Source organism: Falco rusticolus, chromosome 1 (genome assembly GCF_015220075.1).
Source record: "Falco rusticolus isolate bFalRus1 chromosome 1, bFalRus1.pri, whole genome shotgun sequence".
NCBI lineage: Eukaryota > Metazoa > Chordata > Aves > Falconiformes > Falconidae > Falco > Falco rusticolus.
In genome coordinates this window covers 101,758,308-101,872,548 of record NC_051187.1, presented here as the reverse complement: position 1 = coordinate 101,872,548, position 114,241 = coordinate 101,758,308, and the positions used below count along the sequence as shown (strand labels likewise).

General features: G+C 44.1%; 3 protein-coding genes and 1 long non-coding RNA gene across 8 annotated transcripts in view; all 4 read left to right on the top strand.

The window, feature by feature from the left end:
* The first annotated feature begins 15,162 nt into the window (after nt 1–15,162).
* Nucleotides 15,163–64,765, top strand: LOC119149994 (probable bifunctional methylenetetrahydrofolate dehydrogenase/cyclohydrolase 2). Of its 4 annotated transcripts, XM_037392033.1 has the most exons (11): nt 15,163–15,341; nt 23,239–23,423; nt 24,748–24,870; nt 30,100–30,252; nt 30,999–31,106; nt 36,714–36,806; nt 43,360–43,485; nt 56,221–56,310; nt 61,935–62,055; nt 62,787–62,939; nt 63,246–64,765. In XM_037392033.1, the coding sequence occupies exons 1-11, from the start codon at nt 15,214–15,216 to the stop codon at nt 63,298–63,300; spliced, it is 1,335 nt and encodes a 444-aa protein (XP_037247930.1). In that variant the 5' UTR covers nt 15,163–15,213; the 3' UTR covers nt 63,301–64,765. The 4 variants fall into 4 exon arrangements, with proteins under 4 accessions (XP_037247930.1, XP_037247902.1, XP_037247912.1 ...); XM_037392025.1 differs by lacking the exons at nt 56,221–56,310; nt 61,935–62,055; nt 62,787–62,939; nt 63,246–64,765 and adding exons at nt 22,927–22,986; nt 51,634–51,964 and having other exon boundaries at nt 15,237–15,341; XM_037392005.1 differs by lacking the exons at nt 56,221–56,310; nt 61,935–62,055; nt 62,787–62,939; nt 63,246–64,765 and adding an exon at nt 51,634–53,151.
* Nucleotides 64,766–68,048: 3,283 nt separating this feature from the next.
* On the top strand, nt 68,049–85,571 carry LOC119150011. The gene is made up of 3 exons (XR_005104914.1): nt 68,049–75,550; nt 83,719–83,809; nt 84,009–85,571. It is a non-coding gene; the product is annotated as an uncharacterized LOC119150011 (long non-coding RNA).
* Nucleotides 85,572–86,582: 1,011 nt separating this feature from the next.
* EREG (epiregulin) lies at nt 86,583–96,017 on the top strand. Its single transcript, XM_037392048.1, has 5 exons — nt 86,583–86,793; nt 93,289–93,372; nt 93,798–93,921; nt 94,478–94,624; nt 95,617–96,017. The coding sequence occupies exons 1-5, from the start codon at nt 86,748–86,750 to the stop codon at nt 95,675–95,677; spliced, it is 462 nt and encodes a 153-aa protein (XP_037247945.1). The 5' UTR covers nt 86,583–86,747; the 3' UTR covers nt 95,678–96,017.
* A 16,985-nt stretch (nt 96,018–113,002) lies between these two features.
* AREG (amphiregulin) overlaps nt 113,003–114,241 on the top strand; it is a 7,618-nt gene continuing 6,379 nt past the window's right edge. For both annotated transcript variants that reach the window (XM_037391993.1, XM_037391983.1), the window contains exons 1-2: nt 113,003–113,098; nt 113,220–113,402. In XM_037391993.1, coding sequence (XP_037247890.1) covers nt 113,056–113,098; nt 113,220–113,402 — 226 coding nt within the window. In that variant the 5' untranslated portion in view covers nt 113,003–113,055. The remainder of the gene's footprint in view (nt 113,099–113,219; nt 113,403–114,241) is intronic.

The following is a 114,241-nucleotide window of genomic DNA, read 5'->3' as shown; positions in this document are numbered from 1 at the left end:
AACCTAGACACTTGCTAACACTGATACAAAATGGTGCCAGCATAAAAACATATGTTACACCACTCTGCCAATAGGGCTATTTAGGAGCCTGAAATATAGCATCATCCATGTACTGCCACAGTTTTTTACCGGAAGGTACCTGCAGAGTCTGAATTCTGCACTTCTTGTCCCAGCATTATTCTTTTCATTCCTAATGCCAAGTTTATGTAAGACTGGTCATCAACTAAGCATCTCTGTGGGAGATGCCAATGAGTGTAGAGCACCAGGGTGAGATCACATTCAGACCAGACCAGCTGAAATGTGCTTTGTAAAGCCATATACAGAATGTTGCATCCTTATGTTGCAATCTGTGCTGTCTTCGGCTATCTTGAGGTTTTAATAAGGTGAGCTGCTTTATGATTCTTCCTCAGTGAATTACAGAAGCAAATGTTCTATGAAGAACAGGAGCAAGTGGACACTACAAGACTTCTGCATTCAAAAGACTTAGTGTGGTCACTGCAAAGGTTGTGAGTTATCTGTGAAGGAGTCAGGTCAGCATTCTGAAATGGATCCAGTTAATAAGAAATGAAATGAGAAATAAAGCAGCAGTTATTCTGCATTAAAAGCCTTTGCATAAGTCTTTAGATCAAAACCTCCACGAAGTTAATTGTAGCATTCTTACCTCCTTGCACAGGCTTCACATGAGGTCTGTAATTCTAGGGTGCTCTGCTTCCCATCTAAGTGCTCAGGTAGTTTCCACAGAAAGTGCTGGTATGAATAGTTTCTTAGAACAGCTGAAGAGATTAATAAGATAAACTGATCCAAAGGGGAAAGCAGCTGGACAAGTCCAGACCAAAAGGAAGAGGAAGAAGGATGAGGAAATGAAAAGGAAATCTGGAAAATAATAAAACACTAAAGATTCCTTAGAGGGTGTGACATCTCCCTGCTCCTGTCTGCACTGGCCTGACTCATTACAGCATTAGTTTTGGCACTCTAAATTATCACCCATGTCATTATATGTCAGAAGGAAATTTGCCATTCTGATGCCAGATGTCATGGGAATTATGTGGGAATTATGTGGGAAATACTGATTCACTGCAAGGAAAATAGTATATTCATAAAAAAATCACCCATAAGGCTTGTGGCACAATAAATAAAAATAGCCTGCTTTCAGTATTAAGTTAAAACAGTGAATATGCATATAATTCTTTCATATGCAGAGTCAAAATCAGAAAAGAAATGTGGATTCTTTTAGCCATTCTGGTATTTTGAATACCAGCACTTGGGATTTGAAACAGCCACTTCTGTCCAGCACTTCATTCTAAGCCACAAGGGAGTAAATGTCCATTGGTCAGCAAGACAAGATTTCTTGGTAATGAAGATATCTTTGTCAGACTTATTTGTAATGATGATACCTTTATTAGACCAACTACTTTATGTGGGAGAAATAAGTATACGGACCACGAAGCCTCCATCGTGCCACTTTTATATTTCTTTATATAGTGAAAATACCTAGTCATTTAACTGTTCAGTAGAGTTTTGTATTTTTTTGACAAAAAACACATGATGAACTTCAAGAACAACACTCTTGCTACATTTGTACAAGGACAGACTTCCACATGGATGAATGAGAGCAAATTAAAACTTTTCTTAACTTCAGAGCCTTCTTCAGTGGGGAACTGAGTCTCTGCTCTACAGGAGGTAATGACCTATTACCACCCCTGACTTAACAATGGGGAAACTGAACTCATAAATATCCCAGAACTGTCATACACTATTGAAGGATTGTCCTCCCAGTTCTTTAAATCAACAAATTACCACATTCAGGAATCTCTCCTACAGACATTAAAATCTTCTCTTGTCAACAAAATGGAACATCGTGGTAATACGATTGGAAAGTTTTATAGGCAAACGTGCTTTTTATCAATTTGTTTAGCCTAAATAGGAGAGAAGACTTCCATTGGATTTCTTCATACCATCCAACAGGAAGGAATGGTAAAAACAGTTCTTATTGAGAAATGCAGTAAAGCACACAACAAGATGTACATTTCTACCTATCTTCTGTTCTCTTTTATTTTTATGCTTACTCTGATTGACACACAAAGGTTTTCCAGCAGAAGGACTGCATCTGGGTTGCACTATAGCCAAGTCTTGCCCTTTTTGTTTGCACCAGAACTGTAATTTAGTACTCTTTTCTGCATGAAATAGCAATGGTCATTTGCTAGTTGAACAGTATTTTCTATGTTGTCAGCCTGTTTTCAAACCCTGTGAAGGAAAGTTGCATAGTTAAAGGGTGGGTGTTGGGTGTTAAAGAGTTCCCTAGAACTCTTCTGCAGTAGGTGTGCTATGGCAAAGATTGCAATTCCAGATTCCTTAAATCTCATGGGATTTTTCCCATACTCTGAATTATTTGGCTACTTTTCTAATGACTTTCTGTCCCACCCCACCTGACATATTACATACCTCAATCACAAGGTGTGAAAAGTTAGACCGGCATCTTTAGGAAATGGCCTCCAACTTCGTATTTACACTGATAGTAAACATAAAAGTTCAACCTAGGAGTCACACGACTGCAGCCAACAGAGTTATACTACAGGTGAACCTAGCCTGCAGATGCCTTTGCCTCATGACTGCCATATATCTAAGTACTTGTCCTGTGGAACAACTCATCAGTATTTACTACGAAAAGCTTACTGAACTATGGAAAATACCAGTTCTCTCTACTGTGCAACAGCAATTTTTCATTTCAGGGTTTTTCCAAAGACACACCCAACTTACTAGTCATCATCGCTTAACTATTAGCAAAATTTTCCTTCCATGAAAACACATGAATAATAGTATTGTAAGGGTAGGAATGCATTATATACCTTAAACTCACTACTGGGCAGGAACTGGGTAGCACATTATGATCAAGCTTGACTGTCATCTTCTTTCCTGTGGGAGTGCTCTTAGACAAATTATTTTTAAGATTAAATTGTCCCCATGCTCATTCTGGAAGATTTTTATGTACTGAAGTTTTAGTCACATAATTTCAATGACAGATTAGTTGTTTTATCTGAAGGTACAAGTACCCCCCCTCCCCATATATATCCCCACAGTAGTGCTGTATAGTTAGATGAAAAATGAGAAAGATTGAAAAGAATGATATCAGAGCTGACACTTTGTAAAAACCTTAGGAAAAAAAAACCCCAAAAACTAGTGAAGAGATGGATTGGGGAATGAAGATGAAAAATAATTGTGATTTGAGATAAAAGGTTCCAAATATCCTCAGACATTTCCTACAGTAAATGCCATTTTCAGAAGTGATGTAAGCATGTAAATGTCTGAGTCGGACTGGAAGCCAGTAGAATCTACGTGGCTAAAAGAGTTAAAATTGTTCATGGGTTATGAATTTAAGATATGAGTAGTATTTGACAGTAAAATTTGCTGAGGGGACTTATTCTGAAATACGAATGACTTGTTCCATTTCATTCTTACCACTTTGCAAGTAAGAAATGGCCAGTGTTCACAATGATTGTAACACTAGTACAATTATTAATACTACAGTTATATCATTCTATCTTGGCTTCACATTTCCCTGTTCAGACAAGCACAGTGTCACTTCCAATTGTTTTGGAATTTAAGGAGATTTACTAACTGCACCATGAAAATCTTAGGTTAGATTAGCATTTGAGGGTGCTGCTGTCTGAAGCTTTAGATAATCCTCTTGAAGCACATAAATTCAAAGAGGTCCAGATCCATTAAAATTCTACATAATGGCTAACAGCTTAGAAAAATAGTTATCATCTTCTGCCTAAGCACCTGCAGGGAAATTAAAAATCTGTAAATATATTTTTAGAACTCAAGTACCAACAACAAACGAAGCCAATTTTTTTGACTCCTTCCCAGATGGAACCAGGCACCACATGCACTAAAGACAGGGCCAGGAGCAAGACTGGGGCTATGACGTACAGTACTGCCATGACATACGATACAAGCCTGCTGCGTTGACACAGCACATATGCTTCAAATTCAGGGGGAAAAAAGATGTTGTAAACGTCGCATGATTTCAGACACTAAGAATGTATTTCCTTTCTGGCTAAGCTCATATAGAGTAGAATAAATCGCACCAGTATTATTCTTATCTTAACAGCTGCCTAAACCCCTTTTCCTGACATTCAGGCCAGCTGAGGCAGCTGCAATTCACTGATTTGCTTCATACTGCTAAAACATATATAAAAGACTGGCATAAAAAAAAATCTTAAGGTTTTAACAGTGTAAGGAAGGGAAAAGATTTTTTTCCATATCAGCAAACATCAAGTTTTATCTATATTCAAAATGGTGGAAAAATGTTAAGTCATTTAGGAACACAGCTATGTAACTCAAATTGTAATGCGAAAGCAGATTTTTTAGAAGGCATTCTTTATCCCAAGACAGTTTAGTTTATGCTGGGAACTGTCCATTACAAGAAAACCTGTGTTGTCAAGTCAAGTTGCACCTTTGATGAAGGGCTTCACTGGAGCATGACAGCACCAGCATTGCACAGCTTGCACCCCACTAGAAGGCCGCCCTGGAAAGCTGCACGGCAAGAAGCCACAGACAAGAATGCACATCCACAAGGAGCATTTTTTTTTTATGCCAGCACATCTACATTTCTTACTGGAAGCCCTTTAGTTAAAAGCTTGTCTGCATGTTAAGGCGTGTGCCCCCATAATTATGCTGCTAGAACTGCTGCATAGTGCAGTTGTGTCTGCCCTTGCCTTCTCAAGAGGAATAGAAAGGATTTTGCAAATAGCTTTGACAGCCCATTATTCAAGCTGTGCCATAACCAAAAAGTTGGCAAGGCTGAAGAAGGTGACTTAAAATCATAGCGCTGGTGCAACCTGAAGTAGATTAAAAGAGCTACTTTTTATACCTTCTGCTGGCAGAGCTATGAGGCACTGCCATTCTCAGCTGCTCCTTGAGATCCAGAACATTTGCACAGGTTAGAAGGCTGAGGTATGGACAAGAACAGGCACGGCAATGCTGTTGTCTCCCTAGATAATGCAGATATGCCAGCTAAGCCCCCCAGGCAATGACACGGCTGGAGCCATCTTTGTGAGTTTCTGGGACTGAGGTCAACTCTTATTGGTATTCTTAATTAGCTAAATCAGTGTGACCTGAATTTTTTTTTTCTGCATTCTCTCATGAAATTAGAAATAAAATTGCAAGATGAATTCTTATCTGACTAGCTTGTAGGGTACCTGTTCTAAATAATCCCAAGTTTGCTGTTGCATGTTAATGGTTTAAACCTGTATCATACACACGCACTGAACAGAGAGCTCACGTGTTCGGGGTCAGAATCATTGCTACTGAAACAAAAAAATTTTAGAATGTTAAGAAAAGAGCACTTCAGTTATAGGATAGCTGGCAGGAGCTGAACATTGTTTAGGTGATCAATACTTGTGTGTATACCTGTATGAAATACCCACTGCAATCAGACTGGTAAATTAGGTCAGTAATTTCAGAATGTTTCTAATTCATTCTCAGAAGAGATTTAAAATAAATGGCTCATGTTATGAACAGTTCTTTCCACAAGTATTATTTTTAAATCACACAGAGAATGCACACCTATGTCAATATGCCTGTTCATTACTTTTTTATGCAAACTTACAAACCTTTATGAATATGAATTCCACGGAGTTTAGTTAATCTACCCCAACATACAACCATGCCCTAAATTTCCCATTACAGTTCATATTTCATAGTGTTGTTTGGTCTCAATTTTGAAAACCCCAGCACTTTATATTTAAGCCTACAAATGGCACCAAATCACGTGGTTGGCCTTAATAGTACAGACAACTCTTTCCCTGTATGGCAGGAACAGTGTTTCAGGAGTTCAGCCAGTCTCCCCAGCAAATTCCCTGCTGTGTTTAATGGATCGTTCCCACCCACACTAGCTAGTACCCACAGACAGCAAAATAAAAGATTCATGTAACTGCTTACATCCAAATACAATCAAATAATGTCAACATCCCTTGTACCAAAAAATAAAAATAAAAATACAAAATTCTATTTTCCACCTCACACCAAGACTCAGACTTAGAACAGAGCATGCTAACATGACTTATGTTCCTAACTTTTGCTTCAACAACCATCTTTATCCTTGACATTCATACTTTTATATGTTCGTAGCAGCGACAGACTACCCTGGCATAAGTTTTATCACAAATCTTTCTTCATACATGGGCAGTAGTTAAGTCAAAAGCAGTTCACATATTTCAGCATCAGCTGTCTTTTAAATGGCATCTAATAACATTGTCAGATTACATGCTGACATTGATTAGTACATCATTATTTAAACTAAAACCATGACAGTATATATTCAGAACCATAGCTTCTATTACCCTTTCTGCTCTACCTGTACATACAACATTGAGACAAGGATGGAGGTACAGTCCTAGAGTACAAACCTGCATCCTCTGAATAACCTGGATGTTTTCCAAAGAGCTGAGAGTCCATCAGTTCTTTCCAAAGTCATAAGAATCATGTGAGAGCTAATATTCAGGCATGTCACTTCAAAGCTTGGCTGAAGTGACAAACCGTCTTTCAAATTTTACAGGCCCTCTGCATTTTAAACCTACTTCAGAGATAAAATCAGGACTGCATGAGCATTAAGGAAAGTTCCTCATGCTGAACAGTTAGAAGAACTACTTCACAGTTGATTCAAAACCAGCCTTTCCTCCATCCAGATGCAGCACATCTGACTGACCCTGGTGTGAGAGGATATACAGGCAAAGAACTGCTTAGAACTCGCCCTCTCACAGCGCCTGCACGACATGAAAACACTTCAGCAGTAAAAAGGAAGAACCCGCTACCTCAGCATATTGATATTTGACCATTATTGCATACAAACATAATCAGAGGACTCTTTTATAATGACAGGGTCAATTTCCTATTCTGTCCCACTTGACTGCTACAAAGCGGATTGATTAACCCACAAAATGCTCAGCAGATGTGGCTGTCATGCCACCTGCACGCACCCCAGGTTAAGCAGCCATAATAAAACAGAACAGGCCCCATTACTCTACCTGATAGGTGCCAGTTGCATTGTTACTACACTCACCAAATCCTGTCATGTTCATTTATGGTGTTCTGTGGTTATGACCAATACAGCAATACAGAAACAATTACAAAATAAAATGCATGCTCCTACTCTTTGTGTATTGTGCTATTTACTTCTCATTTGGTTTGCCCTTGAGCAGTTTTCTTGAAAGTACTTGGGGTATAATACAGATAAATTTTTCCACATGGATTTACCATGATACGGGCTCCACAGTGCATGCCTGTGGAGAGAGATGAATGTCCTCTTGTTTTATTGGTTGGGCAGAAAGGCCCGAAGTCCAGCACTTCAGGTCAGAGTGACAAAGAAGGCTCTCCTGGGAAAGCGTTGTGACACTCCTAAGAGACTGGAGAAGGAAGTACATTCTATTCAGAGCAATGCTATGTGAAGGTATTTATACTGAAAGGCCACTATACCAAGTGGCCCACATTTCACCTCTGGTGTCTTAATGCCTCAGGATTGAGCAGACATAGTCAGCTGTCTGACTGCAGCAACCAGGCTGGAAAACAAAGGAAGGTGGTTAATTGCATAACTTGTGGCTAAGTCATAGCAAAGGGTGTTGTAAATATTACGAGTTTACAAGAACCTCCTACAGGTAACACACAGACATATGTCAAAAATCCCAAGACTGATGCCTAGCTCAGGCAGTCCATGTCACACAAATGGTTGGCAGTATAGGCGCAATTCTCGCCCAGTCTGTTCTTGTCTTCTTTCCTAGAAGTAAGGTTTCGGCTACCATCCAGGACAGGAAGCTGGGCTAGTTGGATCTTCCATTTCACCCAGAGCAGCTGCTCTTAGGAAAATCACGTGTACTTCACTCAGAAGTCAACCACTATCAGGAGAAGTCAGACCTATCCCTTACCCTCCACATCTCTCTTATGGAAAATAGGCACACAGATAGGTGGTGTCTTCACTGCATCGCAACAAGAAAGCACTCTGCATTTTGATGAACCAGGACAGAGGAAACTAAGGTATATGAAAAGCTGTCTCCTTCACTGGCACTAGGGCATTGCTGGAGGTAAGCAGCCTCCATCCCTGACCTTGACAGTGCCAAAATACACCTGTGGATAGATAGTATGAAACATGTTCTTCCCTTTCCCTCCCACCATTCCTTTCCTGCCATTTACAAGTGACCTGGAATTGCTCCTCCCTCTCTACAACCTTGAGAAAGTCCTGCCTGCACTGGCTACCGCTCAACAGACTTCAGTGTATCTGCATATGTAATAGTTTTCCTCCAGAGGATGGTGTATACCAGAAACGACCATCAGCACTTTGTCCTATTGCAACACGTCTGTCTTGGGAACAGCACGGATTCCAGAGAGACCCACATCTGGCTTCACCGGACCAGAGCAGCAGATATTTGCAAAATCCCCTCTCCAAGGCAGAATATTCACTTTCACTTTACAGTGCACACCAAAGACTGGGACTAAAAGACTGACAACAACCACTTTCTCTCTCTCAAGAGCCAAAAGATCTAATTTACCTCCTGGAATAGATGCTTGCTTTATACATTATTTTTGAAAACTGGGAATCAGTGAAAACTGCTATAATTCTTCCCTCCTGCTTTATGTCATATTCAGATCCAAGTTTATCTACTAAAATCAGCAATGGAAATACCTTCTTGTGCAACTCCGGATTTTTGCGTCCCACCCAATTTTCAGCATGGAATTATATTGCCCAAGAAGAAATGCTAGCAAAACAAGACACATCAAGAGCTTTAATTTTTTTTTTAAGTCTTCATGGGACTTAGGACTTTTTGTCATCAGTTCCTTGGAATTCACAAAATACTAATTCATTTGCACTTCCATTTTGACCAGCATCTTCTGCTTTCCAGGAGCTCCACACTCCTCATCATAAGGGTATTGAACTAGATCTTTATTAGTACACCACTGTGTAAAATGGACCCTTTTTCTTTTCTACACTTATAACAAACTAGAACATTTTGAGACGTTTCTTTGTAAGTTTTCTCCCATGCCCTTCTCGACAAGAGACAAGATGTTTTCATAGATTCATTTAAGTGTTTTTTTCTGTAATTCTCCTTCTGATGCTAGATGGCTGCCAGCACACAGGCTTTCAAACCAACCCTCATCAGCACATGAAGGTGTTTTCAAAACAAAATAGTGATCAGAGGAACCTACTGCAAATCTGTCTCTGTCTTTCCCCAACCCTAGCCTACCATGGTATTTCTAGCTTTTCCCCAGGTGATTTTCAGCCTTTTACAGCCCTTTTTATAATGTTCAATCAGCCACTCACCTCATACCAGCATTCCACCATTAACTTGGAACAAAAAACCTCTTCAGAATGAACAAAACACCAGAATTAAAATTTGGCTAGGCATCGTCTGTCCTTGCCTGAAAGAAAAAACAGAGAACAGAAAGTTAGCAATGCAACACTCTATTGGACAGAAACTTTGTGCCATAAAAAAACCAAAATGAGATGGGAACTTTGCACCAGTGGCACATAGCCACTGTTATGTCTCTAATTCCCCACAAAGAAGGAAATTCTGGTGAAATTCTGAAGATATATAAGGGAATAGCAACTGAAATATGTAGATGACAGCTATTTTGGTGTCTACGTAATTTTCAGGAAGACTTGGTACAAGACACATTCTCAATAAAGAAAACGTTGCAAGCTTAGAGAGTCTAATATAGATAACATTAACAATACAGTGTCTTTTCTGAATTTTTAACATGAAAACCATATTGAAAATTGTGACCTGCCTTTACATAATTTCCAGGCTTTTTTAGATATGCGAATGAACTGGAGAGAAATCACGTTTTGGGATTGTCAACAAATGACTGGTTTAACAAAATTTTTAGTCTATCAAAAACTTTAGGTCTAGCAAAAACAAAGGCAGTGAGGAACAGTTCGGCAAGTGACAAGAATGAAGATAGTTCAGAACTTCAATATGGATTTACTTGGTTTTAAACTCATAAAGACATCTTCTGTTGACTTCAGTAGCAGTGCTAATTGGATCTGCATACCAAAGTAAAAGCAACATAAAATGCTTGGTTTATGTTTTGCTGATGTATGTTATCAGAAAAATATTTTTCATTTGTGGTTTTCTTTTCTTAATAGAATAAGCTTTAATGTAAGATCCACAAGAAGATCCCTTTATCAGACATAATTTGTAATGTGTGGTTAAACTACATGCTAAAAGTCTTGGAAATGTTTATAATTCTTAATGATTGTTTTAGAATTACCTAAATGAGAATAAAAATGTAATTAAGATATGTCAATCAAGCTTAAGAGAAGCTTCCCAAGGCAGAAAATCCATGTTCCCTGCTGTTGTCATCATAGCAAAGAGCTCAAGCACCAACTAGATACTTCATTTTCACTCATGCAGAGTTCTATAACGAATTACAGTATTCAAAAAGAGTCTAGAGAGAGCAAATGCACCTGACTATTGTAACTTTAACTGATCTAAACTTGACTGGGAAATGACGCAGATTGAGTAGAATCAGCTTAAACTTACAGCACATTTTACATTCCTTTCAATTCGAATAGCTTACTTGGTTTGATTGACTAACAATGAAAAACAATTTAAAAGTTAAAAAATGACATTCTTATGCAAATATACTACAGAATTTGGAGCTTGTTACTATTTATGCATAGCTGTTAATAATAGCAAGTCATTACTGTCTACTAAAAATTTTGTAATAACACAAACTGTTGTTTCATTTAAAATAAAATCAAAATAATTCCCTTGATTCTCCATGAAAACATGCACTTAAAGGGTCCAATAATATTTTTGAAAGGCATTATAAATGTTTATTACTGTGGTTAATGATTCCATTTTATTTACTTTTTAAAAGTAATACCAGAACCCTTGCTCCAAATTTGATCCCCCACAAAATGCTAAAATTTTCCTTTTTCACATAAAAAAATTTTCTATTGTTTTCACTGTAAGGTTCTTCAGAGTTCAATAGTGAGACAGGGTGCAGAGAAAAGGAAAACCTTGATTTATTTTAATCATGCTAGAGAAAGCCGAGGGAAAAGCATATTCAATATTCAGGACCTCCGCAGAAATGCAATGCATTGTTACTGAATGGCACAATCTACCTCACTTGCATCAGTGCTTCCAATACAGTGCTCACTTAGGAAGCCATTCCAGTCAGACCATGCCAGACAATACTTGCTAGTTATTAATAAAAAACGTATCTATCCATAAACTTTAGCACTCTGAGAGCACTGATTTACTGCCTTGACATCTGTGGAAAGGGGTGCCAAAATAACTAAGATTAAAAAGGTGTATTAAAACAGACTCGGCTGTTGGGGTTTTTTTTATTTCTTCATTTCATGCCTTAAAACTGCGTATCTGAGCCAAGATTTTTCTAAACATACAGTGTTGACTGGTAGCCTGAAAACTTCTAGTAGTTGCATGAAAAACAGGAAAAGAATTTTTAAAATTTTGCCTGTGCTTTGAAGTCTAAATTCTAAACACAAATTTCCGCCTTGAATATAGTTCTCTTTCATTTCCTACAGAACAACTTCATATGTATTTTCTTTTTCAGTTGACAACTGCGGCGAACAGAACCTGGGCTCCTGTTTCTTTCCCTGCTAACATCATCCGGGAGCAGGTCCTAAGGGAAGATAAGATATTAAAACAAGTGAAGTGACTGCAGGCTCTTCTTTTAGGTTTCCGAATAATGTGAGGCCAGCGCTACCGGTCGTCATGCTATTACGAACGAACTTTGGCTTGCCATTCATGCAGCGGGCAGCAGCAAATGTGAAGTGGAAGGCGAGACGAACGTGTGGGATGAGTGCCTCCTGGTGTCCAGCTTCCCATACGGCCTCGCAAACCACCCTCCTATATGCATTTTGATCTATACAAACACACAGTGAAAGCACAACCCAGATCACTCATGCGCACTGTAAGGCAGTCACGGCACATCCTAACGCACATACACGTGCAAGACACAATCCAGAAGGTTCTGGCACTGGTGAAGGGAAAACCCTCTTCAGGCTTCAAGCAAAGCTCTGTACCGCAGCCTTCTCCCTGTTGTGAACCAGCACTTCGCAAAAGAAGTTGAGGGATGTTGGACCAAGGTGCAAAATATGTATCTGTTAAATAAAACGGCAACAAACCTTTTCCCTTTAGTATCTCTCCCAGCTCCAGAAATAGCCACGACTCTCATTTTTACTCATGTGCCAAAAATTCTTGATACTCTGCTGTCGGGGCCCAGGTTTTATACACAGTTTGTTGCTGTAGAAAGACCCTGCAGCACGTGCTGAAAGTCCAGATCATGGGACCTTGAGCAGGGTTTCTTGAAATACAGTGAGATGTTTGTCCCCAAAACCACGTTCATCCCCAATACTGGTGTCCTTTGAAAACAGAGGCTGAGGTGGCATGGGGGTAGGACTTCTAGAAAGTAAAAGAAAGCCAGCAAATAAATTTTCCTGAAATATAAAGCTTCCTAAGGGTAACAAGTTTTGGTTTGGTTTTTTCTTAAACTAAATTTTTCTCAAACTGTTTTTTTCCTAAACTAAGATTAATTTTTTCCTTAAACTAATATAGCAAAATATGAGGTGGTTCACCTCTATTCTCAATGTCTTTGTCTCGTACAAATGTATACCTCCCAGCAGCTGGAAAGGCAAAACAGAGAAGAAAAAAATGGAGAGGTGGACAGAAAGGCATAACATTCCTCCACGATATAAAAAGAAATTACAAAACTTTTTATAAAAAGTAACATTTCCCAATACTGGTTTTCACAGGATGAGAGAACAATGCTTCTTACTGAACAAGCATGTTTGACTTCCTCTTCACACACAAATAAGTAATGAGAGATAATTTTAAGTTGATGGGATTGTTAATACCCAAGATAGAATCTTATAACAATGCACATAAAAATACTCCAAGTATAACAAACTCTGAAACAACCTGTCTTCACAGCTGTCAATGCCTAACACTGCTTTAACTGTTATGCAAACCAAATTGCATATTTTCAGTTTTATCCTTTGCACCAATTTAATCAGTGCATTTTTGAGGATCATACACATACTGTTATTTATTAATGTAGTATTTTCATGAGACTTTCTATATAACTTACTCAGCAGATCTGGAGCAATACTGATGTGGTCACTCTTTGTAGGCTATGCTGTGCAAACCGTTAATTATAAATACTGCTGTTATAGCAGTAGTGAGCTTTCAGATTATTTTTTTTCAGGAATGATAGGAAAAGGCAGTATATTATTTTGGTATTACTACACGTAGCTTCAAGGTCAAATCTAAGGCTGTCAGTATGGTGTAATTTGATTGGTATGAAAGTTAATTTAAAATGTTGTGGTGTTTTGCTTTTTTTTTTTTTTTTTAAGTTGTGACATTTCAGTTCCAGAATGGGACTTCAACTCTAAGCAGTTAAATCAAGAAAAAAGGTTTCACCTTCATATTACTGAAAATCTATTTTTATGTAGGGGTCAGTATGAATAGCAGGAATCCAACTGGTGCAAAAGCTGAGTTTGCCTAAAACGTAACAGGTAACTTCTTGTTGTTGTTGTGTTCAACATCACTGCCTGTAAGAATATGCTCATGTACATTCAACCATTTTTGTAACTGATGTTACTTTTGTACAACTGATGTACTTTAAGTAAAGGAATTTTTCAGTCACAATTTGCATGGCAAATTTCATCCAAAGCATTTACAACACAACTGCTTTTTTCTAGTGTACTAATTTGGTAGAAAAATCTGTGGTGGACGTTGCATTTGTGGAAAATTTTAACAACCGCACTTCAAAGTTTTGTAGTTAAGTATGCAAACCTTGCATTAAAAAAATGACTGGACAACCTTTTTAATCCTAGACAAAAAGAAACTTCTGATGGAATTATCTTCTCTGCTTTAGGACTACTGATATTTTTTTTCATTTCCCCATTGTGCTTTCTGTTATTCTCTTCAGCTTTTCTTTCTTTTAATAACTTGCCTATTCTTTGTGATGTATATGGACTACCTTCAAGTAACCTGCTCCCATTTTTAAGATTACTTGCAATTCCTTTTTCATAAAGTGTCAGTCTATCTGTATCTGATCCTTTTATGGATCCACTGATATGACAGTCCTAAAATAATAATTCTAAAACCCGGTAGATTTTATATAAGTGAGCTTAAATACTCAATTTACATTCATAAACTTCAGTTCTTTAGAAGCTGGATAGGACAGATTGGCATTTGAAGATCTTTGTTCTGTCTTAAAGATCTACTATCTGCTGAGGACCGTAAATTTTCACAGGACTTCCTATATCCTCACATGTTCACTTTTTTCCGAACAGGATAGTAACAAGAAAGAATCACGGGAGTAAGGGGCAGTGTATATAATAATTGTGTCAATGAATCTTGGGTAAGTGTCCTTTGTAATTAATGCAGTACATACACATTGGGGAGTGCATACAGCTTGGGAGTCACTGCTGTTTCGAAAGTAAGAGATGGCAACCTAAAGGGGAAGATTTAGACATTATCTACAATATTGAAAGATAATAAGAATCTAGGAGAATAAGTCTTTACAAGGCAGTGCGTGCACTGCCAGTGGAAGCACCTGAGCCGTGTTCCTTAGGCCAACACCTAACTGATCAAAACATTTGCCGGTTAAATTACCACAAACGGGAGCCTCCGTGATCTGTTACGTCTTTTCAAAGCTTTTGCCAGATTCATAAAAGAATTTGCCCACTGTCCATAGGCTCCCTACTGCTGGAAAGGCTGCTCGTTATTATTTTGCTTTGTATGTGGCGTGCCCTGCTATTTCAGATCTCCCTGTTTTCTTCCTCCCCTCTGCAGAGAGGAATTTCTCCGCGCTTTGTAGTGAAAAATCTGCCGTAAACCGTGACAGAAAGCACAAGCGTGTGAGTTGCAAGAAAGTCCACACGACTTCCCCTGGGAAAACACGAGGGTGCAGCAAAGAATTATGAGGGGCAACGTTTGCCGGCCCCCGGGCGCCGGTTGCCCACAGATCTGCCTGCAGCGGAGGTGACGCCGCCGGCCTCCACGCTGCCGGGCGCTGTGCCCTTCTGCCCTCAATCCCAGTCTTCCCGTCACGGCCCCTGGCCGCCGGGCCGCCCCTCAGCGCCGCGCCCCGCCCCGCCGCGGCCCCGGCCCCGGGCCCGCTACTTGCCCTGGCTCCTCCCTTCGTCGCTTGGTTGCGGCGGCGCTTTCGTACGTCGGGACCGATATGGCGGCAGCGAGCGCCTTCTCCTCCTGTTCTGCGCTGCGCTCGGGCTCGGTGCCGCTGAGGAGGTGGCGAACCCTCTTGCTCCCGGCCGCCTGCAGCACCAGCAGCCCCCCTCGCAGCGCTGCCAGGTACGCCGCCGTGGCTCGGGGCACCTCCGTCCTCGCCGCTTCCTTCTTCCTCCTCCTCCCGCCCGTGCGGCGGGGAGCCCTCAGGGGAGCGCCGGGCCGCGCCGCCGCTGCCGTGTGACGGGGGCGCTGGGAGCCTGCGGCGGGCGGGAAAGGCGGCAGCCGCCTGAGGGAGAGAGGGGCTCGGCTCCCTCAGCGCTCGCCTGCGGGGCGCAGCCCCTGACCCCTGGCCGCCGTGCTGTGCTCCCCGGGAAAGCGGGGCTCCGCGGGGTCGGTGCCGGCGGGCTGAGGTACTGGGGGGGCAGGGGCTGCGGGGTCTGTGCTGGGGCTGCGGGTCTGTGCGGGGTCTGTGCGGGGTGGGGTGTGTGTGTGCGGGGTCTGTGTGGCGGGGGGTGCGTCTGTGCGGGGTTTTTCCGGGGGAGTGTGTGTGCATGTGTGCGGGGGGTGCGTGTGCAGGGGCTGTGTGCGGGGTCTGTGCGGGAGGGTGTGGGGGGGGTGGGGGGGTGGCTGAGGTACCGGGGGGGGCTGCAGCACTGGCATCCTGGATCGTGGGGATTTAGTGGGTGCACTAAGGAATGGGGGAGCCCTTGCAGTGTGGCCTCCCAGCCTCCTCCCCGGGTTGGGTGGCTGGCGAGTAAACGTTGACGTTGCAGAGCCTCCCAGTTGATTTACACAGCATTACTGTAAATATTAATTATTTTTTTTTGCTTTTATGACTATTTTCACTGATGGCTTGTAGGCAAGCGTTTTAATCTTTGCTGAAGAATATTGTAGTCCATACAAAGGGAGATCTCTGATGGTGACAGACCAATACCATTGCACATCGCTGTCCTCAGCGAGGCAGGTGCTGTGCTGTGGTGGTGCTCCTTTGTTCTTGAATGAATAAATAAATAAATAAACAAACAAACTGCCAAGTTGTAATATAAATAAATAAATAAACCCCAACCCGCGTGGCCACGCTCTGACAGTGCTGCAGCGGGCAGGGGTCCCCTGGCGTTGGGGGGAGGCCTGGATCATCCCCAGGCCGAGCAGGGATGCGGTGAGGAGCGGTCTCCTGGCGTAGTTTCCCTGTGCGTTTCGTTAATGCGCCAGCGGGACTGAGCCCCTCATGCTGAGGGGGTGACCAAGGGTTTGAAGAGCATTACAGTGCAAGTAAGGAAAAGGGCAAGGTATTGGGAGCTTCTCTGTAACTGTTCATTTAAAGCTTGCTTTTTTAATATTTTTTTTTTCCTAGTGAGAGGTTATGTTGTAACTGGGTGGTTTGGCTGAGGCAGAGTTCTGAAGGTCCGAATAATAAATAAGATAGCGTGTTACTGAATTGTAGTAAAGTAATTGGAGACAAATGGGAGTTGAATTCAGGATGTCGCAGACATTTTCAAGGTGACTTTTGTTTTACTTAAACTGGTTGCTCAGCAGGTTGCTAGAACTGGGGGGTGAACTGAATTTCAGTATATTTTGTGCAGCAGCTGTGTACATATGTGCTCCTGCTTTGTCTTTCTTTGATAAGCCTGCAGCACCTTATGTATCCCATCTGGAGAAATGCTCAAAGCTTTAATCGTTGTTGAGTAAATCCAGAAACTTTAAAAATGCGGTGTGAATAGATGGTGACTATGTAGCAGAAAGTAGGACCTTGATGAAATATACTTCATAAATCAGGCATGTTACATAAAAAGTGGTGTTAGTGTAACTGTTTTCATACTGCTAGGAAGGTTATTCTCCATCCTCCATGAGTCCAGAAATTATCTTGAAAGGAAGAGAACTAGAAACTTCTGTTTGGAGTAGTAAATGACAATGCATTGCCACCTCATTTGTTTCCTTTTTAATACTTGCATCTAAACCCAGGAATGGTTTCTGCTTTTTAGCCACCGGCATTTACGTAAGTTTCTTTCAGTAAATTGGTAGGTAGTAGCAAGAAGACTGTGTTTTAGGTGCACTTAAATGTGTAGACAGTTGAGCTTTTTCCCCAGAAGTGCAGGCAGAGGCTGGCTGTTTTCAAATATGATTGATCTTAAGCAAACAGTTATTCTTAAGAAATCGATGAGCTATGTTATGGGTGGAATGATGCTCCTGCCTGTTTGTTTGTGCTTCTGGAGTTATTTTTTTCCCATCTTAAAAAGTGGCAGAAGAATGAAGTAGTTTCAGAGCTCAAATCTGTGTGTTTATTCCATATGCTGTTAGGTAATATTTAAAAATTCTTATTGTTCTCCCATTCATATGTCTGTAAAGTTTAAACAAGTGTCTCTGAATAAATACAGTGTCTGCTGGCGTTTAGGTATTTTCCCCATGTGTTGAATGGTTAAACATTTCTCATGTTTGAGTACGCTGATAAACAGACAAAAAGACAACCTATTAAAATAACATTAATCATACATTGTTACTCCAGGTATGTAGTTTCTTATAGTAGAGACAGAGTGCAGAACTGGTTTTAGACCATCTCAGAAAGTATGGTGGATTTTTTTTTTTCCCCCTAAATGTTGTTCGAGGTGTGGACTTGATCATCCCTTAGAATATGGTACAGAAACCCCCCCCAACTGATCAGACTCAGCAGCACTTTGAAAACCAGTCTGATTTTAACATAAAACCAGAATGCTTTATTGGTTTTGTAAATGACTTTGAACTACTTCCATTCATGGCAAACTAATTCAACATATGTTAAACACATTTGTGTGTAGATATACATTAAAGCTTCAAGAATAGGTATTTGCAGAGAGTGTTGAAATGTTTTATTTCTGGATGTCCAGAGTAGTCATGGAAAGATGATGATTACTGTTGAAGGTTGACAAGCTTTTATCTTCTTAAAAGGTAATCAGACATTTCTTAATATACTAGGGTTGGTTGTTTTGTTGGGTATTTTTGGCTTCCCGGGGAGGCTTTTCTTTGGAACTAAAACTACACTTCTGTTACACTATAGGTAATGCGTGTTTTGAGATGTACTGAATTTGTACCCTTGTCTTAAAATTTTAGATGAAGTTGTAAACACACTAGAATTAATAATGATCCAGAGAAATATTTCTGTCTTCCTAGAAAATAGAGGTAAAATACCATCACGTACTTTGCTTATTTTATGTGTGAAGCAAAGTTCAAGTGGCAAAAGTCGAAGTAGTCAAATGCTAGGTGTAAGAATAAAGTCATTATGGTGGTTAAATCTAATATATCAAAATCTTCCGTAGGAAGAACACTATGTTGTTTAGCTGTAATGATGACCAGCTGAGATAAATCACCAAGACTGAAATAATTCAATTCAGAATAGTTCTAGATCATCTTTACTTGAATCAGCTACTAAAGAGTTGAAGTTTGTTTGTGTAACTGAAAAGTGTATGGTTAAGTGTAAATACTAAGTATTCTTGGGTTTGGTTTTTTTTTTATTTAGTAAAGTAGACCAGCAGAACGGTAATGCATGAATAGCTACTAATTGTGGAATATCTAGCCATGTAGAAGAAGAGTGTAATAATCTTTAATGTAATGTTTGCTTTGCCCTTGGTTTTGTCCTTGGACTTTTAAAAAAATTTAGGTGCTGACCAATTCAGAGCAAAAGTATTTGCAATGCGTGAACAGGTGACATAAGCTTTAAAATCTATTTGAAAACTTTTGCTAGGAAACATGTCAGAAGTGATGAAGGTTTCAACCTAAGTGCTGGTAATTGCAGTAGTGATATTTACAGCTTGGTTACAGTGATGGCATATTTTGATGCATACCTAGTGCGTATGTGGAGTGTTTTTAGTAGCTTGGGACTTGTGACAGCTGGGACATTTGGTTTCTGAACCATCATAAAAATTGTTAGCTGTGTTCCCAAAAAATTCGCAGTAGTGATGTACTGATGTTGGTAGACTATGGGTGGTTGAGCCCATGTGGCTCAAGAGAGTTGTATGATCATCATCTACGAGCAGATAATGGTGGGGGAAGCTTTCTTGCCTTAAACAAATAGTAAAATTGAGAGGGAGGGAAAAAAATAAAAAGGCCCGAGATTTGTGGCTCTTCCCTTCCTTAAGAGACAACAGTACATCTGTAACTTGACAGTTAGAGTAACAGTTTTCCCCATAACTCTGTAAGATACAAAGCTAAACTTTCACACTCCATTTTCTGATTATTTGGTAATTTCAGTTGCTCTGTGGCTGATGGTCAGTCTCCAAAGGAAAAGCTGAAAGTTTTATCAAAAGATTTGTATTTTGCCTTCATTGAGATTCTCATTGAGACCTGGAGTCACTTTGATAAACATTTACCATAAATGTACGTGCTATTTACCATCTCCCTTCCCAGCACCTTTAAGATATGAATATGAAAAACAGAGCTACTCCTTGTGTTGGTAACTTTCTTCCTCAAAGTATCCATTTAGCTGTTGGAATGCCACTAGAGGGTAGCCTTTCTAAAGTTGGCCATGCCGTAACTTCTTGCTAAGGTATGATTGTACTTAGTTTCTTCTGCATGTGTGAACTAACATGGAAGTATTTTGATCTTCTGTACCTGGACTGCCTCAGAGTAGTCTTAACATAAATTATTTCTCTTTTCAGACACTGTTTTTTGTCTCTTGCAATTGACTTGCTGAGGCTTATAGAACTTAACTGTTTCTTCTCTTCACAAACGTCCAGGTGTTGAAGAGCCTGATCACAGGGCCTCCTGACTAGGATAGATTACATGCGTTTCATCCTATGTTATAAGTTGTGTGTGCACAAGGGTGTTTTTCTTCTGTATTTGTGTGTGTGTGTGGTTTTGTGTCTTTAGCGCTGTTTTTCCTGTTCATTTGCTTTGGTTTTGATCCCTGGGGTGACCAGGATGATTGAATGTGATGGGGTGAGAATGGTCAGACATAAGTGAGGACAGATCTCGAAAACTTCATGAGTCTGTGGCTAGATTTTAAGGAAGAGGCATGCGCTTAAAATTGTTTGCTTAAAGATTAGGAAAACTTATGGTTTGGCAATGCATTTAGAGTAAAAAGATCATAGGAATGTGATAGACCTTTGTGTGGATTGAAAAAAAATCTTGTCACCAAAGTATTAAGTCCCCGTGGTCTTAAATGTATAAGTCATTGCCACACAGGTGAGCATTAATTATTTTTGGCATGAGTACATGTAAAGGTGTCTTGTGTCAAAGGCATGTATAGCTAAAACATAAATAATGAAAATGAGAGAGGCATCTATGAAAATGAGCACATACAGAGCAGGCCATACAGGAAAAAAATAAAACAATATCTGTTAGCTTAATTATTCTCTCTCTATATATATATAAGTTAAACAGTACAGAAACTTGGGTTTGGGAAGTAGCTAAGGCTAGCGTAAAATTGAAGGAAACAAGGTATTAATGGGGTTTGTGTGCTAAGTATGTTTTAATACTTTGCTTTCCTGAAAAAGTCAGATAAATTGTTCTCAGCAGAGTGTGTTTGTTTTTCTTTTTTATTTTTTTAGGGTTTTTTTTTTAGCACCAGGCACTGCAGTGTCGGGGGTGTTTTTCTCCCCTCTTGGTTTTCTTTTTCACATTATGACACCTTGTTAGTGTCTTTCTAACTCACCTGGATTCCTGACTAAACTGTGTCAGTTACAAATGGTAGTCATGTTGAATTAAGGTATTCAGTTCAAAGCAGGGTTTACTCTCTGTGTGTGTCTGTGTACACATAAAGCTCTTCATCTCCAGGAAGGTACCGAAGGATGTTTACAGAGGGGAAACTCAGGCTTAATTTGTAGAAAGTGAGATCAAGTATTCAGTGGATGGTCTTTGGTTAGGAGCTGATGAGCCAGGAGCGTGTGTGTTCTACAGTGCCACACTGTTGTGCTCATTAGGAGAGGAGTGAACTTGTCCATGAGTAGCTTTAACTTTGTGTCTGTCTTGGTTGTTCTGCTTCTGGGCGGTTGGTGTTATTTTACTGGATTTTCACAGATAGAATAGTATTTATTTTCTTATTATGCTATCAGATGATTTGCCAAGAAATGCTGTTAACTATATGTATGTATCATGCTAGGATTCTGGGAGTTTGAGGAGAGGTTCAATTAGTAAAGGAGATTGTGTAGATAAAAGCTTGCACTGTGGTGGAATATGTTCTGTGGACATGTACAAGGTGAGGAACATCTATGCTCGCTCACCATGAGCGGACGGGCAGGAAGATGGAGAAGACTCCAGAGACCAGAAGAACAACCCAGGTAAGATAAAGCTGACACTTGGAAGGTGTAAATGGAGCAGTACTTAAGGAAGTGCTGTTCAGTCGAGATGTGCTTGATCTTTGAGCGTTTCGCTGGTGAGGTGAGCATGGGGAGTTGATAAAAGACATCGAGTGCTTTACCAAAGGGTAAGTCTTAGTATTATTGTCAGTGCAGTGTCATTGAAGGGTGAGAGTAGGGCTTGTAACATTAAACAAGGAATTAGACTTCTTTTCCATTCTGCAGTGCCTCTGGAGTGCCGTTAAGTTTTACCGCGTATGCCATTTGAAATAAAGTTTATTTTAAAAGACATTTTGGGGGCTGTCATGTTGCTGCTTACAAGTTGTTCATTTATTTGAAAGTGTTGAGCAGTAGTAGAAGATAGAGTTGTATGCAAATATTTCTGATCTGGAAAAATGTATTTTCAGGTATCTTGCTCTTCCTTACGTAGGCAGAGTTCTAACAGAGCCATTCTTCAGTAAGCTAAAATGTAGACTGGATTTCTTCATCTGTCAGTCAGGTATAGATATTAAGTTTGGGTCATTTCTTTATATAAGATCATAGATGGTCTATGATTTTTGGGTGGTCTTGTGGTTGTCCTGTCCTGAGTGGTGTAAATGTTGTCACTGCTGTTCTTCCCCTCCCCATGACCTTCCTTCTTCCACACCCTTGTGCATTCAGCTGCTTTTATCATGAAGATTTACTAAGAATGATGGAAAAGGCACAAATTTCTGAAATCAGTAAAATGCAGCTTACTCTTTTTGGTGGCTTAAAGTTATGGTTTGAATCTTACAGAATATCATGTTTTAAACCAGGTCAGTGATAGAATTTTTTGATCTGTAGCTTTCTGTCTTTCTGTTTTCTTCCCTCTAAGCACCACCAGCACCAAGCGATAAGGTTAGTGTTTAAAGGCTGCTTATCTGATACAAAAGGGATTGTCATCTTAGCATCTGAAAGTTATACATGCTGGAGGTTTCTTGTTTGTTGCAGGTTGGTGGGGGGTGTGTGTGAGTTCAACATCCTTGGATGAGGTGGTGATCACAGCATCGATAGAGGGAAGGAGGGGGGCTGAGGAATTCTGGGGCAAGTTCAAGGCACAAGACCCTCTCGGTTTTCTTCTGCTTTTCTACATGGGTAGGGCAGTGGTGTGGGTCCTTCACTCAAGGAGAATGTTTGTGTGCTGTAGTGCAGAGGGAGTTTACTGGAAGGATGGGGAGTTGATAGGACAGGAATAGGGAGGACGTGACGGAAGCTCCTGAGTTAGTCACCACTGGCTTGTATGAATGAAGTCCTAAGAAAGCTGAGAAATCATATCATCTAGGCCTGGACAGAAGAATCGTGTGAATAATCCCATGTCAATTAGATTTTTGAAGGAAATTTGGGGAGGGAGGTGGGTAAAAAATCATTAAAACAGAAAAACGGAAGGGCATAAGAATGTTCTCATGTTCTGTTCCCAAATGCAGGAGTTCATAGATATGTTCGACCTGGCTGGCTACGTGTGTTGGGAAGGTGGGGTGTGGCAGGTGAGCTCCTCTTCTGTATGCACTGATGGCACATTCCTGCTCTTCAAATGAGAGAGTAGGGAAGCACTTCTTTCTCTGGGTGGATTTGTAGTGTGTTAGTGTTTTTCAAATCATATTTGAAATATTAGCAAATTAACTAATCAAAGCATTTGCAAGTATTTAATACTGTCAATCACATACTTGAAAGTGTTTATGAAAATGTTGTTTATGAAATTTTAGACCTAAATATTGTGTATCTTTTTGTCTTAATAGTGATGAAGCAACCATTATCTCAGGGACAAAGCTTGCTGAACAAGTTTTGAAAGAAGTTCAAAGGGATGTAGAATCATGGATATCCTTTGGAAACAAGAGACCTCATCTCACTGTCATATTAGTAGGAGACAATCCAGCTAGTCATACCTATGTCAGAAACAAGATAAAAGCAGCTGCAGCTGTAGGTATGTGTTAATGTGATATAAATGATTCTTTGGTAAGCACAAGGTACTGTTGATCTGAAAAAAAAAAAAAAAAAAAAAAAGCAGCGGGACCCCCTTCACACTTGAATTTAATATTGCACTCTTTTTTCTTCCTCATCTTTTCTGGTGAACCTAAAGAAAAGAAGTTGCATTGACATGTGAAGAAGGTAGTTTTAATGTCACATGAATGGTAGGCAGAAGTTCAATTTGATGTCTTAAAATGTTGTTACGGAACAGTTTGCACCCTTACTGTTAGAAACTGGAAACTAAAGGGGAACACTGGGGAAGATTTTTGGTAGTTAAATGTCTTAACTGGCTTTGAGAGGCTTAGTGAATAAAGGTAATCAGAGATAAATTATGTCAGATTTTAGCTGTTTCTGCAAGACGCTTTCAGTTTTTGAGTGTGAAATATTTGCTTAAGATCTTGCCTCCTCAGTACCTGTTAGATTCCTGCTTTTATACATGGATTTTTCAGCCCATCTCCAACTGGTAGCAAACCCTGGTACCCTGAAATTGATGGGAACAGCGATTAAATAACTCATTTCACAGAAAGATATTGGGAAGAGCCTTTTTTCTCATAATGTCAGGAACTAATTCATGTCAATCGTGTGCATCTGCTCTATCTCATGACGTGTCCTGCTGAACGCTTTAGGTGCACAGTGGAGCCAGGCAAGCCAATCCAAAGTCAAGGCTTCACAGATGTGAATATGAAGGGCAAAATTTCAGACATAATGAAAACAGACAGTAAAGCTACGTGACTGTTAACAGGAGACAAAGCCCAGTCACTACAACATCTCATGTCCAAATGAAAACATCATTGCCTAAACAGGGAACTTCAGTGTTGTTGCTATCGGAGAAACTGCTGTCTTGTGAAGTAGCTTGAAAATTTTTCTTTTCTAATAACAAGTTTTGTCCCACAGAAGTGGAAAAGCCATCACATAAAATGCCAGTATTGTTAGCGTACCTTTGTCTGTTCAGTTTTAGTTGTTATTCTCAAGAGCTTACTTGCAGAGAAGTTACATGTTTTTATTTTCCAAATATTTCTAAACAGTTGTTTGGTTTTGCAGCTACTGTGTCCAATTATATTTTTTTTAGGTTTGGTTTGTTGTTGTTTTTCCTGTATGTTTCGTTGTAAGATTGTACTTGAAATCTAGAAATACAGCATTAAAAACCAGATAGCAAAACCAGCATTTTTAGCAAGTCCTCTGTGGTTAAGACAGTTAAGAGATTTTCAGACGAAATGGCGAAGCTGTCCATAGGTAAATTTCCTGATATTAACCTGTCTTCTGTTTTTGGTTTTTATCAGGCATTTCTAGTGAGATCATACTGAGGCCAAAAGACATTTCTCAGGAAGAACTCTTAGATATGACGGTAAAACTCAACAAGGATGCAAGAGTTAGTGGTTTATTAGTTCAGCTGCCTCTCCCAGGTAGGTGACATCTTTTGTCCCGCTCCTCATATACGGTCACCACAAAAGGAAAGAGTTTAAAAACTTCAGGTTACAAGTGTGTCTTAGTGACATAAGAAGCTCTTGAAAGAGGATGTGCATAATGAAGCATTAGGTGAAATGTTGAATTATTTGTTGGATGATAGATTGCAGTTCGTTTTAAACAGAAAAGCAGATCGTGACAATCATTTCATATTGTCAACCTTGCCTTTTAAAAAAGTTCAGTCAGAATGCTATTTCAAGGAGTTACCCTCCACACAAACATATTTTATGCAGTTTATTTCTCTTTTTTGTTTTTTTTTTTTGTTTAACATGTTTCACTGGTTTTGCCTTGAACTCCAAGACCTTTGTCATATTTTCATCCCCTGTATCATGCCAAGTTATGCTATCTAGCAGATGATGCTACAGCATTTCACACAGTGAGTCCAGGTTTTGCCTTAAACCTTTTTTCATGTTTTCAGTGCTGGCCCTAATGTTCCAGGTGAGCTTTGTGCTAAGGTCCTAAAAGCCTGTACTGTATTTTGGGTTTTTATTTTCCTTCTAATTTGTAATAAAACCTCACTTAGCAGTAGCTGAAAAAATGGTATTTTGGCAGTGACAAAACTTGCAGTTTTCATCTAAATCTATGCAAGTCAACTGAGTTAGACCTCTGTATGCTTTCTGATGGGGAGGTACCTAAATTACTGTAGTCACTGTAGTAAATTGACGGGTATGTTGGGTTTCCCCTGCCTCTGTGTTTCCAAGCGGTTTGTTATACGTTTACACTGTCTGCTCTGAAGGGCAGGAGCTGTCTGTCTGACACATACAGGCATGATTTCTAGCACTAGGTGGGAATCCAGGGGAATATAAAAAACCCAAAACAAACCTGTTTGTGTCTGATGGTGAAGTAGAAGCTTTGTTTCTAGGTAAGCTCTTCATTTCCACTCTCATTCCTGGTCTTGGTCTTTACTTTCAGACAGGTCTTTCTGCCTTTGTTTCACATCTATGAAACAGCAAAAATTGGGGCAGGTGCTGAGTGTTACAGAGGAAGGCATGCTTTGTATTTAATAATAAACATCAGCATTAGCGATTAGGAAGTTTTGTGCTTTGTAGTGTAAGCAAACCAACTGCAATCAGCCACTTGTTGGAAGAAGTTGGCCACAAGGTGGAAGTGTAACACAAGTAAGGAGACTGAAGTCTTGGATCCTGAGTAAGGAACTCTGGGAGTTGATGGAATGTGGTCAGTTTGTTTTGAACAAACATCTCCTTCACTAAGAATAGATAAGGAGAAATGGGTAACGTAACAAACTTTCATTTCAGTGGTAAGAACTCAAGGAAAAGATGGAGCACTGACAGCCTAGGGATGGAAATCTTTGTCTGAAGCATATAGCAAAAGAAATTGACTCATCCACTGGACTCTGCTGTTTTGTTCCCCAGAAATGGGAGGTATCATCTGTCACTTGTCTTACTTGGTAAAACTGTTAGGTACCGCTTGCAGAAATTCATTTTTTTATGTGGAAGATATCAGGTCATTACAGTCTGCTCTTACATCAACTGTAGAGCAGTCTGTATAGTGCAAAACCAGTCTTAAGTCTTGAAACTTAGCAAATTTAAACCTGTTCAATATTTAAGAAGAAAAAAAACCTGAAGAGAATTCTAGTTGTGTCAGTTCAAATGTCTGGTGCTAGTACGCTTAAATGTTTAAGCCCTAAAGTAATTAATTGGCTGAAGATCCCTCTCAAGAACTACGGTATGCCTGTCATAGTAACTACATGAAGCCTAACTAGCCTTCCTCTAATCTATAAAACTTGCTAGTTTGAGGCTTGGCTGTTGCCTGCAGTAGTAAAAAGCTTAATTTAATCAATAGCAGAACTTTTTCAATATTGCATTGTCTGTGTAGTAAAGTTAAATATGCAAGTTATCATGAACTGAAAATATTTGGGAAATTCTTTCCATACTGGGTGTCAGATATTATTGAATTACACTTTTTTTTTTTTTTCCTCCCAAAGGTACTTCAGAAACACAAAGGCAGAAAGCTAAGTTAGCTTGTTTTCCAAAATTGTTTTGATTTGTGTTGTAATGGAAGGAGGCAAAGCCTGGAAGTTGTGAAAACTTTATCAGTGGAAGCTGCTTATTCCAGAGTTGAGGTGCTTGTGTGGGATTTTAGGGTTTTTTTGCAGTAAACCACACACAGGTGTGGCTTTTGATCAACATTGGGATAAAAATAGAAGCAGAAAATAGCTTTGTTCTCTTTCACTTTTGTGAGCTGGAGCAGCTTAACTTTGAGGATTATCATCTTTGCCTGAGGAAAACTTCCTTTCTGTGCATCTTTTGAGTGTATTACTTCTGATGTGGTAATGGTTTTGTAGGGAGTTTCCTGTATCTTTTTTTAAATTGCCTGGAAGATGGCTATGAAATGTTAGATATTTATTTGAGATAGAGTATGAAAACCTCAACTTTTTTAGTTGTAAGCTGCAAGGAAGTAAGAGACAAATTAGTATGAACATGATGTCCCTGTGTTATGAAAGACTGTGCCAGCCCAAGCATAGTTTGCTTTGGAAATGACTGTTAAAATCGTAGCAGTGTCTCAGTAAAGCTTCTCAGAATGATTGCCAGGGAGCGCACTGCTGCTGCTCAACAGCTTTCTCCTTGCTCTGTGACTCTCTTGATCTGTATGATATGTTTTCAAATCGCTTTTGTGCTATGTTTTTATTTTCATCAGTCTTCCCTTTTGAAAATCAGTCTTTATTTTTCATACGTCAACATTAGAGGCACACGTCACTTATTGTGTAAATAAGAGTTTCTCTGTGTGCATGTTGGAGTAGCTAGGCAAGTGATGCCCGGTGTCGTCCTGCAAGTTTGGTTAACCAGTGAAAAGGGTGAGTGCAGAGAGGAACTTGGCATGGAGAGTGGCTTGGAATGACAGTGACAAAGCTGGTATGATACCAGTTGAGAGGAGGCTAAGCATCCTTTATGTGACTGATGGTAACATACTTAAAAATTATTTTGCTCCTCTGGAAATAAATGAGGCTATCTGCAATCAAGTGGAAACAAACCAGGGAAATTAATTTCTTGAGGCAAATAAAATCTACTCGTTGAGTAACATGGTAACTGTCTATACAGTTTGTTGGTTTTGTTTGTTTATTTGGGGATGACCTGCCTAAGATAGTGTTGTAGAAGTGTCTCTGATGAGGAAAGGAAGGTGTCCGCATCTTCTCAGACCCGTGTCAGCTCACTTGTCCCCAGCTATGCAGATGTGTTTCTTCCTACCGTGTGCCCTTTTCTGAAATTCTGCAAATCAGTTTTGTGTGTGTGTGTGAAAACCATGTAAAGCATGATTTCTTTCCCTTTTACGTGAATGTATCTATTATCTGTCCATTTCTGGGAAGCTTATGACAGACAGCAATGAGGAGATGTTTGGCAGAGCAGTGTTCTGTCCTATCCCAGGCACAAGGAAAGCATGGCTGCCAAGTTTTTGTTTGATGAACAAATAACTTGCTTAAAGTTAACAAGTTTGCTTTTGCAAAAACTGTTTAGTAGTTTACTCCAAATTTCATTCTTTGGTTTTTTTGTTCCCCAAGTTGACATAAAAACAAGATTATGGTTGCCTTCAATCTGGATGAGGCTAAGTTTGACTTCTAAGAGACTTTTTCCATCAGTGTACTTAATATGTTAATTTCCACAGACCTTTCTCATTAGGATTCAGAAGGAAACTTCCTCCCATTGGATTAAATTGTAAATCATTAGTCTGGTTTAACTCTAGGGTTTTTTTAATTGGAAATCTTTGAACAAGAGTTTACAGTGTTTTAAATTTTGTAAGGTGCATGGTATCTTCTAATTAGCGGGCTTCTTTTAATGTGAAATCACAAAATACATAAGTAGAGCTAGTTGACTACTAAATTCAAACATCCTTTATATGTCTATAAGTTGTTTTTTTTTTTTTACTGGGAATGTATGAATTCCATAATCAGCACTGATTTCACTTTATTTGGCTTTTTTAAATGGCCCATTAAGCTGCATGAATTGGAAATCGTGATATAATGCCTCACATTCATGGAGTTCTGTTAGGGATCTAGCCAAGCATGGGGGTTGTGTCATTATATAAAAGATGTGGAAAATAATCATTCTGAGATGGAAGTAAAGCTGGAAGTGTAATCGGGAAGCAGTTTGGGATGTTATTAAACAAGCAATAGACTAAAATGTCCATGCTCATTGCAGAGGAGTTGGACTAGATGACCTTTAAAGGTCCCTTCCAACCCATACCATTCTATGATTCTACGATTATAACATTTTGACTGAGGTACCACTGGGTAAATACGTTTATTAAATGGAGTTTACTTTCTGGGTCAGTATGGGGATGTTTTGTAGAGGTGTTCCTCTGGAGCATCTTTACGTATGCAAGCCTTATACTTGGGTTTGTAACTTTAGCCAGTCCTACCCTCTGCAATGCATATTTTTTTTCCATAATTGGTGCCAAGTTTATACAGTGTATGCGTTAAGCAGTTGCAGACCTATCCCATATCCATAGTGCGTATGAAAAATATTCATTACAAATAGGTATGAATAATAAATTATTTGCAGGCATTGTCATTGAAGCCATACTTAGTGTTTCGAGCTCATCGATATCAAACAATTTTATGCATTCTTAACAGTTTTCCAGTGAAGGTACTCACTTCACAGTTTTCCAGTGTCCTACTGATTGGCTAGTTACTAAAAACAGTTGTATTGTTGTAAACCAGAAAATGAAAGCTAGACTTACAGAGTTATTTCAGCTTAGGGTTTCCATACATTTGTTGAAAACTTAGGTTGTTTATCATTTGTGATCTTAGAGATGGGTCGTGTGCACAGTAACTTTTCTCCTATTATGGTTTTTTTTGAGCCACTTGATAGTTAATAATTCCAGAATGCAGAAACGACTCTGAAGTGTCTTGCCTAAACATTTATTTTTATAATTACAAAGTTGTAATTCTCATTCTCAGCTGAGTATCAGCCTCATATTTTGACTGAACCTTCCGTATTAGCTGTGTCACAAACTGAATCATTGAGTTTTCAGTAGATGACTTGAAAAGGTGAAGTTATAACTTCTGCCTTTAGAAGGGGAGTGTAGTTTACTCATAATAGTAATAATCACTCTAGCTAGACCATACTTGTGTTTCTGTGTAATGATTCAGATAGTATTGATGACACCTGACAAGTGAAAGAACTGTAAGTTGAAAGCATTGTGTTTCCTAGATCACATAGATGAGCGAACAGTTTGTAACACTATCGCACCTGAAAAGGATGTGGATGGGTTTCATATTATGAATATTGGACGTCTGTGTCTTGATCAGCCTTCTATAATACCTGCCACTGCTGCTGCTGTGTGGGAAATTATAAAACGGACAGGTAAGAAACTGAACTGTATTGAAACTCTTCTTATCTCAGAAGATGAATGAAGGATAAAGTTAGGTGTGGGTTAAAAGGCATAGGTTATCTAAATGTATTGGGCTGATTGAAGAACAAACATTTAGAGGATTAATCTAAATAGTAAGTAGGTGCCAAATAGATGAGATCTTTTGCCAGTAGCATAACTATTAATTAAGTGTAGACGGTAGTCTGCATGGAATACTTGGCGAAACACTTTGCTAACTTATTTTTTGCATTTTATAATGTTGCAAGGAACTTTCTGTGCTGTTGGTGACCTCCTCATTATTTGTCAAATAGAATATTTAAATACGTAAGTTCTTGTGGGGGAAGAAACAAGAAAAATGGGAACATTTAATTCAGTACTAGAAAGGGAAAAGAATGCATATGTATTGAATAGTTACCATTTTACAAGTATAATATACATGTTCTTATTGGTAGACATAAGAGCTTCCATTTCCCTTTGTGGTCAGAGAAAAGAAATTAAGTCCCTTCAAAGGGTGATTCAGATGCCTTGCATGGGTTGCTGGTTTTGTTTCTCTAAGGTGAAAGCTGGAAGTTGTTTTGTGGCTTCATCCCTCAAGTTCAGCCTTGTGGATTTTCAAGTCATGTTCATGTCAGCAGTCTACAACAGCAAATAATTGTATCTTGGGGATTGAGAAGAAGGGTTTAGGTATATCAAAATAGCGGAATACATTTTTGATAGTTTTTTTTCTTTTTTCTATAAGGAATACAAACATTGGGAAAAAATGTTGTTGTAGCTGGCAGATCTAAGCATGTTGGAATGCCTATTTCAATGCTTCTGCATACTGATGGAGAGCATGAGAGGCCTGGAGGTAAGTCCATGAATGTTGTTTTAATGTTTCCATTTGTGAAATCACTAAAATAAAGCTGACCAGAGGATTAGGATAAAAAGAGTAAGCTTTTGTCCCATGCACAATATTTGCAACCAGAGCGAGGAGATAAATGGTGCAAATACATTTCCTGATGTATTCACAGGAGAGCAGTTTCTGGACTCAACTTCTTTAGATGTTGTCATCATTTTGTCCTCCATTTGAAATGGCTACCGTTTAAACATAGTTGGCACTGAACATTGAAGATAATACCTGATGGTGTGGCCTTAAAGAGCTACAGAGGTTCATGTGATGTTTATACAAAGTAATGTACCTACATGCCTTATCCTCATGCTTCTGTAATATTAATTTCAAATTTTTCATATATGCATGCACACATATATATACACACATACACGCATATACATACAAAAATGTGGCATGATTGCTGCGTTGTGCTATGTTAGTTAGGTGGTGGTTGTGAAAATATCCAAACAAAGTAACTTTTCAGTATGAGCTCTATGATATTACACATCGGCCTGAGGGATTTTTCTGCAGTGCAGTTTACATCCTGCTGGAAATTGGGGGTTGTAATGGAAATATTTTGAAGTAGTTCTAATTACAGAAGCATGCATGTGCTGCTATAATTGTGCTGTAGAAAGAAAAACAAATATAATGTAAATAGAATACTGTTCTTCTGCAACTTCATTTTGATGTTAGAAACTGCCAAGGTGGTGTGCGCAAATGAGGTAAACATGAATGTTTAATCCTGGGCATACTTAATAGGAGTGGAATGAAATCTGTTATTAATATAATAAAACACTAAAAGCTTCTTACTAATCATAGAGTTGGTTTTTCCATTCAGCCTCTGTGGGAAAGTTGCTATTTGAAACTTCTCTCAGTGTTTGAATTGTAATTACCATTGGTGCATAATTCTGGTCTCATCCCCATTCCCATGAAAATTAGTAGCATTTTTGCCATTTGCTGCAAATATGAGGTTATATGTATTACTGGGAGTGCAGTTCAGTGTTTGAAATAGGCTTTGTACAACACAGTCATGTTGCAAGCTACTTGCATGCTTCTTGAGTTGGAAATGAGGAGACCTGGTGACCTGTGATTCTTTCAGCAACTTGTTACAAAACCCATAGTAGTTGAATGGATGTGTTTTAGCTGCAACTGCTGCTCTATAGCTTTCAGCTTCTGCGTTAGTTGGATCTGTGGCTCAGTTCTGTTCATTTTTATCTTGGGTTTGTAATTCTTAATCGACTGACTGGTAGGACAACTTGTTGTGGAGGGGCTAGTCCATGACTTCGTTGGCCTATGAACAAGCTTCGTTGTGCTTCGTGGTCACCCGCCTGTGTTCTGATTCCTGACACGTTACACATGAGTTCGCTGGCAGCCCTATTTTTACTGGCTTTGTCATTGATGCTATACATATCAAGTATTCTATGTAGGGACAGAAAAAAGTTCAGATATTCTCCTACCAACAGTGACACTGGAATCTAGATGTAGAAAGAGTTAAATCATTGATGTTATCTTTGCTTATTCTGAAGAAATGGATTTATTCTGAAGGTAGTTTTTCTTGTTTTCCAGTCTGCCAAATGGTAGTACACAGTGTAAAGCAGCTGGCAATGAGAAAACAAAGTAACATTTGTACTTCTTTCACAGTACAGTTAGCATCAAGTATGTGTTTGTTGGGTACGTGGTGATAAATACTTTTCCAGTTGGGGTTGGCTAGTGTAGTTTTCATTCGCAACTTGCAGATCGGGCTGTCCTTGAAGATCTGGTTGATATTCTGCAGTTAGCTTTCTTCTGCGCTGAGCAACAAGGGGCCAGCCTGGATGGCATGTGGAAGGGAAGGCAGGCTAGGCAGTGGTTTCAGCTTTACTTCGATGACTATCAGAATTTCTGGATGTACCATGACAGAGAAGAAACTCAAGGCAGTCATGGTGAAGCTGAGAGACCCTGAAAGAGACTGCATAAAACTAAAGTATAATGATACAAAGGAGATGGAGCTAAAGGAAAGATTGGAAATGTGAACATAATAAAAATAATAGCTTAATTGGAATAATCCTTTCACCCCATTTTCTTAGTGGCTTATAGCAGGGCAAGATTTGCATATTATAATCAAAGACATCTGTCAGGATATGAGATGAGGTAGCTTTAGCAAGTGTGTGAAGTTTTGAGATGAAGTGCGTTTTAGAGTTGAAAAATATGTCGGAGGTGTTCGTTTTATTTTTTACTAAACAAAGGCAGGGTTTCTTCTTAAGCACATGTTTAGATCAAATTTAACTTCTTAATACAAATGAAGTGGAGGATTTTTCTATTTTTATTATTATTATTATTCGGGGGGATGGGGATCAGACAACCTGAATAAAACAGTTAAGTGCTGAAAAAGAACTTTCCTGACTGATAGTCTGAGATAGGGTTTTATCAACAATTGGGCTGATTCGATTGAATAATTTTTGTTGTGAAGTGATGCAATGTGTGTGTGGTATTTTTTCTTTGGCTTTGTTGTCGGTTTTAGTTGGTTTTTGTTTACAGATGATGAACAAAACTGAGAAGCTGGGGTCTGTCTTTATCTGTGATGTTCTGTATGTAGGAACCATGATGGCCTGCAGGTGGCAATATATGATCAGATCGAAAAAGTATCTGAACCCTTACAAACCTAACTGTTCTGTGTAGGCAGGTCAAGAGACTTATCTATTTTATAAGTTAATGAATTGGCTCAGCAGTATCATGCAGAATCTTCATTGCTAAATATATTCTCCTTCTTTCATCAGAAATAGCAGTGTAAAAATAGTTGTTTATTTTCTGTTTTGGCATGATCGCAAATAAATGGAATGCCTAACCTTTCTGAGGTGTCTGTAAGCTTCTGGACTGCTATTCTGAAGGTAGGGGCTTTTTTTTCCCTTATGTTTTCTTCTTTTTTTCCTCCTTTCCTTTTCAGTAGTGAGAGCAATTACTTGGTTTCCGGAGCTAGCTACAGACACATTCCTCACTAAAATCTTGATGGGAAAATAGCACTGATTTTATTTCTCAGAATGTGTGAATATTTGTAACTTTGGATTATATCCATTGATTTTTCTCAGCCTGTCTGCTGAGTACAGGATAAGAGGTCAAAAGAACTTCCCTATGTATATATTCTTGGAAGTAATGACTGATTTTGGATCAGATATCCTTCTTCCTTTGCTTAAAATAGGTATCAGAAGACGTTTATTTTACTCAAGCCTTCCTTTCCAGAATGCGGTGATAAGTCTGTTTGCCTTTCATGTATGAAGGATGGTTCTTCAGAATCCTTGAGTTCCGGTGTGATGTATAGAGCATTAACCAAGAAAAAGAAAGTGTGTCACATCAAAGAATAGGCATGGTTCTTCTGCAGGGGGCAAAGTGATTTGTTATTAAGATGTTTGGAGCGTGAGGCCTCCAAAGAAGGAAGACTCCAACCATCTATACGGCCTGTACACTGCTCAATCCAAATTGTATGTGCGTGGCCTGCATACAAAGGAATCAGCAGCTGGAGACAGGCTGCTTTAGATTAGCAAAATGAAGGAGTATCAATGAGTAATACTTCAGCCCTGTTCCAGACTGTACGAGTCGTTATTTCATGATCCCAAAGGTATTGAAGAAGGCCGAAGGAATCTTGATGTGCAGGCTTGATGTACTGGCTGGGATGCTGGTGTCACAAGAAGGGTTACTGCGGAGATTTTTCAAGACAATTAGCTGTCTAAGCTGTCGATTCACTTAAATTCATGGGAAGTTACAGAAAGTTGGTGAGAGATTGCTAACTTCTGGCAATTCCCCTTATTTCATGTAATTAATTATGCACATCTGTACTTTTCTGTTCTCATGATCTGAAAATGTCTTGATTTGCTTCTCTTGGAGGAGGTGATGGGCACTATAGAGGCTGAAGCAGAAGAGGGATCAAAGATGAGGGGAAGGTGCAGAGAAGTCAGAGCACAGACAGGCTGAAGATGAGATGCTCGAGGAAGAGAATTAATGAGATGAGAGGCACAGATTAGATCAGTCAGACACATTCCAGAGGAAGCAGATGTGGTAGTAATGTCTGAGATGGCAAAAACTTTTAGTTTAATGGTTAATAATGTGGCTTAGGAGTCTATGATGAGTGGAAGGTGGAGATGGGGGGGGATGTAACACCTGAATGCTGTGCAGTATGAAGAGTTGACAGGGAGAGTGTTGGGAGGAGTCTCCTTTGATAGCTGTTATCTTTGCCGTTGTCTTGGCCAGTCCTTGAGGATTCACCACACTTGCTGTTGGATGCAGTCTGAAACTTCAGTCCCTATCTCCATGACAATTTGCTTTGTGTGTAGTGGTCTCTCGTCAGTAGCTCCATCAAACAGCACAAGGTTTTTCATGGTTTATTTGTAGCTTCTTGCCAAGAAATGTGGATACATGCAGGAGCAGGCCCTGGATCTTTTGAGTTTGTCCAAAAAGATGTGTGCTTCTGTTTGTGTTCACTTCAAACACATCCTACTCTGATGTGAAGTAAGAGATCAGCTGTTCTTGTTTGATAGGGAGATAGAAGATATGGTAGGACACCTGCCAAAATCTGAGCGCCTTTTTGTAGAGTCTTCTCCATTCCTGTTGTTGTGCTTGAGCCATGTAAAATAATGACTTGGAATGCTTTGAGTGTGTTTTGTGTGGAAAAATATATGCATTGGATGTATTGATTCCCTAAGTGGTTATGATGGTAAACTTTCTTTGGATCCATCCAGTTGAAATCTTGCAAGTAATGGTGCTGTGTTGATGGTGTTCGCGTGTATGTTCAAGAATTCCTCTCCTTGATGAAATCTGGTAGCGTTCCAGTCAAGAGAGGGATTTTGCAGGGTTTCTGAGGAATAGTCCTTGGTCCAGGAGTATTCTTGTTGTCATAGCTACTAGACCAGTTCCCTGTGCAATCAGGCCCTACAAAGAGAAGATCCTTGCTTGTCATCTCCAGATTAGCAGCCATGTTAATTTTTGAGAGGGGGGAATATCAGTAAGAAATAGTGCCAGTTCACTGAACTTTGTCAAAAACACAGGCCAAAGACTAAACTTTGACTTGAGGGAAATGATGCTATGAAATTGGGTCACAAGTAGAGGGAAGACTGCAGTCTTCCCTCCTGGCTAGATGACAGAGCATCAAGGGAGGTATCTAGGCAGCTTCAGAACATGTGAATGACAGATGTGTTTGAGGACAAAGATCCGAACGTGGTGACCTCGGACCTGAAGCTTTAGTTTGTGACAAAAAACTTGAGCCTTCATGGCATACTGCACAAGCTGTGCTTAATAAGGTAGACACTGGATTCCATGTGGGGTTTGCTCTGTGTAATTCCATTAAACGTAGCAATGCTGATGAAGGAACAAGTTAGTCCACAGTGTATAAATGAATTCATCCTGTGAGAATTTTTAAGACTGTTTTTTCATATGTGTGAACAGTAGGTAAGTGTTGTGAGCGTTCTGCCTGTGCTGATGTAAAGATACATCTGAAGAGTAATCTAGTGATTATCTGTACTGTTGTTAATGTACCAAAGTCAGTCATTTGCACCTGAAAGTAAATGCTATACAGGATTTTATGTGACAACTAATTGATAATCTCTTACATTTCAGGAGATGCTACAGTGACCATTACTCATAGACACACACCAAAAGAGCAGCTCAAGATCCTTACACAACTCGCTGACATTGTAATAGTAGCTGCAGGTAATACTAGTTGTTAATACTCCAAGCAACGTTTAAAACTGAAAAGATAGACTTTGGTGTCTATGTTGGTGGTGCTACTAGCTATTTCAGATTTCACCACATAGTCGGTGCTTGTGCTTGCTGAGGGTGTTGCAGTAAGTAGGATTTCTTGTTGTAAGAAGGGCAAGTGATTTGGCTCTTTGTTCTTGCCCTTCACATTTGCAGACTCATAAACAATTTCTCATCACATGTGACACCTTTCCCTTAGGGAGACTTTAGAGTGAACTCAAGATTGGGAACCAGTCACTGCATAGTTTATACAGGTATAATTATGTAAATTAAAACATTCTCTGTGCAGTGCAAAAATCATGAGTCATTTAAATTTTGACAGGAGGGTTTCTTTAAATAAGCTGGAGGCTGCATTCATAAAACAATGGTATCATTCCCTCACTGTTAGAATTAAGGGCAACCTTGCCAAATTAACTGGTAGTTTTGGTAACGTGTTATTAATGGCTGAATTTTTGTTTTATTTTTTTCTTTTACAACTGTCATGTAAAGCGGAAGAGAAGGGGAATTGGCTAGAGGAAGGGGTCTGGAAGAGCAGTGTCTATATTTTTAGAGCAATGCAGAGTAAAATACTGAGTTTGACTAGTCTAGAACAAAGACACAAGCAGAACTGCTTCTGAGTGACCTCTGGTTTTTGTTTACAGGTATTATAAATGGAAAAACTAATTAAAAAAAATGCCAAGACAAACACAAACAATCCAACTTACTAAAAACCTTGGTAAAATTCTGCCCCCCCTCACACACAGAGTCAGGATACCATCCTTCTCTTGTACCATTTTGGAGGGTTACAGGAGAATTTTCTTTCCTCTTTTCTCCCTGCCTCCCTCTCCATCATCCTTGAGACCAGTGTCTTGTTCACTTCTAGATGAAGACAGATCTGTCTAAAGCTTATTGCTTCCAGTTGAAATGAGATGTCCTTTACTGCAGGGCTTAACTGCACTGTCTCTTTCTCATGCCGGGTCAGGAACAAGAAGCAGTTCAGTTGTCCCACATGTGATTGACTACTCAGCTGCGGGCCTGACCAGAATTTATGAACTGTGAATGAAACATAATAATGTGTGTGCTAGCTGGAAATAAGTTAGAAACTTTTCATCCAAATTCACTGCTTCCAATTTAATCATCACTTCTGATTTTTATGATGGAGCACAGTTTGTCATCAGTTATGCTTGTAGTTAAACGGTTCAGTAGCAGTTCAGCCATATTTGTTCTTCACATGATTTTCCTTGTGTCATTTGTAACAGGAGCATGATACAACACTCATTACTCAACACGAGATATCCTTGGAATGATGAAAAAACCTGGGGCTAGATTGTGCAAACAGTATGCAGCCCTGCCCCAGCGGATGCTCTGGGGAAGATTATGCTTTACAAGGGTGGAATCCCTCCGAGGTTCCTCTTGTTACTTGAGAACTGTGTGCATCCTACCTTTGGGATCGCACATTCCCCGGAAATGCATGACCTGTTCAGTGAGTGTTGCAAAAAAGGTTAACTTCTACCCTGCCAGGTAGAAACAGCTGCTGTCACAGGCCACTGTGTGAGACTGGCAAATGGAAAACAGCTTTGTGTGTGTGTCTGCATATAGGAGCAAGACTCTGTTCGCATTCTTCTCCATGTAATACTTCTAGAAGAGCCATCTGCATTCTGGCTCCCACTTCGGTGACTTGTTGCAGCGAGTCTGTGCATTCTGATGTGGTACTGTATGAGGAGTTCTCTGGTCACTTGCATTCATGCCTTTCCTAACACTTCAAGTCAGTTTTTTACTCTTGAGTTCAAGAGTGCCTGTCTTTATATGTTGTCTCTTTATTAGCTCCCAGCCTTGGGACTCTTCCAGTTTTCCTGGTTACTTAGATTGTAACCATCGAGGCAGTTTATTCCTTCCCTCTTGTTCACTCCCAAGTCCTTGCACCATAAATTCCAACAATGCTGCTCTTGTCCAGCCTACCCCTCCCTGAAATCTGTGCGTCTGCTTCCAGGTGGAGCTTCCTAAACTCTTTCAATACCTTGCAGCTTTGTATTTCTAGCCAAAGCATGTTTCCTCTTAAGCACACATGACACTTGGCATCCCACTGTAGCCTTTCCTATCTTTTCCTGCTGTCCCTGCATATACAGACAGATATATCCCATGGAGTCTGCCCTTTTTGCCATAAGCCCAGACCTGTAGTAGAAGAGTAAGTGCAGCTTTACCTGTGGTGCCTGGATAGCCACCACAGTGCTTCCAGGACAGTGATGGAGGCAGTAAGCAGTCTTTGACTGCTCACCTTGCTGCTTCTGCTGTCTTGGCTTCACAGTTTGCATTGAGAGAGAAGACTCATCTTCCTGCTAGGTTTGGAGAGGAGGTATAGAGGAAAAAAAATGGGGGTGCCAAATGCCAGGTGAAATTCTTCTGGGACTACTTGCGCTATCCCTCGGGACACAATCTGTTGCCCTCTTGCATAGGAATTGTTGATTTGTCAGACCCTTTTATTTAGATAGTGGCTGGTTAGCTGATTAGCTTTCTCAGGGGTTGGCTGTTTTACAGTCCTTGTATCTAAGCTGGGATTAGGTAGGGGTTTGTTTCTCTCTGGTTTAAAACGTGATTCATCATTTTCTACAGAAATTACCAGTGAAGGATTTTCCCACATTCTTCAGTCAGTGCACTTGAGGAATAGCTGCTCTAATGCTTATCTCTTCCTACTTGGTATGTAAAGTAGGCTTAAGTAAATAGATCTGCTCATTTGGTTTGGGGGTTAGTTCATTTGTTGTTATTAAGTATTTGGCCTATTATCAAACCATTTTACAAAGGGTGTAACTGTGCAGCTTCCGTTAATATGCTTCCAGCCCTATCACACACAGATCATTTACCCCCATAAGGCTGAGGCATTATCCAATTACTAGCCAGCTTGCAACTGATTGCATAAGAGCGTGATGAAGTAGACGTAGCCAGATGTTATCAAATGGCATAGGAAAGAATTTGAGGTCTTGGCTTGCTCAACATTAGAAGCAGAGTTTCAAGCTTGTGTCCTATGGAGGAGTGAGAAATGGAGAGCAAAAAAGGTTCTGTATTGCCTGTATCTAAATGACTAACTGGCTGTGATCCAGCACTTTAAGTGAAGCCGAAGCCCTTGTATACCAGCGCTTGCCTTCGATAAAACTACAGCCTCAAAGCGTATGGATTTGCTTTCTTTTCTTTTTCTTTTTTTTTTTTTTTTTTTCCTTCTCTGCACCTGGGAGAAAGTTGCTTTGATGGGGAAAGGGGAGCTTAGACTCCCACTTTGAAGATACTCTCTTACTAGGATGGACATTCCTTACGGAATGTAGACCTGATGGATATGTTCAAGAAGCAAAACTAATTGTAAAGTTAAAGTTGGAATTTCCTGTCACTCAAAGTTGGAGGTTGTGTGGTAGGAAAGAAATTGAGGAGGTCATTTAAAGTGAATACAGAGGAAAGATGTCACTGTTGCAATTAAGATATGACAGGCTAGTGCACATGATGTGTAAGGACGATATTCTTGGCTGTCCAATAGCACGCAGTGACTTTGATCTCAGATAATACTTTCCTTTAACATTCCAGGAGGTGCTTTATTTGTTGTGACTGTCCGGGCATAAACTTTCGGCTGTCTGGTCCCATGTGATGCTGCTGTTTCTAAAGCAGTGCTAGTACATTTGTTCAAAGAGAGCCTTTCCTATAATCAAAACTGCTGTCTGCAAAGAGGGATCCTACTAAACTGCTGTTCTGGAAAGGGAGGTCTTTTCTGCACATCAAATGGAACTGTTGGCATGCCACAGAAGTCTAAACTCTAGCTGCAGCCCACTGGGGAAGCTGGATGAGCTTGATCTCCTCAAAGTAAATGTGTGGTGCTACCTGCAGTTTGAAATCCCATGCAACAGTGACCTTTACAAAGCAGAAGATGTCTAGTGTCGAGGACTGCTGCCTTAGAAAAATGGTGGTTTTCCACCCTCTTTGGTAGTGCCTGGGTCAGATTTTGTGTGTAACACAGTTACCATTTTTGTACTTAAGTTGTTTCAATACCTAAATAACTGTTTTGGTGTCTTTTGCTGTGTGTATAGATAGCTCAGCTGTGCTGACTAGAAACATGCAGCCAGTGACTCAGCTCTTTGTCTGGAACTTGAAGTGACCGTTTAGATTTTCTGGGTCCTGACTATTGAGTATCTTCATGATGAGTATCAACATGCTTTATGTGACATGTGCTGAAGAAATCTGGTGCGTATGAAAGAGCTGAGGCAGCTTGTTGTAGCACTCTGTTTTAGCTGGAGTTTCTAAATAGTAAAAAAAAAAAAAAAAAAAAAATCATACCCCAAGACACTACACAGATGGAGCCCACTGAGAGATGGTGGTGTGTAGTGCTGACACCAGGCTCTCTTCTGTCGAGCAGGAAGATCTCCCCGTTTGCTATAAATGGCAGGACATGGTATTTGTAGAAGCTCCCTCATGAAAGGTCCATTTTCCACACTGGGGTTACAAGTAATGCAGTTAAAATTGCTTATTAGTCAAGTGTGTTTCTTGAACCAAAACCAATCACGTTGCACACCCTTTTGGTTTGGGTTTCCCTCCTCCTCTGCGTCTTTTCTGTAGTAGTAGTGGTAGAAGCTAATGAAGAAAAGCCTCAGCTGTCCCAGATTCAGTCTCAGGCTGCCATCCTCCACCCTTGAACAAATTTTGGTAGATGTGTTTTTGCTCAGTGTTGATGTGTTCATTATTATAAGGAGTATTAATAGACAGAGTGGTGTCTTCTGTGCATTGGTAACATTTGAATGTAGGAGGTCTTCCTGGTTCTCCTTTGTTATGTCTATGTGGAAACAATAGAAAAGCAGGGCAATGGTCTTTTGAAAGCCCATCTAGTACATACTAGTGTACCACAGGGGATACTTTGTATGTAATAGTTCAGTCTGCTTTTTCAGACCTCCACTGATAGAGACATCCTTATTCTTTCCTCAAACTACTTGCTTCAGTGGGCCTCTGTTGTAGTTTTAAAGTTCTGGACGGCACAGCAGGGGGAGCAAACTTAAGTCCATTAGTTTGTGTCACATTGATTATGGACATTGAAAAAAGCATAGTTCCTCTTCTTGTGCCAAAAGTTTTTAATAGCCTTGAAGGCAGTCATGAGATCTAAAAGGTTAATTCTTCACGAAGTTTCCTCGTAATCCTCATTGTTCTTGGTATTTCATAGAGATATGACCAGGCAGATCAGAGAAGTCTAGCATCCACAGCAAAATATGGTATCCAAGATAATGTCGCATGTTGAAGAGATTAGGGCTTCTATGTGTGTTTTGCAGTAGCGTGATTGTATCTGTGTTCAGTTGATCCAGTCCCAAATTATTTTTCTGGAAATTTATTGCCTAACCAGTTGTTTGCTGTCTTGCCTTTGTGTGGGGTAATTATTTGTATGTAAATGTGTAGTCTTTCCTTCCTCCCCATTGAATGTCAAATGATTTTCAATACTTTGCTCCTTTTTTTCAGTGGCATTTGAAATCTTAAGATAATCAGTTTAAAGTTTCCAGCTTTGTGTCATCTGCACCTTATGCCACTAATTATTAATGTGTTCTCTACTGTTGCATTAAGGACACTAAGTGAACACCTGGCCCTTCTGGTACTCCCTCTGCACACACTTTACTTTTCATAAAATACCATTGGAGCCTCTGAACTGGGTACAGTTACCCAACTGGTTTTCCATCCAGTACATTTTTCTTGCTTACGAGAAGATCAGGTGGAGAAAGTTTTGCTTGAAAGGCAGTTGCTTTTCTCCTGCAGATTGAGCTGATGCTGTTTATTGTGAGTAAATCTGAGGTGGCTGTCATCTTTTTTTTTTTTTTTTTTTTTTCCTTGTGTCTACCTGTTGCTTCTAAATGACATGAATCAAAAATAAGATGGCAGGACTAGATACTCTCACCATGCTAGCATTATTTTTCTTGTAGCAGTGGTATTTCATGTAGTTCATGTTCATTATTTAAGTAACCGCTTAATAGGTCATGCAGCTAACAGGTAAAGTATATGAGAAATCAAAGAAGCATAGAGTAACATAAATCCAATATAGATAGTAAAAAAGCAAAGGTTAAAGAAAATGCTGTGGAGGTAGCATACAGGGCTTGCTGCAGCAGTTGACACCACTTCTGGATCAGCAGACCTCTGAAAATACTAATGGTTTCTTGTGGCTCACAGAGCATCTTTATTGTCCAGCTTGTCTTTGGAAATGGTATGAAAGGGACTTGTTGCTGCAAACCAGCAAGTATTTCCTTCACTGAGGTCATGTTGACTATGTTTGTGACTGCAGGTTTAGCTGAAAATATTTAGTCAATGTGAACAAATAATCACATTTTCTTCTCATAATTACAAACTGTGAAACTGAGGAGTAATTGTTTTCTGTGTGTGATGTATCAAGACAAATTCAAGTGAAAGAATTATCATCTTTTTTTTGTGTACATATATGTGCATGCACACCCACTGATATAATTTGAAACTGATGACTGAGACTACCTGGCCACGTTAATCAAATATACCTTGATGATTCCAGGTATTCCAAAGTTGATTACAACTGATATGGTCAAAGAAGGTGCAGCTGTGATTGACGTAGGAATCAACCATATCCATGATCCTCTTACAGGAAAGACCAAATTAGTTGGGGATGTGGACTTTGAAGGTCAGTGAAATATTCTTTATATGAATCAGTTGGATAAATATATTGAAGTTTGTGGTAAGTACTTGGAATAGCAGGCATCTCGAATGAGATGACACTTTCAAGAAATCTGTTCTAATTTATTTACTTAAATAAGAAAAACTATATGTTCGTGTTGCTGCTCTTAAGAAATTGTATGTTATTTAAGAGGGGAAGCATTACTTGTAATCACATGTACCAGCAGCCTTGAAAAGATGCAGATGAGCTCTTAGAGCAGTGTGGTGGCAGAAGATGCTTGTCTTGAGCTTTCTTTAATCCTTTGTGTGTCTCTGGAGAGTTTCAAGAGAAAGCAATAAAAAGTTTCTGCTTTTTCACAAGTACAGGGTCTCTCACTGTTCATAGCAAATGTTACTTATACCACAGCTTCTCAAGCCTCCTCCTATGCTTGCTCTCTACGTTTGTATGTGAAAATGTTAACTTATGCTTTAGAAGTATCCTTTATACTAAGATTTAGTGTGGGTTCATCTTAAGCTGTTGAGAATCTTGGTCCAGGCAAGCCTAACAGATAAAAATTGGTGTACATATTGATCTTTTTATGTTTAATGTGTTGCAGAGCAAGTTCACAATGTAACTTGATTAAATATCTCTGCTCTGGAGGAGCTCCAGACTGGAATAGCAGGATTGTTGCAGTTGAAAATTAAAGCTTACTGGCAGAGTTGAGTGTGGGAAGCTTAGACAGCATTTACCCACATTATTAATGGTTCTCAACAGTTCCTTATTTTGATAAGTATGAAAATCACCCACAGTTTTTTTTTTCACAGTTATTAACATCTTGGCTGGCATAATGTCTCAAAGCTTAATTATATTCAAAATGTTTCTAGCCAGCTATATGTATTTGTAATTACATCACTCCTTTAGTTCCTGCTTCTTTTACCCATTGTACATGATACCTGTGTGTTAAAGCCAATGAAATTACCCGCACGAGTGTAACAAAGCGATTGTCTTGGCATGCATGTGGAGATGTGTAACTGTATGTGTACCATAGGTCTCCAGTAGAAAAATACTTTCAAATACAACTTGACTTTTTTTTTTATCCTGCTTGTACTATCACAAGGAAAAGGGTTTATTTTCTGTTGTCAGAACTGAAGTACAAAGCTTTTTCAGGATTTTTTGTTTATTTTAGCAGGTGTGGAGGAAAAATTTGAGAAACATGAAGTTGTATCCATTTTGTTTGTTTTTCTTTAAATCCAAGATCTTCTGAATGTAATACAGGTGTAGATTCAATGGCAAGGCTGTGATTCAGAGTTTCAGCAATGCACTGTATATGTCTCGTCATGTCTGCTGTGGGTTGTTCTCAGGATTTTACCTGGGGGGAGGGAAGATCCAAAAAAGAGGGAGGAACTTCAACTTGGATTATGCCACTACCATTGCAAGTAGTATTTCAGTGTGCATTGCCAAAGGGAAATTGTTGTTGGTTCATTGGTATCGGTGAAAGTTTCACTAAATCACTTGACAACAACAAAAAAACCCATCCTAGTGTATACAGTTCTAAATACTAAAAAGTAAATCACCCTTGCCAAGTATTTGATTTGGCGGTTAGGAAATGGAACAAGCTAGAGTTTTCATGTAGCAAGTCCTTTTATCCTATTCTTCCATTTAATCGCTTGACTGAAGTTATATTTAAGCCCAAGTGAAAATTATTTTTGCAGGTTAAGGCCAGGTACATAAATGGCTGGCATGACATACAGCACCTGTTTAACATCGTGTACCCCACCAATATCTTTTGCCTCATCATCCACTTTAAGTAGAAAAATGTGGCCATGAGGAGAGCAGAGATTTAACTGGGCCATTAGAGGTGAAATTCGATTTGTAAGAAATAGATGGAGATGGCTTACTTCATCAGGTCATCTGATTGAAAATCTCCTGTAGTGAAAATGAAGTTTATTGGACGACTAGAAACTGTTTTGATTCAGCTATCATATGCTAGCAATGCTTGGATGCCATCCTATAATCTCTAGGGGGTAGGTTGGACACAAAAGTTTATTTTTATCTTTTTAACAACAAAAGCATGCCATTTCAATATTTTTTATGTTGTTAATTATTAAATGCAAATGCCTGGAGGAAAAAATACCACAGACTGAGAGAATTTGATAACTGCTCAAAAAATGAGTTTTGCACATTTGAAATCTGTTCTAAAATCTGCATTTGTTTGAGTCATGTCTGCTTCTGCTGTAGGTGGCAGAGCTGCATGTAGTCACCCGCAGCCACAGACCTTGCCCTTGACAGTACTTCCCAGAGTGGGCTGAGGACTGACTGCTGGCGTATGCTGGTGTCCATGTGTGCACACTTGCAAGCCAAGGAACACATTTTGGCTGTCCTTCCTTTAAAGTCCAGTAGATAAGGAGGAACGATAAGATTTAGTTTACTTAGAAAAATTTAACAGTGTCAGGCTTGTGTGTATCACTGCTACAGCTGCTATAATGGTTGGCTTGGCAGCAGTGGTATCGGGTACCTCTGTACTTGTCAGGTTTAGCTGTTTATTTTGGGCAAAAACCCCTGACTGTGTTATGTCTTTAAACAGTATTTGTGATTTTTCCCCTATCTCCGTATGTCCTCTTTATTTCGACACTGCAAACTGTGTCCACATCAACAAATCGAATTTTTTTGCCTAGAATGGTTACTGTGCAGTTCCAAGGTATCTTAAAAGAACAAGACAGGAAAACACGGTGCACATGGAGGTCAGCTGCAGAGTGCTGAGGTACCTAGCCTGATATTGCTAGGTTATTTTAAACAGGCTGTGCATCTCTGCATGTATAACCAGCACAGCACGTTCAGATTACCCCTATTTATGTCAAGAATTTGCCAAAACCTGTGGTCTGGGGAGGGAGCGTTTTGTAGCTTTTGGGAGCCATGAGAGGGAAGGTGAAGAGACAGGGAGAAGTGCTGGCATCTGTAGATTATTGCCAGAGTCATTTTAGTTACTTTAGGGCAGCAGGTTTCAGTCACAGAAAGGAAGACATGTTTCTGTGAACAGGGTAATGCATATGTGGGTGTACTTGGCAGTGTTCTGTAGGGCTTTTGTTGCCACAGCGATAACGCTAAGGGGTGAGGAGGGCTACAAGGACCAGGAACATGAAATAAAGCAACATCTTACGCAGAGCATTTAACTGGAACGGCTTTTTTGGGTGGAGCACCACTTCCAGGAGTGACTGGTAGAGCAGGGTAGTAATATGCCAGTTGAAAAGCTGGAACTGGAAATGCACGTGAAACCAAATTGTACGGATCTCAAGTGGGATTTGCTTGAAATGTTGCCTATATTTCTTTATGATTCCTCCCGTATTTTTGACAAGCACGCAGTTAACGCTGGTATTTGAGTCTTTATTGGATGCTTATATAGAGAAGAAATCCTTTATGTAAGATCTTTGTAGGTGATATGTTTGCAGTATCAGTGGAGGTTTATAAATCAGAATTGTTCACCTGACTGGTCTGTATTGCACAGCCTAGGCAACGTAAAGAGATTCTGGGGAATGGGTGCCACCAGAAGCAGGGAGCAGTTCCCAGTACCAAATAGCAGAAGAGAGTGCCTCAGTGAATGATCGATATGGTGAGGGGTGGTAGGCTTATATTACGAATTTCCTTTAAATGAGGGATAATCACCCATAGTGAATGCAGGGAAACCAGGAAAATGCTATGCCGAATACTGGTAGGGTGGAGAATGGACCAGATTCACATACCACTTCTGGGTAGACCAAGTGTACCAAAAAGAAAGAATCAGTTGAATGAAAACCAGGGAAATGTATACTGTTCTCATCAGTTACGAGACTAATGACTACAAGGTAATTGGACAAGCTTACAGGTTTCTTGAAGTTTGCTCATGTAGCTTGAGAGATTTACCACCATGATCTTCGAATCAGATTTCTTAATGGAAATGGCAGTCCTGCAGTTGTATCCCAGCTACGGTTTGCAGGAAGCCCAGGCTTTGTGACAGCAGTCACTTCTGATGCTTGTTGTTGCTGCTTTGTGTTTGTTGTGTTACCTTCCAGGCTGTAGGGTTCTCTTCAGACTATTGAATCCTTTCCAAATTATCTGTTGTGCAGCTTTTCCAGATAGTGGTCTTGAAAATACAAGGTGGATGTTCCAGCTGCTTTTGCTATAGCTTTTGTTAGTTAATTTCTCAGTTGATTTTCAAGACCTGGCATTCAATTTGCAATTAATAAAAGTCCAGCCTGTGTGATCTTGTCACTGTATTGCTGTCCTGCAAAAATCAGAGGAAGCATTGCAATTGTTACGCTCCGCTAGTGCAAGAAATAAGTAAGAATTAGCATTTCGCTGTGAGTGCCAGAAGGCCAGGCTGACTGATTGCTAACTGGTGGCAGCAAGCTGCTGGATGGCCATGTCTAGGTGTTCCTCTGCAGAAGAGTATGTCCTGCAGGGGCCTAAGTGTGTTATCTTTGGTATCTTGGATCTCTGCTGCCACTGCATATTATCACAAGGCTGCAGTGATATCCCATCCACTTGTCTGTGCTTATTAGCTGAATGCAAAGATGCTGTTGGGCATAATTTTATGCTGGATTTTTCTGCCAAAGATTCCTCTGTTGCTTGGCTTTTAGAGGTGCTGGAGGAGGAAAGAAATACTCACCATTAGAATTGTAGCAGTGGGCCATAATTCCTTGGCTTTCCTTTATACTGCTTTTAAAATAGCTGCAGCAAGAGAAACAGGAATAACACCAAGAAGAAGGAGCTATGAGAAATGGGGTAGATGCTTGCTGTTTGGTATCCCACAGTGTATAGTGAAAGGAGTCCCAGAACGTGTAGAGCAGAACATGGGATATCTACTGTGATTGCTGAGCACGTGATTTCACACTTACGCAGCGCTGCAGGGGTGCAGTGATCCAGAGTAGCATTACACGGTCTAATAAAGCTGTGTGGAAACAGTGCTTAGGCAGGAATTACTCTGCATCACTTAATGCAGATGCACAAGACCCAGAACTGACTTCAGGTTGAGACTTGCCCTTGGTTTGTGTGATTAACCCTATTAGGTGTCTGATGTCCTTAGCTTTAAAGGAACCTAGGAATGAAGGGCTGTTTCCAAAGCAGTGGATCCTGTTTTTCAAGGAAACAATCTACATTTCATTTCTTCTGAAGAATCAAAGGAAGATTTTAAGGTTCTACAGAAGCTGCAAAATAGCAGCTCCTCCCCCATAGGCACCTAATTTGCATACCAGCATTTTCCAGATTGGTGGAGAAATGCCTGGGAGAACAGCATGCATCTCAAGAAAGCAGAGTTGAAGCTAGGGACAAAGTTATACTAGTGCTGAGAAGCAGAAACAGTGCCTTCTGAAGCAACCGACAGCACAGCACCTTGCTTGCCAGCGTGAGATCGGTCATGCTGACATGCTGTCCTCGAACTGTGCTTTGGCCTACTACACTTGACAGGGAAAGGAAGTTCTGTTTACATTTTTGAGGGCCAAGTTGTTTTTCCCCCTTTGGTCGCTGGCATTCATCTGGGAAAATTGCATTCACCATATCTGTATTTAGTCTTACAGATGGAAACTTATCAGATGGTAGTTTCCCCAATATAGGCACCTGTTGTGCGTTTAAAAATCTGGATCGGCTTTTGTGAATAAGCTCTCCAGGTGGTTTTATGCTAACTGATACAAAATAGGTCTTCTGCCACACTGACCCACAGGGATTTCCATAATGATAGAGTATGGGTAGAGAAATTCCCAAACAACTTGTGAAAACAGTGTACTGTGTGTTTAATGCTCGGTACGGTTACTAACACTAGAGGCAATGAATGTTGTACATGATATTCATTAGAAGACTTTCCTTGGGTAAGGCATGGTCTGGCTGTGGATTGTACCTCTTTGTAAGTAAGATATGAGTAGTTTGAATAGTACCACAAAAGAAGTATGTAACATTGCCATGGAAACAAACTTATTTCCATTTAAGATGCCTAAAATATTTTCTGTGTTAATTACTGTGTTTACTTCAGATGTGGGTACATTTCAATAATTATGACGTTAATCTGGGAATTCATAGTAACAGTGTTAACTATAAACGCCAATCTCAAATGGTAGGTAGTTCCAAATAGTATAACTATTAAAAAGACAAATTATTTGTGTTTGAGAATATTAAGAATAGCTGTCATACAAGATGTTAATTTGCTTGTTACAGTTTACATTAAAAAAAATAAACGTCTGGCATTGCAATTTGTTTTCCTTTCCAAAGATTTTAACAATATACCTGGTGGTACCAGTCCACTGAGTAATTAAAACCTTTCCCGTTGTAATCGCAATCTTTCTTCAATGAGGCTTTATTTTCTGTTCTTCAGTTCAGGGACGTACTTGTCGTTAACTTCTGCTAATACTCTTGTTAGGTGTCTACTTTGGGGAGTTCAGACAGTGGGATTTTTCTATTTTGTTTACCCCTACTTTGAGATCTGATACATATTCTGACCAGAAAAAAATTCCCAATATCCAGCTTTTCAAATTATCTTGTGGTTTGTTTTTTTTTTTTTGAGACCTTGTTATTCTCAACAGTGATGCACCACAGACATGCAAGGTGAATATGCTTAAAGCAGAAGCAAGTTATCTTGTTTGTTCCAAAATCAGGGTGCCTAGTTTTACATCCACAGCCAGGTACAGATTCTGCTCTGTAGTGACTTCAAGGGAAATGCATGTGCTTGTGTCAGAGTTATGCTTGCTCGGTTTTCTCCTGTGCCTTTTCAAAAACAATGCTTTTAAGAGTGGGGTGTGAGTTTCCAAGAAATTATTTCTAAGCAAGCAAAAAACCCTCAAACTAACAAACAAAAAAACCTCTCACGGTGGCACTTGAGGAAAAAAAACCTCCGTAGTAATCAGTTTAGTAACACAACATTTGGACTAACTATTATTAGCAAACAGCTGCTCGTTACAGTTTGTCATGAGATGAGTTCCTAGCCAGTTGCACTTAATTTCTTTGCAAGTAACCTGCAGTTCCAGTTGATTGCATTTTGCACACTAGATAAGAATATAAAGTCGGAATTTATTGCTGTGTTATGTTAATTTCTTGTATAAAGCGGTTAACTTGACAAGTGTTAACTTAAATGCTTAAAAAAATATATTCATATGTATTTACCTCTTAAATATTCAAGCTGTATACTAACTCTGGCTAGTCTGACGTGGTTTGCAGTTGGAGCTAATTCAGCTGTAAAGGTTCCTTTTCTGTTTGAGATTTGGGGAAAATCTGTGTCTCTAGATCCTAGTTCAATGTGGTCATCCTAGTAACACTGTTTAAAAGTCTTCTCTGGAGGAGCTGAGCATTTATGACTGAAGTAGCAATGGGAGTTTTGCCACTAGAATCTATTTTTCCTTGAAGATAGCGCTCATTTTTGTTCTTTACCTGTATTGCAAAGCAGAAAAACAAATCAACCAGGAAACTGTACTTTCTTCCTCTTCAGTTTTAAGTTCCCTTTTGTGATTGTAGAATGTCTTTGTTAGAACGTGTAAGCCAGAGTGGAGGAAAGACTTAACTGCTGCTGGTGCTCTGCTGTCAATTTGGTAGTTACAGCAGACTCCTGCTCTGCATGCCACTGCTCAGGAATGCATGTGGTGGGGGGGATCATCTCTTTACCTACAGAATGAGATCCCCAGCTTCTTTAGCTCTCCTGGATACGGAAGGTGTGGTATCACAGGTGGCAGTTGGGGGTGATGCAAGTTTGTGCTGCTCTCCTGGGGTTGTTCTGCCTTCATGTCACCCAGATGTTCCTGGGCCAGCTTGTCAGCTGGGTCAACAGTCAAAAACTGCCTCTTACCAAAAAAAAATAAATCGGTGGGATTACCTTTTCATCTCTCTTGACCACAGGGTACATGAGTATGTTGTTCCCATGAGGAAAGGGCAGCCTGCTGCAGGTAAATCAGCTTGAACAGGTTGTGAAACTATGCCCCAGAACTAGCCCCTGGGTAATAATATCCCGATGGAGAAAACAACCTTGCAGCCCTGGTCCTGACCGTATTCTGTCACTACCATGGCTGTAATGATGCTTCTGTCTTAACTTTTCGCATATTCCCCAGTACTTGCCAAATTGCAGTCCTTGATGCTTATTGTCATTTAGGCATATGTGGGCAACCAAAGGGAAAAAGGGGGTTTGAAGACATTTTCAGTCAATACCTTTCTCTCTTTTTCTCTTAGAAGTGAAGAAGAAGGCTGGCTTTATCACTCCAGTGCCAGGAGGGGTAGGACCTATGACTGTCGCAATGCTTCTGAAGAACACACTCATAGTTGCTAAAAAGCTCATTTACTAGAGCAAACATGCTACCCTGGAAGAAGAATCCAAGTTGTTCTATTTATTGATACACAAAACATTTATTTTTTACTACAAAGATATTTATTTCTACATTGTATTTATTTTTTCATGTAAAGTATGCTAAACCTGATGGCTTATGAAATGTAATACTTATTGTTACCTCCAACTGACTTAATATGAGCAAAAATGAATTGAAGAATACAGCCTATGCAGATACCTTGCTGGTGGTCATTGTATGCATGAAAACGAAGAACGAAGCGTGAATCACAAATACACCTATGTATCTGGGGATGGGGTGCGATTACCAAGGTCATCTAAGCGCTTGGGACCCTCAGCTTTGATCAAACGGTATAAAAACTAAGTTTCAACATGTTACATATTTTTTAAAAAAAAATACAGTTTGGGTTCTGAGATAATGAAGCACTCAGTGTAGCTTGAAGTCTGGAAATATATATTTTTCTCCAAACAGTGATAGCAGCAGAAATAATTAATCTGAAAGGAATGAAAGACAGAAATCTTTGTTTCAGCTGCCAGGCAGAAATGTTGACATGAATGCAAATGTTCCACGTGTGTTTTAAAGTAGTCAAGTCAGCTTGAATGCTGGTGAAATTCTGACCTTAAACATTTACAAGAGGTGTGCATAAATAAGTAGCTAGAGCTGAGGCCAGAATTATTTTATTTCCATGTCTGAATTTGTTTGACAAAATGTTTTGGTGCATAATACCCTCATCCCACAAAAAAAACCCCACCTTAATAGGTGACTGTGCTGGATCGGACTTTAATTAGGTAGAATGTAGTTAAAACTACTATTTAAGTACATGATGAATAATGGGGGGAGGGAGGGAAAAGAGAAAGACAAAAGCTAAAGTTTATCCCTGATATAATATTTGTGTTGGAATTTTAAGCCATTTAATTTTTCTCCTATTTTCTGAAACTGCGTGAAGGGGCTTTTTTTAGTCCATGATGTAAGGCTCAGTCCTGTGAATCCTTGGCTACCATGTTTTGCTTCTTCAAGAGGACTACGTGAGATAAAATAATAAAATCAGTATGTTTCTATTCGCAAAAATATTAGTTCCAAGATGGATCTAGAATATTCTCATGCAATGTAAAAGTTGGAGTGAAGTTACTACTAAGATGCCAGTTGAACTGAGTGTGTGCACTATTGACATGAAGAGCCTACCCCAATTCCTGCTAAAGTCAGTGGGAGCTGCTTTGCACTTTTATCTTTTGTGTTTTTATCTCAGTCAGAATAGCTTTGATTCGTTTTCATCAAGAGCCTTAAGTATTTGCCAGTAGACTATAGATGAATTGAAAGGAGAAGGAAACAAAAAAATTGTGGCTAAATACTACTGCCGTTAAACAAAAAAAAAATGCACTTACTGTAATAAATGAAACAAGATGGAGCATTGCTTCTGTGTTGATTGTTCTTGTAATGGACTTCCTGAGAGTTCTATTTAATGCAGTGTTCACAAAAGAGGTTGACAGAGTCATTGCTAAATATAGAGTGCCCGTAGTGCAGACTCTTGCTTACCTGTTTAAATTGAAGCAGAAGTATAAATATTCAAAGGATGAAGGTGCCTATGGAGATAATACGTAGACTGATCAACCCATCATTGACTAAGATGGAATAAAACTTGCACACTGTTATGTTAGTCTTGGTGAAAAAATGTAACACAGCTTTGGAGGTTGTATTTTTTCCTCTTTTTTTTTTTTTTTAAGCAGCAAGTTAAGTGTGAAGTGATTGGAGGCCTTTTGCATGTTCAGTCATAACTTTTTTTCATCTGTTTACACTAATGTTCTAGATTCATGTGTTTTTCAATTTAACTGTAATCATATCTCCATATTTATTTATTTATATTTTTTGCAGAATAACAATTTATGGCATTTTGGCAATGTCGCTTGAGTGAGTCTGCCTATTTCATGTCCTACAAACAGTTTATTTTGCATCTTAGGCTTTTTCTCCTCTCGGCTCTGGTGGATGGGTTTTAGCATTGCGCAAAAGCCAGTGAGAGGGAGGTTTCACTCAATGCACGCTGTTTTCAGAGCTGCCAGATGCATCTGTGAGAGAATTCTCCACTGGGAGAACATCTAGAAGGAGCATCCAGAGTTAAGGGCCTATTAGTCAACTCAAAAAGCTTGCTGGTGTGCCAGACCTGGTCAAGTTTGGTCCAAGCATGAACACCCTGTGGCGGACAGAGGCATGGCCTTATCCACTGAAGCCTTCTCACAGGCCTACCGCACCCAGCTGTATTGCCCAACGACAAAGCCACCTCTCGGGTTCAAGCTGGATTAAGCTCCCATTGTGTAGATGCGTGTTGAAAGCAAGGCTCATGACTTAGCCCTGCTCGGGACAGATAGCAGAGGTTATCCAGGTAGGCATAAACACTGCTGTCGACCTGGGGAGTGTGCAAGCTGCACTCAATCAGCGTGCAGGCATGTAGCAATTCAGGATAGCGAAGGAAGGGAAAAGCCTCCTGGAATGCAGTCCGTGAGCAGGAGAAGGCATAATTATAATGTGCATAACTAGCTTGTGTTTTTCCCTTAACATGTGAAGTGGTTAGATTTAATCCTATGGATCACTGAGGAGAGTGCAGCGTCTAGGGAGAGCTTGAGCTGACTGGAGTTGTTAGAGCATTTATCAGAAGATTTTTGGTTTTAAAATGCAAAAATTGTGAAATGCTTCTGTTGCTTGGAGCTCACGGTTGAGAAAACGAAGGTTGTTGCTGGGGTGAAGTGTGTAGCTCTCCTTCAGTGAGTCAGGTTGTTGATGTGTGCGTAGATTATTGAACAGGGCCTCTCCGATGATCTGCCGTAGTATGTTTGGCTACGTAAGTACCCTTCAGTGAGACCAGTCCTACTTGTTCCAAGCTGCCTGTGACCAAGGAAGCTGGACAGCATTTGGGGCTGTGGAGAGTGGTTTAATATAGGAAATGTGTATGATGGATACGTCTTCAAGACCTACAAGCACCTTATGTAAAAAGTATGATTGTTCTTATGTAGCCACTTCGGAAAGGTAGAGGTGGGCTTTTATGGCGGTATAGTGGCAGGAGTCGTGAAGGGATCGCCTAATGTAGGAAGCAACAGTTTACTTGCTCTTTCAGTCTGTGTTTTCTCGACACCCGTGCTTTGCCAGCTTTTAACTGCACGAGCATGCATAGCACCAGCCAGCAGTCCAGGCCTTGCATGGGGCTGGTGGCCTGCCTTGCTTCATAGCATTGTGCACTCGGGAAGGCTGAATGAAAAGTGATTAGCATGCCCCTCGGGCTCACCAGAGCCTGTGATCAAAGGCTTCTTGCTGGCAGTCACTGATGGTGAATATCATGCATTATCGTTTTGTCTGATCACTTCCTAATCTTGGCACTAGCTGTTCTCGCAGTTCCTCTTCTGGATGGCAAGGAGCTGAGGTACAGGGAGGGCCAAGGAAGGAAGAGAAACAAAGCAGGAGCTGGTCTCTTGGCCTTGAGTTCCAGAGTAGCGTCCTGAATGCTGACTATCCTCCTAGGAGCAATGCAAGACCTGTGTTGCTAAGGGAAAGAAAGATCACGTTCTGCACAACACGTCATTTTTCGTTCTGCTCACCTCTGTTTTGCTGTATTTCGTTGATCTGCTCTGGCAGATACCAGGTCTCTCTTTAAAACTGTGTCTTTGCATGCACAATTATGCCCACAGGTAATAGGAAACCAGGGTTTCAAAAGAAAACCTGATCCCATTGCTAGATAATAACAGTTTCCTAAATAAATGTGTGGTTGCCCCAGGGGCTGAGGTTGTTGCCAGATGCACCTTTTTTTGATTGGTGAGAGCAGCAGATGACGCTTCGTGGCATATAAGTGCAAGAGAAAACACAGGAGCACAGATAAGCAGAGCAAGTGAGCCACCTGGAAAGAAGAGTTGAGAAGGTGTTAAAGCAGCTGCTTGCCATGGCATTTGGAATGCTAATCTATATTTTGCTGAAAGGTAGGTTTGGAGGAGGCTTTTCAATGTCGTAAGATACAAGGCTTTGTTGAACAATAGTTCACTCTTTCTGAAATCAGCAGTAGGGGTGGGAAGCATGCAGAGACATTGCGAAGCAGAATTACTTTAGCAATTTTAAACCTGCATGAGATTTTAACTGATAGGGTATAATTTAGACTCTCTGAAAAGAAGCTATTAGACCGGTAAATAGGTGTGACATTGTAGTGTATTACAGGTGTCTGTGTCGTAAATTGCATAAGATAATAGAACGGAGAACAGAACAGAGAATGGAATGGATATGTATTTTGGAAATTTGCAAACAATAGTTTGTTTCCCCATAATCATAAGTATGCTGTGGCAAAAGGAAGTTTGGGGCAAGAATGTTTTAAATGAACTGTTATTATATTGCTGCATCGTATCAGAATTATATTAAGTGGGTACATGCTTTTCTGTTTGAAGTGAACGTTGAATAGATATACTGAGTTTTTCTGTTACAGTAAGCATCTGTTTGCATTACACAGCAATGGGGGCACTGAGTGAAGAGTCAGCTATTACTGTTTCATCCCTCAGCACAGACTTATGGAATAATTGGACAAAAAACAACACAGAAGGTAATAATTTTCTGTTCTCTTTGTCTGTATTAAATCTGTCACTTAAAAAAAAGAAAAAGAAGATACACTAAACAACACCAAAAACAACACCAAAAAACCATTCCAAACAAAGCAAAAAAAAAAAACCCAACAAAATCTGTTATGATGATAGCTGTTGTAATGCCTTTGTCACTTGGACACTGTTGAATTTTCTGTATGTTTTTATGTGAGATGAACTGCTTTCTTCATGGAGCCTTAAAAACTTCTGTGAAGTAATAGCTGCCACTCAGCTGGGGTAGGCTCAGCATGTATCAGCTAAAGGATCATTTATCCAAAGTCAGTTGTAATTTGAAGAAGATATTTTAAGGCTAATTGGGATAGGTGATCTGTGTTTCTGATGGCCATTTCTGCTATTTTTAACTAATGCTTGGTTTCTAGTTGTCTGCAGTGTGAATCTTTATGCACACAAGTAAGAATGCAGCAAGCATAACTTGGAGTGATGCCTCTCATTACTGTTACTCAGTAGTTTCTTTCTTTGTTGCAGTTTTGCTTTTGGCTATCGCAGCTTCCATATTCCTCTTCAGAGTGCTAGCTCTCTCTTTTCTTTCTTTTTCTCTTCTGACTGAAATGTGAACTCAAGCTATTTACCTGCCAACATCTGACACCAGAGCGCTGTGTTTATCCTGCAAGCTGCATTCTTGATGTTACTTCAGGTCCTAATGATGTCATTACTTTTGGAGAACTGTGCGATCTGGAACTGAGGTTTTGGCAGGTCAGTAAAGGAGGAAAGGATTTTAACTGTGATACTTATTAATGTCTTTGTACTTTAAAAAGAACAAACATGCATACAAATCATCTTCTGTTAATTGTAAGTCATCACAGGATGTCTTGCAAGCTTTTTTTAGTAGGTCCATAAGCTATTTTTCTCATAACAAGTCACTGTTCTTTTTTTCCTGTCTTATTTGTCATAGTGGTACAGTTTTATAGATACATATATATATGTTCATCCATACATATACTATATGTGGGTTTCATATATATGTATGTAAAATACATATATGCACGTGTATGTGAAGTCAAAATGTTGATTTTTGACAACAGTAGTTTGATTTTTATCAGTGCAGCACTATGGTCTGGTTTAGTGGATTTGCCTGTGATGTTTTTTTCCAGCGTTGCATACAACAAACAGGAGTATAATAAAGTAGAAATATTTTGTGACTCATTGAGAACCCTGTCTCTATTATTTCTAGAAGGCAGGAGTTAAGAGTTAATGTTTTAGCAAATAAGGGGCTTATTTACAGTGACACAGCTGTGTCTAATTGTCCCATACACCTTTATGCTAGCTGTGGCTGTGCAAGTCAACTAAGTGCCAGCACTTTTAGTTGAGATTGTGTTCCCCTCAAAGGTGGAAGCAAATTCACAAACATACAAGCACACGTTTACACAGGTAGTTAAAAGGAGTTCGGTGGACTTTCTACAAAGCCACTGATAGTTGAAAACAGGATTTCCAGAAAGGAGGTTGAAAAGAAATGCTTAGAGTCACCAAAGAAACTGGCTGAATCTCTCTGAAGTTTTCTTGTCATTCCTAGTCCTGTGCAAGTTAAGTTTATGGTAAGATTTATAACCAAAGTTTATTAATACCGGATCCTGAGAAAATGAACTTCTGGTTAGGTATCACTGGAGGAACTGGCAGTTTCTTGTGGGAATGCAAGTCCTCTGGGGACTAAGGTGCAGCTTGTGGAAAACCATTGATTTCTGCTCAGTCTGCTTGCTTTCTGTTTAGGAGATCATGTTCTATCTCCTTACTCTTGTTACACAGGCTTTACTTTTCCCAGCCCCAGCGCTGGTGACACATTACAGCTGGTGATCAGCCAGGGGAGAAAAAACTGGTAATGGAGAGGATGCCTGGCTGGAGCAGACGCAGCAGGGATAACTTCTGACACTGTTTGGGCTGAAGAGGGGAGCCTTCGTAGCAAGACGGGCAGCTAGGAGTAGGGAAGAGCTTGGTTCTGCTGTGGGGAAAAAATGAGATCCTTTCATTGCCGTGAGCAGTTCTTCTGTGCAGCCTGTAAGGGAGGCCCTGAACCTGGGGCAGACCCCTTCCCTCCCTCCCCATTCAGACTCTTCCATTCCTCTGCGACACGCCATACTTGAAGGCTGAGCTGTCGTGGTCTTGGCAGCTGATTCTTTTTGTTGCCAGTCTGTCAGTTTTGGCATGCCCAGGCTTCCAAGTACCTGTAGTTTTCATTTCATGTCTGATCTTGCCAAGTGTATCTGTTCAAATGACTCAGTTGCAGGCAACTGTCAAGTGCTTACACAGCATGCTTTTCTTTCCTCACGTGACATGAAAGGGCACATGGATGTGTTTATTCAACAGCTTATTTAGTATCTAGGTGGATAATACAATATGAATTAGCATAATGCTCTGGGATGGGTTAGAAAAGCATTCTTTTTGTTTTCAAGATTCATCATTCTTTTGGAGGTAATTTTTACTTTTGCAATGTCAAAATAATTAGTGCTTAGAATTTTTGTGTGTACGTTTAAGATCTGATCTTGCAACCCATAACGGACAAAGCTCTTGCTCCTGACAACGAGGGAGGAATGCGCTGTTTGTTTGTCACCCCCATGGCAAGCTGTTTGCCTCACGCTTTCTAGGCAGGCCTCTGCTCCAGGCTGACCTTTGTTCCTAATGACAGTACTAACTTTCACGGCTCTCGGTGGAAGAGGTTTTGTGTACCTGCACCAAGCAAGGTTTCTTCCAGACGTTGGAAGATGGAAGGCTGCCACCTCTCGGCAGCGGTTGGGGAAATTGAGAGGGATGTTCTGGCTCTGGGAGTTGGTCTGGTGGAAGCTGGAGTAGAGGTGGCTGGGTATTTCATGCCTCTGGCATGTATATTTGTACCTTCCTTATTGATTTCTGTGTCGTGTTCTGTCCCCCCTCAGCCCTCTAAGGTAAAGAAAGATACAAGTGAAATACTAAACCTGTGCAGCAGGCATTTTCTCAGGGCCTGGTGGAAGGGTAGTGCTTTGGGCAGCAGGGAGTGCACATTAAAGGGTTCTGTTGGGTGGTTATGTTTAGTGATTTTATAGTTCGCTCTTCAGCCCCCTTTGTGCTGAAATGATGATTCAAACCAGCTGGTGCCTAAGTGTGTGAGGAGAGTCACAAGGGAATATGCTGTTGCCTATTTGTTTGAAACTCTTCCGTGCAGAGCTTCAGTAGCTGCTCTGCAGGTACATTAGGCCTAAGTGAAAATGGGTTTTTCCAACTCTCCCGTGTTCCGGATTTCCTTGGCAGCTGAGTTTACCACATGCCTTTTTTTTTTTTTTTTTTTTCTCCACTCTGCTTTACCCAGCAGTGAGCAGTGTACAGTCCTCCTGTGCAGAAAATGGTATCATCCATCTCTTGTCACAAAACCTGTCTTTTCTTCTGGAAATCTGTCCATCTTCTCATCCTTAAATCTGTTCTTCCAAGGCCTGCTCCTGTGGTGACTGTGCTCTTGGCCAGAGCTTGTCAGCAACGTTCCCAGAGGCAGCCAGAGAAGAGCCAAAGTTTGATGCTGGAGCTCGTGTGTAGCCAGCACAGACTTCTTCCCTTGCGGAGTGTGTGGTTCAAGGCTGTGGGTGTGCGTGCCCTACGCAGTGCTTATCTATAGCAGAGACATCATTCTGGTGTCAGTATGGGGACAGCCTAGCTGTGGTAGCATAGAGCTCCCTGCTGGGTGATGCTGCAAATCTGCTCTGTGAGCTGCTTCAGGTACTTCCCTGGTAGTGTGTGATGGTTAGGGCCTCCGTGTATCCGTCGGTATGTATGTAGTGTCACTTGATGCCAGGCCAGAACTGTGGACTTGGTTTATAGTTTCTAGCATTGTGTTTCTAGCTTTAGGTCTGCCATCCCCATGGTGCAAAGAGAATTTTTCCTTACGAGAATGTAAAAGATGTCCTTTTCTTAGCCTAGAGAAGTTTGTATTAAAGCGAGACGTCTTTTTTTCCACCACGGTAGCTTTTCCCAAGAAACTGTAGTAAAACGTGTCCAACAAGCAGACTTGAGTTGTTACTTGTTCTCCCTAAGTCTCTTACTGAGCTGAAAGTCAGATTACTCTCTCAGGTTTTAGAGGGCATGGTTTTCAAAGTAGTGTTGTTTAATCTGAGTAAGTGATAACATCGTGACTGTTAGGTATCCAAACCACGATTCACAGCTGAAGTTGTGAATTGCTGTAATGTGCAGGCATAGAGTAGAGCAGCTGTTTACCATCACTTGTCATCTCTGTGATGAAGCTACATAAAGGAAGAAGGAAAAAATTGCTTAGTTAAGTGCATAGAAGGGATGCCTCCCATCAAATGACTCTGGCTGGAATTTAGTCAGGAGTCTAGGGGCTTGGTGGTGTTACTGCTGAAAAATGTGTTGTGGGATCTTCAGGTGCCCACAGGATGGCTAGAGGTTTACGTCTATGCCAGTGGTTCCATCAGTGTAATATGTCCAGACCTTGATTCAGCACCTAGTCAGAAAGGAAGGTTTCTGCATGTTGTACCATTGTTTAGTCACTCTGAGCAGACCTTGTCACCTTCCTGCATGATGATGTTGTTCTTGTGGTTATAACTGAAAGCTGGTGTTGACGTGCACTTGATTAGGAAATCACCTTCAGCCATCAGTAAAACAGTCCCTTGAAATAGTAAGACATTGCTTGGACACCCCACCCCACCAGCAATTTCTGTAACTGGGTAGAGAGACTAGTTCAAACAGATACTTGCTTTGACGGTAAAGCTTTCTCTTTGCTTGCCGCACCCCTGCTCTTGTGTTACAGATTCATCCCGGCCTCTGCACTCCTACACAGTGAGGGTACCTCGCTCCTGGGCTCAGGTGCTCTTCTATCAGTATGTAACTTTGATATCAGATCCCCAGGAACAGTTTTGACTACTTTTTTATTCCCATTTAAGCCACCGTGGTTGGGAATAAGGTAGTCATTTTGTGTGTTTTCAAAGCAGAAACATGCTTCCTGACCTGGATGCATATAATTTTGCAGAAGTTCAGAAACCTTACAGTCGTGGACCATGCTTTTGCATGGGAACACCATCCAGGCAGTTTTGGGTGCTGACAAGCGTAATTAGGTGCTCTGCTACCATGAGACCATGCAGAGCGGATGGAGAGAGCAATCCCACCATGCATCACTGACTCATAGCTGCAGAGCTGGCAGGTGGGAGCGTTAGAATGCAATATTTTGTCTTGTGATGGGGAAAGGAAACAAGGAAGTAACTAATAATTAGAATTCTGACTGTGAAGCATACGGAGAATAATTCGATGCTCTCATTGTGTCCTAAACCCTTGATATTCCTGGGATGTTTTTCTGATTGGATTGCAGGTTGAATAGTGCTGATGTTACTCTGGATGAATCTCCCATAATCATTTTTACACACGCTTCTCAAGAGCAAGTAATTTATTTATAGTTTATTCTTTCTCTAAAGCTGTGCTAGAATGTCTTAGAAGCTTGCTCTGCTCAGCAGTGTTTGAATCTGCTTGCAAGACATCACAGTAAATCTATGTATTAAGTGTCTTATGCAGGCAATGTCCTTTCAACTTGAGTTGTGAAAATATATTCAAATGATTATTTTTTCCCCTGAATATAACATTACTTTTTCCTTTTTCACAGTAGACTACACAGAGCAGCCAAAGCTCTTGAAGCTTATGCAGACGTGTCTTGAAGAACATCACAGCTATTGTATCAATGGGCTCTGTGCTTTCCACAACGAACTGAGGAAACCCATATGCAAGTAAAGAATACTGCTTATAAGTATCCTTTTTAGAAAAACAACAGGAGCCTTGTTTCTTTGTTTGCCTTATTGCTATGTAATGTGACTAATTTTCAGCAGAGTGTAGCTTTTGGGTGCCAGTCAGGTTTAGTTTGGCGCAGGCTTGGGTGCTGCGGTGCCTTGGAACTGTTAACGAGGCAGTAGTGCTGTGCTAGTGTAATACTAAGGAAGGGAGAGGGAAAATTCACAGCTTTGTCACTCACTGCTGTGATGGCATCTCAAATTACAACCAGCACTAGAGTAAGTAGTAGAGGAATAAGTAGATTTGCACAGTGGGCCCAATGAAGGGGGCAGGATCTTCCAAGATGTCGGCTGCAGCTCCCTTATCCCATGACCGCTTAAACACCCATCAGGACTATAGGGTCCATCCTGGGCAGCTTTGGCCTTTTGAAACATGATAGCGGCTGAAGATCGGCAGAGCACAATGCTCTTTGTCCACACCCTCCGCGATGAGGGTATGTTTTTAGACTGCATTTGCTGCTGTGACTGCAGTACTTGAGCTAGCTTTAAACTAGATAGACTGGGGCAACTGGGAGTCTTGCTGAAGAGGTTCTGACTGAGCACCAGATTCAGCCCATCCTCATTTAGGTCTGATCCACGTTGTTTAGAACTGATGAAAACTAACATGTTTCTGAAATACAAAGCATAAGAAGTTATGAATAATTTTTGCATGGTGTATATTTATTTTGTAGGTGCCTTGCAGGTTATAATGGAGAGAGGTGTGAACATTTAACACTAAATTCGTATGCACATAATTCTTACGAACGCTACATTGCTGTGGGAATTGGTGTAGGAATACTGACAAGTGGGATACTTGCTATCATCTACTGCTACGTAAGAAAGAGGTATGGGAGATAGGTAACCTTCTGATTACATTCATCTGAATTACAGTGGGCAGGAAGAAACAGTGTGCAGAGTTTTGAGGGTACTGGGAGCGTGTTCTTGCTTGTTATTGATCTGCAGTGCGATCTTAAAGGAGCTGACACTACCTCTGCTTTCTGATCTGCCATTTGGATCAAATGGTGCAATTGTCTGAAACGTGGGTTTCATTGGGGCTGCCTAATGAGTTAGGCAATTAGATGTAGGTTCTGTTCAAACTGCTGGGATTTTAGATTTGTCTGATAAAAATCATATGATGTTGTCCGTTTTAGATGCAGGAAATTGAAATCACCCTACAAAGTCTGCATGGGCGAGACAGCGTTGTGAAGGTCTGGCATTGGGACACTTACCAATTTGCCTGTAAAGGAGAGGAAGTTGTGCTGGGAAGGCCACCCCGCGCCATCTGGCAGGTATCCCAGCCTCACTGATGAGAGGAAATAAAGGGAATGACAGAGCGAGTACATAAAAGGAACTCCTGCAGAACTGACGGGCTCCATTCACTTTTGAAGAAAGACTTCCCATTTTTAGTAAAGGTTGCTAGATGAGCAGGTCTGAACAGCTAAGGATACTTGCAGCCCTTTCAGCGCTTTCCTATGGTTGGCATTTGCTGAGGGGAGTTGGTTTTAGCTGTTTTCAGTCATTTCAAGCCCTAGTACAGTGTTCTGCTCTGGTCTTTTCTGTTTTGGTTGTTGGGTTTTTTTTCTGGTTTTTTTTCCTTCTTTTTCCTCCTCTGGAGGAAAATCACAACCTGTCTCACAATGGAGTTGTATTCTAAACATCATGTGCTGACAAGAAACCATTTGGGTTCTGATTTCAGTGTCTGCTGCCTCTGTGTGTGGATAAACAGCCCTCTTCCATCACAGCAGTTACCTTCAGTGTGCTAAGCAAAGCTTAGGCTTCTTTTCATGAAATGCTTTGGCTTGAGGAAAATGGATGGTTCTCAAAAGCTTACGTAAACCTAGGAATAGAGAGTAAGCAATTCCTGGAAAATCAGATAATAACACCTCTGAGCATGGCAAGTTCTTACTATTTTCGTAAGCAAAGGAATCTGGCGTCTTGCTCAAAATGGATTATTGAGTGTGCTCATGACAAAGAACTCTACTCTTCCCTAATATCATATAGCAGCTCATCAGCTTCATGGAACTTCAGGCAGAACATAACCTCGCTGCACCGTGGTTTCAGCACAAGACTTCAGTTGCTAGAGAAGCTGAAATTTTGTTACAAAACTCCAGGAAAGCTTTGCCCAGAAAAGACTCTTTTCATTCTGTTTTCAGATTATGTGCATGATGTGACGGCTCAAATAAGAAAAAAGTGAATGTAGGGATTTTGTTCCACCCGGGATGAACAAATTACGTACTAGATGCTTGGTTTTCTTCATCTTGTCTATGAAGAATCACAAAGGTCAAAAACTTTTGTTCAAGGAAAAGAGAATAAAAATAGTTCTGAAGACAATGGCACTAACTGTGACTTCTCATGGACAGGTGGAGTGTTTGCCAGTGCTGATGAGACTGGAAATGGCTCCAAGAATTTCATGTCAGCTGTTGCATGTTGTAGAAACATCTGCTGTGCTGTGTCATCTATGAGAGAAAAAGTCAGTTAGGTACTTTGCAATTTTATGGGATGATATAGGCTCCTAAATTTAGGTGCCCTGCTGGAAAGTTCAATTTCTTTGTTATGTGAGTTAACTTTCACAACAGGATGCATGTTATTTGTTTTGAAAAACCTGTGTATTTGTGAGACTACAGTGGTAATGCTGAAATATATATGAAAGACTGGGTTTTGAAAAGTTAAATGTACATTTGGCACTTGAGTGGTCTGAAGTTCAGTGGGCTTCTCACACAGGGGGATCCTGATCAGTAGCTGAGTCATCTTGGCTCTCCCTTTGATATCAATAAATAAAACAACACATCACACGCTGGTTGGTTGGAGTCCCCGTGCAACAGACTGGAGCAAGGAGCAAGTGGCACATGTATACGCAGAAAGGTTTATTGCTGAGGAGCTGGATGGAGAAAGCTCTTTGATTACACATGAGTGTTTTGTAAGAGGCACTGAGCTAATTTTCCAACTCTCAGCCTTTTTGTTTTCTTCATCTCAAGTTAAATCTTCAGATTGCTGTATCGTTTGCTCCTTTCCATTCTTCTGACCTTTCCTTAGCATCCACTGAGAGACAACTTCTGTTCTTCACAATTTTCAAGTCAGCTTTTGGTAGTTGCCTTAACTATTTTCTGTCACACGTATGTAGTGAGAGTGCAATTAGATGTCAGTTACAATCTGTGCATCTGCACACAGACAGCCAAAAAACACCTTTCACCCCTTGCACATGCTGGACAGACTGAATGGGAATCTTTATTAGAAACGTGCATGTCATCAGGAAAACACAGGTGAGAGATCTTTCTCATCAGTCTCAGAGAACATTTTAGAGCTAGGTAGGCCAAAGGTTGGAAAGCTCAAAGCTTTTGCCAAGTGAATGAATTTCCTTCTCTGCAGTGAGTTGTTCCTTCCTGCACACACGTTGCAAGTGTTGTATTCACTTACAGAGGATCAGCCCTTCTGCAACACAGAGGCTGTGTCTTGGGGCAGACGCGCACAGTAACACAACTTGCTCAGGGTGTACATGCAGTTGTTACAAGACATTTGAGGGCAGGAGTTTGAACAACTGGACTTTTCACTTGTCCAACAAAGCTCTCGGGGAGAGTTGTGTTTTCATTTGGTTTTAACCATTTGCATGTCCTCTTACTGACTTTGACACCCTTTATAAAGCAGTGGTTAAGCAGGTGCCTTGCAGGGTCTGCAAGTGCTTCTTCAAAAGCATTTACTCATTGCAGTGAGACATTCATACCTAAGGAAACCAGTGTGTGTTTCTATTTTTTTAATGTTTGGCTTAACGTAAATGAAAAGGAAGGTTTATTTCAAGGCCACAGTCTAGGAGGAAGCTAAATAGTGAAATGTTCTAGTTTGCTTTCTTGTCCACAACAGCTTTGGAAGGGCTGCCAGTTTGCTGAGGTTTTTCTGCTGGCAGAAGAAGAGCCTGAGAGTGAAACACCAGATGAGTTTGTACCATGCAAAATGAGAATGAAATATAAAGACGAAGATGGGAAGAAGAAAGGAAGAGGAGGTCTTGTTTTCTTTTTCCAAGTGGTATCAAGGTTTCCAGAAATGTATTCCTCACCATTCTTCACCCTTTGTGCTGAAGCACATCCTCCGAACAGGCTACCAGCTTCGTAGGCATCCAAGGCTGGTGGCACCAAGACAGGTGACAGCCTTCCCCGTCAGTCTGCAGTGTTTACAGGCTGTAGCCCATGTGGGAGAAGAGCGTTGTCATTGCAGTTTTTAAGGGATTTCATCAGGCTCAGGCTGTGTTTGAGGCATCACTGCGTGAATGATTCGCTCTGCTGTTTGATGCAGTGACCCGGATGAGGAAGTCTGTGTGGCCTCAGATTGCTTCGTGGAGTCAGCTGTGCGGAGCCCTGCCTTGATAAGTGACAGATGCTACTGGGCTAGTATGGTGTGTTACTGCTTACAGTGCTGAATTTCCTGCAGAACTGGCCTGTCAGAGGATCAGGATCATCTTTCCTGGCTCATTTATCAGGCTCCCTTCTGTAATGGCATAATTAACAGAGTTGTAAGCTTCAGCTTCCTAGTAGCTGCACGTGCCAAAAACTGTCACGTCAAGAGGAAACTCTGTGTTTGTGTGGCTTTTAGGCAGTCCTGCATCAGCTTTGTTTGGGCACCAAATCAGCAGGGCCAAGAAAGAGGTGTTAAATACTGGTACCTGCCTTTCCCTAGGACAGAGCATTTGCCCTGTGTATCATCCTGGCTGGTGGAACCACGCTGGTTTTTCTTGCCACGCATCTGTCAAGCCTAGTGGCCCCTAAACTACCCAGCCCTCTGCCTGCTTCACTGGCATCTGCAGTCACCATGCAGGTGTACTTTTGTCGCAGATGCTTGGCTGTGACTTGAGTGCCTCCCCTGAATTAGACACGCATTTTCTATTGAAACACGTGGCTGGCCTGCAGTTCACTTGATCCCAGCAAGATCTGTTTAAAATAGCAAGATGGAAACCTGTGGGGAAGGCAACTGTCCTTTCAAAATACTGCTTTTAATCTTGGAAGGAAGTGTAAGGACTTGTATTGATGGCTAACGTTTGGAGTACGAAGTGTCCGTTGTCCTGCCTGCCTCATAGGGTTTGTTGTTGAAGAGCAGCGGTGCCTGTGATCACACATGGCTTATTCACCAATCTGCGCTGCCAGGGCGCAGGAGCAGCCAGGTTGCTAGCCCATCTAGATCAATAGCCAGCCAGCAGCTGCAGGCAGTGCCCGAGGCTGCTGAAGAAGGTCTTAGAGGTCTGGTGGCAGGCAGGCAGGTAGGAGACAGTTTTCCCTCAGAGAAGGTTTTCTCTTACTCTCAGTAACCAAGAGTATGATCTGCATAATAACACAGCAGGGTTTCTGGTCCTTCCCGCTTACTATGGCAGCCCGACTTCTAGCACGCGTTGCAAGGGAAAAACTGATTTGTGCTCCTGTGGCTAGCACAAGGCTGACTAGCGTGTGCTCTGAATGTAAGTACTGGGTTGTGTCTTAAGAACCAGCTGTGAAACTGGTTACATGCTAGTGACTCTGGACTTCATGCAAAAAAAGAAAAAAAATAAATCTAATCCCCCAAAATCATGTAGTTGTCAGGAGAATGTCATCTTTACATCCATCATATGTTTTACTTAATTTCTGGTCCGTAAAATACACTGTAGTTGGAAAAGGACCCCTCAAAGAGAAGGCAAACTTGGCAAAATAATTGATTAAGTTCAGAATAGTTCCCTTGACCCCTGAAGCTTGCAGTCTTTAATGAATTTGTCTTTAGAGCGTCCTTATGCAGCAAGGCAGTGCTCTGCGGATGATGTGCTGTGGAGAACTAAGGCAGGGAGGGATTAAACTCATATGAAGGAAAGGCATCAAACTTTTAAAAAGCAGCTCCATAGTGCTGTAGCTGACACGTCATTCTTCTCCTTTGAGTTCTTTCAAGAAATGGTTCTCTAGCAAATCGGTAACACGCTAGCAGATGTCCTGTCTGACATGGGTGTAATTTTTTTTGTTTGTTTTAACTTTTGGAGCTATTCAGAGAAGTATCATGACAAAATGTATGTATTTGAAATAAGATAATCTGCATGATGCAGATAAAAAACACTATGCAGATAAAATCTGAAGGCTATATTTGGTCAACTCTCCCATCATGGGTAGGGTCTTCAACAGCCCTGCTTGTTTCAGTAGCTGCTGGCATGGAACCAAACAGCTTCATGGCAGGGGGGTAGCTGCATCCAGCCTCTAGAAAAAGCAGCATGAAAAATGAGGAGTGGGGGAAAATGCTCTGGTTATCGCTTGCATTTCAAGGTGTTGCTTTGGTGGCCTGAAGGCACCAGTGAGCAACTTGACCTGCTGATGGAGACACTGAACGTGCTGTCTGCACAGCCCCACACTTTGGTGTTTCAGAGCTCTGATGGCATCCGCAGCGATGCCTGGCTGCTGATAGGTGTCATGTCATTAGCCTTGCTCTGAAGAGGGAAACACCTGTAGAGGTCCCTATCGTACTATAAACCCAGGAAATCATTTGGGACTACTTCTTTACGACCCAGTTAACAAACAAACAAAATAAAAGTGCAGGTAGTCATTAAAAGCTCAGTGTAAGTAGTCATTAATTATCATGACAGCAATAAAATCTTGTACTATGACTAGACTTTGGGCTGTTCCTACTCTCGCTGAATCGTATGGGCGTAAGAGCAGCTCTTTGCAAGCTGAAGGAGGTGTCACAGCATGGCCCACACCACTGATTTGTGCAGAAAATGTTTATTGTGCTATTGCTGGGAGTGCTGCTATGCCAGGCCCCTTTTGCTAGTTGCTGTGCAGATGGGAAAAGCACCCTGTCGTGTGGCTGCTGAGGGTAGAAGCTGGGGCACAGCCTGGTTTTTGGTTGAGAGTGGTTTGACTCGTATGTAAGCCCAGTGCTTGCGTGGGCAGGCAGACCCTTGAATGAGAGGTTAGGTAACTACAGGGAGAAGAGGTGAACGTCTCTTTTCTCAGAGGCCAGATGAAACGATACAAGAGGAAATAAAGGCACAGAAAATGGCAGGTTGCTTTATCTAAGTTGCCTGAAGCTAGACATTGGCATAGACCTTGGGCCTTCAGCCTACCCATCCAGGCTCTAGATGACTGCTTTTCTTCTGTTTGCAGACCAACATTTTGCCTGAGTATTTAAGAGAAACAGCAGAGGCCTAAGGCCTGGAAAGAGAGCTAAGTTGCCATTTGCTGTATTTGGTGGACATCTTGTTAGTGGAAGGATTAGAAATTGGTAGCACCAAAAAGAAGTCAAAATATACTCAGTAAGTGATGCAAAAATAAGCAGAACACTCAGAAGACTTCTGTCGTGGAATTGTCAGTCTAGCTGATTTCCAAAGATTAGTTACAGTCCATGTCCTGCTATTAAGTCCACGTAGAAGTAACAGTTCACGTCACAGCACAGATGCTGTCATACAGCTGGTCCAAACCAACTGGTGACTTGTTTGAGTCAAATTAAAATTCAGTCATTTTTTTCAAAATATTAACATAAAAATAGTTTGTGAGACAAAACTTGACAGACAAATTAAGATAAAGCCTGTTTTAAATGCTCATTCTCTGGAGCAGCTGAAGATGAGCTGGACTTGTGAGCAGAGGCGTATCTCGCACAGCCATTCGGGGGAGTTTTCCATCTGATGGTTTTGGGCAGTTTTGCCCTATTGCGGAAATAAGGCCACCTGTGAAACTGAGCTGTAGTTCTGGGCTCAGTTTTCCAGCTCTTCAAAAGGTCAGACATATGCAGATACGAGGTTTTGATTCTGTGTCTAACATTGAGTCACTTAAACAGTAATTTTTAATGAAAACTTTAGGTTTAATTTATCTGGTGAATGTTGGCAAACAAGTTTCCTTGTAAAGATTCCCTGGTGATGTTTCTTCATAACAGTATTTTGTCCTTTAATAAGCAAAAATACAGTTTGCTATGCTTTGAATACCTGACATTCAAATGCCAGCCTGTGTTTCCTGGTTATGACTGACCAAAATGCAGCATGGCAGCGTTGATGCTGGCTGGTGAGAGCCAGCCTGAGGTGGGAAAGCTCCTTGGGCAGGGCGCGTCTGCAAGCCCAGAGTACCCATACCTGCTGCCTCAGACTGAACTGCTCCTGGAAGCCCAGTCTTTGGAGAGCTGTTGCTGTCTGCAAGTTGATCTGCCATCACCTTCAGCTTCCCAAGGCAAGGAGCCACAATGTGATCCAGGGACGGGAGTGTTACAGCTGTGTCATTGTCGCGCTGTTAAGTACGTTCTGCTCTTAGCTTTTTTTTGATTGTCGTTCAGATTTTTTTTGTTTGGTGGTGGGAGAATCCTCTTGTCTTCAGTGTTCAAGGCTGGTGTGCAAAGGTGTCTTTCTATAACTCCATGTGACAAGTAGCACAACCAGGGTTGAGACATGAGAGGACAAAGCTGTGCTTTGCAAGAGCGTCTGACTAACTTGGGCAAACCTAATTTGTCTGACATCATTTCTATACGTAAGACTAAGTCTGTTTGTGTCTCATTGTTATGGTAAATCCCATGATGAACTGCATTTTATTGACTTCTGCCGGCCGTTTGACAGAGCCCAGCAGCAGATTTTAATGTGAGCAGTGTTCCAGGAAGCTGTCTTAATAGAGACTAATTCGGAATGTAAAGGTTGCGGGGCAACAGATTGGCCTCACAGGTAGCTGTGACAGCTTTACGTAACAGGGAGGACCTGGGCACTTTGGCGCATCGCTGCTTTGCGAGCCAGACAGCCCAGCAGCCACCCGCTGGGTGGGTGAAGCCGGCTGAGATGAGTCAGTGGCAGACAGGGACAGCGAGGGGGGACCTTGCATTACAGGCCATGCCGTGTATCTAGAACATGCGGTATTTGGCTGATCGTTTTGTGTCTTTTCCCCTTTTCAAGGCTACAGGGTCATGTGTTCATGTGTGTTTATTGGAGGGATGCTGTTCAGGAAGAGAAGCACAAGTGCCCTTACCTGGTTTTGATTTTTGGAAACTCTTAGCCTCTAAAGGGGTGGTTTGTTGGGTACAAGTCTTCGTAGCTCTGGCACAACACTTGGTGGACTTTGGCAGCTTAATCTGCCTTCTGTCCCTAGCAGTGCAAGCACTGAAGCTTGGCAAGCTGGGGTTTATCATCGTTGCAGATGTGGGCAGAGGTGGGAGAGGAGCTGCTGGCAAGGGTGGGAAGCGAAATGCTGCAGCTGGACCTCTGAATGGGACATTGTGTCTGCCCCATCCAGGTGGACAGGACTTAGGTATGTGTTGGTCCCAATCCTGGCTGCTTTCAATGAATGCAGCCTTATTGGTGTTAGCAGTGCTGGTATTGATCTGTGAGTGCTGAGGATTTTCCTTGCAGCGCATAATGCAGGTCTAGAAGAATAGCCAGCCTGTCTTTGTACTATTATTTTTCCTCTCTAGCAAGGAACACAATTGAACACACAATTCCTATTTTATTAGGCTGTGGGGCCTAATCTTTCTCTTTGGCTTGAGATCAGACCTTGGATCCGCTCATAGGAGTAAATCCTTTGATACCTGATGGCTGGCAACAGAGCGGTGGCTGTGAAAACCTTCAGGTAGGAGTTTCTGCTAATTTCTCTTGCTGCCTTATTCGATGAGGTGCATAACCTTGAATGTCAAGATAAGCGTGAACAAGAAAACAAAGGCAAGTTGAGTCTGGTGAAAGGCACTTTGCTTAATGAACCTGTAAAATCAGTCCCTTCTGACCTGATCCTGTAAAACAAGTCAAAAGAAGCAGGACAGAGTATTTGAAACCAAAACAAAGTTCAAGACCCAGAACTACATTTGGGGACACTGACTAGTTCCACTAATGGCAGAGTTAAGATCTGTGGAAAGTCACAGGAGATGCGTATCTCACTGCAGCAGCTCCTGGTTCAGCTGCGTTCTGGCTTCCTGCTTACACTTTTACAGCTGAACACCTCATCGTAGCCCCTACACGAGCGTGAGCGTGCACAGCTCAGCTTACATGGCTTAAAACAACAGCTCTTAACTTTGTTACTGGATGTGTGGGCCCCTGTTAAGTGAACGCCGGTGCCAGCAGTAGAGCTGGCTTCAGTAGTTGCGTTGCAAACCCCTTTTCAGTAGTTCATGGACTGGTGCCGTAAAGGGTCTGATTTTGCTCTGGTCACCAAGCAGGCAGAAAGTTAGCCCTGTTAACAGCAGTGCCTGTAGCTCACTATGTGCTCCCAGAACTGGGTATCACTTGCAGGAACTCTTGCAAGTTCTAGCTGTTCCAACAGCTAGAGGTTCAAGCATGGTGTTTTCTCATTTTCCAACTAAAAGGAATTCTACAGCTGTAACTGCCTGTAGATGACTTCTGTGGTGTCTGCTGCCGCTCTCGGAAGTGCCCTTTCAGGCTATCCGGCTTTACTGGAGTGAGCCAGCACACTGAAATGCAGGCAGGGTCTCCAAGGAGCTGAAAGACAAGAAATTCTCTTGCCCTTTCCCCTTGTCTTGTTAATACTTCTCTTGACTTTTTTGGTGGCACGTTCATGACTTCTCATGTGCAAATACATTTGAAAGTTCTCCCTCAGGCACTTCTCAGCCATCTCCTGAATTCCTTCCTCCATCACTAACTACTTTTTCCATCAAGATTACAGCAGCAAAAAAATGTTCTCTATGGGCTTGGTGCTCCCCTGTGCGTGAAAAATGTGTGCAGGAGCCAAGTAACACCAGAAGTTTCTTCCTGGTCGTTCCCAGGAAGAATGGGGAGTGACGCAGGGAAAGGACATGACCTTACACCGATGCACACACGCTCTGAGGCCTGCACAGAAGTGGCCGTGACCTCAGCGAAGCCATAAGGAGTTTGGGGGTAGTCAGACCAAGTTATGCAGCCTCTCACATTCCTCCCTGACCCTTTCCTTTTGGTTTAGCACGGTTCCTTTCAGGTTCATCCTTCCTGGCCTACCCAGAGCAGGTGTTTCCTCTTCCCACCAAGAGCAAGTGCCCTGATGCAGAAGGAAAACACATAGGTTTATGCCGTGTGGAGACTATTCCCTTGAATGCGGCATGGGGAAGAGCTGCAAAGGGGCCTTTGAACCCTGGTTTTGAGCTCTGCCAAGGACTGAGCTGCACCCCACTGAGAAGGAGCTGCGAGAGGTCTCTCGAGGTTGGGAGGAAAGATAGAGCCAGCTGTCCTTGCTTTCCCCTCCTGTTCCTCAGGGCACGTATACACTGGTTTACCTCCCCGGTTCATTTAGGCAGAGGGACGAAGGCACCATGTGTGGGGTACCACTATAAACTTGTCCAGTGCCCTCCTGTGCTTCAGGTGCTGTATTCAAACTGCATCCTGGAAAGTCTTTAAAGAGGTATTTAGGATGATTCCAAGTAGGGTTAATTTGATTGCTTTTAAAACCATTAAGTATTTGTGAAATGTAGCAATTGAATGCCTCCACTGAAGGCTTTTCAAGAGAATTAATCATCAAGCAGGGATCTGTGATTTTCCCAATTAGCTCTGGCCTAACTCCAAGCCGTGCTGCAGGCTATAGTAAAACATCTGTTGACTTCAGTGGATGCAGACTTAGGCTACCTGCAGCATCTGAGTCCTTGGGTATTTAGGCATTTATGCCTTTTGAGTACCATGGGATACTTAAACGTTCCTACTTGTTTGTGGTGTTTTCTTTCATAAGAAGTACCATGAGATACATATATAAGAAGAGGAAGGTAAGAGGTATGAGCCAGCGTGCTCTTCAGTAACGGCAACTCATAAATGTAAGTGTGCGTTGAATATTACTAGAAGGATAAAAACCCTGGATGCAGAAGAAAACTTGGGGACGCTGGACTATATATGGCACAGTTTGGGCAGAGTCTGTTGAAATCCCGAGCATTTTTTCGACTTCATTAGACTTTGGAGCAGATCGCAAGAGGCTAATTGTTCCTGTGACACGGGAGAATCTGGGGGAATCTGTTGCATTTGGGCCTCTGCCTCTCCTCTTCATGCAGATGAAATTGTAGCAGCATTAGCATTGTTGATTTTGAGCAGTGACTTGTGAAGTAACACCTGACAGCAGTGGGAATTAGACTATGTATTGTCCTAGGATTTTTCTATCAGCCATCCTTCATGCCTTCCACAGGACTTCTGGATATTGTGCGCATTATTCATAATTTAAGTGAATTAAAATGAGTGCTTCTCTCCTTCAACACAAAAATTGTATCTGTATTGAAAGAAAACATGACACAGATAGGAGCCAAGTTCCCTTTGTCTTCAAAACATTTTAATAATTTGTTTAAGAATGTGTATTGCTTTGTTATTTGCTTATTCTTCTTTCAGCACTTTAGCTGTGTGCTGTCAGACGCAGAATTTCTGTTATGCCAAGCGATATCTCCTGTGATCAGTGTCTAGCTGACATGGAAACATATAGTGAAAAGTTGATAAAGGTGACAGAAAAAACTCTTGACGTTAATGTGCATACCATACTGTATCTTGTGCTGAGGCTTTGACGTAGATTTCGGGTGTTTTGATAATGTTGAACAGCAAGTTTGTCTCTTATTTCTCATAAAAATATTCTTTGTTAATGTAGAACTTGGGTTCACACAGGTCAGTACATGTGCAGAAGGCCCTGCAGAAAACATCCCATTATCCTTGAAAGAACTCTGAGGGGAAAAAAAAAAAAAATCAAACCCAAAATGCAGCAATGTAGGAGACAGTGAGACCCAGGCACCCGTTGCTGTGTCCCTCCCAAGCCTCGTAAGAGTGTTTGGAGGGGGGGCCTCTGCCATGGCGCAGTGGCAGATCTATATGCAGAAAGATGTAGAGCAGGGCCTGTGCAGTCTTCAGATTCCACACGAAATCTTTAGTCCAGTCCTTTCCACGCGTTAAATTCCCCCAAGCTCTACGGCCCTATGCAGAATGCAAAAAAATATGATTAATAGAAATTATACAAAATTACAATTCCATATGATGTAATGCAAGTCACTGCTTAAGAAATCCAAGCAAAGGTTTCCATGTATCATGAGGGATTAGATGGTGCAGAAGAAGCTTGCATCTGCTTCAGGAGGCTTGTTATTTCAGAAGCTTGAGTTCAAACATGGGCCCGTCTCAAACTGTAGACCTTCTAAATCTCCTGTCTCTTTTGAAAAGCAACAAACTACCTGGGTACAAGACATGAGCTAGAAGTTTACTTGGCTTGTGCCAAGGGTGAGGAAGCAAAGGGAAAAAAGCATGGGTTGATTTACTGAGGCCACTGTGCACAGGATCTGATGTGTCCCAGTGTGCAGAGTAAATAGACTCGAGGGACAAAGTCGTCATCATGTTTGAATATAATGACCTGACCCTTTCACCATTCTTAGATCTCTCTCCTTGGTCAGCTTTAAATTTTCGTTCTCCCGCAGCATGGATTGGGGCCGTAGCATCAGGAAAAGGAGTTGGGGAGGCAGCCAACGCTACTCCAGCTCACCATCCACAGAGGAGGCCGTCTGTGAGAAGGGCAGGAGATGGGAGCATGGAAGACACAGTAACAAGTCTCCGCCTCCGCATGTGCATTTGGTAAGCTGCAGGCACTACGCGTGCCTCCGTGCTGCCACCGGAGGAGTATCAAAATAGCTACAGAGATGCCATGGGGATGAAAGCATGACAGTCTGTGAAGGTATTTCATAGGTGCTGGGGGATGGTAAACCAATACTTAGTCCTTAAGTAACACTTTGCATCTGTAGATTGAAATCCGGTCTCGCCCTCAGCGTGCACTGTGGGGGAAGCAGGCAGCGTTTCAGCAGCCAGCTGAAATGTACGGAGACTCCCCTGGCCTGTCACGCTGCAGAGAAAGCAGAGGCTTCTCTGTCTCTTTTGCTGCTTGCCTCCTTCGGCCCTGCCACCCATAAACAACTAGGGGGAGTTTCGGGTGTTACTAATTTTAATAAAGTGGTTTTAGGAATGTTTTGTATCTCTGGAGCTTTCATAACATATACTAATAGAGGCTTTTGGCAAGAGCAGTAAAGCAAATTGCTGCCACCCTCCCTCAGCATGCGGTGAGCAGTGTCTATCCCAGCAGCCACGTGACTGAGAGTCCTGAGTGCAGCACAGCACCCGGTGAGCTGGGAATGCCCTTGTGAAACACCCGGGCATCCGTGTCCAGCACAGAAGGGCCGGCCTCTGCCCACCCACGCTCACTTCGCCCATGGACTCTGGCAACTTGTGCAGTTCTCCAGAGCCGCTTAATTTTTTACCTGATGGGGAATATTCTGTCAGTGGGGTTGCGCATCCTTGCACCGTGGCTGCCTCAAAGCCTTAATTTCTTTTGCTTTTGAGGGCTTGCAACAGACTTTCAGGCACTATTGAGCCGAGACATTTGTGTATATCTGCCTACCTGGTAAGGGAAAGGTAAGCAATTTTTATGTTTTAAATGCCTCTCATATCTCCCCAAGGGCATTTAGTTATCTCATTCCTTAGTTGTAGATACACTTGTAGTGGGTGTAAGTTACAGTTTCCTCCTACTTTATCTGCAAAGCAGTCTGAAGCCCAGCTGAGTTCATAGTGCAATGCAGTCATTTGCCTTAGAACAAGTAGCGTCAGGACTTCACATCAGTGCCTTTTCCTCATGGTTTTAAAGGAAAAGTTCATGGTGATTTCGTTTACAGCGATCACCCTTTTCGGATGCAGTTGTCTGTGTTCTTGTGGTGCCAGTGATGGGTCAGAGGTGTGAAAAACAGGCCCAACGTTTCCAGCTTGTGGTGGCAGCAGGAATGACACCAGAGCAGCCTGTGGCCTCGCATCGGTACAGCCAAAGCAACTCTTGGAGCCAGAGCAAAGGCTGCTCTCGGTGCCTCGCAGTATGTCAGGAGCGGCCTCTCCTGCCCCCCTGTTCCCTTCACCTGAGCCACTGGCGGAGGAGGAGAGGAGAATATGGGGTCCTGTCGAAGAAGGTTTCGGTGACGCCGGGCCCGCTGCCATTATTCTGGGAACTGGACTGAAATGGGACATGTTCTAGGTTTTCCTTGCCTGTGACACAGCTTATGACTCATGTCCTTTTTACCAAAGTCTGGGGGAAGTGTGTGTGCAGGGGGGAGGAGGTGCAGAATGGGAAGGTCATGAAACATAGGAAAGCTTATCTCACTCTCCCTGGATTATTGTGCAGGATGAATGAGACTCACAAGTCCAGTGCCTTTTTCTGATATATACCAAGGACTGTTGGGAAGGAAAATCATTGCAAGCCCACCAAGTGCCAGTGTGTACTTTTTGTCTGGTGAGCTTGGCTTTATGCACTGTCTTTCTGCCCAGTTGCTGTTCAGGACTGTGATCAGAGGGCAGCAAATGAGGGTGATGGCTGTAGGGGATTGGAACTGGGAGACGGGAGAGGATGGAAATGTGCTGGTGACAGAGAAGATGTGGCTGGGACATGAGCTATGTAGTGTCCAGCTGGGAGCAAGGGGAAGAGGAAGGCTGGATTTTAGAGTGGGCCTTGCTAGTAGCCAACAAGGATCGCTACATGCCGCACATGCCACTAGAGGAACGGGACTGCTTTGCCAAAGAAAAGCCTGCAAGGCTGGGGAATGCAGTACAGGCACAATTCAGCAACAGAGGCGTAGCTAAGGGGCTGTCATGGCCCTTCTAAAGTGGCCAGGGTAGTAAGCTGTGCCCTCTTTACCATCGGAATTATCTTCAGTGAGGACAGTAAGATGGACCGGCTAGGACAGACATCTTCTACTGCACTGCACAGCTGGACGGAGTATCCCTGTTGGGGAGATGGCATCTTGGATGGAAGACTGTGTTTTCTGGTCAAGGGTACGACACAGATAGGGATGTGGGAGCTGGGGGAAAACAACTTGGCTTGGAGAAGCATTAAAGTCCATGGAGACAGCGTTAGGATCTGTGTAATGTGCAGACCTCAGGGGTTTGGTTAAGAAATAGCTGTTAACTTAAAAGGACGCCAGGTAGCTGAGATGAGATCTCTTATAGATGCAGCATGTTTGGAGGCAGCAACAATATATATTCTTATGAGAACTCCCTCACCTGCCCAAATATTATTTAAGGTTGGGTCAGCTATTATTTCTTGACTGTCTTGCTGGCATCTGACCTTATGCTAGCACAGTTATAGCCTGGAGCTGTGGTTCTTTAAGCCACTTGTTTCGGAGCTAAGGATGCACTGTCAGACCACTTAGCACCAGTGCACTCCCAGTTGTGGGTTATTCACGTACGGATTCAGAGTGACACAACTCGGTGCTTCTACTTCTGCACCGAGAGTCCTTACTGTTGTTCTGTTAGCTTCTAAGCTGGAGCTTCCCTCTGTGCGAAGGCAACTCCTTCTATCCCCCAGAGCTAGCTGCCTAGTTAGTTAAGTATGTGCCGGCCAGGGTAGGCGTGCATTGCTTTTAACACAGTATTTAGCTTAGAAGGAACTTTGGGCCGGCCTCTGACTCTGCTGAGAGGGCATGTCCTGAGGTGGACTGCTGAAACATGAGAGGTCATGGAAAGATTTTTTTAGATTTACGTCAGAAAATCTGCAGGATTATGGACCGGTATCTAGTTATTGACCATCAAAGCACCCCATAATGCAACACTGAAGGAATTCTCAAGAAAACTTTAGATTTTTCTCTCTACATGTGTCTGTGTACACATGTGTGTCGCTGTCTTCATTCAGCTGGAGTGGAAGTTTATGTGAAGGGGAAAAAACCCCAGCCTACCGCTAGGTAAGATGTAACAACAATATTTCAGAACAGCTTATAATTTCCTTGTTTTCTCTACCTGAATGAGAACTACACAGCATAAGCCTATGGAAAATGACAACAATGATGTATTATTTCTTTGATTTACGGTTCCCCAGCAAATGCTCTAAAGGTATACCAGCTATACCAACTTTACAAACAGTTTGTAGAAGCCATGAAGTAGAAGCATTGTTATGTACAATTAGAGGCAATTGTTGTGGTCACTAACAGTTGTGCAATGTTACCAGTGAAGTTTAAGCAGAGAGAGGCTTGTTGAAGATGGGCATTTATCACACTGGTCTATTGTGAGCTTGCAAGTACAGCTGAGGGATTTCCAAAAGGATATTTACAAATTGTTAATATCCTGTTTATGAAAACCATGTAAACAATCAAAGGCCATTGCCCAAAGACTCGGATGTTATTTAGATCTACGTAAAAGACAATTCCAACATTTGCAATGCAACTGTGGTGATATGTGACATCGTAATCCAAGCTGCCCCTTATGCAGCACGTTGCATAAGAATGTTCACTCTAGGAGAGCGGGGAAAGAGATGTGCAGAGAGACCTCAGTTTTTAGTTTAGTTAACCTATGCGCCCTTTAAAGTGGTTGGTTTGGAAAGATGGGTGATCATCTTTGTGTACAGCAGCACTTCCAGGAAATCTCTCTTCTGGTTCACAAAGGAGAATGTACAAGAATGAAACAGGGGGAAGGGTTGAGAAGCCAGGATGGAGACAATAGAGCGGGGCCATGTTCTGCACGGACTCTCACGGCTGGTGGGTTTCACCGAAGACCGGCCCTCTCCTGTGCTAACTGAATGGTCTTTGTTTTGGTTGATGTCAGGCTGCTTGTGTGCTTGGTTTGGGCAGGGTGGATTAATCTGGGCGTGGAGCTGGAACATGAGTGTGTTATGTATGAAGGGGTGACCTCTGCTGTAGGCATGCTGCAAGTCAGTGGCCAGAAGTGTCTCATCCCGAGCATCTCATGTGCGGCCTCTGTTCGGACTCTTAGGAAAATGTGGTTTTTGGGGATGCCTGTTTTCTTTGAAGGCCCTGTTGTTATTGAGGAGTTGAACTAGATTCAGAGACCTAACTTGTGTTCCGTAGCTTTGGCTAATTGACCCTTACCCATAGCCCTTGTTTGTCATGTGTGAAGGACAAAGACCCCAGCTGCAGGAGCGTTGATCAAGAACTGCCAGCCCTAGCTTAGTGCTATTCTTAATTTAATAACTGACACCAATCTAATTAAGCCCAGCCCTGGCCTTTGTCCTGCCCCACTTGATTTACACGCATGTGCACCGAGTGTCATAAAGGAAATCTCCTGCATCTCTTAAATAACATCAAGCGGCAGGAACGAGGATGAGGGGGTGGATGCGTAGATACCACACAGAGGAGTTATCCATGGAAGTGTCACAGGCAGCCAGCGGGCTGTTGGCATCTCTCCCCCGGGACACCCAGTTGCAGATTCTTCTGCTTGTCCCATCTCCCATGCACACAGCAGGTGACCAGCACCCTCCCCACCCACGGGTGCAGAGGTGGGGACGAGTTCCCTGGCGGGTAGGCCTAGGCTTCTGCCTCCCCTTGGGCAAACCCAGAACCCTTTGCTGAGACCGGAGAAGCATGCAGGATTCTGAACATGCTACATTTTGCTTTTTAGCCAGGGAGGAATCCAGGCCTCACTCCAGATACAGGCTGAGGAACAGCAGCTCTGACCAGAAAACTGGGGTCTGTCTCTTATCCCAGCGGCTGGTTGCAGCCAGACCTCTGTGTGCGGGAGGAAGATCCCCTGTTGCAGGCAGATGGTTTCCACCTGTGCTGGAGCTCTCTCTGCCTTCTCAGCCCCACAGGTGCCTGCAGTCTGTCCGTGGGGCTTCCTGTTGGTACCCAGCCTGTGGCTAAGCTGGCTAATCCATTTCTTCAGGTTGTGACCTAGGAACGGTGTCTTGGGAGGCTCGAATACCTGAGGTGATGTTCAGACTATGGATGGGAGGAGAAGGTGACTGGAAGATGATTTCACATAATCTTGGTCATTCCCAAACCAAACCCCAGAGGTTTCTGCATACCGTGTGACTCAGGTTGGCTCTCAGGAGTTGGTGGTACTAAACTCACTGGAGATCAAAGAATGTGGAGTTTTATGGCAGGTTGGGCCCAGACAGGGAAAATACAGAAGGGAAATATCTTGGTTGAGTTTTGCAGCCCCAAAGTATTCGTGATGAGCTTCTTCCCCTTCTAGCTGCATCTCAGCAGACGGAGAGCATCATGTGAGCAGCCCAGCTCCAAGCTGGTGTGAGCTGGAGGGAGTGCCGTGGCTTATTTTTGCTCAAGCTGTAGGGGAGCTTCATTGGGGACCACAGCGTCCTAGTTTGAAATGTGACTGTAGTGATGAACTGGGCACCCATGGTTTATAGGTTCCCTGAGGCAGGCTGTCTCATCACCTCTGCATGACAACAGCCAGCACAATAAAGGTCTGATCCTGACAGCCTTTTTTTTGGTCACTTCGGTAATAGTAATGATTAACAGTAATTATCAGAACAGTAATGGGAGTGTCCCATAATCCTAGTGGATGGGGGAATTCCACTAAGTGCATCTGCTTCCATGCCTAGCACTAGTTACCAGGCCAAACAAATACACCACGGACCTGTGCCTCTTTCCTTAGATTTAGTTTCTGGAACGTGTGCTGGCTAAGCTGGTTTCAGGTGAATTGCTGTTTACTCCATCATCCCTAATGACACATTCCTCCTGTCGAGGGTGCCCCAGCTCCCCATGCGCATGGCTGGTGTGCAGGTGACAGTCACCACTGAGTCGCAGCCAAAATGTGGAGTCTGCGGATGGCTGAAGTCCCAGCCTGGAGCACGGGCTGAGTGACAGCTTGGTGCTACCGCTTCTAATTGAGCAGACCAAGCACAGGAACTCTGAGGCTGGGAAATGAGCTGCAAGTCAGCCTTTCCTCTGCTCTCGCCCTGCTTTTATCCCTTCACCCCCTGCAGCAGTGAAGGGGGCAAAATACGCTTGCCAAAGCGAATGAAGCCGCTGTAGCTGAGGCCTGCTCAACAGCTCAGTGGATGCCAAGGCTCCCAAATGGAGCAGGTGAGAGGCGGAGGGCTCTGCTGGCCACGTGCGTGCATCACATACTGATCAGGCTTTAGCACAGGTCTCTGAGGCTGGCCCTGCTCCAGCCCAAGGTGCGCCTTCCCTCCCCTCTGACTGGCACTGGTACACAGAGTGTCTTCCTCTGGGCTTCCCCATGCCAGCGCCAGCTCTCCAGATGGAAGGTACAGGCGAGGGACGGAAGCTAGCGGTGGAGAGCCCACAGCCAGGACTGACTGCTGTGGTGAAAGCCCGGCAGGAGCCTGTGGGTGCCTGCTGAGTCACACCGGTCCCCACGGTGGTTCTTGCTGTCATTTCACTATGTCATCCTGAGATGGATGTTGCTCTGAGGGCAGAGCTATCAAAAAGGTGGGCTACACGGTCAGCTGCCGGGAACATGCTTTCATCTAACAACTTCTGTTACACAGGCCACTGGCCCAGGGTCTGAATGCTGCACCCGCGCGTACACAGGGTGAACCATCAAGAGAGGGCAGGCTTCATGTTTGCGTGTGTTCTGTCTCTCAGCGGTTCGTTCTCATCTTCTGGGAGAACAAAAAATACTGTTGAAGAGATTACTTTAGGAACTCAAACGAGGTGCGGATGGACAGAACAGCGCACAGGACTGATGGGCGAGGGGCCGGCGTTCTCCCGGCTTGCTTGCAACCTGCTACACGCTGGGGAAAGCCACTTTTCTTCCACCTCACTCCTTCTCTTATTCTTAATGAATTGCTTGGAGCAAGGAGGAACAATTACTTGATGTATGGGCAATGATATGGGAGGGACTTGGCTTGATAACACCCTTTACAAGGGTACAAATAAAATGCTTGCACAGGTTTGTTCAGTAACAAGGCAGAAGCTGTGAAAAGACTCTGCAAATGAAAAAAAGCGACAAACCCCTCGGAGGCTAAGAAATCACTTAGCATGGAGTACTGAGCTGTAATTAGGAAAGGGAAAACACCAGCGGAGCATTATGAAGCTCTTCTGCCAGTGAGATGTGTTGACCCATTCAGGACTTGCCCAGGGGAGGGTAATGGAAATGTGATACGAGACAGAAGAATGAAGCTTTAAAAACTGCCCTGCAGGGAGCAATCCAGTGTGGGCTGGTAGATCCGTACCCCCTTTTCATCTCCATTTTCTGAGATGTGTTGAGATGGATGGGAATTAGCTGTTTGGGGTTTGGTTTTTTTAAATTTCATTCCTAAATTGCTAGTTAATGCTAAAGTTGACTAAGAAATGAGGGAATTTGGGGGATTGTTTTTTTTTTTTTTAAACAGCAAAACATTTGTGTTGTCCAGTAGCTTTGACCTCACCCTGCATTTACAGGAAGAGGCATCAGCCACTTTCAGCCTTGGGGGCAGTGTTTTGAACTCTCATAGTTTATAGGAAAGTCTGGTTGTTTAAGAACATTTGACCTAATTCATCGCTTGCATACATGGCAGATTCAAAACTGACCTTTACATGGAGTAATTTTGGCTCCAGGTTTTTTCTTACTCCATTTCCTCCAGACTATCTCATCTATGTATCCTTGTTAAATATATTCCATTCTTAGGGCATTTGTGCCCCCATGTGAGCCCCATGCTTTTTACCACTTAAGATTTTTGTACTTTAATATTAAACTTCTGTATTTCAAATGAAAATACTGTCAGGTGAACTGCACTTCTGTTAGCCATCTGATCCTTTGAGAGCATTTCTTGAGGATCTCTCATGCTGTGCAATGAAAGCTTGCTGTGTGTAAAAATTTGTCTCGCATACTGATGTATACACTCATACTGTTTTCAAAAACGCTGATTTTCCCAAGAGTTTATGAAAATGCTGGGGTTTGTTACTTTGTGTGTGTGCTATGGTGCTGTGTGCTTCAGTGTGAGACTAGGAATTATTTTCTTCCAGTTTCAAAAATGCTTTCTAACAAAAAAATGTTGATTTTGCAAATAGGTCTTATTCTCAACAGACGAAAACAATGCAGATCCATCCCCGCAACAGCGATGCATAAAGCTGGATGCAAGTCCTACAGAAAGCAGCTAAAGTAAGTAGTACAGTCACTTGTCATGTATGGCTTCAGTTACAAAATCCAAATACATAAAGCAGCAGTTCGTTGCTGTAAACACTGTGTGTGTTCTTCTAGAACACCTTGAGGAAAAGCATTTTCAAGCACAAAAAAATGTACATGTAAGCTGTATTTTTTCCTCTCTAAATTCTCATTCATAGACAATCCTCTCTTTCAGCAGCAGTAGACAAACTAATAAACAAAGCTCAGTCCATACCCTCGAAGTAATCACTGCTGGGAATCTGCTACTTTGTCCGAAAAGAAGTGAATCCTTGTGACAGTGGAGGAAGATGGAGCACAATGTGGGCTGGAGTTAAGCCATGTACTTTATTAAGCCATTGCAAGGCAATAGAAGCAAGTCTTTTGCGTAAGTTCTTAGGGTATTTCCGCATATACTTGTTAGACTTTGTAAGGAAGAAAACCTGAAATGTCAAAGCGTTCTGGGGGCTACTCGCTGCTCTGATCCCAAGTGGCGTAAATCCATCACTGACTTGACTTGGGTGTGCCAGTTCACCCCAGCTGAAATTGAGGCCACTAGCTGAAAGGCACCCGTGATGTTCTGTTGCCCAATCAGTGCTACCTCTCAGCATTGTACAGACATGTCGCTCCATGCTCGGATCTGTGGGATGCAATGAATCTGCCTTACAACGAACCTATCGGTGCAGGAAGGCACTACTCGGTGTGAGTAGCTTCTTGGAAGACTGGCTCTTAAGGTGTGTGTCAACCTTGCTCAAAGAGGCGGCCTCCACATGGAGGAGAGGATGGTGAAAGCTGTAAGCGGGGACGCCAGACGTGGAATCACATGCCGTGAGACAAAGAACATTACGGAAAGATGAAACAAAGATATGTGTGTGATACTTGTTTTCCATATATTCAAATATGAAAGAGGAAATTCCAATGAATTGCTCCAATTGTGTCAGCGTTACTTGGTATCTGGGTACCGGTACAAGACTATAATTAAATGCTCTCTTTCAGAGGATAAATCATGCAGGAATTTAAGGGTGAAATTAATTATAAAGTGGAAGTTCTGCAGTGATGCTGCTTTTTAAGGCATCTGTATGCCCACACACAGAAATGCTTTACTAATCATTGCAATTCCTTCCTTTACTCATTATGATCCCTAAAAGAGCAGACAATAAAATCCTTAATAAGGGGGGTCAGCCCAAATTAAAGAAGGAACAAAACAGTCATGTGACATCAAAAAAAGCTACCATCTGCTAATCTCAAAGTGGTATGCTGATTGTATGGGGATGAGCCATGAGCCTAATGCTAGAGAAGGGAAAAAGGGGACTTGGAAAAAGATTCTGGCTGTATCTTGCTCCACTCATGGAGGACGAGCTTCTGAACGCTACTTTCACGCTGATCTTTGTTACATTTATCTGGCCAACTCTCACACCATTTAGATAATTAATATATGGTGCTGGCATACAATTCTACAGTAACACGTTGCCTTTTTTCATTTCAGCACGTCCACACTTCTGTAGACCTAAGAAAACACTCCCAAAAAAACGCAGTATGATTAGTATGTACCGGATACATTCCAGCTCCTTGAATTAATGTGTTTATAACTTGTAATTGCAATCTGAACATGTAGATGTAGTATATCATATTCTGCAGTATCTTCTACAATTAACAGTCTTGTATCAAGAACCGCTTATATAATGGAGAAACTATGGATACTTGAGTCACCAGCTATTTAACTGCACCTTGCTGTCAATACTCAAATTCCTTACGCTATGAGATAGGCTTATCAGTTCTGCAGTAAATTGGGTATCACCTTGCCTTTTTTGACGCTGGAGAAGCGGTAAGGCGGAGAAAGAAGTTTTTTGATTTAAAAGGAAAAGAAATAATCACCGTTGCTGAGCAGCTTGTGTAGATAAAACACATTTTCTATTTCGGGCAAATGCATACAGAAGGGATTTGGGGGTGGGGTATCCCTCAGCTGTTCGATGATGGGATGGAGGCACGGAACGTGGCCTGGCCTAAGACAGCAGTGAAGCGTGTGGACTTCAACAAGATGCTTGAAAGGAATTTTTTTAAAAAGTAGCAGTAACTAGTCAACTGCTGTCTAACTGAAAGATTTGTTGCTAGCAGTAGCAGCCTGTCCTCCGGGCTGCGATGAGGCCCAGGGCTGGAGGGGCCACGCAGCGTAAGCGCTCACTGGCCCTGGGCCTGTCGCAGCCGGACGGGGTGCTGGGTGAGGCGCTGCCATTCCCCTGGCCCAGGCCGTAACTTAACAGTGCCGAGGCTCCCTGGCAGCAGCGCGTGAGTGCTGAGGGTTACTTCAGAGATGCCAGGAGAGGGGAGATCAGGGACAGCAGCAAGTTTCTGGCTGCCCACCCTGAGGAGTGTGTTCCAGGCCTTGGTTTACGCGTGGGCAGCGTTGGTGGCGGGGCCGCGACGCAGCGGGGGCTCAGAGCCCACCCGGGCAGCGGGAGCGCTGGCCAAGGCTCACAGCGCTGCACGTCGTGCCGATGTGTTGAGGGCAGGCGGGAGGCAGCAGGGCATCAGCCGTGGGCATTCAGTGCCGCGGGAAGCCCCGGGCATCGGTGCCTGGGCCAGGTCGCTGAGAGGGGACGGGTGATCGCCTGGGGCCCCCGTGCTATTTGCAGAAAGCTTGCTAAAGGCAGGGCAGGCAGGCGGCCGCGGGCAAGGCTCCGCAAGAGGGTGCCCCCCACCGGGGCAGCCGGGCGGGGGGCGGCGGCGCGGCACGCCGGGGGCGGCGGGGCAGGAAGCGGGAGGCCGGGGCCGGGCACCTGCCCCCAGCCGAGCCGCCCGCGGTTTCATCACCGGCGAGCGCCGCCCCGCCTCTGCCGCGGCCCATAAAGGTGCGGGCGGCGCGGCCGGCACCCACAGCGCTCCGCCGGCCCGCTCTGCCTCCCTCGCCGCCTCCTCTTCCTCCCGGGACGCCAGGGTGATGGACGCCGGCTGCCTGTGGGCCCGCAGCCTGCTGCTCTCCCTCGGTGAGTGCCGCCCCCCGCGCCGGGGACCGTGACAGCCCTGCGCCCCGTCCCCAGGGCTGGGGGCGCCTGGTGGCGGAGCTGGGCTTGCTGCGGCCGCGGGCAAGCCTCTGGCGAAGCGCGGAGCTCGGCTCGCCGTGGGGCCGGGGGCGGAGCGGCGGGCAGGGCTGTCTGCGGGGGGCTGGGGGGCTGCGTGCGGCGCACAGCTCTCGCCTGGCGCCGGGCTGCTTGCGGGACGTTGCGGTGCTTGTGCGACGCCCAGGCGTGCCCTGTGGCTGAGTGATGGGGAGCGCGCGTTCCCCTTCTCCCCAGCGGCGCGGGCAGCTCCCGTCCTGGCTTGTTTGTAGCCCCGCTGCCTTCACCCGCGCCGCGCTGCGGGTGAGCTCAGCAGGTGAATCCCCACGGCAGCACAGACTTCCTTATGGTAATGCAACAGGCTGTGGCCTCCCTTTGCTTGACGCTCCTCCACCTCCTCCCCAGGAGCGCGTTACTCTTGTTGCATGACATAAGCTACCTGGAAGTCTGAAGCCAACACGTGTATCCTTAGAGTGTGGAGAGTCCTGGAGCCTGGGCGCGCTGGGAAGCTACAGCTGATTCTTGTCACACACCTCCGCTGGGCGCTGGCAGTGACAGGCTGCTGACAGCTGACCCCGTGAGGTGACTCGAAGCGTGGGCAGCAAACGTTGGAGACAGGACTGACACCTGGCACACTCTCGTGTTACTTTAACGACAAAGCATCTTCTTACGCTCACAGCGTTGGGCTCAGGGTCACAGGCAACGGGGAAGCTCCCTTCCCAAGACTTCTCTTTTGGGACAGATGTGCCCTCATCTGCTAAATCTACTGCAGCTTGAGTTTCTGCCTCTCATCTTGGCCAGGTATTTCCATAGCAGCTTATGGATCAGCTGTGGCACAGCATCTTACTTGCTGGGACAGCGGCAAGTAAGTGGCTAAAACATCTTGTAGTTCGTGACTCAGCCGTGCTTTGCACGAAATTAGCACTGGAAAGAACTGGTATGTCTTCATGGGTCTGTATACAGATTTATTTATTTCCGGGGCAGGCACAAAATCTAATAGTAAGGGATAGATTAGTCATAGCTGGATGGCATCATAGCGACTGGCATGAGCACTTTACTGCCTTTCCCTCCCAGGTCAGTAGCGTAAGCAGGACTCAGTGCCACTGGCAGGAGCTGGAAAGACAGTCTGTCGCTGGTGTGATGTCAGACTTTGAGGTGCCCTGCTGAACGGCTGAAGCCTAACTGAAGTGACAGTCGTTGTCACCTTTGTATCCTGGCTACCGTGGGCTTGGCAGCTCCGCTGCAGAAAGGCAGTGGTGGTGGAGGAGAGCTGTCGCTCACCCCTGAGGAGCCACGGTGCTGTGCCAGCCACACGGTGATGTGGCAGCGGTGGAGCCAAGCCCAGGCCCTGCCTTTTCTGTGACCTGCCGCTGGTCTCCTTGCAGCCACTGTAGTGCCCACTCAGTGGGGGAAGGCAGGCCTTGGATCTCCAGACTCACTGGACAGTTCCATGAGCTGCTGACATGTTTTTCTGTGTCACGTTTGTGTGGCCGTCAGCAAGTGGGCTGGACATACAGGTTGCTCTGTGTGGCGATGTGCAGAATGCCAGCGGTTGATGTGCCTGGCTGGAAGCAATAATGGATTTATGCTGCGTCTGTGGTGTAGAGACCTCTGTCCCCATGCATGTGGTGGAAAGCAAAGTGGCCAAGGCACAGTGGTAGCACGTGAATAGGATCACTGGCGTGTAGGTCTCCACAGGGGTGGAAGCAGTACTGAGATGACTGGGTGCACATAATACGTAATTATCTGCATTACCTCTGCTTAAGGGTAAGTCCTGGCACAATGCTGAAGATGATTATGTGGGTCTGTAGCAATTATGGGGTGATAGGCTTCCCGTAACAGGCTGGCGTTTCCAGGGCTACCTTAGAGCTGCTGGAGTCAGCAGTTGTGAAGTCATGGGTACAAAACATGAGATGAAGAAACTACTTCCCAGAAATACATATAGACGCTTCAGTCCAGTCGCCCTAAGGGTAGTGTATTTGAGTCTCTCTCTTTCAGTACTATCACACCTGGTGCCTCCACTTAGACAACAGGACAAACACACATAGACCGCAGGGGGATGAAGGGTGGAAAGGGCTGATAGCATCTCCTCTCACATGGGTGAGAAGAACGACCTGTACATCTTGTATGTCTCATCTCAGGAAGAGGAGTGTTGGGCATTGGCCTTGATGGGCATGGTCAGGCAACTAGGCACCAGGTACATCCTACCCAAAACATCAAGAAGAAACCAGATGTTGTGTCCTGCGTACAAGGATAGGGAACTGTGCTCTGTCTGAGGTGGTTAAACTTATCTCGTATGACCGCTTCCCCTTTCTCAGGAAAAAATGCTCAGCCTACGTGGATAAACCTGAACTGTAGAGATGCTGTGGTAGATGTGAGCAAGGGGTATAGTTGCACAGCCAAATCTTGAATAAGAAAAAGCTGTTTGCAAGACTTTTCTGGCTAGCTCTACATTTCCATGATGCTCATTTAAAACAGAACCTTCCACCTAGCCTTTATTGCCAGAGGTGCTTGCTTTGCCTGAGATGGCCTGCAAACTTCTGTGGCTAGCTCGGGAGGTTAGCAGCAGATGGATACTGAAGGCAATGCGCTGGAGTTAAATGGTGGTAGTAGCGGTGCTCACAAAGCCAGTAGGACAGACTGGATAACTTTCAACTGTCGTGTTTCCTGCTTAGTCTACACAAAGAAGGCCTTAGACAGTCAGATGGACTCTGGGTGTCCAAAATCAGGTGACAGGGTTCGACCTTGATTTGTCCCTAGAGGTAAAATGGGCTGAGATCCTCCAGGTGTCACCTGGACATGTCTGTGCTTGGAGTTGCCTTGAAAGTGCAGCCCACGTGAAAAGTGTAGGTGCTACTGCAGTGGCACAGAGACCACTGACACGTCATATGTGAAGTAGCATCATGGGGTCTTCTTCAGATGAACGAGTGCAAGACTAGTGATCTTGGTGACAGGCAAAGCCACCTCAAGTGATGACCGATCGCTCAGAAACCTGACAATTCACCTTTAAAACGGGTGTAAATCTTGCAAAGAGACTAGTTCTCAGCTACGTGTATCCTGTATGTGCATCCTTCATCCTTAGCAGTCATCATGCAACTGGAAACTAGCTGGCTTTCAGTGGATGAACTGATAATTAGCCCTTGCATGTCATCTCTGATGAAGGCTGCAGGAAGCAAAGGCAGCCGGTCTCCATCCCTCATTTTCCTTTCATCCTTCGTGGAAGGACAAGGCAACAGCAGCATTATTCCAGCATCAGCCACTGCTGTCAGTGTTAACCTTGCAGGAATACCTGCAATAACAGGTGGCATTGTGTGTGCATGCTGGTGGCATAGCAGCAGGCGTAGCACTCACATTCCTGCAAGGCGCACGTGAACATCCAGCATCTCATTACTGTTATCTTGTACCCTGTATTTGCTTAGTGAACAGCGAAGGAATAAAAATGTAACTACCTCTCCCATGTCCTATGTTTGGTACACATCATCTGATAATTATTCTGGGAAAGCCTCTCCTTTACCATCTCTGTGTGTGGATCCCTTATCCTGATGCAGGATCCCCCTCCCACTGATGTCAGAGGAGAAATATGTACATGGGGGAAAGGGCAAAACATAACAGTGCGGAGCAGGAGGAACTTTGCCCGAATGCAGAAGATACTGCTGGGTGTCAGCAAATATCCACGCCTGCACTCCAGCCTTTCCGGCTTGTGCGTCCGCAGTCAGGCGGCGGAGGCTGTCGGCTGTTGTGCATGGCTGGAATGGGGCAGGCCCTTGTTCAGTGTTGTAGGGGGAGGTTAAATTGGTCCCTCACAGGTGTCCTTTTTGGCCTTTCCTCTAGCTGGAATGCGGTGCTTCCTTCTGGAGTAAAGAGAAGAGCTGACTCATAGGTCTGAGTATCTCCAGTGCAAAAGCTGGGTTCCGGTAACTCTTGAACTGGGAGCTTTAGATTAAAAAACAACTGCTCAGGTTATGCTCAGATCAGGGAAGTATGCAAGCTGAAACAGCAGTAAGTAGACTAAAAGAGATGGTCAGCTGGCTTAATCCATCTGCTTGGCTAAGTACAACAGAAGTGGCTGTCTCTGGTACCTCTAGCATATTTTGTCTTACGTTCATTACTGTCACATGGCCCCCACACCAAATCTTGCCATAGCACGTCACACAGAGATGATAGCAGCAGTACATGGGGAACAGGAGGGAGCCTCAGGTCACTTACTCTTGCTAGTCTCAGGATTTCAGCATCCCTTCTTGCAGTGATGTGGTATATACTTAGTGGGACACGGCTCTCCTGTGCCATAGCTGCTCTCTTGCTCTCTGCCAAGGGAGCAGCGTAGTCCATGGACACTCCTGAAATGTCCCTCTAGTTCCTGGGAAGAAGGACTAACTCAGTAAATCTTCTTTTCCCAGCATCACTGGGGACACCAGGTCCCTGGCTGAAGCTCAAAGCCTGCCTGCCATTCTAGCAGTAATGGACTTGCCACCGTCTGTCATCTGATGGCCTCATCCTTCAAACACCTGAACTTTCTGTGGTGGTGACTCTAGTTGGCCTTACAGAAGGGTTAAAGTGCTTCTGAAGAAATCTATAGCGAGCACAGTGCTGTTCTTTAAAAAAAAAAAAAAAAAAAATCCCACCCTGAAAGTAAACTGGCTGGTCCTGCTCCATTGGAGTGAAAGGCAGGTCCTGCTGAGTCACACTGGCAGGTGCAGGTGTCTCCGGCTTGGGCTGCTGTGCAGGGCAAGATGTCAGCATCATTGCTCTGTTACTGTGGCTCTCACTTGGGCGGACCTAGCCTTTGTCCTTACTTCTAAAGCTCGGTGGAAACCTGGCTTAATAGCTTTGCAAGGAATGCGGTGGAGAGGGAGGTGAGGAGAAGGAATGTTGTTTTTAAAGAAACAAAAGCACACAACCCCCCCCTGTCCCTCTAAGATGGATATTCCTGCTGTTCTTGCCTCTAGCTGGTAAAAAGCTTAAAGGAAGCCTGCTAATCACCCAGAAATAATGGGTTGCAGGAAATCTATATATTACTACTAGATTTAACTCTGAGATGTAATGAAACTTTCTAATAACTGGAGTTGAATTGGAGTGATCAAGAAATTATGAAGGCACACTCCCTCCATTAGACATGCATGACCTGACAAGTTAATAGAGGCAAACAGCCCAAAGACACAAATTACAGACTTCTGTGGAATGGGGCTGATGACTAAACAGTTCATGAGCAGGTTAGTTTGTGACCACAGCAGGAGTGTTAGCCAAGTGGATTCCGTGGCCAGCTGGGGCAATCATTGACTGCTCCTCACGCACTAGCCATGAGGCTGCGGGTACTTGTGTTGGCCTTCAAATCCCGTTTGAATATGTTCATTTAACTGATAGAATACCTGAAAGCTGTGCCTGTGCAGCACTGTGCAGCCCAAAAGATGTCTAAATGCTTTATTATTCTGAGAGAAGGGAAGGAGGGCCCTTGCTCCCCAAGGAAGCTCCAGTAGCTGAGCTCCTCGGCCTGCCTGGTGCAGTCCCATATTATGTCTGGTACCCGCATCGAACCTGCTGAGCTGCAGTTTTCTTTAGCATGGGTGGTGAAGGAAGGACAGAAATGTACCCGGGGTTCTGCTGAGGCCCAGGATCCCTAAAGAGGTCAGTAGCCTCTCCAGCCCGGGGACCAGATGAAGAGGGGTTGGTGGCTAGTGTTAGCCGTCTTTGCGATGGGCTTTTAACTGGAACTTCAGCACAAGAGCGGGTGCTGGTGCGGGAACTGTCCAGCCTTTCCGGGTAGCAGGAAGCTACTGATGAAGAGCAGCTTTTGTGTTAAGCCTGCCTCGAGCAGTATGTGGTCTCTGAAGGCAGCGGCAGGGTGCTGAGCCTGGCTCGGCACTGTCCTGGCGTGCTGAGTCACCAGCTGCACTGACTTGCTGAATCCCAGGAGATTCTCTCCCCGTGGACTGTTGTGACTCGAGGACATCTTGATTTCGGTCACCAAAAGAGCTCTTCCTGCAATGAATTCTGGATTGTTGTGCCGAATTGTGGAGCCCTTTGCACAGGTGCCATACCAGACTGCCAGTCAGAAATGTGACATAGTCAGAAATGTGACACAGTCAGAGTAGGCCCAACTTCTGCCTCTCCTCCGTAATCTCTCCAAGCCTGTTCCTGCCCAGTTTCAGTCAGACCGTGGGTGAGAGGTGGTCACAGACACTGAGCTGCCATTTGATGTCTGTTGTACATTAAAAGATTGTATTTCAGAGATGTTTCTTTGGTCTGTCTTACATATTATAGGCAGCAGGTCTCTCAGATCTACGTTTTTTAAGCTTATGACATTGTATTTTTCCTATGAAGATAAAAAAGCTTCAGTTCTTTTTGTATTAAGTATTTCAGCTGGTGTACTCATTAACTGTGCTTTAAAAGCATCTCTTTTTGAATCTTCTTTTTATTCTCTTATAGGTTACCTATTGCAGGCAGTCCTGGGCACAACAGTGATCCCGTTATGTGGGCCTGGTGAAATGGAGAACTGCACAACAGCACTAAGTAAGTGCACTGCACAGCTCTCTGTGAATAACAGGTCTTTGGTTCGCATCTTCCTTGGGCTAGCGGCCTCAGAGGTGGCCTTGGGAGCCATTTTTCACTTGAGCAACATTGCCAACATCCTGCAAAGTGCTCAGTGGTGTTGAATGAGAACCGTTTTTTTAGCCTATATTTCCTTTAGTATTGCTTCTTCAGCAGAAGAGCTCTGTCCGAAGAGAACTCTGGTGAGAACTCTGCTGTAAAAGCAGAAATAGCTTATATGGGACTCCCAAAGGAAAAGTCAATATATCTCTGGCCTGGGAAAATCCTCTCCCAGTAGAGGTCGCTTGGTAGTGAAACTATTAGTTGTACTAGTAAAGCTTGTACATTGTTTGGGAGAGACAAAAGGAAAATAAAGCTGACGAGATGCTGACAAAATCTCCTTGCAGTCCAGACAGAGAACAGTCCACGTGTGGCTCAAGTTGGGATAACTAGATGCAAGCCTGAAATGAAGGACTACTGCTTCCACGGACAGTGTGTGTACATAGTGGACTTGGATGAGCACTACTGCAGGTATGGAGAGGGCAAAGCACCCTGAGGTGGGCTTTGGGCTCAACCCTGCGTGGTCTTTGATCTCGCTGCTCTTGACACTTAGCTGGAACACAAATCCAGCAAAGTATTTAAAGGCTCTCAAGACCTTGCAGAGGAGCAATATAGCTATAATACACCTCGGCTGCATTTAAGCAACTGTTAAGTGTGTGTGCTGGCTCCAGTGAAACCTGGGTGAGAGTCTTAGACACCTGAAATTAGTCACCAACCCAACTCGGGACACTCATTCTGATGTGCTTCCCTGTTCATCTGTATTCACAGTAGTGTGTGAGATCCAGACCTCAGGCAAAGCAGCAAGGTCTCCCCTTTGATTCATCCTACAAAATAAAGACCCTCTAGACATTTTTAAGGGTGTTCATCATTTACTTGAAGAATTTGCAACCATTTCTAGGACCACGTGGGCTTGAGTTACGTTAGTCCAAATTGCTTGCCCCTGCAGGCCAGCAGTGTGGCATGCTTTGTGGACTGCTAAAGTGTAACCCCACGGCCATGTCTCTAATTCTGCATCTGTTATCTTCAGGTGTGATGTAGGTTTCTCTGGTGTCCGGTGTGTGCATTCAGAACTTGTCAGACAACCCCTCAGTAAGGAGTATGTGGCACTGACAGTTATCGTAGTGCTGCTTTTCCTCACCGCCATCTCTATTGCAAGCTACTACATCTGCAGAAGGTAAGAAAGATTTTCTTCGTGGCTCAGGAAGGCGAGTCAGCTGTATGTGTAGCAAGATGTCCACTGAGTACCTCCAGATAGACTGGGATACCTGCACTCACTCGACTGCATGGAGAGAGTTTGATACACAGGCCTGTTAGCCTGCACTTAGTGTTCAAAACCAGGAGGTACGCTGACCGCGTAGCATAACCCAGATCGCAGGCTAGGCAACAGTACCCTCCGATGCCCTTTCACCCTGATGGAGGACTGGGTAGGTTAGTTCGCGTTTGACTTAGAGGGTGTGTTGAGGCGGAGGAGAGAGCAGATAGGGAATAGCAAGTTTCTAGTCCTTTTTCCTGGTAATGCCATTTCCCCCAGTCATCAGGAACTGGAGAGCAACTGGATTCACATGAGCTGATTTGTTTATCTGCCGTGTTAATTGTGATGAGTGTGATATCACAAGCATTGCCTTATCAGCTTTACCATGGAGGACAGTAGCCTTCTCCATTAACAGACCCACAAGCAGCAGGAATTGTTCTTCAGGCTAAAAACTAGTCATTAGCAGCTACCGAGAAGCTGGAACAGCCCCCAGAGGGAGAGCTGAGCTTCACAGGTCTGATAGCTAGATGGTATCCACTGTAATTCCTCTTCCCTACCTGAGGACTTGATGGTGCGTCATCTCAAGAAGACAGCGGCCTCGTCGGTTAGGGTATTCAGCCTTATTGCAGGGAAAGGTCCAGCAGGAATTCTCAAAGACAAACTTAGTGCCAGCAACAAGAGTTTAATGCAGATGTGAAACCTTCAGTGAAGGGTTGATGAGACTGCATGCAAGTTCTTTCAGACCTGGAAATGAGCACAGACAGAGCGTAGCTGCTAGAGGTTTAAAACAAATGTGAGGAGGCCATGCAGCTTTTGGGTTTTTTACCTTCACATCCCCCCACCCCTTCACTCCCCCAAAAGCCGTTTCCAACAAGCAGCTTTCCAGAACTCACATTTCTCTTTGCTACTTTCAGGTACCGAAACAAGAAGAGACAATCAAACACCAGCGAATACAAGGAAGTTGGTGCCCTGTAGAAGAAACGGTGGCTCCCTCCCGTGTTTTGTCCATCTGGATGGACTCAGTGGCTCCCCATCTATTTAAATGTTATTTTTATTAACAATATTTACAATATTTATATCCTTTTAAAAATTTCAATCGTTTGGTGATCCAATCAGTATAGGTCAAGCATTTTATTTTCAGTGTTTTATTTTTTTATTAAATAATATTTCCTAATGAGAACCTCACCTAAGTGGTTCTGTGGAATAGAGATATATTTTTATAAAACCTCATCTTCTTACTCTGAAGAGTAATTTTATATTTATTCTTGTGAATATGCCTAAACCAATTCTACTCCTTGAAATAAAAGTACTAGACGGAGTCAAAATGTCTGTGTGGTTTGATTGAAGCGGAACTGGCGTGGCTTGGCTGAGCGGGTTGTTTGAGGTCCCAGCAGTTACTTTCCCAGAGAGAAACCATAGTATCACTGATAGTATGTATCCATGCACCCTAGTTCCAATGCACATAGCTATTAGCTGGTGTAATGGGAGGAAGACAGAAAGGAAGAAGGAGCGCAGCTCCTCGCACAACCTATCCAGCTTGTACCACGTGACAGGAGCATGGATCTCAGCTCATCCATACCCTTGGGAAAGTTGTGCTGGGTATATTTTGGATTACCGGAGGGAGGTGGCAGCCCAGGCTGATGGGTCTCTGCAGCTGAGCACAGTAACACATGGCAGCTCAGGGTATGAGTGTAGCTACAGGAAGAAACCTCCCTTCGAACCGGTACCAGCACTCAAGTCCTCCCCATAGTGTTTCTGCCAGAGCCTCTATCGTGCAGCTGGGAGCAGGGGAAAGGAAAGTTTGAGTTTGGGCTTAATGTAGGTGTCTTGTTGACCTCAAATAAAGTTAGAGAAGCCCGCTGGGTTTAGCTGCACCCCAAGGGTGGCTCACTGTGAACAGAAAGGATTCTTGCAGTGTCTGAATCATCCCTGTTAATACCATCATTTCTCATACTTGGAGAAGACGTGAGGAAAAAGCACAACCTTTACATCATTCCTGGTCTTTGCCAGTGGTCCAGGTGAGCTCTGTTGGCTGGCTTCACTTGGTGTTTATGCGTGTGAGACCTGTGATCTCCTGACCTGTGCAACGGGATCTTTGTAAGGAAGAGCAGTGGGACCTGAGACAGCACAAGGCGAGAGTGCTGCTTCAGAAGCTCGCAGTCAGCCGGAGGCCCTCATGGAGGAATAAGCTGGCTCTTTCCCTCTCTCCTTGAAACTGCCTTCCTGTATTAGATGCTCTTGAGAACAAGCAAATGAAAGGGCGGGATCTTATTTTCAAAAGTGACTTTCCTTGCTTTTTGCTATGTGTTGTCCAGTAACAATTCTCAGCTGAGCTGTAGGTAGCAGGTCTTAAATCTGCTGTGCATCATACTGCGGAGTAAAGCCTGCCTGTGACCTGCCACGAAAGGGAACCTGCAGGCTCATCCACACACGCGCAGCAATCTGGCAGGAGGGGGCTGGTTGTGACAAGTTGTCTGGCCATCAGCGGTCTTCAGGAATGCAGCTGTCGGTCTCCTGGCCAGAGAGCAGAGAAGCTGTGGATGGGAACCAGGGAGGGTCCCTGTAGCTGGGGCTGGGAGGTGAGGTGGGAAAGGCTCTGCCCTGGCCACGTGGCCTATGCCCCTTTCTTTGGGAAAGATGAGTCATGTGAAATAATAGCTCTGCTTCTTTCCCAGCTTGATACTCGCGTCCTGACTGGGACTTACTTTCCCTGCTATCTTTCCTCTGACAAGCACCAACCATAGCAAAGGTGTGGTCAGGCAGACCTGGGGTGTGATGAAATAGCTCTGCCCGGAATCTGCCAGTTTTCCTTGCCCTTCTCTCCTCCATGAGGAGTGCATAAGGTGGGGAGGAGGAGGGACGTCTGCTTAGGTGTGATCGAAGCAGATGTTACACGTGGTGGATCACTCCAGCTGTGCACAGCAGGAGAGCCCAGATGCTCCAGGCTACTGCACATGAGCTCTGGTTGCAAGGCTGCAGTCTAGGATTGAGTTTATTTCTGTGCTGCTCATTCTGCTGCGTTTGCTACAGACCTTGTGCGCACTGCTCTCATGGGCTTTATCTGGCAGATACACCAGCAGCCTCTGAGCGCTGCAGCCGCAGTGTCCTTTCTGCCTGCTGCAGGCCTGTGGGTAAACGAAGTGCAATCAAGACCCAGTCAATGTAAGCGTTGCTTTGCTCATCGCCCCTTCTCGGGAGGAAAGCTTGACCAAGCAACATTGACCAAAGACAACAAGATCTTCCAGGTCAAGTAGGGTGACATAGGTGTAGAAGGGCCCCCTTTGCACATCCTTATGGCTGCAGGCAAGCTGGCTCTCGCTGTTTGGCTTCAGGTCTATCACAGAACAGCCAGTGTTGATCTGACCATAGGGTATCTTGCCCATCTTTTCCCAACACTGGGTTATCTTGTAGGGCTTGTGCTCGATGTGCCAGTAGCCTGTGGCTACCCTCTGCCATATTCTGAGATAAGCGCTTGTTTTTGGCCGTGCTACAGACCAGTCCTTACCCAACCCTCAGTGCAGGTTATACAATCAGTGTTTAAGATGGGTCTGGTCGGTACATATTTTTCCCTGGTCTGCCTGGTCCTTAGTGTCTCCCTTCAACATCAAGTTAGAAGGGGATTGTTGGTCATTCCTGGTTAAGTGGGTTAACTCTGCGTCACAGGGCTCTTACTAGCTGCTCTTCAGCTTTCCACTTCCTCTCGCCTTCTCCTGTAATCCAGTTGTCACACAGGAACCTGTTCTGCCAGGTAACTGGTGACAGCTAATGGCATCCCCAGCCACAGCCTCATTATTAGCGCAGCCTTTCCCAGTGGGAAGATGGGGCAAAAATCGATTCTTGGAGACTCTTTCCATTCTTGCTGTGACCCAGTTAGGATACATGGTGACACATCTTTGTTTCCCCCTCAGGCTTCCCTGCCTGTCTGTGAATTGCTCTGGCCGGTCACTGTTCATCCTCCAGAAACTTTTCCTGGACTCCCCAGAGAGACTCAGCCCCAAGGCACGCACAGCCCAGCCACACTTTTGCTCCGACTCCCACATGCTGCCCTTTCCGCTCCTCTGCTCCACTTGGCAGAAGCATCTTCAAAGGGGGACTCCATCCTCTCACCCCACCTTTTGTAAATGATGCCTCCATGTACTTAAGGTCCCATTACTAGAGCGCCGGTGGCCAAAAGGCTTCAGTCTCTCTACCCCTGCCCTGCTGCTGCCAGCCCCTCTGCACCTGAGTAGCCACAGCAGCTAAGGATGTACCTTCCCACTGCAGCGCTTGGGTCCACGTGCCCGTTGCTGCGTTTGCAGAAGGTTGAAATTGCTGGTAACAGCAACGGCCTGGGGTTTATCACGACTTTAGCTATTTGGGGCAGGCAAAAATCTAAGAGGAAGAGTCCACTTTCAGGCCTGTGCAGGATTTGTTCAGGTTTTTTTCTATCCGTCTTAACTTTTAGCTGACTGTTTTGATTTGGCTTGGGCTTTCTCCACCTATCCTGTTGCTCATCTCACTCCCAGCCCATAACAGCCCTTCCAGACCCCGTGTTTTTCTCACTCCTGCACATGATTGAGCAACTGAAAAGCTTGGAGCCACATACCAGCCTGCCACCTCAACAGCTTGTGCCGACTGGACGTAGATTGCCAGTCCAGCAACCGCACAGCCGGGTCCTGATGACACACCCCAAATAATTTGCCTCAGAGAGTGAACCTCCCGCATTCTTTCCACGGTTTCTGCTGGCACCACCTCCATCCCTCTGGTGCAGCTCTTCCTCACCTGCACCACCCGCCATCAGAGTCACCTTTGGCTGTGCCTCTGAGGTTGCCCTGCCTAAGCCTCCCTTACCAAATGGCTTTGCCTCCCGCATGAGTATTACAGGCTCCTCCCAGGGCAGTTCTCCCATGCCCTTGTCAAACTGCATCATGGCAGAGTAGGTGCGTGAAACAGGGGGGGACAGGGACTAGAGACTGGTGCTGGCGAGATCCACCTGATACCACAGCCACCTACATGTCCTCAGGACCACCAGCAGATCGCTGTGCAGTTTTTGTGCCTGCAACACTTTCGGTGACAGCTCTCCGGCAGACCAAGTGACCACAGCTCCTGTCAGCTGCAGCGATGCTCCCTTGGACATCTCCCCATCATTTTATCTCCATCCCAGACCTGCCCTGGGGTTCTTGCCCACAAGTCTGTCTATTTTATCTGAAACCCCTTCCAGCCTCTTGGGATTCAGGTGAAGTGATGCTTGCTTTCAAGGCTGGGGCTGTCTGACCTAGAAAGCAATGGCAACAACAACTCCCTCGGTGCTCTGTGGAAGGACAATGCTTTTCTGAACTGAGGCTTCCTGTAAACTCTCTGAAATGCTATGCTTTTGTGCAAATGTTACTGGTGTTAACATCTCCTCTGGCCACAACATAACCGACTTTTTTTTAAGAGGGCATTAGAAGAAAAATCTTTCCAAAAGCAGCAGCCAGCCACAAAATTGCAAAGGGATCAGAGTGGGAGTAGTCACAGTCACTTAAGCCATCCATCACCTTATCACTTCTCGAGGGAGAAGCTTCCTCAGTGTCTGTGGTGTGCCCACTGTTACCAAACCTGGAATTACTGTTACCACAATGTCTGTGGCTACCGCAGGGGTTAAAACTAAACCTCTTTTAGTACACTCTTCATCCATGGCATATGCAACAGATGACACGGCAATGCATTTAACAGAGAGGCTGACCTTTCTCTCTCCAGATGCTGTCTTGCCTGTTGCTGGTAATATCACCTTTGGCAATCTCAGCCTTTTTTGTGAGCTTTGTGTTCCGCTCAGCAGGTCTCCTTGGAGTACATCAGCTGGTCATGTCATAAATTTGCCAAGACCTGCAGAAAGCCACTGTGACTGTCTTGGGTTACACCACAGAGGCGGAGGAAGTTTGGACAAGTGGTCCTAGTCCCCTCTGAGGCAAGCCTCGGATTGCACAGTGCATCTGGCACCTCGTCTCTGGGCTGCTTGTGAGAAGGGCAGATATGGAGCACACGGAGGAGACAGAGGAGGCTAAACGGGCTGGAAAGACTTACAAATCACATGCTCGCTGCAAATCTGGGCAGGGTCAGCAGCAATCATCCTTTGTGTTTATGATGAAGAAAGGATGGATGGATGGACCAATGAAAGGATGGAAGGAGGGAAGGAAGGATGGGTGGAAGGAAAGGCGGATGGAAGGTGTCCCATCAGTAAATGTAGAAGTTTGGTCTTGCACGAATAGTCATCATTAGTTTAATAAAGCTGGTGCCAAACCTAAATTACTCCAACGCTCCCATTATATAATTCCATCTTGTATGATTAAAAGCTTTCCCAGCAAACTGGGAGATTAAAACAACTGATCAAAAAATATTGAGAAATCTCTCTGCCCTACCCTGATGGATGCCAGTCTGAGCCTTCTGACCCAGTCACCAGAGGGCATCAGCCTCTTAGGAAAACACCATAGGAATTTAGGAGACGAGATGCAACAATGAACAGGCACCAGCCCCAAGTGGGGACCACCATTTGTCCATGGACATTTGTCAGTGGTCTCTAGTGGTCCTGTGATGGTGGCTTTTTCTATTCCAGTTTGTCAGGCTAGTTGTTGATGCCCTTCATTATAACGGGAAGCCGAGGCAGTTGTACAAGCCACACGAATGAGGAAGAGAAGCCAGTTTAGCTGCCTCTCCCAAATGGCTGTCATTTAGGCAGTAGTGGCAGGGAAATAGGGGTTAATTTCAGGAGAGAAGCTGATGGGAGGTGGATATCCATCTGGATACACACAACAGGCAAATAATCCTTCCGGTCACTGCTGAGAGGGGGGCGGTGGAAACCAGACTGAAGAGTTGTAATAAGGGAACAGAAAATCAGGGAGTAACAGAGTTTAGGTGAAGGCAAAAACGATGGTGAGACTTTTGACTGTAAAAAGGACACAGTATTGAAGTCAGGAGGAACCAGGGGAACTGCGTACCTGACAAAATCAGTGCTGTTGTGGCCTCCCAAACATTTGGAACTCGATCAGGAGCTCCACCTGCTCAGCCCACCCATGCCAAGAACAAACATCACTGAGGCAGCGGAGCAAGGCACAGCAAGTTTCAGCTCACCAGGAGGACAGGAGCATTTAAATGAGGAAGGTCAAATATCAGAAATCAGACTGGATTTACAATGGCTGAAAACCCCAGCAGGGCGAGTCCAAGGCATCACTTTCAGGCAGTCTGGTTTCTTACCAGTTCCTCGCCTTCTCACTAGTAACGCATCTGTCTTTGAACTGGGAAGAACCCCCAGAAAAGGGTATTGCCAACCCCACCTTCAGCAGTCGCAAATGCTCAGCCGGGGAAAGGTTGCTGTCAGGGCTGCCAGTGCCTGGTCACCACTGCTGGCTTCCCCAGCCAGCCTCCTGCCGTGGCCCTGTCCCAGGTGATGCTGTGGGTACCACTCTTATGTCCTGACTCACGTAACTCCTCAGCCGGTGCCTCCAGGACAACATAGCTGTGCAGATAGCCCGACACAGCCAGGCAAGTCAGCCACTCTGCTCATGGAGATGCAGGGCGCTCTTTTTGCAGTGAAGTTTCATTGGGAATCTTTCTACCTGAAGGCTTTTCTGGTGGGAAATACAGGTTCAGAAACAGGCAAGTCATCTAATGTGGGATTGTTTCTTCTTCCAACACACTCACCTCTTTATTTAGTTTTTCTTTCTGCTGGGATAACTGAACTGGAATATTTCATTTCAGCCAGTTCATTGCTAGTGAAAACCTGTTGGGTTTTTTTCAGCTCACCCAAGTTAGTTTGTTCCGATGAGCTCAAACCAAGCAAAGACGGAGAAAATCGGTTCGTCAGCCAGCCTTCCTGAATGGTTCAGTGCCCCATGACATTTCTAGCACTGCTTTCATTCCCACCTAGTGCTCACCTGGAAAACTACATCCCCGCTTTCAGATCCCGCTCTCTCTGTGTAGGGCATCATGAGTGTCATCCCACTCTGGCATACCTGGGGCTCAGGTATCAGACTCGGTGCTACAGGGACGTAGAAGAGTGGGAGCGCAGCCCCCCTGCCACATCCTGCCATGGGGAGTGAGTTCAGAAATTTCCTGTGGAAAAGCAGCATTTGGTGCTCATCCTCAAAACAGCAGAGAACATTCCAAGCTTATGAAAACTGGTATTTTCGTATGCATCAAAAAAAAGTGGAAATTAAGGCTTTCAGCATTTTCTAAATGCAAAATTTGGAGCATTGCCAACCCCAACATGGAAAAAGTAATTATGACATTTTTTGGCATAACGCCCTGTTTGGGAATAGAAATGGAAGTCGGGAAAGGCAGACTTCCCTGAAGGGGCAGGCACATGGTTTTAGTCAGTCCTGATAGAAATGCACAGCATCTCTAGAAGGCTCTCACCATTCCTTGTGCATGATGTCCTCAGAGAGATTAATCATTACTGCAAGGCTCAGTTTCCTGATATTTGCCAGCAAAGACTTCCTTTCTTTCCAGAACAAATCCCAGTATCAGCTGCCAAAGAGCTCTGCAGCCACCAAGAGCATTTAGTCAGCCTTGTCCCTCACAGCCGCGGGTACCCTGAACCACAGCCTGCCTTTGGCGGAGGCTGGAAGCGATGCCAAGTGATATGATGGATTTTATTCATCCCACAGCCGCCCTTCCTGCAAATTCATCAACTTCAAAATGAGCTGCTCAAGCTCACGGTCTGAGAATGCAAGAGTCACCGTGTCCTCCCAGGGATTTGGTGATGAACTCAGCCCTGACGCATTTAGCCCACCGACAGACACCCAGGATAGCAAGATCTCCAGTTGCCACAGTAGTAATTTGGCAGTCGTGGGTAGCAAGGAAATGGCACGTGGGCAGTTTGTGTCTCTCCTACCATGGGGTGCAGAGCTGTGTCAGAGAAAGCTGTCCCTCGGACTCCCCTCTCTTTACTGATGGAGTGATGCTTTACTTGCCCATCTCCCTTGCAGATTTTTGCCTGCAATGCATCAGGGAGTCACTGTTTCCAGCACGAGAGCTCAGGGGTCATTCAGAGGCTGCCTTTACACCCCACTCACAGCACCAAAGGTCTGGCTCCCAGGATTGCTGGGCGATGGACAGCTGGTTTGCCAGCACCGGTGAGCACTGGGATGGCTAGATGGGTACGTCTTGCCTGGTGGCTGCAGGCAAAGCCCAGTCAGTCTGAAAAACCTTGCAGACACACGGGGTGGGACTTCAGGGAAGGGTTGCGGGGATGAGAGCAACCACCCCAGCAGGGCTAAGGGCACAGGCACAACGGCTCTGCCTCTGCAATATTGACTCTGCATTTAGCAGTGGGGATGGGACAGAGCCTGTGGGAAAATTGCTTTTGCAGAGGCATTTCCGAAGTTGAGTGTGGGCCCGCCTGGTGTTATAGGTCAGTAACACTCCAAGCAGCCTCAGCTCCTTCTTTCATTTCTTTCCAAAACATTTAATGTGTTTACCTACTATGTTGCTTAAGTGTAGTGCGTAACACCTGTGAAATGAAGAATTTGGCATTCATAGGGGTTACGATATTTGAAACACGACTCTTGAATTGATGCTGTATGGCCATTTCTGAACTTTTGTATGGTCTTGTGCATTTTTTTTCAGTTCAGCTCCTTCTTTTAAATGTTTTTTATTTTTATTTTATTTGCCACCACTTTGCTAATGTGGGGGGAATATGGTTTTCTGCCTGCAATGCTTAGTGACCTATTTCATGCATGCTAAAACAATACATCTTTAAATCCTAAAATAATTTAAGTGCAGTCAAATGACACTGAATTTTCTCTCTTTTTAGATAGAAACACATTAGTTCCAGGAAACTTGAGCAAGCTTGGGAATAACTTTCTGGATTTAAGAATGAATGAAATCGTTCATTATGAGTGAAGCAGATGTATCTTGAATAAAGATTTCAGAAGACCCTGGGCAGGGGCAGAGGGGCACAAATTCTGTTAGCAAAAGCTTGTACATTAAAGAGGTCCCTGGGACAAATAAATCCATCCTGCCCTTCTGTAACTCAGAACAGTATCATCCAAGTGAGAGGGAACAGAGACAACAATCTCTTTCCCTGTCAGGCAGCTGGTTTTGATACAAATACTGCTCACTACCAGGTTCTCCTCTCAGTGCCTGCTCTCCAGCATTACTACAAAACCAGTTTACTTCGCCTGCTGTAGCTGAATTACCTCTCACTGTGGCAAGGGAACGGAGCTGAGCTCTACACTTTGAGGAAAGCCTTGGGTGGTGGAGACCAAAGTGTTCAGCCTTGCATTTGCCACCTCCGCGTTCCTCCCTCCCCATTCGAAGAAGACCTCTGCTCCCGCTGAAACCTCCTGGGAGAAACCCACAGGCAGGGGGGAGCCATGCAGACACTGGTGTGCCGGTGATGTTGAACAGCCTTTCAGCAGTGTAATGAGACCTCGTCAGCAAAGCACGGCTCATGAGAGCAAGGATACATGAATCCAACTCAAAGCAGAGATCCCATTTTGCTTCAGAGGGGCAGAGTGCACCTCCACGCAGTCAGACTTGGGCGGACCCAGCATGCCAGGACAGCATAGTGGCATGCCAATGTAAGCTGGTTTCTGTCCAAGGACTTCAAGAATAGGGTTTTTCCTACATGAAGGCAAACCGACCTACAGAAGGAAATGAGACTGTGCCTAGGAAACCTCCTTCACAGTGTGAATGTGCAATCTTTATGCAAACAAGACCTTACTCATACAGTGTCTCAGCAGTCCTCTCCTGGGAAAGTGCTGGCCCCACGCTCCAGCCCACCGGGGACACACACAACACAGGAGGAAAAGGGGACACGAGGTGCGCTGCCCCCACAGGTCTTACTGGTGGATGGACGTGTGTGACTGGACGCTGCCTTGCAAAGCACTCGCTCACTGATCCCACTCCAGCACATTGAAATGAATGGCCAAACTGCCAAGACTGAGTTATTCCAGCGGCACCTTTTTAGTTTGCCAAATTTCATGCTTATTTGCTAGCACCCTGGTGCAATTAAAGGCAGCCGACGTCACGAGGGCAACAGCACTTGTAGCCAAAAGCAGGCACAATGGGATTTCCAAGGAAGCATAACAAACATGCCTGTGAAATAAGAGTGCTCTCCTGCACTTCTTTGCTTCCTCATGGCCTGTGAAAAAAACAAAATCCAGAGCCATCTACGTAATCATTGTTGTGCGTATGAAGGCTTGCCTGGGCTTTGTTCTAGGGAAAAAATCTAGCTTTGGCAAAGGTGAGAGGAAAGGAGTTTCTAATTGCTGTAGGCTTCTCTTTGTGATTCATTGTTTCTTCACATACGAAATGACTTCAAATAGGTAAAGAAAATTTGCCACCTGATGCACCGATGGGAAGGCACTAGGCAAAAAATTCAGCTGCGGTAAGGCAGTACCAGATGCCCTCCTCTTCCTGATGGGGTGAATCAAAAGTAAAACCATTCACATCAGGGGAAATACTGTGAGTCTTGCTTATGCTGAAGACCCTTTGCTCTGCTCCAGCTGCAGGGAGCTTAACAAGGCAAACCTGCACACGACTTGGACTGCCAGTAAAGGGTCCCTCCGACAGCCAGGCAAAGGGCTTTTTGTGGGGAGCAGGTGGTCAGCTCCAGACAAAAGTCATATTGGCTCAGAGAAGAATCAAGACCTTTTGTGCACCATTTCTGCTGTTTGCCCCTGCCAGGCCTGAATCTGACCTTTGCCTCATCCTGCCACTGTTAATCTAAGATCAGCAAGAGTCGGGGGCTCTGGATCCACTTGCTGTCAGGCAGGGGACAGACAGAGTGTGTGACCCCCCAATGGCTGTGGTAGACATGAGAGCAGGGGAATTGTGTTTATTCCTAAATTTGTCTTCGATTCTCATGTCAGGTGATAGGACTTGAGTGCCAACACAGCGGAGAGGAGAAACGGGCATGCAGTGACAAAACAGCAGCCCCCCTCTCATGCCATGAACTCTGCGAGACAAAAAGTGTTCCGTTCGGATGGGAGAGGATGCTCCTTGGCCGAGGGCATTTCCCCGGGGTTCCTGCAGGGGACGGATCCAGGCAGCTCACAGCACTTTCCTGCTGAGATGCAATCCTTTCACACAGGAGGACGCCCACGCTCTGTTCATCGGTGTGTGTTTACCTGCCTCACCAGCTGCTCAACTTGGGAACCAGGCTGAAAAAAAATTGTGCGAGGGAGATTTTAAAGTAAAAAGCTAAGAGTTTAGCTGCACTTCCAGGAGAAAATTCCCAAACAAACCTCACATGCTTTATTTCTCTACTACTCTGGACACTATTGGGAATAACATGCAACACAGAAGGAAAACATCACGCTATTTCTATCACACATTCCCAGTCCTCATGTGAGGCTGCAATCCCTCAAGATGTGCAGTACTGTATCATTTACTCACATGTTATGTGCTTTCAAATTACTTGTAATACGCATCTCCAAGGTGAATTCATACCCAAGCCACTAAGGTGAGGGAAGGGGGATATAACAAACTCAGTTATTCAAACAACCCGCTGCAGCTGTCACTGGCTCCAATATGCTTTAGGTCAGCCAGACTTTCATGGCCAAGATCCTCTTAGGGGATCCTTAAAGGTAACCCAAATTGTTGCCGCCCCATCTGTATAGAGACGATCTCAAGAAAGCTTGCCTTGCCTTGTAACTATAAAAGATTGTGCCTCTGCTGTTAAAACTAGCTGTTGTATTTACCCTGATTGTAGTATGCAATGCGCCTTAAAAAGAAGGCTGCAGTCAGCATGTACAGTAATTTAAAATCATCTGTGCCTACAGAAATTTACTTTAATATAGCAAGCAAAAAGGTGGCTGTCCAGAAGCTGCATGGAATGAAGAAAACAAAAGCTAATGTTCCAAGTATTGGAGGTAACAACGTCTCAGCTTTTAAAAGCACCATGCAGTGGCATTTTGGTTTATGGAGGCTTTTTTTTAATACAAAGATTTCTGCTCTGGCTCTTTTTCAGCTCAATCTCTAAGGCACTGGAGGAAAAAAAGCCTTAATTTGCCCAAGTATAGACATCATTTTTGCAACAGCCTCTGTGTGCATAATTGTACACAAAGTCAAGTGCATTCTGTTAACTTAACAGTAGTCATGCAGCTTTTGTTGCCTTGAGTGCAGCTCCACATTTAAATATTTTTTGCTCTTCTTTTTAGAATAAGTACTTTTGGAGCACTTGTAGAATGATCGGGTAGCTACACATAGCTTTGGAAAGCGATGTGCTGGGTTCTCTGTAGGGACTGTGCTGGGCTGCAATCCTGGAAACATTATAAAGAGAGGTGATCTGGTGATTTTGCCCATCTAACAATGACATGGTATGCTGAATATATAAAATAATGTGCAGTGCAGGTGAAACACTACCATATTGAAGGTAAAGGGCCATGGTGATGTTGCTGGGTAAACCAGTGTAACGGCACTGACTGCAACAGCTGAGCCCTGGCCTCAGTTTCTTTACGGATTCCTGTCTAAAGCACCTACCCCCTTCTGTCCTGTGGGGCCAGGCAAGAATCATCAGGAGGGTGATTTTGCATGGGGGTACGGTGGGGAGCCTGCCTCAGCTCCCCATATGGTTAGGGACATGGGGCATATGGGTTAGTCCATGAGTCCTCACTCGCCTGAGAGTCCCGGGGAAGTTTTCTGCAAATTGCCTGAGGAAATGCAAGAAAAGGCACAGATTTTCAGTGCTCTCCAGCGTGGCAGGATATAGTATTAGAGAAGGAGATTGTTAGCTGAGGGACAGCTCCCCATCCTAGTGTAAATCCAGTATTGCTTCATGCAGCTTCAGGCCCTTACAATTACTGCTGGGAACAGGATCTGCCCCTGAGCATTTGCAAATTGAGCCATTGCACAAAAATGAGTGGGTGAGCGCTGGAGGATGTGTTTGGTCAAACAAAAGCTGCTCAGTGCATGCTGTGTGGAAAACAGAGCGGTCAAAGCCCAGGGCAGCATGCTAACAGCAGGCAGCTTCCCAAAAAAACTCCTAGCACGTGGCAGGGCTGCTGTCCCGGACAGGCTTGCAACATGTTCCCCACCACCGAAGCAAAACTGAGCCCGACATGTCCTGCTCAGCTGTAGTGCCAGTGAGCAGGCAACAACATGAGCCACAGCACGGCCCAGGGTGTCCTGCAAATTATCATTGCCTGCCATTCATGAAAGCCTGTGGAAAGCAAGTGCAAAAACCCCTTCACTGCAGATCATTAAGCTCCTTAGCACCACTGCATGTTTCATCAGGTTAAGCAGGGATGCTTGGGGTTGCTGGAGTTTATGTTGCCTGGGAAGGCATCCCTTAGATATTCAAGGGGACTGGTTTTCATTTGTGCTGATATAAACAAGAGAAAAATCCAGATCTTGTCATCATGGGGGCCAGCCGATTCTGTCTTTTTTGCTTTTCTCTTTAGACATCCTTAGAAAGATTTTGCAGTCAAATGTGGAGTGACTGCAAACACATGCCACCAGGCAAGAGTTCCCCAGGATGAACAGCTGATGCATAAATTGCATAAATTCCCTTCCTGGACAAGTTTTGCTCAAGCAATCCCTGCTTCAGTCTAAGTCTCAGTGAAAGGAGTGGAGCACAGGGAAAATGGCACCATCTTAGAACAAAATTATCTGCTGAGGGCTTTCACAGCAGGGATGTGTGGCCATCTGAACATCTCTGTATCTCAGAGGCTAGCAAAATCTGTACCAGTTTCCAGAAAGGCAGTATCTGGGCCTTTCACCTTCCCTCCTCCCCAACACCCCAGCTACGCATCTACATCCTCTTATTACAGCAATCTTGATTTACATCATCAGGAACTGGAGTCACACATGCCTCACTTCAAAGCTCCCTCCCTGCCTGTGAGGGAGCTGCTGATAGCAGAAGATACTGGTGTCTACAGATCACAAGTCAAGTGAAAGTCTGGTGAGCTGCCCAGACAGACACCGCTCTGCTTTGAGTCATTACCCCTTTTCCACCTGTTCTCAACTGTATGGATGAGAAAGGATAACTCATGTTCAAACACCCAGGTCAGCTGTGCCCGCCCCTGCAAAATAAACATTTGATGTCAGTGAAGAAAATTAATGGGCAGGTATTTCAGATATTTCCTTTCCCTTCACGCATTTCTCAGAGGTTTTATCAAAAGTAAAGAGAGTGAATAGCAAGACTGCAGTTGGCACTCGGACTCTTCTGGAAGACATGATGCCCAAGCACGCTCCACCAAGGCCAGGCAGCTGTTGGCATTGACGTGGCTTCACCTCCATGAGTCCCTGCCTATGCCCCTGATTGCCGTGGAGGGGCTGGGGAAGGCACAGGCTGTCTGCTGGCCACCCCACCCGGGGTGAGAGCAGGGTAGCTCTTCACTCTGGCCTCAGGGTCAGAACAGAAGAAAATATAATATAAAAAAATAAAGCAGACAATGCACTGCTCCCCAGCAGGAAACACAGCCACAATCATCCCTGGGACATTTTCTAGAGGCAAGCATGGGAGAAGAGAGGCAGTCCAATAGAGAGAAATCTCCCCTCCGATGTATTCCACAGATGCAGACAGAGACCAGAGGGGGAAAATGTTGGCACCAATGCCACCTGTGCCGGGTGCTGTCGGGTGCTCTCTGAGCCTGGGCTGCGCTGAAGGTTTTCAGGGCTAGCAAACAGATGGTCAAGGCATGGGAAGGACCAGCCTGGCTCCCGAGGTATTTGTTTCCAACAGCAAGAACAGGGTAGCGTAACACCGGCCCAACTCCTCCCACTGGGAAACAAGGTCTGGCTCAGGGCAGACGCCAAGGAAAGGCTCTGACTGTGCCCATGTGCGCAGCTGGCTGCACAGGCTCCCTGCTAATCTGTAAGGTGTGCCCTGTTGGGCTCTCCAGCCTTTGGGGAAGCTCCCTGTCCTCTGCGACTCACATGGTGGACCAGCCAGAGCGGGCAAGGGCACTTTGAGCAGCAGTCGCAGCCTGGGTGTCCTGCTGGAAAACCCCAGGTGCTGCCGGGAGCGGTGGCTCAGTAGGTGGCACTCTGCATCCACGGGGAGCCAGCACCTTCATAAAGGTGAGCCCTGCCCTTGCCGGCCCAGCAACCTGCCCCACCGGCCCAGCCACAGTGGGGCAGCGCACAGGGGTAAGCCTTGCAGCCCCCTCGAGGCTTCTCCTCCTGTCACCGCTCCTGGGGACATCTTCTGGGAGCTCAGCCTGAGGGCAGAGTCCAAGTACTCTTCCAGCCCTGGAAGAAAGCCACAGCCAAGCTCAGTGCCTCATCCCCGACAGCAGACAGCACAGCAGGGGCTTGCAGCGAGATCCCACCCTGAATGTCCTGAAACAAGTGGCCTCTGGAGGCTGTCCTCTCAGAGAGGCAGCCAGGCTTGGATTTGCCAGAATGCCACGATTTAGGAAGAACTCCCCTGATGTCCCATCTCAACCTCTCCATGCACAACTGGTGGCCATCACCACCTTGCTGCGTTTTCTGAATGCCAGGAGTGGTGCTGGTTGATGCCAGGCTGCCCCTTCATCTTCAAGGAAGCAGGAGCAACAGGAGGAAGTTGGCAAAACGCCTGACAAATTCAAAGCATGCCAAGCCAAATTCCTCGCTGCTGCCAGTCAGTGAGACGGAGACATTGGCTGGAGGTTTGAGAGAGAACTTAGTGACTCAGGCACTAGATATGCCATGTTTGGTCTCTAAACAGCACAGGTAACACGGGCAATTGCACTTGGGTCATTCAACCTTTCCCTCGCTAAGCTTCTCCTTTCAGGTGCTTAGCAGTTTGCCAAGCGTAGCGCATGGGGCTGAAATTTTCAGTGTTCAGTATATTCCTCAGACTGAGCTTATAAAAAAAAATTAATTGAAAATGCTTCCAGTGAATCTCTGGTTCAAAAAACCCGGGAGAAATACTTCATTTTTACATCTGCAAAAAAAAAAAATCCAGGAGGGAAGCTGGGGTGCCTCACTGAGGAAGCTTGGCATTGAGCAGGGCAGGGAAAGAAAACTCCTAGTTTACTAACCTCCCTTCGGCTATTCTCCTACAACCAACCCCACATTTTGACAGAAGAGACCTGAAACACCAAAGATTCTGCCTTTGGAGAAATTCCACTCACACGCACTTGGTCTCTGCTAATGCCAGGCCCTGGGACTTATGGGGGTCTTGTGGGTAGGGAACTCAGGTCTGAGGGGGAAAGGAGGGGCCCTGGCCCCCAAATGATGGCTGAGCTGTGGCCCAGGAGCTACTCAACGACTGTCTGCCAGTGCTGCAGCTGGACCGAACACTCTCAGTCCCAGGGCTGCAGCGGCCAAGCAGGATTTGTCTTTTTTCTGCTGCAGACACTTTGAGAAAAGGCATGGAAACAATGATACAAAACCCCAGCAGTGAAGCCGTCACCTAATGACAAAGGGGCTGATGGAGGTCTGTGGGGGCTCCCTGTGGCAGGTTACTATCCGAGCGACAGATCTGGCAACTTCTTTTTCAGCGCTCTTGGGCATCGCTTCTTGGGATTGGTGTGACCCGGCAAAGACAGCACTGGGAGCCGCATTATCCTCCTTCGGCGTGAGTGGAAGAGGGGGAAAAGGTTTAATGACTGAGTAACCTGGATCCCAGCCACCTCGAGTAAAGTCTCTGCCAGGTTCCCGAGCTGTGAGTAGCATTCCAGCCCCTCTCAAATAGGAGGTCACCCAGATGCTCCTCTCCCCATGCTCGGGCCGCATTGCCACTGTGGCCCTCCCACCCAGCCACAGTGACAGGAGCAAGGGGACACGGCTTCCTTCACCCTGGCCCCCTCGCAGGCCTTTTCTGCGTTCCCACCCTACACCGGCACATTACAACCCACTGCCCTCATGTTTCTCCCCAAAATGCCGGCCTGCTTCACGCTGCCTTACGCAATGGCCCAGGTGAGGCGGCCGTGGCCTGGCACCTCCGCTAAGGGGTGGCAATTACCAGGCGAGGTGCCCCCAAGGATCGCATTTGCCTCAGCCTGGATGCATGCCCACTTGCCTTCCTGCTCCTTACTCAGCCATTACTCACACACCGCTCAGGAGAACGCGCAGGACTGAGGCTGACAGGCCCATCACCTGGTTTAATGCTGCCTCGACAGACTCTCCCCTCAGAGGAGCCGGGGCACAGCACGGCGGCGAGGAGCCGGCGGGTAGTGCCGGCGCCCCCGCCCCGCCGCCGGGCCGGCCGCAGCCCCTCCGCCGCCCCCTCCCCGCGGCCCCTCCGCAGCGCCCACCGTGGCGGCAGCACCGCGCCTGCGCCGCCGCCCGCCCTCACCTGCCGGGCCCGCCCCGGCCCGCCCCGCCCCGCTGACGCCGCTCCTCGGCCGGCGGCCGCCTATAAAGCGGGCGGCGGCGGCGGGCGGCTCCTCATGGAGCGCTGCGCATCGCCGCCGCCCGCCGCGACACCCGTCACCGTCGCCGCCCGCCCCGGACCGCCAATGCGCGCTGTGGCGCTGATCGCCGCGCTGGCCGTGCTGGCAGGTGCGTGCGGGGCCGGCGGGAGGGGAGGGGAGCGGGGCGGCTGAGGGGCCGGGGGCGGGGGGCGTTGCGCGGCAGCGGCGCTCCGGTTGCCCCCTGCCCACGGCGCCGTTTCTCCTCGCAGCCTGCCGGTCTGTCGCCGGCTCCTCGCTCAACGGCACGGAGCCGGAGCGGCGCGGGGGCGCTGGCCCGCGGCAGCCCGAGGCCCGCGAAGGCGAGGCCGTGCCGGGTCCCGACTACGAGGAGGATGAGGAGTACGAGGAAGCGCTGCCCGTCCACCAGTACATCGTAGACGACTTGATCCGAGGTGAGCCGGTGGCCCTCCGGGGGACTGCTGTGAGGGGGGCCCCTCCGTGCCGGGCCCGGGGGTGGCTGCGGGCCCTGCCTCCTGTCCGCTCACCCGCTGCATGGCTGCCACGCTTGCAGGGCACGGGGTGAGCAGTCCTTCAGCTCGAAGCGCTGCCTTCGAAGTGGGCTGCCGTGAGTGGTGACAGTGTGAGCGTGTGGGGGCTGCGGCTTAGCTGGTGGCCTGCTGGACCACCGACTTGGTAAACCTGAGGGCTGTGAGGGGCAGCGGCCTCCCACTTGCTGTGGGAGCTTCAGTGGTGTTTATGGGTGCTGTGTGACCCTAAAGGCGGGTTTACATCAGACTGTCTCTTTTGCAGCAGGAGGTTTCTGGGTGTTTTCTCATAATGGTTTATTTGGGTTGGACTTGACTAAAACTTCCTGGGAAAGCAAACACTTATACCCCTTAAGTGGCTGCAGGAAAGCTTGTTAAGCATCTTTCAGGCAATGCTTCACTGTCGATAGCTATTGTGTGAGCTTCTTGTCACTTGCCAAGCTGTGAGGAGATCAGAATAGCCCACCTGACCATGGGGATAGGAGGGTTTCACTGCTTCTGTCCTAAGCACAGTTGTAATACAAGCCAGGTACCTACAACCAACTTGAACCTCAGTTGATGTTTAGTAGGCTGGTGCCGTTGCCCTCTAGGGTGGGTCTGGCTACTGGGTTTTTTTCTGCAGAAACACCCTGAGATTTGAATCTGAAGGACCTCTTAAGTGAAGGGGGAATCATACTCCAGATGCTCAGTCTAGGGAATTTGTGGACCCTTGGTGAAGTTTTTCATGAGTTGAAGACCTCCAGGGG

Bases quoted from the DNA above. Each gene is read 5' to 3' on its own strand.
- LOC119149994 (XM_037392033.1), top strand. From the start codon at position 15,214: ATGGCGGCAGCGAGCGCCTTCTCCTCCTGTTCTGCGCTGCGCTCGGGC. The intron at 23,424-24,747 runs GTATGTGTTAAT...GGTTTTTATCAG, and splicing joins AAAAGCAGCTGCAGCTGTAG to GCATTTCTAGTGAGATCATA. The intron at 31,107-36,713 runs GTAAGTCCATGA...CTTACATTTCAG, and splicing joins AGAGCATGAGAGGCCTGGAG to GAGATGCTACAGTGACCATT.
- EREG (XM_037392048.1), top strand. From the start codon at position 86,748: ATGGACGCCGGCTGCCTGTGGGCCCGCAGCCTGCTGCTCTCCCTCG. The intron at 93,922-94,477 runs GTATGGAGAGGG...TGTTATCTTCAG, and splicing joins TTGGATGAGCACTACTGCAG to GTGTGATGTAGGTTTCTCTG. The intron at 94,625-95,616 runs GTAAGAAAGATT...TGCTACTTTCAG, and splicing joins AGCTACTACATCTGCAGAAG to GTACCGAAACAAGAAGAGAC.